General features: G+C 38.6%; 1 protein-coding gene across 1 annotated transcript; it reads left to right on the top strand.

Moving 5' to 3' along the window:
* Nucleotides 1–59698: 59698 nt before the first annotated feature.
* Nucleotides 59699–123829, top strand: TMEM26 (transmembrane protein 26). The gene is made up of 6 exons (XM_055589942.1): nt 59699–59924; nt 82515–82593; nt 88779–88892; nt 100249–100469; nt 118906–118982; nt 121936–123829. The coding sequence occupies exons 1-6, from the start codon at nt 59734–59736 to the stop codon at nt 122358–122360; spliced, it is 1107 nt and encodes a 368-aa protein (XP_055445917.1). The 5' UTR covers nt 59699–59733; the 3' UTR covers nt 122361–123829.
* Nucleotides 123830–144179: the final 20350 nt, after the last annotated feature.

The raw sequence follows: 144179 nt of genomic DNA, 5'->3' as shown, positions 1-144179 counted from the left end.
TACCAGGGGTGTCAAATGCATCGTCTCCTACCCAATGGAAAGAGTGCAAGTACGCCTGCACCCTAACTATGTTCAATTAAAAATAAAACACTATTGGGATTTCCCTGGCAGTCCAGTGGTTAAGAACTTCTCCTTCCCCACAGTAGAGAAGACTCCACTCACCAATGCAGGGGACCTGGGTTTGATCCTTGATCTGGGAAGACTCCACATGGGGCAGAGTAACTAACCCCATACACCACAACTACTGATCCCACTGACCCCGTGCCCAACAACTCCTGACCCCAAGGGCTGCCACTACTGAAGCCCATGTGCCTAGAGCCTGTGCTCTGCAACAAGAGAAGCAATTGCGATGAGAAGCTCACATACTGCAAAGAATAGTAGCCCCCACTCTCTGTAACTAGAGAAAGCCCATGCAAAAGCATGAAGACTCAGTGCAACCATAAATAAATAAAAAGACCACTGGACGTCCATGCTAAAAAAAAAAAAATGACTTCACCTTTCAATGCACGCTGTGCAGTTTCCATCCCTGGTTGTGGAGCTAATCCCACATGCTTCACAGCCATAAAACCAGAAACATAAAACAGAAGCGATATTTTAACAAAGTCATAGACTTTAGAATGGTTGGGAAGATTCTCTGGAGAAGGAAATGGCAACCCACCCTAGTATTCTTGCCTGGAGAATCCCATGAACAGAGCAGCCTGGCAGGCTACAGTCCACGGGATTGCAAGAGTCAGACATGACTTAGCGACTAAACCACCACCACCACATCGAAAAAAAATGTTTTTAATTAAAAAAAAAAATTATCAACCACTATGCAGGCCAGACAGATACATTTGTGGGCTTTATGAGGCCTTTGGGCTGGAAGTATTTTTAACCCCCTTTTAAGCCTGGAATAGACATTCCAGGACTGACTGTGCTGGAGAAACTGAAAAAATGTGCACTGCAGTCTAATAAAACTCTCTGAGCAGGAGACTCTCCCTGGGAGTGTCCCAGAACTTTCTCATCCATTGCCCTTTTCCCTCTTTTCTAGATGTACCTGAGGACACTTCTCTAGTAACAAAAGCCCTCTGTAAGTTTCACCCCTTTGAAGCTCCCCTTGTAATGTGGTACTGATTACCTTTATGGTCTCCTTCTAGCCAATGCAGAGACTATAACTCTTGACGCTCCAGTTTAGTTCTTTTATGGGAGTCCTGGGCAAAACCATACCAGTAGAAGCCACAATCTCTTAGGCTATTAATAAGGAGAATAGTATTTATCTTTCCTGCATGGTGGTGTGATCGTTGATTAATAAATGCTCAAATGGTGTTTTGAAGGTGACAAGTGTCAGCTATTATAGTGACTATTATTAGCTGATCCTACAATCGAGAATTAGAATGAATGCCAGCTTGCAGCTGATTTCTACATGTTTTGGATGTACATTCTATCCACTGGAGGAATTAAATTTAAGCCCAGTGTCATTAATTAATATGTATAAAGCATGTTGTCTCAACTGCTCTAAGTACCAAGCGCAGTTGTAACAAACACCAAAGCTTTAGTTTGAACCTTGTAGTAATATTGCATTCTGACTGGCTTCATTTACATCACAGATCAAGTACTCGGGGGCTCATTTCTATCTTCTGTGCAGTGCCCAGCAGCCTACTGGCATATCATAGCTATCCAATAAAAGCAGTAATAAAGTTGTAATCTTCTTCCCTTTTCTCTTGATTTGCCTTCACATATATTTTTTTTAAAGTAGATTAGACAGCAAGAAAGATATTCTCTTATTTGTGGCAAAAGATGACTCAAAATCTTTGCTAATGGGAATATGGAATCTTTTTTTCTCCTGTATATCAATCAGGAAAATGAAAATTATTTACTCTGGGATGTCTTGTTGTATCACTCTTAAATCATTTATAGTCCACTAAGTGCTTTGAATAATGGAGGACCTAGGAGGGCCCCTGATTTAATTTTGTTCCTGTGTTTCTTTAGATCTTTGTCCTTTCTTACATTTAGGGGAATAGCATGGAAGAGAGAGTTAAGAATGATTTTTTTTTTAAAGAAAGCTATTAAAAGCTTTTACAAGGGACTTGAGCTTTAATAAAACCTCTCTGTATGCAGAAAGGCCAAATCTCCAGGGATTTGGAAAAAGGCAACCTCAAAGTTAAACATTTGAAGAGCAAACTAAATTCATGACTTTAACATCACTTCCTTTCTTCTCTCACCCTTATCTTCCTTGTAAGATACAGCATTAGGTCAGCATATTCTTTAATCCAAAATTTCTAAGAGATTGAAGTATCAGTTTATAAGAGCACATACTTGTTTGACATTTTAGTTTATAAAATTCTATGTTACATACCTATTGCTGCTAAGTCGCTTCAGTCGTGTCTGACTCTATGCGACCCCATAGACGGCAGCCCACCAGGCTCCACCGTCCCTGGGACTCTCCAGGCAAGAACACTGGAGTGGGTTGCCATTTCCTTCTCCAATGTATGAAAGTGAAAAGTGAAAGCGAAGTCGCTCAGTTGTGTCCCACTCCTAGCGACCCCATGGGCTGCAGCCCACCAGGCCCCTCCGTCCATGGGATTTTCCAGGCAAGAGTACTGGAGTGGGTTGCCATTGCCTTCTCCATACATACCTATTAGAATCCTACAAATGACCATAAATTTAGCAGCTTAAAACAACTACTTATTATTTCACAGTTCTCTAGGTCAAAAATATAGGCACAGGTTGGAGACTTTCCTGGTGTTTCCAGGGAGCTAAGACTCTGTACTCCTAATGCAGGGATCCTGGGTTCAATCCCTGGTCAGAGATCCCAAAGCTGCATCAAAGAGTTGGCATGCTGTAACAAAATGATCTTGCATGCCACAATGAAGATCAAAGATCCCATGTGCTACGACTAAGATGATGCAGCCAAATCAATAAATGTTAAATAGTTATAGGCAAAGCTTGGATTAGCTGGTTCTCTGCATCAAGTTTCACAAGACTGAAATTAAGATATCTGTGGTCCTCTCTTGAGACTCTGGCGATGTATTCACTTCCAAGCTCATTCATGTTGCTGGCAGAATTCAGTTCCATGTGGTTGTAGGACTGTGGTACCTGCTTCCCTAAAGCTGTTGATTGGGGATTGTTCTCTAGTTTCACTGATACCCACATTCCTTCACTGATGGCTTCTTTTCTCCATCTGCAAAGCCAGAAATGGTAGATAAAGTCTTTTCAAGCTTTAAATGTTTCTGATTTCCCCTTCTGCCTCATCACTCATCTGCCTAACATCTGAGAAAACTCTCCTCTTTTAAGGGCTCATGTGATTAGACTGGGCATGGCTGGATAATCAGAATTTCACCATATCAAGGTCTTTAATCAAAATTATATCTCAAAAATCTTTTTGTACATGTTATGACCAACCTAGACAGCATATTAAAAAGCAGACATTACATTGCCAACAAAGGTCCGTCTAGTCAAGGCTATGGTTTTTCCAGTGGTCATGTATGGATGTGAGAGTTGGACTGTGAAGAAAGCTGAGCACCGAGGAATTGATGCTTTTGAATTGTGTTGGAGAAGACTCTTGAGAGTCCCCTGGACTGCAAGGAGATCCAACCAGTCCATCCTAACAGAGATCAGTTCTTGGTGTTCATTGGAAGGACTGATGTTGAAGCTGAAACTCCAGTACTTTGGCCACCTCATGTGAAGAGCTGACTCATTTGAAAAGACCCTGATACTGGGAAAGATTGAAGGCAGGAGAAGGGGATGACAGAGGATGAGATGGTTGGATGGCATCACCGACTCGATGGACGTGGGTTTGGGTAGAGTCCAGGAATTGGTAATGGACAGGGAGGCCTGGCGTGCTGTGGTTCATGGGGTCACAAAGAGTCAGACACGATTGAGCGACTGAACTGAACAGAACATATTCACAGGGCTTCCCCGATGGTCCAGTGACTAAGATTCTGTTCTCCCGGTGCAGGGGGCCCAGGTTCAATCCCTGGTCAGGGAACTAGATCCCACATGCTGCAACTGAGTTTGCATGCTGCAACTATGACTAGTGTAGCCAAATAAAGAAAGAAATATTTGAGAAAAACATAACATATTTGCAGACTCCAGGGATCAAGGCATGGGCATCTTTGGGTATAGGACATTTTTCTGCCTATTATTTCATAGAATTATCATACTAGGCAAGGAGAACACTATTATCCCAGCTTTCCATATGAAGAAATACAGGATCTCAGTTGTGTGAGTCAGAGATCCCAGATCAAGATCACAGAGCAAGAAAACAACAGCATCCAAGGGTAATGATTAAAAGACCTTCTGTTATTTCTAGTTATTCTTTGATTTTAATAAACATTTAAAGGGGGCTTATTAAGCATCAGGTTTTGTACTAAACCTGGAAATTAAAGGATAAAACTTGAAAATTCTGCATTCAAGAGGTTCACAATCTTGCAGGCTAAACTGACAAATATATGAGCAATTTTAATACAGTTTGTAAAGGCTTGATAAAGAACACAGAGAAAGCACAATCTCTGAGAAGGAAATGAGTGGGCATTAGGAAAGACTTCTTGAATAGTTGATCCTTGAAAAGGCCTTTCAAGAACAAGTAAGAGATCACCAAGTAGATATCCAGGGTTTAGCAGGAAAAGCAGGTCCAAAGTCTTTGTGGCAAGAAAAGCTAGGGTTCCTTCAAGAACCTGCAAATGGGATATAGGGCTTGAGTGGAGAAGAATGAACAGAGAAGCTGTAAGGGTGGATAGTACTGCATTGTGAGAAACTTTAAAAAGATACTTCTCACCATGGTAAGGAACAATTGAAGCACTTGATCCAGGTGTGATCTAATCTAATGTACATTTTAGAAAGGTATAAAATGAGGAGATTCAATTAAATGGAAACTAAGATAGTGAAACAACAGTGACCATCATGTTCAAGGTACTTGTTAATATTTTGAGGTTGCAAAAACATAAATTATACATTTTTTTTCTTACATTTTCCTCCTTTTATCAGAACTCTTTTGGTTGCAAAGAGCAGAAAACAATCTCAAACTCATTTTGGCCAAAGGAGAATCTATTGATAATGGGAATGTATGGTTTCAGACCAAGCTGGATGCAGGAGCTCAAATGATATCATTAAGGGTCTATCTCCCTCTCTTACTTCTGACCTTCTCTTTCTGAAATCATTTCATAGAGTTTTCCTTCATATTGCACCAAAGATGGCCAGCAGCAACTCTACAAGAAATGGGCTTTACTAGTATAATCCCAGAAAAAGGAGCATGTCTTGTCTCCCAGCATCCTTATGAGTCTGAAAACGGATCTGGCTTTCCCATGCCTATCCATGGACCACTCTGTTCACAAGGATAGGGTCCTCAACAGCTTACCTGAGTTATACATCCACCTCCGTGGTAGGAAAAGTGGGGCCATATTCATGTGTTGGAGTTGGGGTATTTTTTGAAATGGGAAAATGATAGATTTTCTGAAATAAAGAGTTATAGGTAAATATATCAGATCTCCATTGCATCAGTGCTTGCCAATCACCTAAGAATCTTGTTAAAATGTAGACTCTGATTCAGTAATGTGAGGGTAAGTTCTGAAATTCTGCAATTTGACCTGAGACATAGTGGTATGCTTTTTGTTACCCAAACATTTTGGACCAGAGATGGTTCAATATTCACTTACATAACAAATTGCTGGCTACAGGTGTTAATTTCTGCAAAATTCCCCTGGTCAATAACATATTAATAAACTCCTGGTGCTGCTGCTTCATGGACCACTTTAAGTAGCAAAGCACTACACTACCTGTTAAGGGAGTCAAGGTAAGCATGTGGAAAGATAACCATAATAATAAAAGTGCACGAGGTAATTAAGGTGATGACAAAAGACATGGGAAAAGGGAAAGTCACACAAATTTTAAAGGCCATAGGTACCATAGAATTTCAAAGAAGAGAGAATTTCCTTAAGGAAGTTTCAGTTCAGTTCAGTTCAGCCACTCAGTCATGTTCAATTCTTTGCCATGCCATGGACTGTAGCACACCAGGCTTCCCTGTCCATCACCAATTGCCAGGACCTACTCAAACTCATGTCCATCACGTTGGTGATGCCAGCCAACCATCTCATCCTTGGTCGTCCCCTTCTCCTCCTGCCTTCAATCTTTCCCAGCATCAGGTTCTTTTCCAATGAGTCGGTTCTTTGCATCAGGTGGCCAAAGTATTGGAGTTTCAGCTTCAGTATCAGTCCCTACAATGAAAATATTCAGGACTGATTTCCTTTAGGATGGACAGGTTGCATCTTTTTGCACTCCAAGGAGCTCTCAAGAGTCTTCTCCAACACCACAGCTCAAAAGCATCAATTCTTCAGCACTCAGCTTTCTTTATAGTTCAACTCTCACATCCATACATGAATACTGGAAAAACCATAGCCTTTACTAGATGGACTTTTGTTGGTAAAGTAATGTCTCTGCTTTTTAATATGCTGTCTAGGTTGGTCATAGCTTTTCTTCCAAGGAGCAAGCGTCTTTTAATTTCATGGCTGCAGTCACCATCTGCAGTGATTTTGGAGTTCCCCAAAATAGTCTCCTATTATTTCCATTGTTTCCCCATCTATTTCCCATGAAGTGATGGGACTGGTTGCCATGATCTTAGTTTTCTTTCTTTTTTATTTTTTTATTTTTTTTTAAACTTTACAAATTGTATGAGTTTTGCCAAATATCAAAATGAATCCACCACAGGTATACATGTGTTCCCCATCCTGAACCCTCCTCCCTCCCCATACCATCCCTCTGGGTCGTCCCAGTGCACTAGCCCCAAGCATCCAGTATCGTGCATCGAACCTGGACTGGCAACTCATTCCATACATGATATTATACATGTTTCAATGCCTTAGTTTTCTGAATGTTGAGCTTTAAGTCAACTTTTTCTCTCTCCTCTTTCACTTTCATCAAGAGGCTTTTGAGTTCCTCTTCACTTTCTGCCATAAGGGTGGTGTCATCTGCATATATGAGGTTATTGATATTTCTCCTAGCAATCTTGATTCCAGCTTGTGCTTCATCCAGCCTGGCTTTTCTCATGATGTACTCTGCATATAAGTTAAATAAGCAGGGTGACAATATACAGCTTTGATGTACTCCTTCCCCGATTTGGAACCAGTCTGTTGTTCCATGTCCAGTTCTAACTGTAGCTCCTTGACCTGCATACAGATTTCTCAGGAGGCAGGTCAGGTGATCTGGTATTCCCATCTCTTAAAGAATTTTCTACAGTTTGTTGTGATCCACACAAAGACTTTGGCATAGTCAATAAAGGAAAAGTAGATATTTTTCTAGAACTCCCTTGCTTTTTCTATGATCCAGCAGATGTTGGCAATTTGATCTCTGGTTCCTCTGCCTTTTCATATCCAGCTTGAACATCTGGGAGTTCACGGTTCATGTACTGTTGAAGCCTGGCTTGGGGAATTTTGAGCATTACGTTGCTAGCTTGTGAGATGAGTGCAATTGTGTGGAAGTTCAGCAGTTTTCAAACTATGGTCTGCAGTTTGACCTGGGACCTTTTTAAGAGGTCCATGAGGTCAAATTGTTTTAATGATAATCCTGAGACGTTACTTGACTTTTTCTTGTTACTACATGTAGTAATTGTACAAGAGTAATGATTAATCAAACAGATGGCACCTTGGCATGAATCAAGGAAGGGGCATCAAATTGTACAGTGGTCACAGTATTTATCATGACCGTGTCCTCATGAAAAAAAATAAAATGCCACTTTCACTTAAGAATGACTTTGGTGAATCAGTAAAAGCTATTAATTTTATGAAGGCCCTGGATTTTATTCAGTCTTTTTAATATTTTTGTGACAAAATGGAAATTACACATAAAATAAGTCTGCTGCATCCCAAATGCAATGGTGTCAGGAGGAAAAGCACTTGTATGATTGTTTGAGTTACAAGCTGAAGTAACCACATTTTTTTCATTGAAAACACTTCTATCTTGAAAGAGTGACTAGCAGACAAGCTACAGTTATTCCAGGTGGGTATTTGTACATCTTGAAAGTGAACGAGTGAGTCTACTGCTTCAAGAAAACAAATGATAGCTTTCATTTTTTTAATGATATAATTTGAGCTCTCAAGCAAAAATTAGAGCTTTTGGAAATGTTTCTCGGTCACTATGAGCTTCGTAGCATCTCAATTTTTAAAGGCTTTTCTGGTAAGATCGAAGGTATATTAATAAATGGAATTTTTGGCATCACTGTGTCATCATTTGGATGGTTTACATAATTCAGCAAGTCAAATTTTCAGATGGCCAGTGCATAATGTAACAAAACTATGAATGGGTAAAAAAACCAATGAAAGTACAAGACAGACTTATAGATTTAACCATAACATGTATAAATTTATCACTGATATGGTTTCAGATCCTATATTGCAATAAACCTGTAATAAACTACCACTTGTTAGGTTTGAGTGTAGTATCAAAGAAGAATATGCAGAAATGTTATAAAAAAGCTATTAAAATATTCTTCACATTTCAAAATATATAGTATTATCTGTGAAGGCCAGATTGTTTTCTTGTACTTTAACCAAACATATATTGTAGCAGATTGAATGTAGTAGGTGACATGAAAACTCAGCCATATTCTCTGAAGTCAGACATTAGAAGTATTTGTAAAAATGTGAAACAAAGTCACTCTTGCCACTAATGATTTTCTTTATGGCTTTGGAAAATATTTTTTTTCATAAAAGCATGTCACGTATTTTAGCATGCATTTGATTTAATGTTATTTTAATAGCATTAAAATAGAACTTACAAAAATTTTCCATTTCAAATGTTCCAATTCTGTACATATTTATTGATATAATCCACATAAACACAAGTTCTTAATAGTTTTTAGGAGTGTAAATTGGTTCTGAGATTGAAAGGTTTGAGAATTACTAGGCAAGGTTTATTAGAAAAACTTGAGATTGCTAGGTTTTTACTGCCATTTAATTATGAATATATTATAATAAAGAAAAAATGAGTCCTTATTTTAGAATAAGATTCTGTATCATCTAGTTGGACAGAAGCCTAGATATGGTGTTTGGAATAGAATCTGTTTCTAGAGTCTTTCAGACAAAAAATAAAACAACCTCCCCCAAACACCCTTACGTAGCAATACATATAGTTGGTCTTATTTGAAAGCCACTGAATAGAACGTTGCATTAATGTTTGTGCCTTTGTTTAATATGTGATTCTTTGAAATAAAATTTGGAGATCAAGTCTCTCACTTTTCTGAAATAAATGCTATTTGGCAGGGCTTCCGTTTGTCCTAGTTTTTTCTATTGCTTTTTGGGATGTCAAAATACCCTTAAATAGCTCTGGAGTTAGAAGTTTCTCTCTGGCACTTTGCCTTCTTTTCTAATGTTACTAAAGGTTGGATCACTAGAAGTTGACTGATATATATATTCTACCCATGGCTATTCACCTCAAGATGAGATTATGAAACTCCTTATATAAATAGGCATATTCCTCCTCTGAAAATAAAGCTTTAGAAAAATAAAACTTTAGGGCTCTGCACAACAAGGTTTTTCCACTTATTATATCCAAGTATTTCTCTTGATGTTTCACAAATGTTGACCCATTTAAATCTTCTAATAATTGTATGATGGGCCAATGAAATTGAAGAACATAGAGGTTAAGCTACTTGTTCAAGGTCACACAGCTCTTGCATGGTAGACAGTCCAGACAATCTGACTCCAGAGATGTGTCATTAACCAGGACAGTATGCTGAAATATTGCTAAGGAGGTGATTTTAAAAATAATATTTCAACTGAACAGTTACTTAATTTTGGTGGACAATCTTAGTTAGAATTGTGCTTTGAACAAATACTCTTATGCTTATAAAACTTCTGAGAAGAGATTCAGGAAAGACTAAGGTACAGGGGATAGAAACTGCAGTGATTTGGAGCTGGCAGAAATCTAGTTGTTCACTCAGTAGTTTCTGACTCTTAGTAACCCCATGGACTGCAGCATGCCAGGCTTCCCTGTCCTTCACTATCCCCCAGAGTTTGCTCAAACTCATGTCCACTGAGTCAGTGATGGCATCCAACCATCTCATCCTCTGTCGCCCCCTTCTCCTCCTTCCTTCAATCTTTCCCAGCATCAGGGTCTTTTCTAATGAGTCAGCTCTTCACATCTGGTGGCCAAAGTACTGCAGCTTCAGTTTCAGTCCTTCCAATACATATTCAGGGTTGATTTCCTTTAGGATTGTCTGGTTTGATCTCTTTGCAGTCCAGGGAATTTTCAAGAGTCTTCTCCAGCACCACAATTGGAAAACTTCTATTCTTCAGCACTCAGCCTTCTATATGGTCCAACTCTCACATCCATATATGACTACTGGAAAAATCATAGCTTTGATTATACAGACCTTTGTCAGCAAAGTGATGTCTCTGCTTTTTAATACTCTGTCTAGGTTTGTCAAAGCTTGTCTTCCAAGAAATCTGATAATGCCCCTCAAACTCTGCCAACAAAATACCCACCAATAGCAGGGGTATGAAAACCCTGGTTCCTGGTACTAGTGACAAATGTCTGAAATTCCATGCTTTATCATGTAAAGGTTCTTGAATTTTACAAACTATAAACTATATTTTAATACAGAACAGAAATTGTATTTCAAATTACTCCTCATTGAAAAAAAAAAAAAAATGATGCTCCAAGAAGACCCAGTCACTGAAGTTCTTAGTGTCTTGAAATGGTTCCTACCACACTGTCCCAATCCTAGAGAAGCCTGGCTCCAGAGAATACTTTTGGAAGACTCTGGAGGATTATCTCCTTTTTGTACCTCTTCTTCCTGCACTTTTGCCTCGGGACCCTATACAGGTACAATCTTGGTTACACAGCTCTAAAATAATATGACAGTAAGAGGGTTGGGGTGGGGGATAGATTTGGCCAAGCGATTGAACAGTGTCTCTTTCACTCATGCTTTTAAAGTAGGCAGCAAGAAAGAGTGAACTAGGCCAGGTAGGAAATTCTCGGAATGCAAGCCCATGTACTATTATTTAATATGGGTTGCACTCCACACCTCCAGTCCAGTAAGAATGGGTCCAGATTTGCCAGGTATTCTGATTTTTTTTTACATCAGAGACATAAGGATTTCTATTATTATCTATTTCTACTGTACAGCAAAGTGAATTAGCTGTATGTACACATATCCTTTCTTCTTTGGATTTCCTACCCCTTTAGGTCACCATAGAGCACTGAATAGAGATCCCTGTGCTACACAGGAGGTTCTCATTAGTTATCTGTTTCATACACAGGATCAATAGTGTATATATGTCAATCCCAATCCCCCAATTTAATTTTAGTAATTTTATTTATAAAATGTGTGGCCAAACCAAAAGCGTTTCAGACCTTTGGCCTATGCTGTATATTCTTCCTGGAAACCCCATGAACGTGCAACATCCACACTGCTTATGGATTCGTTTATGTCTTTGGTTGGTAGACGGATACTCCCTGGCTTTGTGTATCTCAGGCAAAGTTTGCCAAGAGAAATTTTTGTCCTCTGACCATCTTCAAGTTGTTGTTTTTGCCTACTTACAAGTCCCAAGGGGGGAGAATTAAGATGACTCTTCTTAAACAGGATAAAAAATGACCTCTTTATCACTTTTATGGTATTATCCTCTGAGGATCACACATTTCCTTTGCTCTTTTTTCAGCATACAAGGGGAACAGCTGTTTCCCATCGTCGGAAAAAACCCTTTTTTGTATTTTGAAATAGTTACTAAGGCTCACCTTCCTCACATCTTCGCTCTCTTCAGACCAAACAACCCCTCATCCTTCAGTATTTCTTCAAGGATTTCTTTTCTTCTTAAATTTTAATTATTTTCATTAGCGACCTCCTGGACCCTCTCCAAGTTTCCCACATCTTGCTTAGAATGTGGTCACAGTGGAATGACTTGTCCTCATGAAAACTCAGCCAAAACTAAATATAGCCAGAAGATTATTTGCAGTTATTGCATGTTGTTTCTGTGTGACTGTCAAATGGCACTGCGTTTCTGACTGATACGTTAACCGGCAATCTGCTCCAAGCCCCGTGTCATTTCCAATGTTTTTATGTATAGCCAGTTTTTTCCTTATTCTCATGACATATTTTGTGATTTTTACTGCCTTACAGTTAGTAGTAGTAGTAGTAGTATGGCATGCATGCTCAGTCACTAAGTTATGTCTGACTCTCTGCAACCCTATGGATTGTAGCTCACCGGGCTCCTCTGTCCATGGGATTTCCCAGGAAAGAACACTGGAGTGGGCTGCCATTTTCTTCTCCAGGGGATCTTCCCAACCCAGGGATCGAACCTGTGTCTCCTGCATTGTAGGTGGATTCTTTACCACTGAGCCAGCAGGGAAACTCCTTAGGGTTGACTTTATGTAATTTTCTTCCTGTTTCCTTATTCTCTGTACCCCGAGTGCTGGAACTTTAACCCAATACCTACGCAGTGTCCAGTACGAGACAGGTGGTGAAGATCTGTTTACTGAATGAAATAACTCAAATATGATTTAGGCAGTATGTCCCATCAAAAAAATTTTATTGAATCTAGTAGAAGCTTCTGGTACCTTTTTCCACACTTGACTAAAGATTTGGATTCTCTTTAGAGAAAGATCTGTGACTAAGTCTTGGCTCTTGTTTCTTAATAGCGATTTGATTTGCCTAAGTTATTTAAATTCTTTAAGCCTTTGTGTCTAACCTATAAAATATGCATAACAGTATCTATCTTTAAAGTTATTGTGACATTTATAAGAGACATCGAATGTAAAATATTTGGAAGTGTTCTTGGTATATCCCCTCTCAAAATGCTAGATTTAAAAAAATATATACTATCCAAACCAGGCATGCGTGTGTGCTCAGCTGTGTCTGACTTTCCCACCCTATGGACTGTAGCCTGTCAGGCTCCTCTGACCATAGAATTTCCCAGGCAAGAATACTTGAGTGGGGTTGTCATTTCCTTCTCCATGGGATCTTCCTGATCCAAGGATTGAACCCATGTCTCCTGCATTGGCAGGCAGATTTTTTCCCACAGGTGTCAACTATCCAAGACAAAGCTTTATATCCGAATTAAAGAGGAAGGTATCATTGCATCTCAAATTTTCCCTTCTGAAAGGCCTTATGCTGGAAGTTGTTTCCAGACTTTAAGAATTCTTGTTCATGGCATTCTCTCTTGATACTTCACTTTCTCATCTTTCTGCTCAAGTTAAACACATAGGGTAAATGTTTAGTCCTGGTAAAATACTCGGTATACAACATTAACATCTCAAAATCATCAGTAAGTCTTAGTTTCACCTTTTCCTGTATCTTTATGAGGTAAAAATCTAATTGGAAAGTATAGTCCATTGATGCAGAAAAGAAATGTATAACTTCTATTGAAATAGTTTAAAGAAAAATAAGATATTTGAGCATTCAAAGAAGAGGTCTGGACCCCAGTACAAGGAAAGAAGAAGGTCTTACCCAGACTGTGCTCCAAAGAAAGTGCTGGGTAAGTGTCTCTTGACTGAGGGTGGTGCTGGTGGTGGTGATGATGATGGAGTTGTGGACAAGTTCCCATGTCACAGAAAACAGGATGTAGCCACTAGAGAAAAAACGGAGTGTTAAGTACCCCAGTGAGTATTAGACTATTGGCAAATCTTTAGGAATGATGGGAAAAGTAAGAGGAAATGACAGTTCAGAAGTGATTCACAGCAAGAGGGACATAACAAACTGGCAGACTTCATGGATGCTAAAATTCACAATTCTAAAATGGTCATCAACCTAACTCCGGAAGTGTGTGTCTCAGCAGAAACTGTAAAGTGTAGATTTACAGTTTCTTTAGGAGGAGGTGACTTGCTTAGGAACAAAACTTCAGTAAGGTTTATTAGTTGTCACTAAATAATATTGTTTAGGGATGACATTTGTTAGCACAAAAGACTATAAGTTGATAACTCACATAAAGTTTATATTAAGCTTAGGATTCTTTAGATTAATTTCTGAAATCCAGATGACCTTGCAAGTAATTTTCATATTAGCCACTACAGTAAATCATTTCATTTCCTACTCAGAACTACTTCAGAATTATAATGTGTCCCAAGGACACATTGCACTTTATTTTTATACCTGCCTAGTTTTACTTTCTCTGTGAAAAAGGTCATTGACAATGAGATAAATAAAATCAGAAGATCCTGTGAGTCATTGCTGCTATTAGGCTCAATGATTAGGATAAATTGATTAAATAATGAAAAATTATTTGATTATATTTTCCATACTTAGAAATACAACATTTGAAATTACAATATGCCACTGGCCTAAATATTTGTGCCAACTGATCTGATCTGATTGTCTATATTGATTTGGGATGGTTGAGTATAAAATGCCTAGAAAACCAGTGAAACTAACAAAGGTCTAGGAGTCAAATGACAGAATTTTATATTAGTTCTATCATTTGTTAGCTGTATACCATTTGTTAGGCAAAAATATTGAGCCCCATTTTCCCCTTTAGTTAAATGGGAATGATTTTACACTGCTGTTTCATTGAACAAAGGTGATAATGAAGGTCATTTAGAACTCACAAGGGCTGTAACACACATATGTAAGGTTCAACTACTACTACTATTTCTACTACTATTACTGCTGCTATAATTGCTACCTCCACCACGAACAGCATTATTCTTCTCTTGGATTTGCTTCAGGCAGTTATTTCTCATCCTGGGTTTGCATATGATTAACACATAGATAAACTAGGTACATATATACCTCTTGTGCTTGTGTGCTCAGTTGTGTCCGACTCTTTGTGACCTCATGGACTGTAGCTTGCCAGGATCCTCTGTCCACAGAATTTTCCTGGCAAAAATACTGGAGCTGGTCGCCATTTCCTATTCCAGTGGATATTTCCAACCCAGAGATGAAACCCGAGTCTCTTGAGTCTTCTGCATTGGCAGGCAGATTCTTTGCCACTGAGCCACTGGGGTCCTCTTATATGCTACATAATAAAGATCATGGAGGATGTAGTAATATGCTTTTATGTATTTATTTTTAATAAAATTAATACATATCAATTACAAAAAATGTCAAACAATGACACAGAGTTTTAATGTAAAAAGTGAAGTATTTGAAGACGTGGAAGAGTGACTGTCTTGTATTATTCTCCCCCAATCCCATTTCACATTTCAGTCTGTTTTTTCAGTCTGCTGCTCTCAAGGCTAGGTGTTTTAGGGATAGACTATACCCAATTTGAATGTAAACTGTTCCATACTAGGTAAGTTTCTCCACAAGTAAGTTAGTAGGTAAGGGCCTTCAAATGCTCTGCTTTTGAAGACAAAACTAACTTAAATGTTGTCACTGACAGACAGATTTTGAGTGCCTGTTAGACACAGGACAGAGTATTACATATACTGACAAGTACAAATTTTCAGTTCTATTTTTTTGCTAAGCTTCTTGCAGACTGTTTTTCTCTTCTATCTTCATTGACCGTTATAGCATCTCTCTTTTTTTTTTTCATAGATTTTAAGATTATCTTACAGTTCCAACTTTATAGTTTATTTCCTCTGGAATGTGTTCCTTATTACATATATAAAGTCAATTTGACTACAGCATTCAAATGTACCTCAATTTTATTATAGGTTTCCTTAAAACAGTGATTTCCACCCATCCTAAATGTAGTGGCTGGAGATCTGAGAAACAAGATAAGTAGACAGTGATGTAAATGAGCCTGCCAAAGATTATTCAAGGTTGAAGTGGAAATGCTACATTGAGGTCAAATCTGATAGCTGATACGGGCGGGACTAAGGTTACAAGGCGAGGGTCATAGACGAGTAAGGTATCAAGCATACATAAAACATGCTTTATTTTAAAATTATAGCTTCAGCATTTCTCCATATAAATTCAAATGACCATATGATAATCATAGATATACCATTTACTACTGCTGTATGTTAGAGTGCTTCTATGCTGTATTATGAATACTGGCTATGGAATGCGTAAAATCTCTACATATTTGTGCTCATTTCATTAGAGTCCTTGAGGTAAAAGTTCAAGTCAAAGAATAAGAAAACTATAATAGCTACATACAATATCGCCTAACTGCCATAATATAACAATACATAACAATTTAACTTACAGCATGGATGCTTTGAAATGACCCATCTCGCTGATTTCTCCACCTCCCCGCTGACTCCTCACTCTTGATTTGGTTAATATCCAAAATACACACAGAACTGATACAAATAAACAGCAAAACAAAAAGCAAACAACCCTCCCCCCAAAAAACAATTTGAATAAAAACGGGCAGAGAGGGAACTGAATAGAAGACCTACAAATGGCAGATACATGAAAATGTGGTCAGTATCACTAACCATCAGGGTCCATGGTGCATGAAATGGTTCATGAAATAGGTACATGAAGATAATCAACATCACTAATTATCAGAGAAATTCAAATGAAAGCCACAGTGGAATATCTCTTCACAGCTGTAATAGAGTGGAAATAACAACCATGGCGTAAGATGTGGGAAAAAGAAAACCTTTTATATATTTGGTAGGAACATACATTGGTGCAGCTACTAGAAAAACAATATGGAAGTTCCTCAAAATCTTTAAAAAGAATTACCATATGATTCAGAAATCCAAATTCTGAGTATATATCCAAAGGAAATTAGAACAGTATATCAAAAATATTATCTATACTCCTGTGTTCATTGCACATGTGACTATTATTCACAACAGCCAAGATACAAAAATGACCTAAGTGTCTAGACAAATTGATAAAAAAGTTGTACATATATATATTATATCATTGTTGTTTAGTCGCTAAGTTGTGTCCAATTCTTTTGTGTTTCCATGGACTATAGTTCACCAGGCTCCTCTGTCCATGGAATTTCCCAGGCAAGACTACTGGAATGGGTTACCATTTCCTTCTCCAGGGGATCTTCCCATGTGGAATATATGCATATAAACACACACACACACACACACACACACACACACACACACACACACACATATATATATATATACACACACAGACAAAGGAATATTATTCAACCATGAGAAAGAACATGCTAACATTTGCCACAACATTAATAGACCATGAGGGCATCATGCTAAGTGGAAAAATTCAAAGAAAAAGACTGTATGATATCACATATATGTGGATTTTTAAAAAACCAAAGCTCATAGAAATAGAGCCTAAAAAGGTAGTTACCAGGGGCTAGAGGTTGGAGGGAAAGGGAAGATGTTGGTGAAAGGGTATAAATGTCCAATTATAAGATAAATGAGTTCTGAGGATCTAATGTACAGCATAATGACTATAGTTAATAATATTGTATAATGTACTTGCTAAGAGAATATATCTTAAATGTCCTTATCACACACACAAAAAAATGGTATTTATGTGACATGCTGCAGGTATTACCTAATTTTATGGTAATAATCATTTTCAATACATAAATGTATCAAATCAACACATTACATGTCAATTATATAACAATAAAACTAGGAAAAATATTTCTAATTTTTCTTTTGTGAATTGCTGGTCAGTATGGAAACCCTCATACAAACCTGAATAATTTATTTGATGTTTTATGTAAAAATTATCTCAACCCACTTTCATATTTATAACATTGCTTCCAGGGTATTTTTGCATTTTAATTTAGATTATGTTTTCTTTCATTTATAGAATAAAAATTATTTTATGAAGTCAAGTTAATGGCTATTTTCTTTATAGTTTCTTTTACTTCCATTAAACAATGTAATGAATCACAGGTAATAATGCAAGGTCATTTAAATAACTCTAAAATAATACTAGTACTATCATCACCAGTACCAGCAACACCACTACCATTTTATTTTGGAGTATACCAAATGAAAATCTGCAAAAACACACAGGACTAGGGCCAGATTAGAAGCTGAGCAGCCCCCACAGCAGGTCCAGAGATAAGTACAGTGTTGGAGAGTGTCCTAGGGAGGTAAGGTGGACTGTGATTCCCAGCACAGGAAACGACTCTGACAGAGTGACTCAAGAAAAATATTTACTATTCTTATTTTCTGACTTGTTTTACAGATTCTTTTGGATTTTTTTTTTTTCATTTTCCTTCCCTGCACCCCCTGTAGTAGTTGTCGATTTTATTGGCACTAAGAAATTCAATTAAGATTTTGAGCTTTTTCTTTTTTTTCCCTTTTTCCTTAGTCACATTTTTTATTGTTGTCATAAACCTCTGCCTTTACATTGGGCATTGGCAGCTCTATGGAGTTTTCCTGTTTTCTTTTTTTCTTTTTTTTTTTCTTTTCTCTTTTTTTAATTTTAATTTTTTAAACCTATTATTATTTCTTCTGCATTTATTCCTTTGTTTGCTTTTTCTACTCTTCTTTCCCCCTTGCAGTTAATCTTTAACATATATACATATTTTTTTATCTACCTCTATTTAACTTTGCGTATCTATTCTTTCATTCTTTTCTTTCTCTCCTTTCCTCTCAACATATTTATTAGTTTTATTTTCATTGCTTTATTCCCCAATTGGCACTTTGCTTTAGTTTTGTTTTCCAGTTGTGCTTTAATTAGTTTTGTTCTGGTAGATATAAATTTTGGTTTCCTTTGTTTGCCAGGTCAATCTACTGTAATTAATTTTGTTGGACTGTTTTGATTTTGCTTATGCGTATCTATCTATATGTGTATATTCAGTCACACTTTCTATTGTTTTTATAAACCTCTGCCTCTACATTGGGCTTTTGCAGTTCTGTGGAGTTTTCCTCCCCCTCCCCCTCCCTTTTTTGTTTCTTCTTCCATTTTTTCTCTTTTCTCTTTTTTATAATTTTAATTTCTTAAACCTACTTTTTTTTTACATTTATTCCTTCATTTGCCTTTTCTACTGTTCTATTCCCCTTGCAGCTAATCTTTAATCTTTATGTAAATCTTCTTCATCTACCTCTATTTAAGTTTGCATATCTATTCTTTCTTCCTTTTCTTTCTTTCCTTTCCTCTCAACATATTCGTTGATTCATTTGAAAAGACCCTGATACTGGGAAAGATTGAAGGTGGGAGGACAGGGGATGACAGAGGATAAGACGGTTTGATGGCATCACCAACTCGATGGACATGAGTTTGAGCAAGCTTTGGGAGTTGGTGATGGACATGGGGTCGCAAAGAGTTGGACACAACTGAGTGACTGAACTGAACTGATATTCCATTATTTTAATTATTATTTGCCTGAATTTGTAACTGCCATTTGTCTGGAGTTCATCTTTGGTTTCTCATGTTTGGATATGTGTTTTACTCTCCCTTAATGCCATAACAAACCACTTGTGGAATCTTCTTTCCTGACCAGAGATCAAACCCTGAGCCTTTGGAGTGGGAGCATTGATTCTAAGACCCTAGACGACCAGAAAACTAACAATAGGGAGTATCAAATAGTGAGAACTCACAAAAAAGAAACAACTTGAATACAAGACCCAGAATCACCCAACCACAAGTAGCACTCTGTGCAGGATGCTTCATCTAAACAACAAACAAACAAAAAAACAAACCCAATCATCAGAAGACAGGATTACCACCTAACTGAGCCTTGCCCATCAGAGGAAAAACAAACAAACAAACAAAAACTCAGCACAAATCTCACCGTATACAAAGGTCACACAAACCACTGGACCAACCTTAGGAGGGCAGAAACCAAAAGGAGGATAGAATCCAACCTTCTTCAAGGAAGGACTTCAAATTTCCTTGAAGCCTGGGAAAAGGAGACCTCAAACACAATAACTTGGTGCACTGGGACGACCCAGAGGGATGGTATGGGGAGGGAGGAGGGAGAAGGGTTTAGGATGGGGAACACATGTATACCTGTGGCGGATTCATTTCGATATTTGGCAAAACTAATACAATTTTGTAAAGTTTAAAAATAAAATAAAATTTTAAAAAAAATTAAAAAAAAAATGAAAGGAAAAAAATGAAAATACTGCGTGAAGAAAGGAACAAACTGGAAACACAGAAGTCAAAATAAATGAAGAGGAAATAGGCAAACAACCTGAAAAAGAATTCAGAATAATGATAGTAAAGATGATCAAAATCCTTGAAAACAAAAGGGAGAAAATGCAAGAATCAATTAACAAAGATGTAGAAGAATGAAAGAATAAGCATACAGAGACAAACAACACAATTATTGAAATTAAAAATACTCCAGAAGGAATCAACAGCAGACTATCTGAAGCAGAAGAATGAATCAGTGAGCTGGAAGATAAAATGGTGGAAATAAATTCTGAAGATCAGAATAAAGTAAAAAGAATGAAAACAGCTGAGGACAGTCTTAAAGACCTCTGGGACCACATCAAAAGCACCAACATTCAAATTATAGGTACCCCAGAAGAAGAAGAGAAAAAGAAAGGGTATGAGAAATTTTTTGAAGAGATTATAGTTGAAAATTTCCCCAAATGGAAAAGGAAATAGCAAATCAAGTCCAAGAGGCACAAAGAGTCCCATAACAGGATAAACCCAAGGAGAAACACGCCAAGACACAAACAAATCAAACTAACAAAGACTAAACACAAAGAAAGAATATTAAAAGCAGCAAGGGAGAAGCAACAAGTAGCATACAAGGGAAACTCCATACACTTAACAGCTGATCTTTCAGCAGAAACACTGCAGGCCAGGAGGGAATGGCAGGATATATTTAAAGTACTGAAAGGGAACAATCTACACCAAGATTACTTTACCCAGCAAGGATCTCATTCAAAATTGATGGAGAAATAAAAAGTTTTTCAGACAAGCAAAGTTAACAGAACTCAGTACCACCAAACGAGCTTTGCAACAAATGTTAAATGGACTTATATAATCAAGAAATACAAGAGAAGAAAAAAGATCTACAAAATCAACCCCAGACCATTAGAAAATGACAATAGGAACACATATATTAATAATTACTTTAAATGTAAATGGATTAAATGCTCTATCCAAAAGACACAGACTGGCTGAATGGATCCAAAAACAAGACCCATATATATACTGTCTATATAAGGTCTGAAGAAACCCACTTCAGACCTTAAGACACAGTATAGACTGAAAGTGAGAGGATGGAAAAATATATTCCATGCAAATGCAAAGCAAAGGAAAGCTAGAATAACAATCCTTATAATAGAAAAAATAGACCTTAAAATAAAAAATGTTACAAGAGGTAAGGAAGGACACTACATAATCATCAAGGGATCAATCCAAGAGGAAGATATAACAATTGTAAATATCTATGCACCCAACACGGAGAAGGCAGTGGCACCCCACTCCAGTATTCTTGCCTGGAAAATCCCATGGATGGAGGAGCCTGGTGGGCTGCAGTTCATGGGGTCGTGAAGAGTTGGACACAACTGAGCGACTTCACTTTCACTTTTCACTTTCATGCATTGGAGAAGGAAATGGCAACCCGCTCCAGTGTTCTTGCCTGGAGAACCCCAGGGACGGGGGAGCCTGGTGGGCTGCTATCTCTTGGGTTGCACAGAGTCGGACACAACTGAAGCGACTTAGCAGCAGCAGCAGCATGCACCCAACATAGGAGCACCTCAATAAATAAGACAAACACTAACAGACATAAAGGGAGAAATTGACAGTAATACAATAATAGTAGTAAACTTTAATACCCCACTCACACCAATGGACAGATCATTAAAACAGAAAATTAGTAAGGAAACACAAGTCTTAAATGATATATTAGATGAGATGGATCTCATTGACATCTTCAGGACATTCCATCCAAATGCAGAAGAATACACCTTCTTCTCAACTGCACATGGAACATTCTCCAGGATAGACCACATCTTGGGTTGCAAATCAAACCTCAGTAAATTTAAGAAAATTGAAACTGCATCTTCTCCGACCACAATGCTATGAGACTAGATATCAATTACAAGAAAAATACTATAAGAAGCACAAACACATGGAGATTAAACAACATGTTTCTAAATAACCAACAGGTAACTTAAGAAATCAAAAGATTTCGAGAAACAAATGACAATGAAAACACAACTCAAAATCTATGCGAAGCACCAAAAGCAGTTCTAAAAGGGAAGTTTATAGCAATACAATCCTATCACAAGAAACAAGGACAACATTGACTAGACAAACTAACTTTACAAGAAGGAAAAACCCCCAAAATTAGAAGGAAAGAAATCATAAAGATCCAAGTAGAAATAAGTGAAAACGAAATGAAAGAAACAATAGTAAAGATTAATAAAACTAAAACCTGGTTATTTGAATAGATAAGCAAAATTGACAAACCTTTAGCCAGATTCTTCAAGAAAAAAAGAGAGAAGGATCAAATCAACAAAATTAGAAATGAAAAAGGAGAGGTTACAATAGACAATGCAGAAATACAAAGGATTACGAGACTATTGTGAACAACTATATGGCAATATAATGGATAACATGGAAGAAATTGACAGATTCTTAGAAAAGTCCAATCTTCTGAGACTGAACCAGGAAGAAATAGAAATTATGAACAACCCAGTTACAAGCACTGAAATGGAAGCTGTGATTAAAAAAAAAAAAAAAATCTCCCCAAAATCAAAAGCCCAGGACCAGAGGGCTTCACAGGAGAATTCTATCAAACTTTTAGAGAATAGCTAATGCCTATCCTTCTAAAACTCTTTCAAAAAATTGCAGAGGAAGGAACACTTCCAAACACGTTCTACGAGGCCACCATCACCCTGATAACAAAACCGGACAAAGACAAGACAAAAAAAGAAAACTACAGGCCAATATCACTGATGAACGTAGATGCAAAAATCCTCAACAAAAGTTTAGCATACAGAATTCAGCAACACATCAAAAAGCTCATACACCATGATCAAGTTGGGTTTATTCCAGGGATGCAAGGATTCTTCACTATACAGAAATCAATGTGATACACCATATTAACGAATTGAAAGATAAAAACAATATGATCATCTCAATAGATGCAGAAAAAGCCTCCGACAAAATTCAGCACCTATTTATGATTAAAACTCTTAAAAAATTGGCATAGAAGTAACCTACCTCAACACAGTAAAGACCATATATGATAAGCCTATGGCAAACTTTATTCTCAATGGTGAAAAACTGAAAGTATTCCCCCTAAGATTAGGAATAAGACAAGGGTGTCCACTTTCACCACTATTATTCAATATAGTTGTGGAAGTCCTAGCTACAACAATCAGAGAAGAAAAAGAAATAAAAGGAATCCAGATCAGAAAAGAAGTAAAGCTCTCACTGTTTGTAAATGACATGATACTGTACATAGAAAACCCTAAAGATAGTATCAGAAAATTACTAGAGCTAATCGGTGAATTTAGCAAAGTTTCAGGATACAAAATCAATACACAGAAATCACTTGCATTTCTATATGCTAACAATGAAAAATCAAAAAGAGAAATTAAGGTATCAATACTATTGACCACTGCAACAAAAAGAATTAAGTATCTAGGAATAAACTTATCTAAGGAGACAAAAGAACTGTACACAGAAAATTATAAAACACTAATGAAAGATATCAAAGATGACATAAACAGATGGAGAGATACTCCATAGTCTTGGGTAGGAAGAATCAATATTGTGAAAATGACTATGCTACCAAATGCAATCTACAAATTTAATGCAATCCCTATCAAATTACCAATGGCATTTTTCACAGAATTAGAACAAAAACTTTCACGATTCATATGGAAACACAAAAGATCCTGAATAGCCAAACAGTCTTGAGAAAGAAGAATGGAGCTGGAAGGAATCAACCTTCTTGACTTCAGACTATACTACAAAGCTACAGTTATCAAGACAGTATGGTCCTGGCACAAAAACAGACATATAGACCAATGGTACAAGATAGAAAGCCCAGAAATAAACCCATGCACATATAGTTACCTTATATTTGGCAACAGATGCAAGAATATACAATGGGCAGAGACAGCCTCTTCAATAAATGGTGCTGGAAAAACTGGATAGCTACATGTAGAAGAATGAAATTAGAACATTTCCTAACACTAAACACAAAGATAAACTCAAAATGGATTAAAGACCTAAATGGAAGACCAGAAACTATAAAACTCTTAGAGGAAAATATAGGCAGAACACTTGGTGACATAAATCAAAGCAAGATCCTCTATGACCCACCTCCTAGAGTAATGGAAATAAAAACAAAAGTAAACAGGTGGGACCTGATTAAACTTAAAAGCTTTTGCACAGCAAAGGAAACTATAACCAATGTGAAAAGACAACCCTCAGAATGAGAGAAAATAAGAGCAACTGAAACAACTGACAAAGGATTAATTTCCAAAATATACAAGAAGTTCATATAACTCAATCCCAGAAAAATAAACAATCCAATCTAAAAGTGGGAAAAAAAAACATAAACAGACATTTCTCCAAAGACATACATACATAGATGGCTAACAAACAAATAAAAAGATGCTCAACATTGCTCATTATTAGAGAAATGCAGATCAAAACTACAATGAGATATCACCTCATACCAGTCAGAATGGCCCTCATCAAAAAGTCTACAAACAATAAATGCTGGAAAGGATGTGGATAAAAGGGAACACTTGCACTGTTGTTGGAATTGTAAATTGATACAGCCACTATGGAAGATGGTATGGAGATTCCTTAAAAAACTAGGAATAAAACCACCATATGACCCAGCAATCCCACTTCTAGGCATATACCCTGAGGAAACCAAAACTGAAAGAGACACATGTATGCCAGAGTTCATTGCAGCACAATTTACAATAGCTAGAACATGGAAGCAACCTAGATGTCCATCAACAGATGAATGGATAAAGAAGTTGTGGTATATATACACAATGGAATATTACTCAGCCATAAAAAGGAACACATTTGAGTCCATTCTAATGAGATGGATGGACCTAGAACCTATTACACAGAGTGAAGTGAGTCAGAAAGAGAAAGATAAATACCATATTCTAACATATATATATATATATATATATATATATATATATATGGAATCTAGAAAAATGGTACTGAAGAATTTATTTACATGGCAGCAATGGAGAAACAGATATAGAAAATAGACTTATGGATATGGGGAGGGGGAGGAGAGGATGAAATGTATGGAAAGAGTAACATGAAAACTTACATTACCATATGTAAAATATATAGCCAATGGGAATTTGTTGTATGGCTCAGGAAACTCAAACAGGGGCCATGTATCAACCTAGAGGAGTGGGATGTGAGGAAGATGGGAGGGAGTTTCAAAAGGGAGGGGATATATGTATCCCTATGGCTGATTCATGTTGAGGTTTGACAGAAAACACCAAAATTCTGTAAAGCAATTATCCTTCAATTTAAAAAAAAATTTTTTTTTGATATTTTTATTTTTATTTTAATTGGAGGCTAATTACTTTACAATATTGTATTGGTTTTGCCATACAGCAACATGAATCTGCCACGGGTGTACACGTGTTCCCAATCCTGAACCCCCCTCCAACTTCCCTCCCCATACCATCCCTATGGGTCATCCCAGTGCACCAGCCCCAAGCATCCTGTATCCTGCATCGAACCTGGGCTGGCGATTCATTTCTTATATGATATTATACATGTTTCAATGCCATTCTCCCAAATCATCCTCCCGCTCCCCCACAGAGTCCAAAAGACTCTTCTATACATCTGTGTCTCTTTTGCTGTCTCGCATACAGGGTTGTCGTTACCATCTTTCTAAATTATATATATATGCGTTAGTATACTGTATTGGTGCTTTTCTTTCTGGCTTACTTCACTCTGTATAATAGGCTCCAGTTTCATCCACCTCATTAGAACTAACTTAAATGTATTCTTTTTAATGGCTGAGTAATACTCTATTGTGTATATGTACCACAGCTTTCTTAGCCATTCATCTGCTGATGGACATCTAGGTTGCTTCCATGCCCTAGCTATTATAAACAGTGCGGCGATGAACATTGGGGTACACGTGTCTCTTTCAATTCTGGTTTTCTTGGTGTGTATGCCCAGCAGTGGGATTGCTGGGTCATAAGGCAGTTCTATTTCCAGTTTTTTAAAGAATCTCCACACTGTTCTCCATAGTGGCTGTACTAGTTTGCATTCCCACCAACAGTGTAAGAGGGTTCCCTTTTCTCCACACACTCTCCAGCATTTATTGCTTGTAGACTTTTCAATAGCAGCCTTTCTCCCTCCTCATTCAAGCCCAAAGCAGAGATAACTGCCAGCAGTCTGATATTTATCCTTCAAAGCCTTTCTTTTACATAAATTTACAATATCCTTTGCCCTCATCCTTCTCATTCCCTGCTGAGCTCAGTAGATGCAACTTTCCAAGTACATTTTAAATTCTCCATTTCTTTTTGTTTTGCTTTCTGGTCCAAGTCACCATCCTCTCTTGTAATAGCCTTATAAGTCATCTCCCAACTTCCACTCTATCTTGCCAACAATCCATTAAGGTCAGAGTGGCCCACAGTTATCATTTAAAAATGTACTTTCCTTTAAAGCCATCTATTGGTTTTCTATTACAATAAGGTTAAAATATACATCTTTAACCAGTTTAAAATGCCCTGCTGGGATTGGCTCCTGCCTGTTTCTCCAGTCTCCAGAAATGACTCTTTTCTGCTTAGCAACACTATTTTTATTTTTCAGGTCCCTGAAGCTCTTTTTCAACTCAAGCCACATACTGTTTTCCCTCCTTAGGATGCTCTTCCCTTCCTACTCTCTTTGCCTGGCTAACTCCTACTCATTATTCATGTTAAATATCACTTCTTCTGATTTGTCTTCCATTAATTTCTGCAGTCTAAATAGTATTTCTCTTTTCACACTTTTTTTCCCATAATATTGATACCAAGTATTAATACTCATTTGTGTATATTTTTACTTAATATTCACCTTTGCCAGCAAGCCATAAGCTCCATAAGAGGACATGTTCTGTCCTAGTCATTTATTGGAAGGGAAATAATTATTCAGGAAAGAATATCAGGTAAACTTCTGAAGTTCTGAAAACATCTCATATCGTGATTTGGGTGGTGGTTACATGATTGTATATATTTATTTTTACATGTGCAAAACATATAAATTTGTACAAACTTTAAGATCTCTGAAGTTTATCATATACACATATGCTGATCTTAATATTTTATACTATTCTTCAATGAAAAAGTTTAGTAAATTAAATCAAAGATACACAATTTAAAATTTTACAGTAAATATCAGATTGTCCTTCAAAAGCTATAACAATTTAAATTTCCACCAGTATTATGAACGTACTCTTTTATCCCCAGGCCCTCATCAATAAACTCCCTACCAATATGCCAAGCAAAAGATAGTATCTCATTGATGTTTAAATTTGCTTCCTTGATTATTAGTAAAGGCGAACATTTTTAATCCATCCTGGATTTAGTTTAATGGACGATAAAAGAATTCATTTATTTTTCTGATCCTCTTGTCCCAGCACAATTTACTGAGTAATTTTTCCCTTCCTCTTTGATTTGTTATGTCATTAATCTTGATCATAGCTTTGTGATGTCACTGGCCTTTATAATACAATAAATTCTTGTATGGAGTAGAATCTGTTTGAGATATCTATTCTCCTCTATTCATTTCCCTCTTTATTGTTATACCAGTACCATGCAGATTAAATTAATAACATAACTTAAAAACAGTCATCCTCATTAATCTTCTTTTTGAAATGTATAAAGGATCCTGATACTCCAAATGATGTCTAAAATGGTTCTGTCAAGTCAAAAAATACCAACTAAGATTTTGATTTGAAATTCATCTTAGGTAGAGTTCCTTGGGGATATAGACATTACGATGGAGATTTGTTTGTAGGTGGTTTTAGAATGCCAGTAAGAATAAACCTATGAGAGAGTGAAGGCTGCAGAGGAAAAGTCCAACTATAATGTAGTTGCAACAGAGGCATCAGTTGATCCCATCAGAGGCTACAGAGCTAGGATGATTCTTCTATTGACCAGAATTGAAAGAAAGGGGTTACTTCAACAAATCAACAGACACAGCTGAGGGAGGTCTAACAGGCAAGGCCAAGGCCATGCTTAGGGAAGGACTCAGCTATGAGTTGTGAGTAGTCAACACTCAACCTCTGGAAATAAGTGCTGATTCTGAATGCAGACACAGGTGGTGTGCCAGAGTGTCCACTACACGATTTTTACAATATTGCTTCATTTCTCAGGACAATGATTAGCTTTCTGTGTTATTCAATAATTTTATGCCTTAAATAACTTTTTGAGGCTAAATATACAATAGAAGACAATTGGAAAAACAGAGCAGTGTTTCTATGCAATGACTGCTAGTGAAAAAATAAACTCAGTAGTAGACTGGAATAATGTACCAGAATCAATAAGTGAACTTAATAGGAATAAACGACCATTTTTTACTCAAATTTAGCTTAAAGTACTTAAGGTGGTCATTAAAAAAAAAAACAAATGAATTATTTCCTTTGATTTGCTTAGTTTTTCCAAACTCTTTGCATCCTCTTTGGGCTACAAAGAGCCCCCTGTCTTGCTTTTTCCTGCTCAAAGTCTGCTTCTTTTGACATTAGCTGATGATAAATACCCAGAATTTGCCTGTGTAAGCATCTGCTGAACATCTCTTTCATCCCAATATATTCATTATCTTTCTCTCTCAAACCTGGTTCTCCCTTATAAAACATAGGGGCCATCTCTGACTATTCTCTCTCACGACCTACTTTCAGTTTATGGTGGGGACTTGCCACGTCTACCTGAGCAATATGTTTGAACCTGCCTCTTGTTCTTACTCTCAGTGATATGGACAAAGTTCACATTAATATCATTTGTTACTTGGACTAATGTTATAAATTTCTACTTAATTTCTATGTCTCTGGTTGGTTCAGTTCAGTTCAGTCGCTCAGTCGTGTTCAACTCTGTGACCCCATAGACTGCAGTACACCAGGCTTTCCTGTCCATCACTAACTCCCAGTTTACTCAAACTCATGTCCATTGAGTTGGTGATGCCATCCAACCATCTCATCCTCTGTCTTCTCGTTCTACTCCTGCCTTCCGTCTTTCCCAGCATCAGGGTCTTTTCAAGTGAGTCAGTTCTTCACATCAGGTGGCCAAAATGTTGGCGTTTCAGCTTCAGCATCAGTCCTTCCAATGAACACCCAGGACTGATTTCCTTTAGGATGGACTGGTTGGATCTCCTTGCAGTCCAAGGGACTCTCAAGAGTCTTCAACACCACAGTTCAAAAGCACCAATTCCTTGGCGCTCAGCTTTCTTTATAGTCCAACTCTCACATCCATACATGACTACTGGAAAAACCAGAGCTTTGACTAGATGGACCTTTGCTGGCAAAGTAATGTCTCTGCTTCTTAATATGCTGTCTAGGTTGGTCATAACTTTTCTTCCAAGGAGCAAGCATCTTTTAATTTCATGGCTGCAGTCACCATCTGCAGTGATTTTGGAGCCCCAAAAATAAAGTCTCTCACTGTTTCCACTATTTCCCCATCTATTTCCCATGAAGTGATGGTACCAGATGCCATGATCTTAGTTTTCTGAATGTTGAGCTTTAAACCAACTTTTTCACTCTGTCCTTTCACTTTCATCATGAGGCTCTTTAGTTCTTCTTTGCTTTCTGCCATAAGGGTGGTGTCATCTGCATATCTGAGGTTATTGATATTTCTCCCGGCAATCTTGATTCCAGCTGTGCTTCCTGCAGCCCAGCGTTTCTCAGGATGTACTCTGCATATAAGTTAAATAAGCAGGGTGACAATATACAGCCTTGACGTACTCCTTTTCTTATTTGGAACCAGTCTGTTGTTCCATGTCCAGTTCTAACTGTTGCTTCCTGACCAGCATATAGGTTTCTCAAGAGGCAGGTCTTGTGCCTCTCATCTCTTTCAGAATTTTCCACAGTTTATTGTGGTACATACAGTCAAAGGCTTTGGCATAGTCAAAGCAGAAATAGATATTTTTCTGGAACTCTTTTGCTTTTTCCATGATCCAGCAGATGCTGGAAATTTGATCTCTGGTTCCTCTGCCATTTCTAAATCCATCTTGAACATCTGGAAGTTCACAGTTCATGTATTGCTGAAGCCTGGCTTGGAGAATTTTGAGCATTTCTTTACTAGTGTGTGAGATGAGTGCAATTGTGCAGTAGTTTGAGCATTCTTTGGCATTGACTTTCTTTGGGATTGGAATGAAAACTGACCTTTTCCAGTCCTGTGGCCACTGCTGAGTTTTCTAAATTTGCTGAAATATTGAGTGCAGCACTTTCACAGCATCATCTTTGAGGATATGAAATAGCTCAACTGGGATTCCATCACTTCCACTAGCTTTGTTCATAGTGATGCTTCCTAAGGCCAACTTGACTTCACATTCCAGGATGTCTGGCTCTAGGTGAGTGATCACCACTGTCATCATTAACTGGGTCGTGAAGATCTTTTTTGTACAGTTCTTCAGTGTATTCTTGCACCTCTTAATATCTCTGCTTCTGTCAGGTCTATACCATTAAACAACTGAATTAACCAACCCTTGAACTTTTCTCTGTAATATACAGAACAGACAATTAAGGGAGTATTGTGATCAGATCAGTCGCTCAGTCGTGTCCGACTCTTTGTGACCCCATGAATCACAGCACGCCAGGCCTCCCTGTCCATCACCAACTCCCGGAGTTCACTCAGACTCACGTCCATCAAGTCAGTGATGCCATCCAGCCATCTCATCCTCTGTCGTCCCCTTCTCCTCCTGCCCCCAATCCCTCCAGCATCAGAGTCTTTTCCAATGAGTCAACTCTTCGCATGAGGTGGCCAAAGTACTGGAGTTTCAGCTTCAGCATCATTCCTTCCCAAGAAATCTCAGGGCTGATCTCCTTCAGAATGGACTGGTTGGATCTCCTTGCAGTCCAAGGGACTCCCAAGAGTCTTCTCCAACACCACAGTTCAAAAGCATCAATTTTTCGGTGCTCAGCCTTCTTCACAGTCCAACTATCACATCCATACATCCGGTCCCACCACTTCATGGGAAATAGATGGGGAAACAGTGGAAACAGTGTCAGACTTTATTTTTCTGAGCTCCAAAATCACTACAGATGGTGACTGTAGCCATGAAATTAAAAGACGCTTACTCCTTGGAAGGAAAGTTATGATCAACCTAGATAGCATATTCAAAAGCAGAAACATTACTTTGCCAACAAAGGTTCGTCTAGTCAAGGCTATGGTTGTTCCTGTGGTCATGTATTGTGATAGCTATCATTATTGAAGAAATACCACTGGATAGTAGATTAAATTTAATTCTGATGCACCAGTAGATATAGCTAGAATGAGTGTGTAATTTATATATATATAAAGGTATATATATATATATATATATATCTTTTCATATATTGAACAGTCATTTCCCTTTAACAATTAGAACTAGTTATAATAATATGATAAAACAGTAATATCCTCACCAATAAAAAATCAGTTGAAAGCTGAGTGATATTAATAATTTACAATCCAATAGTGCTTTATGTTTCAAAGCATAATTTTACTTGACTACTCTTAAAACCCTTTAAGGTGGCACTGTGTAGATACTATTACATCTGTTTTCCTTATGGAAAGAATGAGGCTCAGCAAGCATAATGACTGCTCACATCATGGAGTTTAGTAAATGGTATAGATGTAACTCTCTCTCAGATTTCCTGAGTCAAAAAGTGGTAATACACCACATTAACAAATTGAAAAATAAAAACCATATGATTATCTCAATAGATGCAGAGAAAGCCTTTGACAAAATTCAACATCCATTTATGATAAAAACTCTCCAGAAAGCAGGAATAGAAGGAACATACCTCAACATAATCAAAGCTATATATGACAAACCCACAGCAAACATTATCCTCAATGGTGAAAAATTGAAAGCATTTCCTCTAAAGTCAGGAACAAGACAAGGGTGCCCACTTTCACCATTACTATTCAACATAGTTTTGGAAGTTTTGGCCACAGCAATCAGAACAGAAAAAGAAATAAAAGGAATCCAAATTGGAAAAGAAGAAGTAAAGCTCTCACTGTTTGCAGATGACATGATCCTCTACATAGAAAACCCTAAAGACTCCACCAGAAAATTACTAGAACTAATCAATGACTATAGTAAAGTTGCAGGATATAAAATCAACACACAGAAATCCCTTGCATTCCTATACACTAATAATGAGAAAACAGAAAGAGAAATTAAGGAAACAATTCCATTCACCATTGCAACGGAAAGAATAAAATACTTAGGAATATATCTACCTAAAGAAACTAAAGACCTATATATAGAAAACTATAAAACACTGGTGAAAGAAATCAAAGAGGACACTAACAGATGGAGAAATATACCATGTTCATGGATTGGAAGAATCAATATAGTGAAAATGAGCATACTACCCAAAGCAATCTATAGATTCAATGCAATCCCTATCAAGCTACCAACAGCATTCTTCACAGAGCTAGAACAAATAATTTCACAATTTGTATGGAAAAACAAAAAACCTCGAATAGCCAAAGCGATCTTGAGAAAGAAGAATGGAACTGGAGGAATCAACCTACCTGACTTCAGGCTCTACTACAAAGCCACAGTTATCAAGACAGTATGGTACTGGCACAAAGACAGAAATATAGATCAATGGAACAAAATAGAAAGCCCAGAGATAAATCCACGCACATATGGACACCTTATCTTTGACAAAGGAGGCAAGAATATACAATGGATTAAAGACAATCTCTTTAACAAGTAGTGCTGGGAAAACTGGTCAACCACTTGTAAAAGAATGAAACTAGACCACTTTCTAACACCATACACAAAAATAAACTCAAAATGGATTAAAGATCTAAACGTAAGACCAGAAACTATAAAACTCCTAGAGGAGAACATAGGCAAAACACTCTCTGACATACATCACAGCAGGATCCTCTATGATCCACCTCCCAGAATATTGGAAATAAAAGCAAAAATAAACAAATGGGACCTAATTAACCCTAAAAGCTTCTGCACATCAAAGGAAACTATTAGCAAGGTGAAAAGACAGCCTTCAGAATGGGAGAAGAGAATAGCAAATGAAGCAACTGACAAACAACTAATCTCGAGAATATACAAGCAACTCCTACAGCTCAACTCCAGAAAAATAAATGACCCAATCAAAAAATGGGCCAAAGAACTAAATAGACATTTCTCCAAAGAAGACATCCAGATGGCTAACAAACACATGAAAAGATGCTCAACATCACTCATTATCAGAGAAATGCAAATCAAAACCACTATGAGGTGCCATTTCACATCAGTCAGAATGGCTGCGATCCAAAAGTCTACAAGTAATAAATGCTGGAGAGGGTGTGGAGAAAAGGGAACCCTCTTACACTGTTGGTGGGAATGCAAACTAGTACAGCCACTATGGAGAACAGTGTGGAGATTCCTTAAAAAACTGGAAATAGACCTGCCTTATGATCCAGCAATCCCACTGCTGGGCATACACACTGAGGAAACCAGAAGGGAAAGAGACACGTTTACCCCAATGTTCATCACAGCACTGTTTATAATAGCCAGGACATGGAAGCAACCTAGATGTCCATCAGCAGATGAATGGATAAGAAAGATATGGTACATATATACAATGGAGTATTACTCAGCCATTAAAAAGAATACATTTGCATCAGTTCTAATGAGGTGGATGAAACTGGAGCCTATTATACAGAGTGAAGTAAGCCAGAAAGAAAAACACCAATACAGTATACTAACGTATATATATGGAATTTAGAAAGATGGTAACAATAACCCTGTGTACGAGACAGCAAAAGAGACACTGATGTATAGAACAGTCTTATGGACTCTGTGGGAGAGGGAGAGGGTGGGAAGATTTGGGAGAATGGCATTGAAACATGTAAAATATCATGTATGAAACGAGTTGCCAGTCCAGGTTCGATGCACGATACTGGATGCTTGGGGCTGGTGCACTGGGACGACCCAGAGGGATGGAATGGGGAGGGAGGAGGGAGGAGGGTTCAGGATGGGGAACACATGTATACCTGTGGCGGATTCATTTTGATATTTCGCAAAACTAATACAGTTATGTAAAGTTTAAAAATAAAATAAAATTAAAAAAAAAAACTAAAAAAAAAAAGTGGCAATTTCTAAAACTTTATAACTGTGCCATGTGCTCAGTCATGTCCAACTCTTTGCAACCCATGGTCTGTATCCCGCCAGGCTCCTCTTTCCATGGGATTCTCCAGGGAAGAATTCTGGAGTGGGCTGCCACTTCCTCCTCCATGGGGATCTTCCCAACCCAGGGATTAAACTCATGTCTCCTGCATTGCATGCGGATTCTTTACCTACTGAGCCATTGGGGAAGCCCCAAAACTCTGTAAGTGTGAGGCTATTTTAAAAGTCTTATGTAATTAAATATAATTTTGTAGTAGACCTGGATTTGACTGTGGTTCTATTTCTTATTACCAGGAATCTTGTTCCTAGGGATGCCCATCATTAGCCACCCTGTTTCTCTCTTCCCTTGATAACTTAAAACTATATTTCTTATAGCCTCTGCTGCTATATTTTTATGTCTGACACATGCTGTCTGCCTCCCCCTACAGCTGAAGATGCTTTACTTGCTATTAGTCACTACCAAGATTATTACCCTTGCCCAGTATTCTATGGGGTCCACCTCTCACATAAACAAAAACACAGCTAGAGAAGGTTTCTCTTTCTTGATTAATGTGAATTTTCTTTCACATTGTTTCTCTCCTTGATCAATGTGAATTTTCTTTTTTTCACTGAATGATCTGGTTTACTTCATGACTGAGCTGACAACTGTCTGGGAGCCTCCATGGTTAGTTGGAACTCCTGGTTAGTTGGAACATAATGAACTCTCACCTTTCTTTCCTTTGTATCAGATATGAAGGATTAGAACTGCTGCTCCAGTTACCCTCTTGTTCTTAACTTCCTTCCTGGGTGGAGGTAAGTACTTCTGTACAGCTGGCACTCAGTGAGTTCTCTTCAATCAATTAGGCAAGGCTAATCTGAGTTGTGGGATCTTTTGATCTAGTTCTGGTTGGTGCTTTATGTTTTTTATTTTAGTGCAAACATACTATTTCTCTAGTTCTTAAATTGGAATTTTTAAGTCACCAGAGCTTCAAACTTTGCAGGATTTGAAGTAGCTCACTATCTTGGGTTAGGGGAAAAAAAAAAAGATTTCCCATCTCAAATATGCTTGATGCAGAGGTTCCTTCATCTTTTACAGAGGTTAATTTTGAGCTAAGAAATTATACTCTACTGGTGATTTTGATATGTATTATTTGGAGGTGACTCTAAATACATAAAATTTTTAACTCCAGAAATGAAGCAAGAAAAAAAAAAGATACAGATTAAGTAAATGACTTTACAATTACTGCATTGTAGCTTGTTTGTTTCTTAATGTTCACTCTGATCTGCTGTTTTCTATTTACTGGTGCTTTATTTTACAATAGCAATAACAAAAATAATAGTAAACCACTCTAATAGTTAATGAGAGTTTACTATAAATAAGGCATAATTATAAGCATTTCACATGTATTAACACCAAAACTTTGTCAACAGAGTACAACTGGTGTCCTCATTTTATATATTTGAAAACTGAGGCATAGAAAGATTAAGTGATTGTCCAAAGTCACAGAGCTATACGTGGTGAAGCCAAGATTGCCCCTCTGCCATTCTAGCTCCAGAAAACCACATGCTGAAGCATTATGCTTTCATACATTTTTATTATTACTATTAAAGGTATTCATGATGTTGGAATTTTAAGAGGTCTGGCTGGAAAGCACAAAAGAAACTTGTTTCTTAGAATATATTAATGCATTTTTCATTCCTTTCCAACAAACTCCTGTTGTTTCAGCTTGCATGCTTATGCATTAGCCTACTTCAAATATTTCATTTTTATTAATTTCTACACTTTGCTTCCTACCTAAAGGGGGTGTGTGTGTGTGTGTGTGTGTGTCTCAGCTGGTAAAGAATCCTCCTATAATGTGGGAGACCTGGGTTCGATCCCTAGGTTCAGAAGATCCCCTGGAGAAGGGAGAGGCTACCCACTCCAGTATTCTGGCCTGGAGAATTCCATGGAATGTATAGTCCATGAGGTCGTAAAGACTTGGAAACAACTGAGCGACTTTCACTTAAAGTAGATATTCTTGCATAAGTCCTCTGTTTAGACCTATAAAATCTTTGAATCTAGAGACTGTACCTTGTGAATTTTCAGAAAGGCTGCTCTGACCTGTCTTTGAAGGAAGCACAAACCAGAAAGTAAAAGCAAGGGAGAAGAACAAAACTAACCAGAGTAGAGATAGGCAGGGGTCTCAGTAGTTGTAAGGACATTGAAAGCACGTGAATACAAGAGATAAGAGGTTACACAAGGACTAAAGGAAAAAGATAGTTTATTTAATACAAATATTCTTATCTAGGGAGAAAATATGGAGAAGGAAATGGCAACCCACTCCAGTATTTTTGCCTGGAGAAGTCCATGGACAGAGGAGCCTGGCGGGCTACAGTTCATGGGGTCTCAAAGAGTTGGACGTGACTGAGTGACTAACACACAGGGAGAAAATAATGGGAATGTTAGGAAATAAAAACTAGCCTGGGATTAGAAATTTAGGACTCATTTTTATAAATTGGAGAAAAAAGAAAAGTTAAATTCTGATAAAGAGCTATAGGTATATTCAGCAAAGAAATTGGAATCATTAGTACAAAGCTTCAGAAAAAATGAAGGAAAAAAGGAAGAAAAAGTCAAGGAGATGGATGGGGGAAAATTCAGCAAAGCAATGAAAGAAAAATACTTAGGGTCCAGTATTTCCAAAGACATCCCTGTGGTTTTTAATGACTAAGAGTCACAGATACATAAAATGTCAGAGAAAGGCAGAGCTGACTCATTCCCACAGCTGGCTTCTGAAGGAAGGCTGTTATGTTTCTTTATTATGACAATTGACTGGCCAGATAAATTATGATTCAGTAAGTTACAGGTGTGGGAAATGGAGTGGAAAAATACAAGGACTGAGCAAACTGTAAAACTGCATTGGCCTTATCAGTGGACTCAAGATGAGTCCATCTACTTGATGAACATCCTTATCAGCCAGCAAATATAAATGACTTATGGGAATAATATTTCAAGGCATAATGACATGGCTATATCTAGTATTCTTCTAAGATCTGGGTTATTAAATATTAAATATCAAAGCTGTAAATTATAGTAGCAGCTTTATATAACTAAATTAAATTCAAACAAAACCTAATTTCCTTAATCATTGGCTCTAATCCTCTAGGAACATATGCTATTAACTCAACTACAAATGGCACAGAAATTGTATGACTTTAGTTAAGTTATTTGATATCAAATTCTAATCCAGGGCAGACTTCCTCTGTAAATCTCCTACAGGGATCTTAATACTTCTACAATCATATTGGCTTTTTTTTTACAGAGTAACTAATCCTTTCATAGTCTTATTTCTCACTCCTTTATCCAATTTCTTTTTACCTTTTATCTCAGAGCATATTATAGGTCAATTTTGCAAAGCTAACTTCTGTGGAATTAAAAAAAAAATTATCCCAAATTATCACCATAGTTAACATAACCTAAGATTCTCCACCAAGAACTAATTAAACTTAACTGGGAGTATTTATAGATCCAATTAACTGTCTATGGCCATGTATGTCAGTGCAAACCCAAAATAGCCAAAAAAAAAAAAAAAAAAAAAATCTGTATAATTTGGCTTATTGTCTTTATGGCCAAATGTTTATCTTGGAGTTTGCTCAGTGATGCGGTACATTGTATCCATGTGATTATGAACAGATAGCTTAAGTCAATTTTTTTTGTGCACTTCTTGGACAAATCTTAGGACATTTTTTTGAATAGTCCATTATGTCATAGACTAAATCATATGTGATTAAGAATCTAAAGTTGCTTAAAGGAAGAGATTTTTGAGAGGGACAGAAGAATTAGTTCCTATTACTGGGAGGTACAAAGCAGTAAAGAGATGAGAATTCTGGTAAAAGTAGATGCCTGGGAAGTTTAGGCTTCTGTTCGTAAGCAGTGATGGGAGGCATGGGGAGCCTGACACTTAGAAGAAGGAGAGTAATAAGCTCAGGTTTTAACCCTAGATGTCAGGCTTTCTCATTGTGAGGATGGGGCAGTCCGGGACTGCCTTGAATCCAACAAGATGGTAATTCAAGATTCTGGGCAGGTTAGCAAGAGGAGATGCTTGCTTTCCTGGAGAGCAAAAGGTCATAACTATTCCCTTCTGCATCTAAAGGCTGAAGACTAAATGTGATTTTCTCCAGCCCAGACTTTTCCAGCCTTAAGGTGTTTCCAGACTCACTTTTACTTGCCTATCTCTATCTTCCCTTGGATGCCTAATAGGAAGATCAACATGAACTCAGCTCCTGTCGCAATCCAGAGTTCATTATGGGTTATCTGGCATTCTCAAAGATTAACTTTTGTTTAAAGAGACATGTTACATGAGAAATAGTTTATAGAGGTGTGGGTAGAATTAGTGGAGCCAATAGGATGCTGAAACAGCCAGGGATCGGTAACACTGGGAAGCTGTCCTACATGTAGAGACAAGGGTAGAGAGATCAGAGAAAGCTTTGAGCCATGGAACAGGGTCCATCTGATTGAAGCAGTAATTCCAAGGCAGTAACTGGAATAAAAATGATTAGATAGGAAGGAGTCAGAATAAATACATTCTGTTTTCCTTTTCTCTTATCTCCTGCTGTTACTGCAAATATAATCTATGAAATATACACATCTGTCTATTTGGAGATACAGATCTTTTATCCATATAAATATATAGAGAAATTCCTCATTCATATGTATTTATGTAAGTATGGGTTTCCCTGGTGGCTCAGATGATAAAGAATCTGCCTGTTAATGCAGGAGACTCGGGTTCTATCCCTGGGTCAGGAAGATCTCCTGGAGAATGGAATGGCTACCCACCCCAGTGTTCTTGCCTGGAGAAGTTCATGGATAGAGGAACTTGGCAGGCTACAGTCCAAGGAGTCACAAAGAGTCAGACATGACTGAGTGGCTAACACTATACTATATGTATGTATAAGTCAACTTTGTCCCATATTTAAAGACTATAAGACTCAATGTCTGTATTAGGTACTATGGATATCTGGGCTGGTTGATCTTTACTTGGGGCAACTGACTTTGAACTCTTGCCTCTCCTAGGGTCCCTCCAATGCTTAACAGCAAAAATCCCCAAAGGCTGAGTCCTCAACCCTCAACTCCTTCTCCTTATGTTCTACTCTCAGAATTCAACTATTGCCTTTATGCTATTGTGGGTTCAGACCTCAAGGCAAGTTATAATTCATAGGAACAGTATTTGATTAGGAGTGCAAAATTTAAAATGAAGACTCCCTTTTGCTATGAAAAGGTGTAGAATTAAAAATTAAATAGACCTGGGCTTCCCTGGTGGCTCAGAATCTGCCTGCCAATGCAGGGGACACAGATTCAATCTCTGATCTGGGAAGATCCCATATGCTGTGGAGCAGCTAAGCCCATGTGCCACAACCACTGAGCCTGTGGCCTAGAGCCCAGGAGCTGCAATTACTGAAGCCTGTGTGAGCTGTGTAACAAGAGAAGCCACCTCAATGGGATGCCCATGCAACACAACTATAGAGTCTTCCCCACTTATGGAAGTAGAGAAAAAGCTGTGTAGCAGTGAAGATCCAGTGCAGCCTAAAATAAATAAATAAAAATTGAAAAAAAAAAAGCAGTAGAGGATGAGATGGTTGGATGGCATCACTCAATGGACACGAGTTTGGGTAGACTCTGGGAGTTGGTGATGGACAGGGAGGCCTGGCATGCTGCAGTCCATGGGGTCGCAAAGAGTTGGACACGACTGAGTGACTAAAATGAACTGAACTGAGAGTGAGCAAAGACATTAAAATAATTAAAAAACAATTAAATAGACTCACTTTTGCCCTTTCTTGATTGAAAATGAAGCAACCCAAACAAAATGAATACAGAAAAGATAAAGGGAGCAGGTGGTCCATCAAGCTAGCAGTGAACGTCTTAATTACATGCTTAACACTAGCTTTGGTTTGCTTTGTAATCATGAATTAGTCTCGACCAAATGTGGTTTAAGTCATATGTAACTCACATGTTCCCAGGTCTGTCCAGCTTACAACAAAGTCACCAAAAGAGTCTTTTCTCAAGTCTGTGAGGGCGGATGTTTGGCATGCATGACTAATACTACCTCCATCCTATTTGAAGATCAGTGCCTTTGAGACAGAGGATCATCTCCAGAGGTGCCAGGGCTGCACGTGGAGCTTTGGTGTTACTTGCCTTGGACTCTTTGGTTCTCTTCTATAAGATAGTAGGCAAACACCTTTCTTTTCTCCCCCCAGTGCTCACAGGGGACGTGCATGGTGGAGTGGCCTGGTTCCCTGGTGATAGTTGGTTGTAACTCTCACCCAAAGCATACAGGTGATTCAGAGCTGGAGGAGTTATAGAGCAGCCTCACTCAACACACAGGACCTTTCCTTCCTCCCCTACTGGGCTGCTCACCTCAGACTGACTCACAGAGCCAGAATCTTTCATCCAGCTTGTAAGTAATTTCTCTCAGGGCCCTCCTGTACTTTGTCTCCCATTTTATATTCACCACCCCTACCCTGCATCAGGCCAGTTTCCTGCTCCAGATGAAATTCAAGTTCTTGGAGACTTATGGGTCCTACAGACGCCTGGGGCATGGCTAGGTCTACAAGTCTGAAATGGTCACAGTTGGGGGTGATGGTGGAAAGGGAAGAATAAACAGCTTCTTTCTCTCTCAAGTTAGGAGAGCAAATTTCAGTAGTTCCATACAGAGTGGGGCTGGGGTGTGAGGAGGAGAGGCAGTGGGGTGAAGAGGCAGTTTGAGGTCATCTATCTTCCATGCTAGCAAGTCTAAGGCTCAATATTCCTCTGCCCTCAATATTCCTTGATAGGTTTCTGTGGTCAGCCACACCAGGGTTTCATTCCTTCCTTCTAATCAATTGTTAGCTTATTAGATTAAGAATATTTTCATCTGTGACTAAATTTTCAGCTCTTAATAATTTCAGAAAATGGTAAAAATTGTCTTGAATGCCCTTGACTCAAAATTGAATTGGACTGATTCATAAAGAAGCTATTTTTGAAGTTTCTTGAGTTTCTTGTAAGAAGTGCCACTGTCTATTAACCTACTCCCTACTGTTCCCTTTCATTATTCATCATGCAGCATACCATCACATCTTGGGGAATTTGTTGTTGTTGTTAGAAGCATACATTTGATAGAGGTTAGTGACTTAGCAGAAGCTGTGCTGAGAAGTGATTTTTCTTAAGGTTCTATGGGAAACAAAGAAAACATTGGTATAATCTTTGAATCATGGGCTTGTTAAAACATTCTATTTTTTTATTACATCAATGTGAATGTACTTAGTGCCACTGACCTGTTCAGTTAAATATGGTTAAAATAGTATGTTTTATATTATGGGACTTTTACCACAATAAAAAAAATTAAAAATTCCATTTTTTTCCTACATTGGGGACTTAAAAAAAATACAACAGTAAGAACTGCAGTCAATTTCATGCTCAAAACAAAACCTTATGAACTGAAAAGCTCTGGAGGCTTCAAAAAAATGTACATATGGCCCATTTTAAAGGCATAAAGCTTACCTATTCCATTAGGTAATTTGGAGAGTCCACATAGCTTCAGCCATTTCTGTGAAGTCCTTAAAACTTTCTGAAGACAGTTACTTTTCAAACCACAACTGCTGTCCAATAAAAAGAAAAGATGCTGTAGTCATGGTATTTGTGCAATATTTCTGCATTATCAACTTTTGACTCAGAGAGGTAGAAATAAATAAATAAAACCCTTTAGTTTCCCCCAAGGAAAGTCTGTACCAATCTATTAAGTGAATCTATCATTGTGCCTATTGGAGAATTTAGAAATTGTTTGAGAGAAAAATTGTACTGCTATTATTTACAGCTTCGTAGGTCATCTCCAAAATCTGTGAATGCAGTACAGTGAGAGACTGAAACAGTGTGTGCTGCTGGAGACCACGCTCTGCTTGGCTTTTCTTTAGAACTTACAGCATAAATGTGTTACATCAACACTGAAATTGTCTTTTCAAGAGCTCTCTTCAACTTTGTCAAAAAAATAGTTTTGCACAAAGAATGAAAACCAACTCCTTACAAACATAGGGATCTTCATAAAAAGGAATGCATTTGAGTCAGTTCTAATGAGGTGGATGAACCTAGAGCCCATTATACAGAGTAAAGTAAGTCAGAAAGAGAAAAACAAATATTGTACACTAACACATATATATGGAATCTAGAAAGATGGTACTGGTATGGACTTATTTGCAGAGCAGCAATGGAGACACAGACATAGAGAACAAACCTAGGGACACGGGGCAGGGAGAGGAAGGAGAGGTTAGGATGTATGGAGAGAGCAAAATGGAAACATACATCACCATATGTAAAATAGCCAGTGGAAATTTGCTGTATGACTCAGGAAACTCAAACCAGGGCTCTGTAACAATCTAGACAGGTGGGATGGGAGAGAGGTGGGAGGAAGTTTTAAGAGAGAGGGGACATAGGTATAGCTATGGCTACTTCATGTTGATGTTTGGCAGAAACCAACAGAATACTAAAAAGCAATTATCCTTTAATTAAAAATAAATAAACTTAATTTAAAAGATAGGGGCCTTGCAACAAATTAGGACCCTAAAAGTTATGTGATTAAACACACACACAGCGCACACTATGATTAGTTTTTCATCTTGGCATGTGCTGATTGCAAACTCCTTAGACCTAAATCAAGTCTTCTATAATCCATAGGCAGCACAATGTTAAGACATCAATATAACCAGGTCACAGCATCAGCAGCCTAGCCAACAGCCAAAGATGATAAGAGAACAAGTGTACACTCTCCCCAGTCATGGAAGAGTAACTTTCAGATAAGCCCTATATGAATAGTCGGGTTTCTGCTACAACCTCCAAATAAACTTTTTAAAATCAATTTTGGGGTCATTTTTTGGTCAAATTTTTTACAACCCTAAATATTCAGAGGGAAAAATACTCTGCCCCCACCCTAGAACCCAGGTCACTCTCCAGAATACTGCCTGCATCTTTTCCCCACTGTGTCACAAAGGCTCAGCATATGGTAAGCTTTCCATGAAACTGATTGACGACTCCTCTCTTCCCAGTCATCTTCCTACTCTTAGAAATTTTGCCATGCTGCCTTTGAAACAACATGGGAAGATTCAGAAGTTTATAATTTATAATCCAGCCCTTGAAATACCAGGAAGGGTATTTTAGGTCTATGCCCAGCCTAGTAGTTTAACAGAATGAATTAGCACATGCAGACAATTACTGGACTTATATACTTTATTTTTTCTTAAACTTTTTCTTTTACATTGGAGAGAAGGCAATGGCACCCCACTCCAGTACTCTTGCCTGGAAAATCCCATGGACGGAGGAGCCTGGTAGGCTGCAGTCCATGGGGTCACTAGGAGTCGGACACGACTGAGCGACTTCACTTTCACGCACTGGAGAAGGAAATGGCAACCCACTCCAGTGATCTTGCCTGGAGAATCCCAGGGACGGGGGAGCCTGGTGGGCTGCTGTCTATGAGGTTGCACAGAGTCGGACACGACTGAAGTGACTTAGCATAGCATAGCATAGCCAATTAACCATGTTGTGATAGTTTCAAGTGGACAGCAGAAGCTCGACCATATACATACCTGTATCCATTCTCCCCCAAACTCCCCTCCCATCCAAGCTGCCCAATAACATTGAGTAGAGTTCCATGTGCTATACAGCAGTTCCTTGTAGGTTATACATTTTAAATATAGAAGTGTGTACATGTTAATCCCAAACTCCCTAACTATCCCTCCATCTCACCCTTCCCCCTTGGTAACCATAAATTTGTTCTCTCAAGTCTGTGGATCTGTTTATGTTTTGTTAACAAGTTCATTTGTATCATTTGGGCTGATGCACTTTAAAGTCCCTCTTCTGTGATAGCAATAAATGTTCTCAGGTAAGGCTGTGGTCATTAGTCAGCTCAGAATAAGACATCACATACTGGGTGGCTTAAACAACAGCCACTGATTTTCCCATAGTTTTAAAGGCTGAAAGTCTAAGATCCAGGTGTCTGCAGGACTGGTTTCTAGTGACACCTCTCTTTCTGGTTTGTGGATGGACACCCTCTATCTATGTCTTCACATGGGCTTTCCTCTGTGCATGCACAGAGTGAGAGAGAGAGACCTCTGGTGTCTCTTCCTCTTCTTGTAAGGACACCTATTTTATACAGTTAGGGCCCTATCCCTTTGATCTTGTTTCACCCTAATTACCTCCTTAAAACCCTTATTTGCAAACATGGTTACATCTGACTTTAGGGCTTCAGTATATGAATTTTGAGGCAACACAGTTCAGTCTATTACATTCTACCCTCATAGTACTTAAGCTATGACATATGAACAAGAAGAGTAAATATTGCTCAAGGGTTTTTCATCCTCTTCTGGAAGAAAGCTTAGAGTATTTTGGTTGTACACAGGATGGTTGTATCATGTTAGGTATAAGGATAACCTGTCACTTTCTTTATCTGGAGACTAAATATGGCTTAAGAAGAAGTATATGGATGACAAGTTGACAAGGGGTGAACTTGTGATGATGCATTTTATGTGTCAGCTTGGCTGGGCCATGAGGTATTCAGATATTGGGTCAAACATTATTCTGGATTTTTCTGTGAGGGTGTTTGGGGATTGGGTTAACATTTAAATTGGCAGACTGAGTAGAACAGATTGCCCTCCATAATGTGGATGAGCCTCAAGTAATCAGTTGAAGGCCTGCATAGAACAAAACTCTGAGATTTCTACAAACAAGTGAGAATTCTCTCTCCTGCCTTCAAAAGTGGACATCTGTTCTTTCTGGTTCTATGAGAAGCTGCCATTCTTCAGACTCCAACTGGGACACGGGCTCTGTAGATTTTGGACTTGCCAACCTCCGTAAGCACATGACTCAGCCTTTATAATAAACAATCACATACATAAATACATTCTTTTTTCCTGGACAACTCAGACTAATAGTCATGCATTTCAAAGGCCAGCTGTTTCCCACTAGTTGTCACTTAATCATGTGTATACACATTTATTGTAAACATTTCATGTTTAGTTCTTGTTGCTGCAAAATTTAGGAAACAGAAAATCATAGTCAGAATTCTCAGTTCTATGACTCCTAATTTGAGTCAGAAATTTGAGTGATTCCAAAATAGTCAAATGATTACAAAGTATTTCCTAAATTCTCTACTTACTGGTAGCATGACCTAGGATGAGTTATCTGCTCTGAAATCTAGCTCCTCATTCAGAAAGGGGGATAGAAACACATCTGCATTCTGTATTATAAGATCACTTTAGAATCTCATGAGATGACTTAAAAAAGCTCTTCTATAGATACAGAGTGTCATCAGATGATCTAATGTATTACTATTACTGCATGACATGCATGTGCATTTGTGACTGTGGGTTTAATTTGAATTAAAAATGCCCAAACCTTAGGAAACAGATCTTATCATGACAAACACCATAGATTAAAGCAAAGATGGTTACTAAGTGGCTCATGGGCTGCTACCCTTCCTGCCCACTGCCCTGGCCAACATCCAAAGTCTACCAGGAATGGACTTTCCCACTGAGCTTGGGAAGAGCTTTAGCACTCTTCTAATGCTTTGTATTCCTGGCAGCTACTACCAGAGGACCTGAGTAGGCATACAAGTTGATACCTTGTTGTCATCTCTGAATCAGTTATTAATTAATCAATTTTGTGGGCCTGACTCATCTGCCAAAGGAATGTCTAGACTTCTTCTAATTTATATGATGCAAGGTAGATCTATGGACAAGTGAGGAACATACGTCCAACCTTCCTTGCTGCATTTAACAGCCAGCCATCAACTTTGCAGTTGTGTCCCTCAGCCTTTGTAACCTTTGTGGCTGGAAATACAGACATGTCTGCCCTCCTTTGTAAATTACGTGAGAAATTCTGCAGTTTGTGGGAGCAGTCTCTGTAGAAGGGAGTTGTTTGAAAGGGAACAAGAAATAAGAGAGACTGTGCCAAGAAAACAAGATGGGCTAATTTATCCACCTTCCTCAACAATCCTTTCTTGCCTTCCTCCCCCGCTATAGGCACAACTTGTCCTTCAGGGACTATTTTCTCATTTTTTCTTCAGGTTACACAGGGAAAAAAAAAAAAATCCAGAGTTCTTTGATTAAAGTCAGCATAAGGTTTTATGTTTCTTTTTTCACTGAGTCATACAAAAGAAACAAGACAACACACATTCAGCCCCATCGAAATCTAACCAATCATATAGCATTATTAAACATAGCATCGACAGAAAGAAAATACGAGGTGCTTGCCCAGGAAGGATGAATGCCAAGAACAGGGTAATTTTCTGGCTTTGTCTTTCGTATCTATAAATTTTATTTAATTTTTTGTGCAAGTCACTACGTTCCTGAATAGCTGTTGATATTAAACATTGGGGGAAACTTACAAATGGACAATGAAAGGCATTAGGGATTACCAGATGTTAGCGAGCCATTCTCCGTGAGAACCTTATTCACATCTGTTTTTGACCTCCCGAGTACATAAAACACTTTCTTTTCTCTTCTATTATTCGATCTCCTCATTTTTGTGGCCAAGTCTATATTGGATGCAAAACTTTTTCAGACTAAAACTTGGCATGTGAACTCTTGATTTGGCTGCAGTTGGGTTACCACCAATTTGCAAAATAAAGTATGAATAATAATCCAAGCTGTGAGAGTGCAAAGTAAAATAAATCTTTACTTTACCATCTTATCAGGGAATATAAATCATTCTGGCATATATGTCAACCTTAATTTCTATGTAAAAGTTCCAGATGTAGTTATGATTCTATTTTATAAACATAACCAACTTGTTAGAAATAATGAGTGCAAAAGACCCTCTGGATCTCATGAATGGCTCTTCCTCATGAACACACAGAACCTGAGCCCAGAGCCACGGAATTCAGAATTTGGTTGAGTGCACTCGACAGTGTTGCCTCCATAAAGATTTTCCTTTGTATCTTTGTTTGTGTCTCTTATTCAATTCAACACTCTTTCCCTCTACTTTCTGCCATGGGTATGCCTCCTCTTCATCTACAAGCAAATAAGCCTTCTGGGGTGCTGTCAGATCCAAAAAGAGAACTGATTTTAAAACACATAAAGGCACTGATTTAGGATATTAATCTCCACCATTTTTTTCTTTTTAATTTCAAAGTAGGCTTCAATATTAAACTCTTGCTATGGGTTTTCAACCTGGAGGAGGGCAAGGCAACCCATTCCGGTGTTCTTGCCTGGAGAATCCCATGGACAGAGGAGCCTGGTGGGCTATAGTCCAAAGGGTCACAAAGAGTCAGACATGACTGAGCAACTTAGCATGCACCCATGCATAAGTTTTCAAATCTAAGCTCTTGGTCATATTAGACCCCCAACTGCTGCTCTACCTGCCTGGTGCCTAGGCATCACCACCTCTCTGTATGCAGGTCTTACATAGACTAGCCAGACCACCCAGGATTCTCAGCCATAGCGCCAAAGTTGGCTCTTCTTTAATAGGTACCACTTACTGTGGTCCAGGTGCATTATTCTCTTCATTGCCACAATAGCCTGTTAGAGCAGAACTCGTACAATGAGGGAAGAGCAGCTTAGATGAATGCACTTGCCTGTCATTACATAGTTATGGTCACTTGGTACCTAAGCCCTTCACCATGAGCTGTTTCTTTCCCAGTTATATTAGGAGCATCTATTCTGATCATTCTTCCCATTTTCTCTAACCCTTGGTCCACTCCATCTCCTTTCTTTGCTGTGTTTTTATCCCTTGTGTGTTCTAAGTCACTTTAGTCGTGTCTGACTCTGTGTGACCCCATAGACTGTGGCCCACTAGGCTCCTCTGTCCACGGGATCTCCAGGCAAGAATGCTGGAATGGGTTGCCACACCCTCCTCCAGGGGATCTTCCAGACCCAGGGATCAAACCCACATCTCTTTCTTTTCCTGCATTGACACGTGGGTTCTTCACCGCTAGTGGCACCTTACTGTTCTTCAATTCTGTATCCCCAACAATCCCAACACCCCAGATGCATTCTCCCGACACCCCACAGAGCTTCACCCTCCTTATTGAAGGCAATGGCCCCTGGGTTTAACATCTTCTGCTTCTCTTAAACCCCCATACACTTCCTTTTATTTACTCAGAAGCTAGACACATGGATTAGTTTTCTTTTCTAACATATTTAGTTTTAAGAGACATGGATGGACCTAGAAGGTGTCAAACAGAGTGAAATAAGTCGAAAAGAGAAAAACAAATATGGTATATTAATGCATACATGTGAAATCTAGAAAAATGGTTAAGGTGATCTTATTTGCAAACAGAAATAGAGACAGATGTAGAGAATAAATATATGGATACCAAGCAGGGAAGGGGTGAGATGAATTGGGAGATCGGGATGAACATATATACACTATTGATACTATGTACAAAACAGGTAACTAATGAGAACCTACTCTATAGCACGGGCTTCCCTTATAGCTCAGTTGGTAAAGATCCGCCTGCAGTGCAGGAGTCCACCTGCAATGCAGGAGACCTGGGTTCGATTCTTGGGTTGGGAAGATCCCCTGGAGAAGGAAATGGCAACCCACTCCAGTGTTCTTGCCTGGGAAATCCCATGGACAGAGGAGTTTGGCAGGCTACAGCCCATGGGGTCCAAGAGTCAGACTGGACTTAGCGACTAAACCAGCACCACCATTATATAGCACAAGGAAATCTGTACTCTGCGGTGACCTAAATGAGAAGGAAATCCAAAAACGAAGGGATACACACACACACACACACACACACACACACACACACATACCAGGGGACTTCCCTGGTGTCTCAGACAGTAAACAATCTGCCTGCAATGCAGTGTGCATGTATCAGTAGCTCAGTCGTGTCTGACTCTGCAACTCTACGGACTGTAACCTGCCAGGCGCCTCTGTCCTAGGGATTCTCCAGGCAAGAGTACTGGAATGGGTTGCCATTTCCTTCTCCGGGAGATCCTCTCAACCCAGGGATCAAATCCACATTTCCTGCATTGCAGGTGGATTCTTTACCAGCTGACCCACCAGGGAACCCTTCTCAATTTTTAGATATTATAAAAATTCAGTGTTGTTGGGAAGGAAACTGAGGCACATTGACCCCCCACCCCAGGCCTCTATTTGCCAGTCCAAGGTCAAGTGCACACACTCCTGCTCTCCACCCCCAGCGGAATGAGCTGCACACAGGCTGCCTTTTGCCACGGGGAGGGTCTCAGGAGCCCATCTGGTGACCTGGTTAGGGGGAGGCTGGCCAGGGTCAAGGGCTGTGGATGGGAAAGCAGGAGGAGGGGTGTGGTTGGAGGAGCAGCTGCTGTGCATGTGCGTTGGGGGCAGTCAGCACTGAATAGGGGATCCCAGCTGGGGTTCCATAATGATATCAATGGGGGACAGGCAGAGCCCTCTGCTGTCCAGATGGGGAAACTGAAGCAGAGACTCCTCCAGTCTTTGAGAGCGGAGGGGCCTGCATCAGCTATGGAGGTTCATTCATCTTCCCCAGGAAGGCACCATGGCCCAGGAGCTGCAGTGCCTTGTCAGCAGTCACTCAATGAGACACAAGGAGGGATAGCAGCTGGGTCGCCTGGCTGAACAGACCCCCTCCACTCAAGACCAGAGTTTGATCCCTGGGCTGGGAAGATCCTCTGGAGAAGGGAATGGCTACCCCTTCCAGTATTCTTACCTGGACAATTCCAAGGTCAGAGCAGCCTGGCAGGCTACATCCATGGAACTGCAAAGAGTCGGACACAGCTGAGCGACTAGGTTTATAGCTAATTCACTTTGCTGTATAGTAGAAATTAACACAAAATTGTAAAGCAACTATATGCTGATAAAAAATAATTAAAAAAAAAAGAGAGAGAGACTTTGACTTCCCCTTATCCTTACAGGAACATCAGCTTTGATGCTGCCTTTGGTTTCTTCCAGTCAGTTGACCTCCCCACTTTCCCTTTCTGCCCCGCCATGACATTTACAACTGAGGTCTGAACAGCAAATATTCCCCATCCTCAGTTCTCTTAGGTTCCTACACTCTGTTCACCCTGTCTGGGAAAAGTGAGCCCAAGATGAATGCTACATCCCACTTGCTCTATGCCCTCTCTGTAGCTGGACTGTTGAAGGCTGCAGAGGAAACTTCATGTTCCTCTACACTGGTGCTAATACTCACTCAGAATTGTTCATGCACCCTTTGCTTGCCTCTGTTTAGTCTACTCTCTTTGCCCTCAGATATGGGCCCAAGGCTTTACCATGTTCATCCAGATCTCCAGCCAGCGCCCACCCGCCACTGTCAGCGCTTGGGCTCATACCCTACTTCACTGTGAAGGCTGAAGTCCTTGGGCCTGATTTCTGTCAACTTCCTGTCTCCTTTCAGTCTCTGCCTTATCTAAATCCACTTGCTTCCCTCCTTCTTTGCAACCTCAGAGGACACAAAGTCCCTTTTCCTGCCTGGAGTCCCTTCCTCCTTCCTCTCCATTTGGCCAACTCTTCACTCCTCTTTTAAAGCATTTCAACTGGTCATTCATTCTAGGAGGGCTCCATCAGGCTGGGCCCCTCGTTGGGTCAGGTGACTCCTCAGAGCTTTCTTGGCATAGCCATCTAACCCTTTGCTTCCGACAGGCTAGTATCAACTGCTTAGGTGTTTGTTGCCTGGACCAGGCTGGGAGGGCCTCAAGGTCAGATGCCTGATACTGTTCACTTGTAAATCCTCAGTCTAGTGCAGGCCTTTCACATAAGAGTGACACAGTTTCATTTATTGCTTTTTGTTATCAATTTACTTCCTAAACTCAGCTGGATGTGTTTCCTTAAGTCTAGACAAAATAAAACAAAACAATAACACTCAAAAAAAAAAAAAAAAGACTCACTATAGAGACCATCCTATGCTTTCACATCTCATTTCTATCAAAAAGAAATATTTTCTAGATAATGCAGTATATGACATATGTCTGCATGTATTTCTTTATATATTTATTCATAATTTTTTGTGCAATAAAAGTATCTTTTGCTTCCCATTATCAATACTATTATAAACTTTAAATAAGTCACCTGCCCATTCTGGGCCTCGTTTGCAAAATGAGGAGACAGGACTTAGTAAACTCAGTGGAGTCTTCAGTAATGAGATGATTTTTTTGATGACATTGATAACAAACCAGAGACTCTACGCATGAGTAATAGAGAAAAATAATTAACTCTGCTATCCTAAAAGTATTTTCAAATTATCACATAATAATTCCCTTGCCTGGAATATCTAAAGTGAGTTTTTGAATTTATAAGCTGCTTTCAAATAAAATGAAATAAATAAAATCTTATATTAGTATATCAATTTCCTTTTTTAAAATTACTTTTAAATTTTATAATTATAGCTTTACATAAAGTTTCCAAAAATAGTTCAGAGCTCCTGTATACCTCTCATCCAGCTTCCCTTTTGTTAATATCTTACATTACTATGAACCAAACTTTAGCCCTCATTAGGACTTCACTGCTGCTGCTGCTGCTGCTAAGTCACTTCAGTCGTGTCCGACTCTGTGCAACCCCATAGACGGCAGCCCACCAGGCTCTGCCGTCCCTGGGATTCTCCAGGCAAGAACACTGGAGTGGGTTGCCATTGCCTCCTCCACTGTGTGAAAGTGAAAAGTGAAAGTGAAGTCACTCAGTCGCGTCCGACTCATAGCGACCCCCTGGACTGCAGCCTACCAGGCTCCTGCATCCATGGGATTTTCCAGGCAAGAGTACTGGAGTGGCTTGCCATTGCCTTCTCTTTTTTCTGTTCTAGGATCCCATCCAGGATACCACATTGAGTCACCATGTCTCCTTAATTTCCTCTGGGCTGTGAGAGTTTCTTTGTCTTTGCTTGTTTTTCATGACTATGGTGGTTTTGAGAAGTACTGGGAGGGTATCCTGCAGAATGTCCCTCAATTTAAGTTTGTCTGATATTTTTCTCATGGATAGATGAGGGTTATAGGTTTGGGGGAGGAAAACCACAGAGAAGTGCTATTCTCATCACATCATATCAAGGGAATGTATACCAACTTGGCTGATAACTGTAAAGTTAACCTTGATCTCAGAGTCCTTTAATGGAGCAATTTCATATTCATTATGTCATGTGACTCTTTTAAGGATCACGGTGTATACAAGCCTGGCATTCTCAGCCCCATTTTACAAAGGAAGACCCTGAGGTGGGTGCTAGAACTAAGGCATTGTAACTGCACTCGATCAATCTCTCCCTAACCCTCAACCACTTCTTCTAAATCACAGTCAAAAGAAGCATTTATAAGAAGCAATGGTTTAGAATGCTTTCAAGTATATGTTCATTTCAGTGCTCTTGTGGTTAAGAATTCTCATGATTAAATGACACATGTTATCTTCATGGCTACAGCTATGATTCTAGACTTATCTGAACAAATCCAAAATGGATCAACAGGTCCAATCAACCAGTCAGGTAACCACAAACTACATGGTACTTCCCTGGTGGTCTAGTGGTAAAGAATCTGCCTGCCAGTGCAGGGGACATGGATTTGATCCCTGGTCCAGGAAGATTCTACCTGCCGCAGGGCAACTAAGCCCACGCGGCACAACTATTGAAGCCCGGGCACTCTAGAGCCCATGCTCCACAACAAGAGAAGCCACCACAATGACAAGTCCGTGTACCACAACCATAGAGAAGCCCCCCACTCGCTGCAACTAGAGAAAGGCCTGTGCGAAGCAACAAGACCCAGTGCAGGCAAAAATAAATACATTAAAAAAAACCTACATGAACCAATCATAATTTAAATTCATATTTGGAATGAACTTTCCCTTTTCAAACTGATTATTTTGTGTTTGATAGTCATATGTGATTTTCTTAAAGACTCAAGCCTTTTTATTAGACCTCAAAAATCCTTAAAAGGAAGTTGTTTCCTCATCTGTAAACAGGCTTGTGATTTACATTTGGATGTGTAACAATGTTGCTCATTTTTCAATCAGATAGGAAGGAGGCCTGATAACTGTCCCTCTGGGGACATTAATAACACAATAATAATCATCAATATTATAATGACAGTGATAATAATAATACCTAATATCCCCTGGTGACTTACAGGGTACAGAATCTGCCTGCAATGCAGGAGACCTGGGTTTGATCTCTGGGTCAGAAAGAGTCCCTGGAGAAAGGATTCCTCACTTCAGTATCCCTGCCTGGAGAATTTCATGGATAGAGGAGACTGGCGGGCTTCAGTCCATGGCGTTGCAAAGAGACAGACACAACTGAGTGACTAACATTTTATAAGATAAGGCAGGATCTCTGCTAAACAGTAATCTCACTTTATCCTCAAAATCTGTGGTTTAAGTGCTACTTAATATTCTCATTTTGCAAATGAGAAAACTGAGGCTTAGAGAGATAAAGAAACACCCAAATTTACCCAGATCATATTCTTGAAGCATTTAGTTTGCTAGGGCTGCCATAATAAAATACCACAGAATGAGTGGCTTCAAGAACAGATACTTTCTCACAGTCCTAGTTCACAGAGGCTCAAGATCAAGATGTTGGCAGGTCTGTTTCTGTCTGAGGTCTCTCTCCTTGGCTTGCAGACGGCCACCTCCTCACTGAATTCTCACATGGCCTTTCCTCTGTGCATATGCGTCCCAGTTGTCTCTGTGCCCCTAAACTTCCTCTTTTTATAAGGACACCAGTCAAACTGGATTAGAACCCGTCTGAATGGCTACATTTTAATTTAATCATCGCTTTAAAGACCTTGTCTTGAAATCCAGGTACATTCTGAGTTATACTACAAAGGGATTGTATGGATGTGAGAGTTGGAACATTAGGAAGGCTGAGCGCCGAAGAATTGATGCTTTTGAACTGTGGTGTTGGAGGACTCTTGAGAGTCCCTTAGACTGCAAAGAGATCCAACCAGTCCATCCTAAAGGAAATCAATCCTGAATATTCATTGGAAGGACGGATACTGAAGCTAAAACTCCAATACTTTGGCCATCTGATGCGAAGAACTGACTCATTAGAAAAGACCCTGATGCTGGGAAAGATTGAAGGCAGGTGAAGAAGGGGATGACAGAAAATGAGACGGCTGCATGGCATCACTGACTCAATGGACATGAGTTGGAGCAAACTCCAGGAGATGGTGAAGAACAGAGAAAACTGGCATGCTGTAGCCCATGGGGTTGCAAAGAGACAGACATGGCTGAGTGACTGAACAACAACTAGGGATTGGGACTTTAACATGGATATTGGGAGGACATAATTCAGCCCCTGACAAGAATGGTGACTCAAACCCAAGCTGCATGACTCCCAAGCCAAAATCTTAATTATTTAGCTATCCTAAGGGATGAGTCTCACACTATTCAGGGTAGTAAAACCACCAACATTTTTAGACTTACTTATCATCAATCATGTCATGTTTCCATGGATCTGATCTCCTTTCATGTGATAGAATGAAGCATTGAGCTCATACCAGTGACACTGACTACTTTGGTATTTACCCCAGCATTTACAACCAGCTGGCCTTAGGAGATGACTCAGCTATGATACCAGATGAGGAATAATATGTTTCTGTTTTGGGGTGTTGTTTATTCAGCCCTCATTCATATTTTAATTGATTTATTCAAGAAATATTTACCGAGTGCCTGATATATTTGGTGCATTTTTCTTAGCACTTTAGAAATACCAATCAATTTAACCCTCTTAATAGATGAAGGTATTATCATTATTCTTATCTTATAGATGAAAAAACAAGGCTCAAAGAGAATAGATAACTTGCCAACAATCACTTAAGAGATGGTGCCAAGGCTTGAAGACTGCAACTTGAAGGCAGCCTCATTCCAGACCCTTCTCCTACACTTCAGATTTTTCTTTCCTGCTAGCTTTTAAAGTGTCTGAAGATTGACAATTACCAGTGACTTTCACTTTTTTTAAGAAGAGTAATTATCATGGTTATTACTAACTTAGTAAAGCTCTGTGTTTCCCCTACTATTATACATAATGTGCAATAGCTGCAAAGTTCCTATTTAATCCATACATTTCAGAAGAGCAAATAAATCAGTGAGTTTCCTAGTTAAAGTTTGTGAAATAAGAGATAGGACTTCACCTCTGAAATAATAGAAAATATTTTTAAAGCCAGAAAGGATGCAATTAAAACACTGCTAGAAAGCATTATGGACTGGACATTTTGAGGAGTTTCAGGATAGAATACAGTTGGAGGGGGTCAATGGAGATACCAGAGCAAAAGAAAACAGTCTAAGAGAACAGAGGTGAGCACAGTTCTTTCTATGAGAACACCTAAGAAGTTTAAGTCACATCAGCAAGTGCAAAGAACAGTTATGCGTGAGATATTTATTCAGTAACTATATTCAGACTTTCTATATTGGGGACCATCTCTACTCCTTACCTAAGTCATCAATGATCTCCAGCTAAAATCTGAGAAATGTTCTTTAAAGAAAGACGGGGGTGGGCTGAGGGAGACTCCCAGTAAGGGTGTAAAGGAATCAGAGCATCCTTGAGAGTGGATGTGGATCTTTGCATTAACCAGGGCTGGGAGATGGGGTAAAGACAGCTCTACCAAGGCCTGAATGAGATACGTTAAGCACCAGCTCTCAGAGGCTCAGGGGAACCCTCCTTACTTTGACATCACTGCTACTGAGTGTGTGCATTAAAGTGCTGTCTGAATAGGATCAAAATGGGGCTAAGGGAGAAATGAATATTAAAAGGAGGTTGTGACTTGTGAGACCAGCCTGCAACTTTGGTGGCTCCTGGTGTAGACATGACTTTGGTATGCATCGCTGTTGACCGGCCATAAGTGGGTCCATAACTGCATGATATTTGGACAGCATCAGGCAGGGACAGCTCTACACTGCAGGTGTAGGGTTTGCATGGGTCGACCCCAGAGCTAGATGGTACTAGGTGTGCCAGTCAACATGCCTGCCATGCCGCCTTCATCTCCTGTTCAAACTGCCTTGCCCAGAACGAAGCAAGAAGGATGCCTTCTTAAAGGATAAAAAAATAAGAACTAAACTGGTTCCAAATTGGGAAAGGATTATGTCAAGGCTGTATATTGTCACCCTGCTTATTTAACTTATATGCAAAGTACATCATGTGAAATGCTGGGCTGGATGAAGTACAACCTGGAATCAAGATTGCTAGGAGAAAAAAAAAAAAGATTGCTGGGAAAAATATCAATAACCTCAGATATGCAGATGATACCACCCTTATGGCGAAGAGGAGCTAAAGAGCCTCTTGATGAAGGTGAAAGAGGAGAGTGAAAAAGTTGGCTTAAAGCTCAACATTCAAAAAACTAAGATCATAGCACCCAGTCCCATCATTTTATGGCAAATAGACGGGGAAACAATGGAAACAGTGAAAGACTTTATTTTTGGGGGCTCCAACATCACTGCAGATGGTGACTTGCAGCCATGAAATTAAAAGACACTTGCTCCTTGGAAGAAAAGTTATGACCAACCTAGATGGCATATTAAAAAGCAGAGACATTACTTTGCCAACAAAGGTCCCTCTAGTCGAAGCTATGGTTTTTCTGGTAGTCATGTATGCATGTGAGAGTTGTACTATAAAGAAAGCTGAGTGCCGAAGAAATGATGCTTTTGGACTGTCGTGTTGGAGAAGACTCTTGAGAGTCCCTTGGACTGCAAAGAGATTCGACCAGTCAATCCTAAAAGAAATCAGTCCTGAATATTCATTAGAAGGACTGATGCTAAAGCTGAAACTCTAATACTTTGGCCACCTGATGTGAAGAACTGACTCATTGGAAAAGACCCTGATACAGGGAAAGATTAAAAGCAGGAGAAGGGGACGACAGAAGATGAGATGGTTGGATGGCATCACCTAGGAGGCCTGAGAAAGAGAAAAGCAGCTTCCTAAAGGAGGCGACCAGTCTGGCCCTGTAGTCAGGCCTTGGTGTCCTCCTGGTGAACAAACATTTCACAGAATATCAAGCGAGGTCTCTGTGAGCGTGATGGAGGAGACAAAAAGTGGATCGCTCTGCAATCGTGTCTGAACACAGACAAAACATTAACATTGTTCAAACCACACACACACACAAAAACAAAAATTCCCCACTGATGTAAATTAGCTTTATTAAGACACCCAACCTTAGAATTATTAATTCAACTTCCTGATAGTATCCCATTTAGAGTAAAGCCGTACCTTTTTCAGCCCTCTTTAAAATAACCTAACACAAGACCAATCCTTTCTAGTAAGTCTTCCAACCTCTCTAACAACTTCTTAGTGAGATGCCCCACAGTTCTCCATGGAGTGTGTACTCCCTCCCTAAAATAGTAATAAAACCAGTTTGTTCAGCAACAGATGTGTTCCTGGTGCTGTTGGACTAGAGGATTTTGACAGGTCTTAGGAATGTCACATTTTTCTCTCCATGTTTATTATTATTGTCACAGATCTTCAAAGAGCAGTTCCTCTGGACTAACTATCCTGATCCAGGCAGTAAGTCCCAAGGTTGACCAGGCTCTTACGATGTGCCAGGTGCTTTACGTGAATTAATTCCGTGGTCCCCAAACTTTTTAGCACCGGGGACCGGTTTCATGGGAGACAATTTTTCCACAGACCAGGTGGGAGGGAGGGTGGTTTCAGGATGATTCAAGTGCACCACATTTGTCGTGCACTTTATTTCTATTATTATGACATCAGCTCAACTTCAGATCAACAGGCATTAGATCCTGGAGTCTGGGGACCCCTGTATTAACTCATTTTATACCCACAATGGCCCCATGAGTCAAGAGGCTTCATACCCCATTTACAGGTAAGGAAACTGAGGTACGAAGGTTACAGTGCAACTAAGTGGCTGAGCCAGGAGTCCAGCTGACTTTAGTTAGGGTTAGGGTTAGGGTTAGGGTTAGCTGCCAGCCAGCTGACTCAGGGCTAGGGCTCCAGTGTCCATACCCTGCCACCTCCCACTGTATGCTCTATGTGCTCTCATCATCACTCCTGTCCAGTCGCTGGTCACAGTGCCATCAGCCTACACTGAAGGGCACATAAGAAACAGCTCCGGGATATCACTACTGGGTTTCCTCTAAGATATGGGAGAGTGTAGACCCGCAGGAACAAACGAAATCTCCCTAATCACATCACCAGAAATAAGTGAACTTCTTTTAAGCAGTTGGATCTTTTTCTCACCTAATGAAGACAGTAATCACATACTTGAGAAATTTCAACCAAATTTTAAGAAAGGTATGGGGTGACTTTCAGTTGAATAAATTTAACCGAGAAATATTCTCTTTGAGTTATACTTTTTAATTTTACTAATGTGGGCAAGAGAGTATTCCTGCTTGGTAGTAACAGGACTCAGTTCAATTCAGTTGCTCAGTCGTGTCCGACTCTTTGCGACCCCGTGAACTGCAGCACGCCAGGCCTCCCTGTCCATCGCCACCTCCTGGAATTTACTCAAACTCATGTCCATTGAGTCAGTGATACCATCCAGCCATCTCATCCTCTGTTGTCCCCTTCTCCTCCTGCCTTCAATCTTTCCCAGCACTTAGCAGCAGCAGCAGCATGTCTGTATTTTCCCAGAAAGACGGAAGCTGAGGCACAGAGCCTTGGAAGGTAATAGTTAATCTCTACAAGATCTCAGTAAGTTAGCTTCATTTTATCTTATTTATTTTTGCAGTTACCTCCCATTTGTAGCCTACTACACTGATTTTCCATTTACAAGTGATAGAAAGTTTCCTTTAAACATTATTTCAGTAAAAATTTGAGTTCATTTAAGGAAAAAATGTTAAGTAAATAGTGGTACAGGTGGTAGGAGACCAAACAAGGAAACAAAAATCATGGAGGTGTTTTGGAACACCCTGACTCCAGTTTCCTCTTTGCCTTGGATGCTGGAAAGGCAGTGTACCTCATTAGTCATTGATGTCAAGGGTACAGTTCCCCACTCCATGAATTTCTCCCTCCAATCTAAGCCTGGCTTTATCTTTTATCTCCTCTGCACTGTCCCCCTGCCTTCCTGTTTTGCCACTCTATTTCCTTTAGGAAAAAAATAGTCAGGGTAGTGGGTGAGGGTTGGGGAGACATAATAAAGAATATCCCTTTGCTTTAATAATACCTGTCCCAAAAGTAGAGCTAACCCCAGCTACCTATCTTGCTAAGTGAGGTACTGAGAGCTCTGTGAAAAATCCTAGCCCGCCTCATTTCCTCTAGCCCAGGGAAGTTTTAATTCTTCAAATTGGGCTGGATCTGTATGTCTTTCTGGACAGCAGATTCTCTGGCTCTCCTGCATCCCATCTTAGAGTCATCAGGAGACCCAGTTCCTATACAACATGTGAGTGAATGAAAGTACTTCAGTGGAAAAGTAAGGGACACTCCCCGTGTGCGCCCCTTCCCCTTTCCTGGTGTGCAGCCTCACGCCCTTTTGTGCACCTCCCTCCTCTTTCCAATGGGGGAAGTTCTCGGTGACCCCACGGAAGCCTGAGGGGTGGAGGGTCAAGGCAGGGATGGAAAGAGGACCCTCAGGGATTGGGAGGGGAGATGGACAAAAGCAGAACGCCTGGGAGCCGGAGCAGGGCAGCCCCATACTCCCCAGAAAGCCTGGAAAGCTGGGGCTAGCATCTCCTCTCTTTGGAGAGTTCTCAGGAAGTTTGGGGGAGGGGCGCTCGGCTCTCTCCTGTTCTGGGAGGGTGAGAGGACTGCAGCCTCCGCAGGTCTCGGAGCTGTCACGTTCCGCCCCCGGCTCCGGCTCCGGGCCGGGTCTGCGGGGCGCGGGCAGCGCGCGCGCCGCCGGGCGGCATGGAGGGACTGGTCCTGCTCAACGCTCTGGCCACCCGGCTACTCTTCGTGCTGCACTCGCTGGTTGGAGTCTGGCGAGTGACCGTGGTGAAGAAGGAGCCGTGGTACTGGCTGCTGGCGCTGCTTAATCTCTTGCTCTTTCTGGAAACGGCGCTGACCCTCAAATTCAAGCGCGGCAGAGGCTACAAATGGTGAGCGCATCCCGGGAGAGGGAGGGCGCTCCGAGTCCCTGGGACGCTCCCCGGGGGCACTCTCGGCCGGCCCTGGGGTCCCTCTCCTTGCAGGCTGCCGATTCTTTACTGCAGATGCAGACCCCCTTTGTCCTCTTTGGGAACGTCGAGGCAGCGCGGGTTGCTTGAGCTTCTCTTGGGTACGCGGGAGTGCCCCCAGGGTCCCAGGGCAACACGGGGAAGGCTCCAGTCGCACCCACGTGCTACCCAGTCCCAGGGTTGGCAACTTGGAAGACGGGAAAAAGAAGGGAAGCGCTTGCTTGCTCTGCGGAAAGCGCATCAGGGGTGTCAGACCCTCTGCGTTCTGATTTTGGGGTGTGAGTGTGCACAGTTTAGCCTGGGTGCCTGCAGCTATGGGAATGCCCTTCTCTGGGCAGACTTGTGTGAGAGCTTGTGCGCATCGGGCAGCGTCCAGGGGCGAGAAGCCACTCGCAGCACGTCTGTGGTTTTAGCCGCTTCGCTTGTACCAGCCCAGGGCGCCCTGGCTTGGCATCAGCTTCAGGTATCCTCCGGGCTTGCTTCACAGCCTTGGTTAATGGTCAGTCCATCTTGTCAAAGAGGGGTTGTGATGCTGGGGAAGGGAATAGCAGGCAGTGGTTCAGCCTTAAACTCAACGTGCCATACTACGGGTTCTGTCTGATGCTTTATTTCCTCCCCAAAGACTTGGATGGCAATCAAAGAATTGAGAGAAAGATTTCCTGCCATTTACAAGACCGTCTATCTCTATCGCTCTACTCCGAGATTTTCATCCCAAACTTATCTGAGTTAGTCCTCTTCCTGTATTATTTTTTTTAAAAAACAATGTCTGTGTTTTCATGTATGTCCATATTAAAAAAAAATATATACCTACTGCTATGAGAAAGAGGAAAATACTATTACCCAATTCAAGATTTATATACATGGTGGCATATTAAGTAAAAAAAAAAAATCCTTTTGACGATTTTACATATTAAACTATAACAGGCTGTGTATTTCACGACCATCCAAGGGAGAGAATGTGTTGTCTCTTAAAATAATGAAACTCTTCCTTAAATTTTCCACTGGTGAAAAATTTCTAGAATTATCAGTGAAGAAGTTATTCAAGTAGAACCTTAATTTAATACAATAAGGACTAGAACCACGTCACTAACCCTCCCCTCATTAACAGCTTATTAAATAGGAGAGATCTGAGGTACTTTTCAGTGTGTCTTTTGGAAGTCTCAAAGATAAATGGTATTAGTTTCCCAGATAAGCCTTAGGGTTAAAGAAACAAAAGGGAGAAAAGTGTTCATCTAGCAAGCATTTCACATGAGACTGATTTAGTGTTTACTGAGTAGCTTTAACATGCTGGGGTAGAAAAGATCTTCAGTCACGGGAGGATGAAGACTGAGGCTGATATATGTTCCATGGAAAGTAGTCCTACCAGCAGCCATCATCAGAGCTCTGGGAAAAATGTCAGCCTCAGAAGGATGAGCTTAACTGGCCCTGAAACATCCTCTTTCTTCTCCAAGAGTGGACAAGAGGGCTCAGTTCATTAAGTCAAAATTGCATGCCAGTTGTGTAGAAATACTCTAGTCGATGGCACCTTCACCATTGACCACTGGCTGCTAAGATGGAAACGTAACTTAAAACTAAGAAAAAAAAAAAGGTTGGGACCAAAACAGGTGATGGTCAATGTGTCAAGTTAAATAGGAAACTAGGGGCATGTTTGTGTAAAGAGTATGGACTCAAAATCAGACAGATAATGGAGTAAAATCTGGGTTTTCCTACTTACTTGCTGTGAGGCATTGAACAAGTTACTTAACCTTTTCCAGTCTCAGTTTCCTTATCTATAAATACATATCTTATAGGTTATTATGAATTAGATGAAATGATACATGTTGATGATCAGTGAATACAAAAGAGATGGTCTTTTCGAGATCCTAGACTTTTTCTTATTAAAAATTATTCTATGTCAGGCGGACACATTTTCAAGTTAAAAAACTTTGAGAAGTTAGCCAATAAACCATTGGTTCAGAGCCAAAATGTAGAAAACAATTCTCACCTTTATTTCAGAATAGGCCCACGATGTATATTTTATATTATAGCAAAAGTGCATAACATGAAAGTGTTAGTCACTCAGTCATGTTCAACTCTTTGCAACCCCATGGACTAAAGCCCACCAGGCTCCTCTGGCCATGGGATTCTCCAGGCAAGAATACTGGAGTGGGTTGCCATTTCCTTCTCCAGGGGATCTTCCCAACCCAGGGATCGAACCCTGGTCTCCTGCATTACAGGAGGGTTCTTTACCATCTGAGCTAGGCCTTGTATATAGCACTAAAAAAAAAAAAAAAATGCTGACTCAATATCTAGACCATATTTGAGAATAAGCAAAAAAAACAAAAAACAAAAAATAAAACCTTGATAGACTTGGTTTATTATACAAATTCAGGGAGAAAGGAATCTTTGTAAAATGATCTAAATACAAATGTGATTAGTAAAACTTTGTTCTACTGATGCTATCAACTACAACTGAGTCTATAAATATGATCATTTGCATGATGGACAAAGCTCACACAATGTTCTTTCATGAATTTCAGGAAAAAAATCAGAAAATGGAATGTTAAAATGATATTTTAAAAGACAAAGTTATGGCAGTATCTATACCTCTATGAAAATGTTACTATAGAGATCTATATAAATATATATGTTATCTGTTAATCCATTTGTCTTACATTTTTTATTCTACCCTATAGAACCAAAAGTACCTGAATATAAAGACATACATTAAAAAATACTAAATTTCATCTTGATAGTGGAAAATAAAGCTAAAAGCGACCTGACCATTCATCTAGAGATTGGTTGAAAAATTGTACCTACCCATACTATAGAATATTTTGCTGGTATTGAAAATAATGTGGTAGGTTTTAGTATTGACTTTGAGGAATGTCCATGATACACTGTCAGGATAAAGTAACAGTGTTGTATATATTATTGCCTCAGTTTCTTTAAAAACAAACTTATCAAAGAATTATCCTTTGTATCAATTGAATACATTATCTATTTACTAGTCAAGAAGAGGGAGGTGGAGGGGAGGGAGGCTGGCAGGGAGGAGGAGGGAGAGAATGAGAGGAGAAAAAAAGGAGAAGAGAAAGGAGGAGGAGGAAGAGGGAAAACCCTCTCATATTAAAAATCAATCCATCAATTGAGGTCTGAACGGTGGACTAAACTCTGTGCATGCATGAAATGAAAGTGTCTTTTCTGGAACATTAGATCTATAAGCCTCCTTTAGACTGCTCTGGGCTGGTTTGAACTTTTTTCTTTTTATTAAAATTTGCACCTGGCCCCAAATAAATCAAATCTATAGAAATAATGGGGCAATAAACAGAGCTATAGAGGAAAATGTGAACAAAATTTCTTGTAACGTAGCAAACATATTACACTTATCCAAAGAATGTTTCTTTAGCTATTCTTTGGAAAGGAAGAATGGAACTAGAGCTGCTGAGCTCAGCTGTCCAGGGACAGGCAACATTACATCAGCACTAAGAACTTGCCAGTTGGAAAAGCTTAATTTGTTGGGATCATATAGGATAAAGAAGGGAAGCCAGTGACACATTCCTCATGAAGTCCAAGAAATGTGTGCTGGTGGAATTTGGTTCTTTTCCCCTAGTATTTATTAATTTCATCTGCTATTCACTTACATTCATTTAAGATAAAAATTAGTATCAATGCTTTATTTTTTAAAAACTTTTCATTTTATATTGTAGTATAACCAATTAACAATGTTGTGACAGCTTCAGGTGGACAGCAAAGGGACTCGGCCTTATATATAATGTATCAATTTTCCCCCAAACTCCCCTCCCATCCAGACTGCCACATAACTCTGAGCAGAGTTCCCTGTTTTGGTTATCCATTTTAAATATAGCAGTGTGTGCATGTCCATCCCAAACTCCTGAACTATTCCTTCCCCCTCATTCTTCCCCCATCTCCCCCACAACCATAAGTTCACTCTCTAAGTTTGATTATTGCTTCATTTTTTTCTTGATTTTATTTTCTATTGTCTGGACAACAATCAAAAGGATCTGTGAATTACCATTTGCATTCCTGTGTGCTAAGTCGCTTTAGTGGTGTCTGACTCTTTGCAACGCTATGGACAGTAGCCTGCCAGGCTCCTCTGTCCATGGGATTCTCCAGGCAAGAATACTAGAGTGACTTGCCATGCCCTCCACCAGGGGATCTTCCTGACCCAGGGATCAATCGAACTGCATCTCTCATATCGCCTGCATTGGCAGGCGGGTTCTTCACCATGAGTGCGACCTAGGAAGCCCCGTGAATTATCATTTAGGATAGATCCAATAGAAGACAAGATTTCCAGTTCCTTTCCAGCTAATACTGATAAAACATTGCTCATGAGAGAAAAAAAGTGACCAAGACTTTGATAAATTTGAAGCCTGTTCACTTTCAAGCAGACAGTATCTGAGAATATGTAAAAATCTAAGTTTAATTTATTGCTGAAAGTACAGAATTTTAAGCACCGATCTTTCTTCATCAAAATTTCAAGAATACAAGATACATATCTTTGAGTGAACAAAATATCTTACTGACTTGGTTACTTCATTATTTCTGTTTCCCTTTATTAAGTTGAATCAGACAACCACTTTTGTTCACTTGCTTAATAAGTGGGCATGACACGCTAGATACTATGTGAAGAAAGAGAAAGCAAACACATTTGAGGTTTTAAAATAAAAGGTAGCAGTTCAATGATGTGTTCAAATATGTGGGGATAAGAATTATTATGAATATTTAGCATTTAGTGATATTCAGGCTTTTTCAAGTGTTTTACAGAATTTCCCACGTGATCTTGACAGCGGCTATAGTTATTTTCTGTTTCTGTTTTCTCCCATTTTGAGATGAGGAAGCTGAGACACAAAGCTGTTAAATCATTTTATTTGAGATCACTGAGTTGGCGATTGGAAGAGCAAGGATATTAATACACTAACAATTTCGCAGAAATAGGATGTGAGGAGGCGTGATAGCAGGGGTGGGGGTTGGCGTGGGGGAAGGAGGCGGGGTGGGGGTTGTGATGTGTAGGGAGGGGGAGGGGACTTCACAGCATTTGAACTGGAGCAGGAAAAACGGGTGAGAGAGAAGTGGCAAGGCTGGGTAGGTAATGAACATCCTGAGGGAAGTGAGGATGGGGAAAGATCACTTTTCTCTGGAGGAAGCACAGAGCCTTCTTATTCTTCACTCAGCAAAAATGCCTGGTACATCTCAAACGTGTTAGATATTCTTTTTAGTGCCACGAAAGTGGAGGTGAATAAATCAGGTAAAATCCTGCCCTCAAAGAACTCATGTTTTAGTCAGAGGACTCAGAAAATAAAGAAATAAATAATAAACAGGTGTGCTGAGGGGGAATTGGATGAAGATGGTCAAAAGGTACAAACTTTCAGTTATGAGACAAATAAGTATGGGGGATGTGATGTACAACATGACTGAAACAGTTAATACTGCTCTATGTTATATATGAAAGTGCACGCACGTGTGCTACTGTGCATGAGTGATAATTGTTTCTCTTGTGTCCGACTCTGTGCGCCCCTATGAATTATAGCCTGCCAGGCTCCCCTGTCTATGGGATTCTCCAGGCAAGAATACTGGAGTGGGTTGCCACGGCCTCCCCTCTGCCAAGGGATCTTCCTGACTCAGGGACTGAACTTGAACTCGTGTCTCTTACGGCTCCTGCATTGGCCAGCATGTTCTTAGCCACTAGCACGACATAGGAAGCCCCAGGTGGACGTGGTTGAGAGTAAATCATAAAGAGTTCTCATCGTAAGGAAAAATATTCTTTTCCTATTGCTCTTATTTTGTATCTATATGAGATGATGGATGTTCACTAAACTTACTGTGGTCATTATTTCATGATGTATATAAGTCAAATAATTATGCTGTATACCTTAAACTCATACAGTGCCATGTGTCAACTATACCTAGAGAAATGGGAAGGAAAAAAAGCAGATGTGCTGGTAAATAGCAATAAGCAAGTAAACAAGTGAGTGAGCAGAACAGTGCAGGGCTAAATGGGCTGGGTTATAGATGGATGGAGGACTTGGGGAAGGTTCTACTGAGTGGAAAGTGAGATGTCTTGCTGGGAGGCGATCTGGGAGCTGAGTCTGTTAGAGAGAGGAGTCAGGCATGGGAAGAGCCAGGGAGGCAAAAAAAGGACTGAGAGAAGGAAGAGCTAAGCGTGTCCTGGGTCACTTCTGACACCCTCCCAGAAGACAGAGAAGTACTGACTTTCTCTTCAACTCTTCTTTGTCTCTTCTTACCATGTCCCATTCATCTGGGTGAAAAATTCCTTCTAAATTTTATATTTTACCATATCTCATTTTATTAAAAAATGGAAGCATAGTTGATTTATAATGTTTTAGGTGTACAACACATAATTCAGTTATATGTATGTATAACTGAATCACTACAGAAAGACTATATATATATATAGAAGGATCATATATATGTATATATATATGACTATATATAGTCTTTTCAGATTCTTTCCCAGTATAGGTTATTACAAGATATTGAATATAGTTCCCTGCGCTATATAATAGGTCCTTATAGTTTACCTATTTTATACACACTAGTGTGTAACTGTTACCATATCTCATTTGAAACATCATATGTTAGAAAATGTCTGGGTGGCCTCCAACTAAACACAGGAAAGATAAATTAGGAATCAAAAGAGATTCTGTCCTAATTTCATTGCAAATTCAATTCAATTCCGTAAAAAAAACTCAATGAAATGTTTTGATTACTCAACTGTACAATATTTAGAGGGTTCAAAGGGAGAAATGAAAAACCTAGATTTGACAGATATCATATGAAGTCTGATCATGAACAAGTTCTGAGTAGCAGAGAAGAGCTTTGTCAGATGTAATTCTGTAGTATTTGATAGTATGTATCTCCCTCTACTAAGAGTGCTTACAAAAATGCCACAGAGAAAGTTGAGGAATACAAGTACTCTTCCACCCATCTTACGGGGTATCAGAGAGGATGAAATGCAGGTGTAAAGAAGGAGACCCTATGATTTCCATGTGGCCAACATGGGCACTAGAAATTCTCCCAGGAGATAAACTATTTCTTTGCTTACATTTGCTGCCCAAATAGCGAATTCATACGGACTGCCTGATAGCTCTCCTTAACTTTTTTAGTTAATGATACTAACAGTTTCCACTGTGCACTGGATTTATCAGCATATAGAGTTTTACAATACTCATTATCTTCGTGTTTATGTGGTTTGTGTGTAGGCATTTTCTATCCTGAGCCTTGCTGTTATTGTTCAGTCACTCAGTCCTGTCTGACTCTTTGCAACCCCACGGACTGCAGAATGCCAGGCTTGCCTGTCCTTCACCATCTCCTGGAGTTTGCTCAAACTCACGTCCATTGAGTAGGTGATGCCAACCAATCAACTCATTATCTGTCACCCTCTTCTCCTCCTGCTCTCAACCTTTCCCAGCATCAGGGACTTTTCCAATGCAAAAGAGTGACTTAAAATTGCATCATTTTTGTAGGCATGTACTGAATGCTACCAGTAAATGACTTTGTTTTCAGGTTTCTGAGTCATGGTTTAGGAAGAAGACTCTTATGTTCTCTTGACTTAGCACTATGCTATATTTTCAAGAAAAAGTCATATTTTCTTATTTTGTTTCACAAGGGACTTGTTCAGTTCAGTTCAGTCACTCAGTCATGTCCGACTCTTTGTGACCCCATGGATTGCAGCACACCAGGCCTCCCTGTCTATCACCAACTCCCAGAGTTTACTTGAACTCATGTCTATTGAGTTGGTGATGCCATTCAACCATCTCATCCTCTGTCATCCCCTTATCCTCCCGCCATCAATCTTTCCCAGCATCAGGGTCTTCTCAAATGAGTCAGTTCTTCTCATGAGGTGGCCAAAGTACTGGAGTTTCAGCTTCAGCATCAGTCCTTCCAATGAATATTCAGGACTGGTTTCCTTTAGGATGGACTGGTTGGATCTCCTTGCAGGCCATGGGACTCTCAAGAGTTTTCTCCAGCACCACAGTTCAAAAGCATCAATTCTTTGGTGCTCAGCTTTCTTTATAGTCCAACTCTCACATCCATATATGACTACTGGAAAAACTAGAATTTTGACTAGATGGACCTTTGTTGGCAAAGTAATGTCTCTGCTTTTTAATATGCTGTCTTGGTTGGTCATAACTTTTCTTCCAAGGAGCAAGTGTCTTTTAATTTCATGGCTGCAGTCACCATCTGCAGTGATTTTGGAGCCCCCCAAAATAAAAAAGTCAGCCACTGTTTCCACTGTTTGCCCATCTATTTGCCATGAATGATGGGACAAGATGCCATGATCTTAGTTTTCTGAATGTTGAGCTTTAAGCCAACTTTTTCACTGTCTTCTTTCACTTTCATCAAGAGGCTCTTTAGTTCTTCTTCACTTTCTGCCATAAGGGTGGTGTCATCTGCATATCTGAGGTTATTGATATTTCTTCCAGCAATCTTGATTCCAGCTTGTGCTTCATCCAGCCCAGCGTTTCTCATGATGTACTCTGCATATAAGTTAAACAAGCAGGGTGACAATACACAGCCTTGATGTACTCCTTTCCCTATTTGGAACCAATCTGTTGTTCCATGTCCAGTTCTAACTGTTGCTTCCTGAGCTGCATTCAGGTTTCTCAAGAGGCAGGTCAGGTGATCTTGTATTCCCACCTATTTCAGAATTTTCCACAGTTCACACAGCAAAAGCTTTGGTATAGTCAATAAGCAGAAGTAGATGTTTTCTGGAACTCTCTTGGTTTTTTGATGATCCAACGGAAGTTGGCAATTTAATCTCTGGTTCCTATACCTTTTCTAAATCCAGCTTGAACATCTGGAAGTTCATGGTTCATGTACAGTTGAAGACTGGCTTGAAGAATTTTGAGCATTACTTTGCTAGCCTGTGAGATGAGTGCAATTGTGCGGTAGTTTGAGCATTCTTTGGCATTGCCTTTCTTTGGGATTGGAATGAAAACTGAAATTTTTCCATTCCTGTGGCCACTGCTGAGTATTCCAAATTTGCTGGCATATTGAGTGCAGCACTTTAACAGCATCATCTTTTAAGTTTTGAAATAGCTCAACTGAAATTCCATCACCTCCACTAGCTTTGTTCATAGTGATGCTTCCTAAGGCCCAATTGACTTTGTAATCCAGGGTGTCTGACACTAGGTGAGTGATCATACCATCATGATTATCTGGGTACTGAAGATCTTTTTGGTACAGTTCTTTGTGTATTCTTGCCACCTCTTCTTAAAATTTTCTGCTTCTGTTTGGTCCATACCATTTCTGTTTTTTATTGTGCCCATCTTTGCATGAAATGTTCCTTTGGTATCTCTAATTTTCTTGAAGAGATCTCTAGTCTTCCCCATTCTGTTCTTTTCCTCTATTTCTTTGCATTGATCGCTGAGGAAGGCTTTCTTATCTCTCCTTGCTATTCTTTGGAACTCTGCATTCAGATGCTTATATCTTTCCTTTTCTCCTTTGCTTTTTGCTTCTCTTCTTTTCACAGCTATTTGTAAGGCCTCCTCAGACAACCATTTTGCCTTTTTGCATTTCTTTTTCTTGGGGATGGTCTTGATCCCTGCCTCCTGTACAATGTCACGAACTTCCGTCCATAGTTCTTCAGGCACTCTGTTTATTAGATCTAATCCCTTGAATCTATTTGTTACTTCCACTGTATAATCATAAGAGTTATGTTTTAGGTCATACCTGAATGGTCTAATGGTTTTCCCTACTTTCTTCAATTTAAGTCTGAATTTGGCAATAAGGAGTTCATGATCTGAGCCACAGTCAGCTCCTAGTCTTGTTTTTGCTATAGAGCTTCTCCATCTTTGGCTGCAAAGAATATAATCAGTCTGATTTGGGTGTTGACCATCTGGTGATGTCCATGTGTATAGTCTTCTCTTGTGTTGTTGGAAGATGGTGTTTGCTATGACCAGTGTGTTCTCTTGGCAAAACTCTATTAGCCTTTGCCCTGCTTCTTTCCGTATTCCAAGGCCAAATTTGCCTGTTACTCCAGGTATTTCTTGACTTCCTACTTTTGCATTCCAGTTCCCTATAATGAAAAGGTCATATTTTTGGGGTGTTAATTCCAGGTCTTGTAGGTTTTCATAAAATCGTTCAACTTCAGCTTCTTCAGCATTACTGGTTGGGGCATAGTCTTGGCTTACTATGATATTGAATGGTTTGCCTTGGAAACAAACAGAGATCATTCTGTAATTTTTGAGATTTCATCCAAGTACTGCATTTCAGACTCTTTTGTTAACTATGATAGCTACTTCATTTCTTCATTTCTTCTAAGGGATTTCTGCCCACACTCGTAGATATAATTGTCATCTGAGTTAAATTCACCCATTCCATCCATTTTAGTTTGTTGATTCCTAAAAATGTCGATGATCACTCTTGCTATCTCCTGTTTGACCACTTCCAATTTGCCTTGATTCATGGACCTAACATTCCAGGTTCCTATGCTATATTGCTCTTTACAGCATCAGACTTTACTTCCATCACCAGTCATATCCACAACTGGGTATTGTTGTTTCTTTGGCTCCATCCCTTCATTCTTTCTGGAGTTATTTCTCCACTGATCTCCAGTAGCATATTGGGCACCTACCGACCTGGGGAGTTCATCTTTCAGTGTCCTATCTTTTTGCCTTTTCATACTGTTCATGGGCTGCTCAAGCAAGAATACTGAAGTGGTTTGCCATTCCGTTCTCCAGTGGACCATGTTTTGTCAGAATTCTCCACCATGACCCATCCATCTTGGGTGGCCCTACACAGCATGGCTCATAGTTTCATTGAGTTAGGCAAGGCTATGGTCCATGTGATCAGATTGGTTAGTTTTCCATGATTGTGGTTTTTAGTCTGTCTGCCCTCTGATGGAGAACGATAAGAGGCTTATGGAAACTTGCTGATAGGAGAGCCTGACTGAGGGGGAAACTGGGGACTTGGGACTTGGGATCAAAACAATAATTATGCCTACATTTAGAATGGGACTCCTAGGAGTCCACTGAATGATACCACTGTTGATACCCATGTTGTAGCTGAACCACTGAATGATACCCATGTTTTTCTCCACATACTATGTTCACCTGATATATTCAGAGCTGAAAGTTAAGGTTATAATAGTTTATAATTTCTTGTACTTGTTTGGGAGAAAATCAAAGTGCAAATTATTATGGGCAGCTCCCATGAATCAGTATATATATCTAATTTAGAATTAGATATGTATCTAAGGGCTTCCCTGGTGGCTCAAACAGTAAAGAATCGGCCTGCAATGCAGGAGACCCCGGTTCAATCCCTGGATGAAGAAGATCCCTGGAGAAGGAAATGGCAACCCACTCTAGTATTTTTACCGGGAAAATTTCATGAACAGAGGAGCTTGGCAGGGTATAGTCCACAGGCTTGCAAAGAGTCAGACCTGACTGAGCGACTAACACACACGTATATATCTAATATCTATCTAATTTTAAATTTCACGTATTTCTGCTTCTCATAGCAGTGGCATTATTATCCATACAGCATCAGGACACATCTGAATACCTTCACTTTTCCATCAAAGGAAGATTCACCTTTACTTCCAGGTTTATTTTCCCCATGTGCATGTCCCTCCCTATTTCAGAAATTCCTCTAAAATACTGATATCATTGTGTCAGATGTGGGGTATATAAATCATTTTGCTAAAGAAAATCAGTGTTTTTTTGAAAATAGGTTTTTGACATGCAGTTTTTGAAAAAATGAACCTTCTTTCAAAGTCACACTAATGGTTATTAACAATTCACTACTATTAATATAAAATGCCAAGGTGGAGTTGATTTTATTTTCTCTGAATATAAACTTACCATCCATAGTTGTTCAGGGAAGGGGGTTATATTTTACCTTTGGGCTGTCCAAGAGGTAGCTGGTGTAACACTGACTTAATGTTGTATGCTTATTAGAATAAAAATGAGTAACCTTGGGGAAAAAAGAAGTCCTCTCTATGATGCATGCCCTTGCCAGCCCTAGTTGGGTCCTGTAGCGGTCCTTTGCTTTCTTATCTCCCTGACTCAGTTTCCTGTTCCACACACCTATTTTATTATTAGGAAAAGCCTCTTAATAAATTGGCTGTGCCATTTTCTGACAGTCTGTTAATAATGGGGATGAGGATAACGATGAAAATGATGGTGATGCTGATCGTGGAGATGGTAACAGTTACTGAGATACGGAGAACTGATGCTGCTCCAAGCCTGCTTTCTATCCATTATCTCACGTAATCCTCACAATGACCTGATGAATTCATTTTCATCTTTATTACCATTTTAAGATGAGGATGCTGCTGCATAGCAAGGCTAGATCACTCATCAAAGGTCACAACTAGCAATGAGTGAGTGAAGTCGCTCAGTCGTGTCCGACTCTTTGCAACCCCATGGACTGTAGTCTATCAGGCTCCTCTGTCCACAGGATTTTCCAGGCAACACACTGGAGTGGGTTGCCATTTCCTTCTCCAGGGGATCTAGCAATAATGAATCATAAAAACAATCCTAGCATCTGTGAACCCTCACTTTTATTGAGCCAGACTTTTGCATTGAACGGATTCCCTCATTCACTCCTCACAAAAGCCCTGGTGCTAGTTCCTGCTTGCAAATGAGGAAGCCAAACTCAGAGAAGTATTCCCATGCCAGAATTGAACTCTGTCACCTAGTTGCTGTACTCTACATTCAGCAACCAAACTGGGTTTTGCTGTGGACAGTACAACTATAGACATTTTTGGGGTCAAGGATTCTCTTTGGTACAGAAAGGGTCAAAGTATTTTCTGTGTTCCAAAATTGGGCAGGTAAATCCCAGGTGATTTGCTAAATGAACACTAGAATGGTTTTGCTTAGAAGAGAATGTAGAAAATTTAAGGGACTTTCACTCTTTTGTGCTCCCAATGTAGGGGACCTGTGTTTAATCACTGGTCAGGGAACTAGATTCCTAAGAAGAGTTTGCATGCTCTAACTAAAGATCCCACATGCTGCAACTTAAAAAAAGAAAGAAAGAAAGAAAAAAAGATCCTGCGTGCTGCAAGTAAGACCCACGTAGCCAAATAATGTGGGTCTTACTTGCGGCATGCAGGATCTCTCTTTTTTTTCTTTCGTTCTTTAAGTATTTTTTTAAAAAGAATAAAATTTTAGACTAGACATGGCCACAGCTCAGAGACACTCTTGCATAAGCAGACATCTCTCTAAAATCAAAGCATATGCAAAAGAAGATAGAAATGGGGAAAAATTCTAGACTGTCTTTATGGGTCCTAAAGTGAACAACCAAACTCTTCCACAGAACAGAAATAAATACCACTGTCTTTTATAGAGTGAAATAAATTAAAGTTCACATAAATAACATCCATAATCCATTGAATCCCCTGAGAGACCATTAAAATTCCTTTGGTCATTAGCACTTAAGTTCACTTGTTCATTAAACATTCATTTATTATACTAGGCACTATGATGGTGTTCTTGAAGGAACATAAAACATATGCAGTTATATGAGGACAAGACAAAACAATACCCTGAGTACCAAATAATTTTTGACAAATTAAGTCCAAAAGAGCAGAAAGGCTGCAGAATAAAGATAGAGTCTGTGCAATAGGCTTGTTAGACAAGGAAAATTTCTCAGGTATGTGCTTTAGGTCCTGGCCTTTGAAGTGGCTGGTGGTTTTACAAGAGTGAAGAGAAGAAAAGAGAGCAGGGCTTTTCAGGTTGAGGGAATGATGGCGATAGTTAGGGTTTCAGCTGGAACCAGTTCATTTAGGAAGAGGCCATGATGTTCTCTGGATCAGAATTTTTATGAGAAAAAATAGTAATGTAGATCGTAAATGCATATACATATTTTGTCCCTATAGCTCATTTAGTCAGAGAAGGCAATGGCACCCCACTCCAGTACTCTAGCCTGGAAAATCCCATAGACGGGGAAGCCTGGTGGGCTGCCGTCTATGGGGTCACACACGACTGAAGTGACTTAGCAGCAGCAGCTCATTTAGTCATTGTGAGGCATTTTCCTGAGCTTTGAATGTGAGCAACTTCAATTTTAATAGAGTTTGTTCTTGCCTTAGATATCCACTTGGAAATTTTTAAGTGAAGTATATAATATTAATTTTGCTGGTGGTTGATATTATAGTTTGAGAATATTCCCTTATGAAAGAAAACATTCACGGTCTTCCCTGGTGGTCCAGTGGCTAAGCCTCCTCACTTCCAATGCAGGGAGGCTGAGTTTGATCCCTGGGTAAGGAACTAGATCCCCCGTGGCTCAACTAAGAGTTCCCATGGTGCAACTAAAGATCCCGTGTGCCACAACTAAAGATTTCACATGCCTCAATGAAGATGGAAGACCTCGCATGCCACAACTAAGACTCAGCACAGCCAAATGAACTTAAAAAAAAAAAAATAATAAAAAACAAAAGTCAGCAACAACAAATCACAAAAGCTCTATTTAAGAGTGCTAGTATTCACCTTCACAAGTATTCTCCTTTTTTTTTTTAATTTTATTTTATTTTTAAACTTTACATAATTGTATTAGTTTTGCCAAATATCAAAATGAATCCTTTTTATAAAACCTAAATGTGGGCATTTTTCAAATGCTTAAAAATTCCATTACAATAGGTATTCCTGACCGATTTGAAATCCTGTCTTTTTTGTTCTCATTATTAGTCTGTTGTTTTCTTGCTCAGTTGTGTCTCTTTGCAACCCTATGGACTATAGCCTACCAGGTTCTTCTGTCCATGAGATTCTCCAGGCAAGAAAACTGGAGCGGGTTGTCATTCCCTTCTCCAAGGGGATCTTCCTGACCTGGGGATTCAACCCGCGTCTCCTGCATTCCAAGCAGATTTTTGACCATTTGAGCCACCTCCCCGCTAAAGATCATGGACAAAACAAACCCATCATGTGGTCTTGGTACCTATTGAAACATACACATTTCGTATTCAGATCTCCATTTGTGAGGCATTCTCACCAGCTTATGGCCATTTGGTTGTGGCCCCTCCTCCTCCCCCCAACTCCTTCCTCTCATGGGCAGACACAGGCAAAGGGCTCTAGGTGGGAGGTGCAGATAAGAGGCTTCCTAGGCATCCGGGGGCTATGTGTTCTGCAGGAGCACTCGGTGCATTCTGAGGGGTGGCAGAGATACAGATGGTAGCTAGAGGCCATCCTCTCGGTTGCCCTCTCCCCCTGTGCTAACAGGGAGGCCTCCTGAACAGCCCAGATGCAAACGCTGGATGTTAAGGCCCACTTCAAGAAACCAGTCTACATGTAAGGAAGACAGTCCTTAAGTTGTTAGATAGGATTTAGGGGTGCATGAAAGGATATCTTGACCTAGTTTTTTAATTTCCTTGAAAATAAATGTATTATTAAAAAATGCTCCAGAAATTTTGAGGACCCTTGAGGCGGTTTAACATGAGATTTTGAAACTTGGGTCTAGTATATCTTGACAATTCCACTCTGCCTTTGTAGAGTAGGAAATACTGAGAAGTGAAATACAAAATAAATTGCAGTTCACCTCAGAGTAATTTGGAACATTATTTTTGCTTCATTTAAATATTATCTATCTTCAGATTTATGCATATAATTTGAAGATTAGAATCCTTATTGTATGCAGAGAGAAAAGCTATGCAGGGTATTAGGTGATATTATGGTTAATTTTCTTCCATTTACTTATTTCTATTGTTATACATTTCTAAAATGAACAAATGTTACTTTTTCAATAAGAAAACAATAATACATACCATTTTGGGGAAGAGGAAAATGGAATCTTACTTTTAGACTAATGGTGAATTGAAGTAAATATAATCCACTGCAGAGCTAAACTGCTAAATGTCATGACACAATCATTTCGTGAAAAACATTATGTCATGTTGAAATGACAACTTTGTAGGGTAAATAATATTTTATTTTTGGAAGAAGTGAACTGAAAATAAAACAATGAGTATAGTTCTTTAAGAGCTCAGAGTAGTATCTAGCATGTAGCAAGACCTGAAAACATATTAGTCAACAAGTAAGTATATAACAAATAAAGGAAAATAAGGATGGTGTTCCTGCTGTATATTTAGGGAGAACTGGCATACTGGCTAAGGGCTGTGAATAAACAAACAAATGAAAATTTCTGTGGAGAAAAATTATCTTTAGGAAGGTAAATTTAGAAAAAATAGCTGACCAAAAGGAAAGCAATTTGGCATTAAAGTATTAATGTTGGGCATATTCTGTATTGTGATAAGGTAATGGTAATTAGAATTGTAATAAATCTGAGTTTCCAAGGGCAGATAGCTCATTAGTAATAGGGTAATAGCAATTTTGTAGAAATATCCCACTTGGATGTATCTTAATCATTTACTCATATATTTATCAGTTTTTGTCAGTCTATGATTGGTGTAACTTATTTTTTATAAACAATCATCAAGAAACCTGATTTCATGTATTTCTGAGATGGCTAGACCCGTCTCTGATATTAGGGCTTATGGTTGGCATCTACTTACTTTCAATACAATTAAGACATGAAAACTAGAGTAAAATGATCTGAAGCCCCTAAGAAAGGGTATGCAGTTTGGTTCATTATACAGAAAAAGGTAGGATCAGGCTTAGTTTTTAATTTTTAGGATTCACATTCTCCTTGGTTCCAGAAATGAACTGCACTGATAAAGCACTATCAGGAATATGGTAAACCTTCAAAATAATATGTAATGGCTCAATGTCACCTTGAAATATTAAATCCTGCACAGTAGGAAAAATATCAAATTCATCCAGGCACAGAATAATGTTTCCTTCAGGAAAACTTTTGATAGGAATCAATTTATGATATTTCAAAAGGAGATTTCCAGTCAGACCAGCAACAGAGTGTCAAGAAAGTCAGAACTGTAAATCAACTAGACCTTATGAGATCACTATTAATACTTGGGATGGACCATCACGCGCCAGGTACTGTGGAAGGAGCTGAGGGCATGATGCACAGATAGACGCAGTCAGGTACAGTTCTTGTGCTTATGTCACTTAGAATTGCTGGGAGACAAGTGACCACAAAGACACACACCGACACACACCCGTATGCATGCATATAATTATAAATGTTGAAACTCTTTTAACACCCATGGAGTAAGAGTGAAGAGTGCTCTAGGATAAGCAGGAGACCCAATTGCACAAGGAGACCCAATTGAAGCTTGGAAGGACAAGGAAAGTTTTTCTGTGCAGTCCTATAGAGCTGATATGAACCTTGAAAAGGAGATGATAAGGTGAAAAGTGAGGGAGAGAGGTATTTCAAGGGGGAGAAATGCATATGTGAAGGTTTGAGTTAGAAACCCACTTAGCTTTCTTCTCTTTTTTCAGTACAATATCAAGCCTATAACATTGTCTTCTCTACTCCTCATAACCACCCTATGAGGTTGATATAACCTATTTCATAGACAAGGATCTTGAGTTTCAGAAAAAGTAATGAATTTCCAAAGATGAATGAATGGGAGAGGCAAGATTCAAATTTGGGTCTCTCAAGTTTCTGAAATTGCTATGGCAGTGTAACAATTCCTCAAAAGAAACAACTAAGAAACTGTACCTGCTACCAGGCCTGCTGAAATATGAATAAAAGGTCATTGTAGATGCCAGCAGCCATCACTTGTTTTGCTTTCTCAGTCTTCCCTTTATAAATTTAGTCATTCAAACATTTAAGCATTTGCTTAATAAGTATTAACTCTAAGCATTCATAAATAAGCATTAATTCTTAAAGAGATGGGAATATCTGTCTCCTGAGAAACCTGTATGCAAGTCAAGAAGCAACAGTTAGAACTTTACATGGAAAAAAATGACTGGTTCAAAATTGGGAAAGGAGTACAACAGGCTGTATATTGTCATTCTGCTTATTTAACTTATATGCAGAGTATATCATCCAAAATGCTGAGCTGCATGAGTTATAAGCTGGATTCAAGATTGCGGGGAGATTATTAACAACCTCAGATATGCAGATGACACCACTCTAATGGCAGAAAACAAAGAGGAACTAAAGAGCCCCTTGATGAAGGTGAAAGAGGAGAGTGAAAAAAGCTGGCTTAAAATTCAACATTGAAAAAGCTAAGGTCATGGCATCCGGTCCCATCACTTCATGGCAAATAGAAGGGGAAAAAGTTGAAGCAGTGACCTATTTTCTCTTCTGTGGGCTCGAAAATCACTGTGGAGGGTGACTGCAGCCATGAAATTATAAGACACTTGTTTCTTGGAAGAAAAGCTGTGACAAGCCTAGACAGCATATTAAAAAGCAAAGACATCACTTTGCTAACAAAGTGTGTGTATAGTTAAAGCTATTGTCTTCCCAGTAGTCATGTACGGATGTGACAGTTAGACCATAAAGAAGTCTGAGTGTGAACAATTGATGCTTTCGAACTGTGGTGCTGGAGAAGACTCTTGAGAGTCCCTTGGATAGCAAGGAGGTCAAACCAGTCAATCCTATAGAAAATCAACCCTGAATATTCACTAGAAGGACTGATGCTGAAGCTGAAGCTCCAATACTTTGGCTACCTGATGTTAAGAACCACGTCATTACAAAAGACCCTGATGCTGGGAAAGATTAAAGGCAAAAGGAGAAGAGGGCAGCAGAGGATGAGATGGTTGGAAAGCATCATCGATTCAATGGACATGAACTTGGGCAAACTCTGGGAGATAGTGAGGGATAGGGAAGTATGGCGTGCTGCAGTCCATGGGTTCGCAAAGAGTCAGACATGACTTAGCAACTGAACAACAGAGATTTAAAAAGACAGGTACCTGAGACTACTGAGGAGAAGAAAAGATGAAGGAGATGGAAGAGGGAAAGGACATAAATTAGAGACTCAGGATCTGCCGAATCGTATTATAAATACACACAACAAGAAAACAATGGAGAATGTGCTGGGTCACAAGAGAAGTACAAGTTAAAGTTAATTACTGCAGTGAATTCCTGTATTGCAAAATATAGGAAGGGTACTGATAGATAGAGATATAAGAGCAGGGCTTTCTGAAACAAGTAGACATAATTTGAAGGACATCTGCTCCAAAATCCACATCAGAACCTCTCTTCTCAGATGGACCAACCTGAAGGGACAATAGAGTCCTTTGCTCTTAACAGGGACCCATGGCCCAATAAAACATAGAGCTGAAATGTACCCTTCATGTAAAAAATGCAATGTATCTATACCTTTCAATACTTCTCTAGATAACAGACTTTTATTTTCTCTATAATTAAAAAAAAAAAAAAATCAGTTGAACAACTAGCATAGCCTGCTACTGGAGAGAGAGAAAGAGGGGCTAGGGGAGGAAGTTCCTAATTCTGAATTGCTATTCATCACTTTGTGGACTAGGCATTTCCTTAGTAATTCTACGTGGAAGCCTTTGGGAATTCCAGCAAATCCTCTTAGGTATAGGGTTAAGAGGGTCAGGAACAGGGGTGGGGGAGGAGGAAGACAATGGACTCACATGCTCTTGACTTGAATATGATTAATTCTCAGGTGCTTAATGGGATTCCCACCCCCTTTCACAGACGTCAAATAGGTCTGACGAAGAGGAATGGAACAAGGGAAAGTTTCCAAAACATTTTGTTTTGTTTCGTTTTAAATACACAGCAGGTTGAAACTCCTGAGTTGCTCAGCTTGATAGGATGTGGTAGAGGAAAGGGAAGTAGAGATAAGATGAGGAATGGAGGAGGCTTTGAATATGTATCTGATTAGGGAATTTAGAGTCTTTGTAATAGGCAACAGAGAAAATCCTGGATTTTGAATGTTTTTTAAAATATATAACTAGATTCCTAATTAGAGGAAACATATTGAAACAGGATAGTCTTTTTTCCAATTATAGAAATAAATTTTATGCACAGAAGATATTAAGGGTGATTGATTGTTTATTTTATTCTTGAACTTTTCCAAGAACTATGATATATTCAGTATATAGTTTCCCTAGATTATTATTTTAACAGTATTGCCAGGCGAGTTAATCCTAAAATTAATCCTGAGAGAGTCAACAAAATTGCAGTCCAGCCAACATTTGACATATAAAAAAAAAGATTTACATATTCCAACTGTCCTTCCAACCAGAATTCATATCCTTCCCCAATTTCACAAAGGAAATATTCTCTCCTGATGTTTCCGTTGATATGGGAGGTCAAAGAATTAAGTGTTCCTTTTCTTTCTAAAAACATGTTTGACATGGGGGCCTTGGATATCTTTCTGCAGCCCAACCATTGTCTAAGTGAGATTCTAATAATATCATGACCCATAACCCTTTATTTCAAATTAATTTCTGCAGGAAATTGATGGTAGGGTAATGTCTATTTAAATACTGATTTTCTTAAGAGTTGCTTTCACTTGCCCTTTCTCTTTCTCTTCCCAGAAGTTGAAAGGAGATATTAGTGAAAAGGTTAACAGCCTTTAAACAGTCCATTCTAAATGTTTTCCTCTATTTAGGTTTGTTCACTCCCTTTCTCCTCCCCCGGATTATAACCATACGATTTTAGTAGAATTTCATCTCAAATTCTGTTTTTGAGCAATTAACATTTCTATTTTTCAGGTCATCTTAAACCATCGCATGAATGTACTAAAAGTATTTTAATAAAATTACACTGACTTACAGTTTTAAGATGATTTATAAAGCAAGAGTCCAATCTAAAATAAAATGCAATTGGAAGAAATAAATTTGTAAAGTATGTAATTTTTATCTTAGTTCAAATTTTGAAGGATGTGTTTTCATTGCATGACATCCCATAATTATGTAACAGCTACTTGTTATAGAATGTACAACTCTGCCAGACACTGCTTTATAGAAAGTTCCAACATGGGTTGAAACTGTGCAAGTCCACTTATATGCATCTTATTTTCAATAAATACATACTACAGTACCACATGACCCATGGTTGGTTGAATCTGTGGATGTGGAACTGTGCATATAGAGGGTCGATCTCAGAGTTATGTGTGGATTTTCAACTACACAGAGAGTCCTAATCTCCATGTTGTTCTAGGGTCAACTAAATAATAAAAATTCCTGTGAGATAAATGTGACTGCTGTGGACTGAACTGTGTTGCCTCAAAATTCATATGTTGAAGCCCTAAGTCCCAGGGTAACTATACTTAGAGACAGCTTTTAGGAAGTCAGTAGAGTTAATTGAGGTCATAAGGATGGGGTCCTAATTCACTAAGACTGGTGGCTTCATAAGAAGAGAAGAGAGAAATCTCTTTCTCTTCTTGTGAAGTGTATGCACTCAGGAAAGGCCATGTGAGTTCACAGTGGGAGGTGCTGTCTAAAAACCAGGAAGAGAGCTCTTACTAAATCCCAACCATTCTGGAAGCCTGATTTTGAACTTCCAACCTCTAGAACTGTGAGAAAATAAATTTCTGTTGTTTAATCCACCCAGTTCTATGGTTTTTGTTATGGCAGCCTGAGCCGACAAATACGTGGCTGTTCCCATTTTGTCGATTAGGAAGCAAACTGAGAGGTCAGTGGCAAAACTAACATTTAAATTTGATGTGTCCAAGTACAAATGAGAGTCCTCTCTATGGACTGCCTTCTGAATTTGAGTCTGAAAATAATGACTATAGATAGCCCTCAAAGAAATACCAAACCCTTCATCTGTGGTTTGTTTGTATACGCATACCTTGGAGATGGACATTCATTTCCATACCACTGAAATACAGAGAGTCACGTGAATTTTCTGGTTTCCCTGTGCCTTTAAAAGTATACTTACAATAGGCCATAGTCTATTAAGTGCGCATTATGTCTTAAAAAACAATGAACAAAGCTTAATTAAACAATGCTTTATTGTTAAAAATAGCCAGCTATATCTGAGTCTTCAGTGAATCTTAGAAGTAACATCCAAGATTACTGATCACAGAACACAATAATAATAAGAAAATTTGAAATATGTGACACAAAGTGAGCAAATGCTGTTGGAGAAATGGTACTGGCAAACTTGCTTCACGCAAGGTTGCTACCAACCTTCAATTTGTAAAGAAAAACACAGTATCTGTGAAGCTCAGTAAAGCAAAGCACAATAAAATGAGGTGTGCCTGTATTTTTATTTTTCCTGGGTGTAGCAGAAACACCCCAAGCCAGTTGATTTTGTTTAGTCCTGTTCCTTATCAACTGATTTTTGTCTTCTAGCAGAATGTTATTTTTTGAGCTCTCAGAATTTCCGGTTAATGTTAAAAAATGTAGGCAACCTTCCCGAAATTACAGTGTTCAGAAATCAAGATTTACTGTTGCTGTATTTGCTTTCGTATTAAACACAAAATACCCCGTTTTGTGCCTGAGACTAATTGGCAGTGTCCCATTAAACCGTATTAAAATTAACATCTATTAATTGGATTAGAAATGCAGTGAGAATGACAGCTGCTAGTGCCTTTTACAGTTGCTCCGTTTCTCTATAATCCATATGGCAGGAATCACATAATGCATTTTCCCCTTTGAAATAAATACTGGAGATTAAAAGGTTTGACTCAGTGTGGTCAGGGTATGTGTACTTGTTTTCTTTCTTTTAAAAAAAATTATAAAAGCTGAACTATTTTTTTCCCCTCATTCACAGGTTTTCACCAGCCATATTTTTATATCTGATTAGCATTGTTCCATCATTATGGCTTCTTGAAATGCACCATGAAACCCAGGTATGTACTTTTGGAAAGTTGAATACTCAGCAATAAACTACATTCCTATTATAATCCAATTTCTGTCAGAAATGCACTTTTCTAAGGAACTGGAGGTATCAAGAATTGACTACATAAGAGCCCTCAGCAAAAAGGAAATTAATCCATGATCTGTCTAAACTAATATAAGTGTTGCCTTCATTTAAGATTTAAGAGTATTCATTAATAATCTGGGTTAGAGGTCTTGTTCCTAACCCTTCCCCGCCAATATGCTACAGTTTACATGGGGGTATACAATTCTGGTTTTATCCCTTGCAGCTTCAGTGACTGACTGTACCAAGAATGGGCAGGGCTCTGTATGACAGACTGTGGTTCTTAGTTGCTCAGTCGTGTTGGACTCTGTGACCCCATGGATCCTGGCCTGCAGGCTCCTCCGTCTATGGAATTTTTCAGGCAAGAATACTGCAGTGAGTTGCCATTTCCAACTCCAGGGAATCTTCTGGACCCAGGCATTGAACCCATGTCTCTTGCATCTCCTGCACTGACAGGTGGATTCTTTACCACTGAGCCACCTGGGAAGCCCCATGACAGTATCTTAGAGTGAAGTGAATCAGAAAGAGAGGAAAAATATCATATATTAATGCATATATGTGGAATTTGAAAAAAAAACATTAGTATAGATGATCTTATTTACAAAGCAGAAATAGAGACACAGACATAGAGAACAAACGTATGGATACCAAGGGAACGGAGGGTGGGTGGGATGAATTGGGAAATTGAGATTGTTGTATATACACTATTGATACTATGTACAAAATAGATAACTAATGGATCACTAATGAGAACTTACTGTATAACTCAGGGAACCCTACTCAGTGCTCTATGGTAACCTACATGGGAAAGGAATTCAAAAGAGCTGTATATATATGTATACATATAGCTGATTCACTTTGCTGTACAGTAGAAACTAATAAAATATTGTAAAGCAACTATACTCCAATGGTAACAATAACACTGTGTACGAGACAGCAAAAGAGACACTGATGTATAGAACAGTCTTATGGACTCTGTGAGAGAGGGAGAGGGTGGGGAGATTTGGGAGAATGGCATTGAAACATGTATAATATCATGTATGAAACGAGTCGCCAGTCCAGGTTCGATGCACGATACTGGATGCTTGGGGCTGGTGCTCTGGGATGACCCAGAGGGATGGTATGGGGAGGGAGGAGGGAGGAGGGTTCAGGATGGGGAACACATGTATACCTGTGGCAGATTCATTTTTATATTTGGCAAAACTAATACAATTTTGTAAAGTTTAAAAATAAAATAAAATTAAAAAAAATAAAAATTATGAAAAAAAAAAAAAAAAAAGAATGGGCAAGGCTCAATCATCTAGCATCCTATAAAATGACGTTTTCCCCTTTGGCCCAGGGGTAAAGAATAAGTCTGCAATGCAGGAGCTGCAGGAGATATAGGTTCGATCCCTGGGTTGGGAAGACCCCTGGAGGAAGGTATGACAATCCACCGCAGTATTCTTGCCTGGAGAATCCCATGGACAGAGGAGCCAGGTGGGCAATAGTTCATAGGGTCACAAAGAGTCAAACACGACTGAAGCAACTTAGCACACGTGCACAGGAACAACAAAAACAAAAACAAAACTCCATCATCTGTACTCTGCCGTACAAATACTGTCAATCTTGGAAGGGCTATTTGAAATAGTCTGTTTAAAATACAGGCTTTGCAGGTCACAGGAGATTCACTTCTGAGGTCCTAAGAGCTGTCTTAGTAAAATATGAATTTCATTCAAGTGCCCCAAAATATGAAGAAGGCGATGGCACCCCACTCCAGTATTCTTGCTTGGAAAATCCCATGGATGGCGGAGCCTGGTAGGCTGCAGTCCATGGGGTTGCTAAGAGTCGGACACAACTGAGCGACTTCACTTTCACTTTTCATTTTCACGCATTGGAGAAGGAAATGACAACCCACTCCAGTATTCTTGCTGGAGAATCCCAGGGACGGGGGAGCCTGGTGGGCTTCCGTCTGTGGGGTCGCACAGAGTCGGACACAACTGAAGCCACTTAGCAGCAGCAGCAGCCCCAAAATAAGTGTAAAGGAGAGGAACCAGGGAACCCACGATCAGGAAGGGTAGGCTATATATATTAAGACCACACTGACCTAGAAAAGAAACAGTGGCTTCCAATATGAGTCCCTAATCTATAAATAGATTCACTGATTTAATTTTTTAAATTTCTTTAATTGGAGGATAATTGCTTTACAGTGTTGTGCTAGTTTATTTTGTACAACAATATGAATAAACACTGACTCGATGGACGTGAGTCTCAGTGAACTCCAAGAGTTGATGATGAACAGGGAGGCCTGGCGTGCTGCGATTCATGGGGTCGCGAAGAGTTGGACATGACTGAGCGACTGATCTGATCTGATAAGTAGACTTATATCCGGAGAAGGCAATGGCACCCCACTCCAGTACTCTTGCCTGGAAAATCCCATGGAAGGAGGAGCCTGGAAGGCTGTAGTCCGTGGGGTCACTGAGGGTCGGACATGACTTCACTTTCACTTTTCACTTTCATGCACTGGAGAAGGAAATGGCAACCCACTCCAGTGTTCTTGCCTGGAGAATCCCAGGGACGGAGGAGCCTGGTGGGCTGCCATCTATGGGGTCGCACAGAGTCAGACACAACTGAAGTAACTTAGCAGCAGCAGACTTATATCCCCTCCCTCCTGAATCTCCCTCCCATGCCTCTCCCCATCCTGCTCTAGAGAGAGGTGCTGATTTTTCACTGAATTACTTCTTATATGGGCAACCCTAGGTAGCAGGATCTAGGCTGGATTCAGCCGCTGATTGTCATCAATGCTCCTATATGACACTGGGGGGGGGGGGCAGTTAGTCCAGTCCATTAAACTGCAGCCTGGACTTCACATCTTCAGGGGTCAGGTTACAGGATTATGTTTTATAGATGAACTGTAGTTATGATATAATAATATTGTAGTATCTTTACTGGTAAAATCTGTGAGACTGTCACAGATTTCTTTGCTACAGAAGGTCACTTTATAGCAAAGTTAAGCCTCTGATACATGTTTCAGATATTCAAACCTTATCTGAAAAATGCTTGCTTAACATTTTAGGCACACAGAGGGGAGTTTAGTTCTGTGGACTAGTTTTGCAGAATTCCACAAGCATGTACCAATAATGTAGGCATGAAGAAGACATCTGTCTGCCTAAATCTCCTGTCTAAAGAATATTAATGTCAAAGGCTATCTCTATGTTTGTAGCAAAAGAATTTTTGTCACAGTAGATTGGTTGGTTCAAGTTACCATAGCTTTTAGGATATCAAGGGACTGTTTTAATTTCCTTACTACTTACTACTTTCAGCAGTATGGGAATAAGCTCTGGTGACTTGAATCGCTTTTTTTTTTTTCACATCCAATTCTATGACATGGTTATCATCCACAATAACAATTCATTTACCCAAATGCTTTTATAGTATAAAGCTTTGCACAGTTAATTGATATACAGGTCAAATCCCATTACAACAAATAGCATGCAACCAAAAACTCTCTTTTTAATAAAATTAAAAAAAAAAAAAAAAAGATGTTTGGGCCCCGGGAAGTACCTCTCTAATTTTCACACTACAAAAGAAATTGGACCTTTAGCACTGATGGATCTGACTCATTTTGACACTGAAAATTAAAATGAATGCCCAGATTGTGAATTGGGCAGGGTGGGCAGAGTTGGAAGTAGAAAAAAGTGAGAGAGAGACAAAAAAGGATTGGAATTGCATTTAAAGAAATAAAAAATGGCAGAATAAAGGAAGGTACAGAAATTCTTAGTCTATTCATGTAGGAAATCTTGGTTATGATAATAATCATATCATACATTTTCATATAGTTCTTTATTTCAAACTATTTTCAGATACTTTTCTCATTTTCTCATTCATATACCCAGCAACTCCTTAAGTTAGACATGGTATGTAGATTTCTATGTTAGAGAATAGGAACCTGAAATTCAGCAAGGTTAAGTAATCTTCCCAAGGCCACACAGCTAATCAACAGCAGTTCTGGGGCTCAGAACCTGGGTCTTAACCCCTAGTTCATTAAATCACACTGCCTTTTTCAATAATGTGTTTTATGTTTTACAGGAATTTACATCAAAATCATCTGAATGTTTCATGATGGAAAAGGATAATTTAATTTGCTTTCACATTTTCCATTTACTCTACACCCTAAACATTCTAACCTATGACTTGGCATTCGAAAAACATCCTGATCTATTTCATGACAGCATTTCTCTTAGATGATCGATTTTGTACCTTCACTTCTGAATCTGACTGGGTCTACATGAATGGGAAGAAAATGTTTTTGCAACAATTATGACCTTAACTCTTAGTCAAGTCTATTTATGAATTGGCACAATTAAAGCAATGGAAATATTCTGGTCTTGAAGATGTCTGGTTTGAACCAAAGGAATGTTTCTAAAGCTTTTCAGACTAGGCCATGAAAAAGTGACTTTTGGCACCCAGATCATCCATGTAACTCACTTATATAATGCTGATTGTAAACAGTATTACCATAAAACCAATATAAGTCAGGTTAAATCTTAGGAGTTTGTTCTGTGCAATCCAATACAACTGCCACTTAAAATAAAGTTGCATCAATTTATAACAAACAGAATTCTAAGAATGAACAGGGACTCGGGTCTTTATACCATAATATGAGCTATAAAGCCATTTGCCGTGATGTTATCTTATGCTGCAGTACGGATGACTATTTTTAAAAAATAACAAGATGTCTATGGAATTTTAGTGATAAGAATGCGAAAAACATATCAAGGTCACCACTTTTAATATACAATCTGCTTTCATGCCTGCCAAGAAGTGTTCAAATATGTTTCCTATTGAACATTAGGTTCTTAGAGTCACAGAACTCCTGCAATGAGGATTTGTTGCTTGGTTCAAAGATTTAATTTGTTATCTTCATTATCTTTTCCTGGAGCCTTAGCTATATAGAAAAAAAGTGTGCAAACAACTACATTTTTGCTCTTAGAGATATGGCACATGGCCATTTTTCTTAATTATTCTTGTCATTTCACCCACAACACTAGTTTTTTTTTTTTTTCCTTCCCCCATCCATAACACTAGTTGTCTTGATGGAAGGGGAAAAAAATAGCTTCTTGACAGACTTTCCTTTCTACTTTTCCAAGTAGCTCATAGAATGATCAATGAAGTATCCAGAATTAATTAAGAAAAATATAGTTCTCAGTGATAGCATTAAAAAAAATTCTCTCTAAATCCAAATGTGTGATCATGGATGTGCAGTGGTGGTTGTGTTTGTGTGTGTGTGTGTGGGTGTGTTTGTGTGCACTTCAAATGTATGTTAGCTCTGCAGTTTTTTTTTTAATCAGTCTGTTTTTTTTCTTAATGAGTTTGTGAAATAATCATTGGCTACACTTACATTTTCAAGTACAACACCTTTCCTCTCTTATGTACTTTTCTCTTTTCTTTCTCTACCTCAGATTCTCAGCTTCTGGTTGGATTAAAAATCACACATAGTTCATATAAAGAAATTTACATGCAAAATGAAAGAATAAGGAAGGGGAAATGCCATTTATTTTAGGTCTACTGTTAACTTTTCTATAAATCTAAATTGGCTTCTAGAGTGATGTAAAATGTATATGTTGATGGGTAGATATGTTAATTTATTATTATCATTTTGGGGGGATTGTTACAATGTTTAACAGACATGATTGAAAGTAACTGAATTACCTACATTAGCAAAATGGTATTTTAGATAAAGAGGCTCTGAACAAGTAATAAAATCATAGAATGAATGCTTTGACCAAGATCATAGATGCTTTCATTGGTTGTTGGTTTGTTTTATAATTGTTTCATGATTTAAGAAAGGGACCCCAGAGATCAATTCATAAATTCTATAGCTCTCCACAATGAACTTAGAGCATCTACAGCCTCATAGACTTGTGGGAAAATGAGACATGTATAGTTGATTCTTTCCTCATATTAACTGAAAATGGTTTCTATCTCAAGGCTATATTCTGATTTTTGAAAATGTTTATGCTTTACTACAGAAACTTCACATCTTTGCTCATAATCTCTTAGATACACTGAAGCCATCTTAAATGTTGCCTACTGTGATATTTTCTGACACATTGCTTTTTTACAAATACTTCTTAGTATTGCAGTAGCCAATTTGGAGGATTGTCACAGAATACCAGCAGAAAAGAAGACTTCAATCAAACTCTGTTGTCAGCTGAACGTACCAACAGAGCAGATGATCTCATTGAGACGGTGAGTGCTTTCTCATTGTATGTTAAGGGATCTAACAAATCACCTTTTCACTTGGTGAGAATACCACTTTCTATACCTTTCAGCTCATTCTTCCCTAGGGAAATTCACCAATTGTTTGGCTCAGAAAGTCACAAGAAAATTGTATTTTGCACTATTATTGAACATATTTAACAAGCCTAATGGGCATATATATCTTATATGCATTAATAAATATATTTAACTTGCAGTATTAAGGAACCTTTAACACTTAGATCAGATGACCTATGTACCAAGAGAGATACAGACAATTCTGAAGGAATGATATAATGAAAAGATTGGGATCTGCCCTATATATATTTTTTAAATTAATTTAGTTTTTAATGAAGGATAATTGCTTTACAGAATTTTGTTGTTTTCTATCAAATCTCAACATGAATCAGCCAGAGGAATACATATATACCCTCCCTTCTGAAACTCCCTCCCATCTTCCTCCCCAATCCACCTCTTTAGATTGATACAGAGGCCCTGACTGAGTTTCCTGAGCCATTCAGCAAATTCTCCTTGGCCATCTATTTTAAATATGATAATGTAAGTTTCTGTGTTACTCTTTCCATACATCTCACCCTCACCTCCCCTCTCCCTATGTCCATAACTCTATTCTCTATATCTGTTTCTCCATTGCTATCCTGTAAATAAATTCTTCAGTACCATTTTTCTAGATTCCATATATATGTATTAGAATACTGTGGTGTTGGAGAAGACTCTTGAGAGTCCCTTGGACTGCAAGGAGATCCAACCAGTCCATTCTGAAGGAGATCAGCCCTGGGATTTCTTTGGAAGGAATGATGCTAAAGCTGAAACTCCAGTACTTTGGCCACCTCATGCGAAGAGTTGACTCATTGGAAAAGACTCTGATGCTGGGAGGGATTGGGGGCAGGAGGAGAAGGGGACAACAGAGGATGAGATGGCTGGATGGCATCACTGACTCGATGGACGTGAGTCTGAGTGAACTCTGGGAGTTGGTGATGGACAAGGAGTCCTGGTGTACTGCAATTCATGGGGTCGCAAAGAGTCGGACACGACTGAGCGACTGAACTGAACTGAGCGATATTTATCTTTCTCTTTCTGACTTACTTCACTCTGTATAATAGGTTCCAGGTTCATCTACCTCATAACTGACTCAAATGTGTTCCTTTTATGGCTGAGTAATATTCCACAGTGTATATGTACCACAACTTCTTTATCTGTCCATGGACATCTTGGTTGCTTCCATGTTCTAGCTACTGTAAACAGTGCTGCAATGAACATGTGTCTTTTTCAGTTTTGGCCTCCTCAGGGTATATGCCTAGGAGTGAGAGTGCTGGGTCATATGGTGGCTTTATTCCTAGTTTTTTAAGGAATCTCCATATCATCTTCCATAGTGGCTGTATCAATTTACATTCCCACCAACAGTGCAAGAGTGTTCCTTTTTCTCCACACCCTCTCCAGCATTTATTGTTTGTAGACTTTTTGATGATGGACATTCTGACCGGTGTGAGGTGATACCTCATTATAGTTTTGATTTGCATTTCTCTAATAATGAGGGATGTTGAGCATCTTTTCATGTGTTTGTTAGCTATCTGTATGTCTTCTTTGGAGAAATGTCTGTTTAGGTCTTTTTCCCACTTTTTGCTTGGGTTGTTTGTATTTCTGGGATTGAGTTGTATATTTTGGAAATTAATCCTTTGTCAGTTGTTTCATTTGCTATTATTTACTCCCATTCTGAGGGTTGTCTTTTCACCTTGCTTAGTTTCCTCTGCTGTGCAAAAGTTTTCAAGTTTAATCAGGTCCCACTTGTCTACTTTAGTTTTTATTTCCGTTACTCTAGGAGGTGGGTCATAGAGGATCTTGATTTGATTTATGTCATCGAGTGTTCTGCCTATGTTTTCCTCTAAGAGTTTTTATAGTTTTTATAGTTTCTGGTCTCACGTTTAGATCTTTAATCCCTTTTAGGTTTATCTTTGTGGATGGTGTTAGAAAGTGTTCAAATTTCATTCTTTTATATGCAGCTATCCAGTTTTCCCAGCACCATTTATTGTGCTAAAAAAAAAAAAAGACCTAAACAGCACCATTTATTGAAGAGGCTATCTTTGCCCCATTGTATATTCTTGCCTCCTTTGTCAAAAATAAGGTACCCATAGGTGCATGGGTTTATTTATGGGCTTTCTTTCTTATCCCATTGGTCTATATTTCTGTTTTTGTGCCAGGACCATGCTGTCTTGATGACTGTAGCTTTGTAGTATAACCTGAAATCAGGAAGGTTGATTCCTCCAGCTCCATTATTCTTTCTCAAGACTACTTTGGCTATTTGGGGTCTTTTATGTTTCCATATGAATTGTGAAATTTTTGTTCTACTTCTGTGAAAAACACCATTGGTAATTTAATAGGGATCACATTGAATCTGTAGATTGCATTTGGTAGTATAGTGATTTTCACAATATTGATTTTTCCTACCCAGGAACATGGAGTATCTCTCCATCTGTTTATGTCATCTTTGATATCTTTCATTAGTGTTTTATAATTTTCTGTGTACAGTTCTTTTGTGTCCTTAGATAAGTTTATTCCTAGATATTTAATTCTTTTTGTTGCAATGGTGAATGGGATTGATTCCTTCATTTTTCTTTCTGATTTTTCATTGTTAGCATATAGAAATGCAAGTAATTTCTGTGTATTGATTTTGTATCCTGAAACTTTGCTAAATGCACTGATTAGCTCTAGTAATTTTCTGATACTATCTTTAGGGTTTTCTATGTACAGTATCATGTCATTTACAAACAGTGAGAGCTTTACTTATTTTCCAATCTGGATTCCTTTTATTTTTTTTCCTTCTCTGGTTGCTATAAGCTAGGACTTCCCAGAACTATGTTGAATAATAGTGGCGAAAGTGTACACCCTTGTCTTGTTCCTGATCTTAGGAAGAATACTTTCAGTTTTTCACCATTGAGAATAATGTTTGCTATAGGCTTATCATATATGGCCTTTACTATGTTGAGGTAGGTTCCTTCTATGCCCATTTTTTGAAGAGTTTTAATCATAAATGGGTGCTGAATTTTGTCAAAGGCTTTTTCTGCATCTATTGAGATGATCATATGGTTTTTATCTTTCAATTTGTTAATATGGTGTATCACATTGATTGAATTCTGTATATTGAAGAATCCTTGCATCCCCAGAATAAACCCAATTTGATCATAGTGTATGAGCCTTCTGATGTGTTGCTGAATTCTGTTTGCTAAACTTTTGTTGAGGATTTTTGCATCTATGTTCATCAGTGATATTGGCCTGTAGTTTTCTTTTTGTGTGTTGTCTTTATCTGGTTTTAGTATCAGGGTGATGGTGGCCTCATAGAATGAGTTCGGAAGTGTTCTTTCCTCTGTAAATTTTTGAAAGAGTTTTAGAAGTATAGGCATTTGCTCTTCTCTAAATATTTGATAGAATTCTCCTGTGAAGCCCTCTGGTCCTGGGCTTTTGTTTTTTTGGCAGATTTTTTATCAAAGCTTCCATTGCAGTGCTTGCAATTGGGTTGTTCATAATTTCTATTTCTTCCTGGTTCAGTCTTGGAAGATTGAACTTTTCTAACACTCTGTCCATTTCTTCCAGGTTATCCATTATATTGCCATATAGTTGTTCATAAGTCTTTTATAGTCCTTTGGATTTCTGCATTATCTGTTGTAACCTCTCCTTTTTCATTTCTAATTTTGTTGATTTGATTCTTCTCTCTTCTCTTCTTGATGAGTCTGGCTAAAGATTTGTCAATTGTGTTTATCTTCTCAAAGAACCATCTTTAAGTTTTATTAACCTTTAATAGTGTTTCATTCTTTATTTTTCATTTATTTCTGCTCAGATCTTTATCATTTCTTTCCTTCTACTAATTTTGTGTTTTTGTTTTTCTTTTTTGTTGCTCTTCTTTTTCCAGTTGTTTTAGGTGTAAAGTTAGGTTGGCTACTCAATGTTTTTCTTGTTTCTTGAGGTAGGGTTATGTTGCTATAAACTTCCTCTTAGAACTGATTTTGCTGCATCCCATAGGTTTTGAGTTGTCATGTTTTATTGTAATTTGTTTTTAGAAATTTTTTGATTTCCCTTTTGATTTCTTCTGTAAACTGTTCATTATTTTTTAATGTGTTATTTAATCTCCATGTGTTTGTGTTTCTTACAGCTTTTTTCTTATAATTGATATCTAGCTTCATAGCACTGTGGTTGGAGAAGATGCTTGATATGATTTCAATTTTTTTAAATAACTGAGGTTTGATTTGTGACTCAACATGTGGTCTATCCTGGAGAATGTTCCATGTGCACTTGAGAAGGTATTCTGCATTTTGATGGAACGTCTTGAAGATATCAATGAGATCCATCTCATCTAATGTATCATTTAAGACTTGTGTTTCCTTATTAATTTTCTGTTTTGATGATCTGTCCATTGGTGTGAGGGGGATGTTAAAATCTCCTACTATTTTATTGTGTTACTGTCAATTTCTCCTTTTATGTCTGTTAGTGTTTGTCTTATGTATTAAGGTGCTCCTATGTTGAGTGTATAGATATTTACAAATGTTCTGTCTTCCTCTTGGATTGATCCTTTGATCACTATGTAGTGTCCTTCCTTGTAGCTTGTAATCTTTATTTTAAGATCTATTTTGTCTGATATGAGGATTGCTACTCCAGCTTTCCTTTGCCTCCTGTTTGCATGGAATATATTTTTCCATCCTCTCACTTTCAGTCTATATGTGTCTTTAGGTCTGATGTGGGTTTCTTGTAGACAGAATATATATGGGTCTTGTTTTTGTATCCATTTAGCCAGTCTGTGTCTTTTGCTTGGAGCATTTAATCCATTTATATTTAAAGTAGTTATTGATATATATGTTCCTATTGCCATTTTCTTAATTCTTTGGGGTTGATTTTGTGGATCTTTTTTCTTCTCTTGTATTTCTTGACTATATAATTCCATTTAACATTTGTTGTAAAGCTGGTTTCCTGGTACTGAATTCTCTTAACTTTTGCTTATCTGAAAAGCTTTTTATTTCTCCATCAATTTTGAATGAGATCCTTGCTGGATACAGTTATCTTGGTTGGAGATTTTTCCCTTTCAGTGCTTTAAATATATCCTGCCATTCCCTTCTGGCTTGCAGAGTCTGCTGAAAGATTAGCTGTTAAGCATATGGGGTTTCCCTTGTATGTTACTGGTTGCTTCTCCCTTGCTGTTTTTTTTTTTCCCCTTGCTGTTTTTAACATACTTTCTTTGTGTTTAGTCTTTGTTAGTTTGATTAGTATGTGTCTTGGTGTGTTTCTCCTTGGGTTTATCCTGTATGGGACTCTTTGTGCCTCTTGGCTATTTCCTTTTCCATGTTGGGGAAAATTTCAACTATAATCTCTTCAAAAAATTTCTCAAACCCTTTCTTTTTTCTTCTTCTGCTGCTGCTGCTGCTAAGTCACTTAAGTCATGTCTGACTCTGTGCAACCCCATAGACGGCAGCCCACCAGGCTCCCCCATCCCTGGGATTCTCCAGGCAAGAACGCTGGAGTGGGTTGCCATTTCCTTCTCCAATGCAGGAAAGTGAAAAGTGAAAGTGAAGTCGCTCAGTCTGTCTGACCCTCAGCGACCCCATGGACTGCAGTCTTCCAGGCTCCTCCGTCCATGGGATTTTCCAGGCAAGAGTTCTTCTTCTGGGAATCCTATAATTCGAATGTTGGTGTGTTTGGTATTGTCCCAGAGGTCTGAGACTATCCTCAGTTCTTTCCATTCCTTTTACTTTGTTCTGCTCTTCAGACGTTATTTCTACCATTTTATCTTCCAGCTTCTGTTTCAGATATTCTGCTAGTGATTCCTTCTAGAGTATTTTTAATTTCAGTTATTGTGTTGTTTGTCTCTTATGTTTTTTCTTTAATTCTTCTGGGTCTTTGTTAATTGGTACTTCCATTTTCTTCATTTTGTTTTAAGGGTTTTGATCATCTTTATTTTCATTATTCTTGATCATCTTTATTTTCATTATTCTGAATTCTTTTAAAGGTAGTTTTCCTGTTTCCTCTTCATTTATTTGGACTTTGTGTTTCTAGTTTTTTCCTTCATTTGTGTAGTATTTCTCTGCCTTCTCATTATTTATTATTTTAACTTTTTGTGTTTGAGGTCTCCTTTTCCCAGGCTTCCAGGAAAGTTGAATTCCTTCCTAGAAGAAAGTTGGATTCTATCTTCCTTTTGGTTTCTGCTCTCCTAACATTGGTCCAGTGGTTTGTGTAAGCTTCATATAGGGTGAGATTTGTGTTGAGTTTTTGTTTGTTTTCCCTCTGATGGGCAAGGCTGAGTGAGGTGGTACTCCTGTCTGCTGTTGATTGGGTTTGTATTGTTGGTTTTTTCATTGTTTAGATGAGGCATTCTGCACAGGGTGCTACTGGTGGTTGGGTGATGCTGGGTCTGGTATTCAAGTGGTTTCGTTTGTGTGAGTTCTCACTATCTGATACTCCCTAGGGTTAGTTCTCTGGTAGTCTAGGGTCTTGGAGTCAGTTCTCCCACTCCAAAGGCTCAGAGCTTGATCTCTGGTCAGGAATGAAGACTCCACAAGTGGTTTGTTATGGCATTAAGTAAGATTAAAACAAATATCCAAAAATGAGAAACCAGAGATGAACCCCAGACAAATGGTAGTTACAAAATCAGGCAAATAATAATTAAAATAATGGAATATACATATACACCCATGAGAAAAGTCTAAACAGTCCAACAAAAATAAACTACAGTAGATTGACCCAGCAAACAAAGAAAATCAAAAATTATATTTACTACTTAAGAAAAAAAACTAACTAAAGCACAAACTGGAAAGCAAAACTAAAGCAAGGTACCAAGTGGGAATAAAGCAATGAAAGCAAAACTAACAAATATGTTGAGAGGAAAGGAATGAAAGAAAAAAAAGAAAGAATAGATATGCAAATTTAAATAGATGTAGATGCAGAAGATTTATATACTTTAAAGATTAACTGCAAAGCGAAGAGAATAGTAGGAAAGGCAAACAAAGGAATATATAGAAAAAATATAGTTTTAAAAAATTAAAAATTGCAATTATAAAAAAGAGACAAGGAAAAAAAGAAAAGAGAGAAAATAGAGAAAATAAAAGGAAACTCATCAAAACTGCAAAAGCCCCATGTAGAGGGAGAGGTTTATAACAACAATAAAAAGTGTGACTGAATATACATATATACCCATAAGCAAAATCAAAACAGCCCAGCAAAAATAAAGTACAACAGATTGACCTGGCAAACTAAGAAACCAAAAATTATATCTACCAGAACAAAACTAACTAAAGCACAAACTGGAAAACAAAACTAAAGCAAGATGCAAACTGTGGAATAAAGCAATGAAAATAAAACTAACAAATATGTTGAGAGGAAAGGAGAGAAAGAAAAGAATGAAAGAATATATATGCAAAGTTAGACAGAAGTAGATAAGGAAGATTTATATTTGTTAAAGATTAACTGCAAGGGGAAAAGAACAGCAGGAAAAGCCAACAAAAGAATAAATGTAGAAATAATAATAAGTTTAAAAAACTAAAAATTAAAAATAAAAAAATAGAAACAAAAAATAAAAAAGGAAAACTCCACAAAACTGCAAAAGACCTACATAGAGGCAGAGGTTTATAACAACAATAAAAAATGTGACTGAGGGAAAAAAAAAAAGCTCAAAAGCCTAATTGGATTTCATAGTGCCAATAATATTGACAACTACAACAGAGTGGGGAAAGGGGGGAAAAATCTAAAAGAATCTATAGAACAAGTCAAAAAATAAGAATAATATATGTTTTTCTTGAGTCACTGCAGTCAGAGTTCTTTCCCTCGCTGGGAGACACAGTCCACCTTACCTCCCTAGGATGCCCTCCAACACTGTGCTTGCTGATCTCTGGACCTGCTGTGGGGGCAGCTCAGATTCTAATCTGGTCCTATTCCAGTGGGTTCTTGTCTCCAATGTCCACAGCTATCATAACTAGTGCGTTTTCTTTTGCGGGAGCTCTCAATGACCTTTTATATATTCCATAGACACACAGTCTACCTAGTTGATCATGTGGATTTAATCTGCAGCTTGTACAACTGGTGGGGAGGTTTTGGGTCTTCTTCCTTAGCCACACTGCCCCTGGGTTTCGATTGTGGTTTTATTTCCACCTCTGCATGTGGGCCATCCACTGGGGTTTGCTCCTGAGGCTGCCCTGGAGGACTCGGGTTTGCCCCTGTGAGGGTCAGGTGTGGAGGTGGCAGCTGCTTGAGTTAGAGGGGTTCTGGCAGCACCAGGTACTCAGGGGAGTTGGTGGCTATGGGAGCAGGAAATACAGTACTCTAGAAGGGTATGGCAACCAATATTGGCCAATACGCTCCAGTATTCTTGCCTGGACACCTCCCTCTCTGATAGAGAAGCCTGGCAGGCCACAGTCTACAGGGTTGCAAAGAGTCGGACACAACTAAAGTGAACCTGTGTGCATAGACGTAAGACTTTTTTTGCCTGTGGCAGCTCTGCCCCAGTGAGAGTTGAGCGTGAAGGTGGCATCACTGCTTGTCTTGTGGGGACCCTGGCGGTGCCAAGGGTGCGGGAACACGGACTGCCTCGGCCACAGGAGTTATGGCCCTATCAGAGTCTTTTTTCAAGCCTCTTGTAGCTGGCGATCAGAAGGCCTCTTTGGCCAGTCTTGCTCTGTAGCTCCACTCATTGAGGTACTTAGAAAGCTCCCTTGCCTGGGGTCCTATTCTGTAGTTCAGTGCATCAGGCACATAGAGGGGGTGCCCCCTGGCTGGAGTCCTACTCTGTAGACTGATGCATCAGTCACTTAAAGGAGCACCCTTGGTGGGGTCCTACTCTGTAGTTCAGTGCATTAGGCTCTAGAATGGGCCAGCATCTCTATTGTTCAGCTGCGGATGCTGGCTTGTGGGGAGAGAGAGGCTACGGTGATGCCTGCACCCACTGTGCATGACTCAGCAGCATCCCCTTGCTTACATGGCTGCCTGGCTTTCCTCTACCGGCATTTCCCATCACAATCTCCTACCTCACATCCCCTCAGTCCGTCCTTCTCAGTCAACAGCAGTCCTTGCCCTGGGATTGCTCCACAATCCCTAAACTCCAGCTCCCAGCTGCTGCACATTTGGAGGGACCAGCATTCCTGTCTGGGGTATGTAGGCTGCAACAAGGACTGTCTGATTCTCTTTCCATTTAGGCTGCCACAGATCAGCTGTTTCACTCTCAGCCTTAAATGTTTCTCCTCTGACTCAGACGATTGCCCCAATGTGGGGATTGGGTGACCCCTGCTCCAGTTCCCCCACCCGCTGAGGGCAGGTCCCATCCTATTAACACTCCTGTTTCTCCCCCTAGTTCCTTCATCCTACTGAGTTTTGCGTGGTTCTGTATATTCTTTTGCACTGGTCACATACTCCTGTCTGCTCTCAGCTGGTGTTCTGCATGCACTTCTGTGTCTGAAAGTGTATTCCTGATGCAGCTGTGGAGAAAGATGTACTGTCCACTTACTCCTCTGCCTTCTTGATGTCCTCTGCCCTTTATATTTTTAGGTGCTTATATTAACAATAGGGAAGGTTTTCAGCCAAAATAGATTCTGTTCTTTGTTCTTCCCATGTTTGATATTTGGCAAACTAACTATGGCCTATGAGACACTCAAGACTAAGGCCCCTTTCACTGAACCATGTTTTCAATAGTAAGATAGGCTATTGATTCTATTGAGCTTAACAGAACTAGTTTTGGGTTCTAATTCAACCTTCAGTCACAGCTTACTCATGTCACTTTGAACAAATCAACCTCACTGTCTCTCAGTTTATCATCTGGTAATTGAAAACATTCATATTTACCTTGCTAGCATACATTCCTATATCCTAGGTGGCTCAGTGGTAGAGAGGAGTGCCAAACAGGAGGCACAGGTTCAATCCCTGGGTCAGGAAGATCCCCTGGAGAAGGAAATGGCAACCCACTCCAGTATTCTTGCTTAGGAAATTCCATGGACAGAGGAACCTGGTGGTCTACATTCCATGGGGTTGTGAAAGAGTCAGACATGACTTAGCAACTCAACAGCAACTACTACAACACACATCCTGTAAGAATCAAATAAGATGTTTGGAAAGACTCATGAGTGTTTCCCTGGTGGCGCAGTGGTAGAGAGTCCTCCTGCCAATGCAGGAGCCATGGGTTTGATCTCTGGGTGGGGAAGATGCCCTGGAGGAGAAAATGGTAACCCACTCTGGTATTCTTGCCTGGAAAATCCCATGGATCAAGGAGGCTGGAGGACTAGAGCCCATGGAGTCGCAAGAGCGTCAGACATGACTTAGTGACTAACAACAGCAATGGGAGGAGTCATAGAAGACATATAATGCAATGTGCAAATGAAAGATTATTGATCTTCTTGCATGGTTTCAATCAGGTTAGCATACTGACATATCTTTCTCTCCCATCACCTTTATTTTTTTTTTAATTTTATTTTATTTTTAAACTTTACATAATTGTATTAGTCTTGCCAAATATCAAAATGAATCCACCACAGGCCTCAGCACATGATCAAGAGGGGTAAATAAATTTGTAGAAATATAGTTAAGTCACTTGTATAAATCAGTTGGAATCACTGTCCATCCACTGGAGATCTACACCCCTGTAGTCTTTAGAAGATCATAACCTATTAGGCCAATAAGATATTGAACACTAGACGTTAAGTGGGCAAGAGATAGTATTTGGAATACATTAATGGGATGGAAATTTTCTCCAGAGTCCAAGAATAAGGGCAGAAGAAATTTGGTTGCTTGCTTATAGATTTTTTAATAATAAATGTTCAGAATACAAATAACCTTATAATTATTCTGTTTCTTTTAGGTAATAAACATTATATATGTTTCTCCTTTGATAGTATTTTAAAGCAATAAAAATCAAAGGAGAAGATCTGTACCATGCTGAAAATATTACCAGATTAGTAAATTCAAATTTGAAATCTATAAAAATATAGGAATTTAAAATTTTTAATATGGAATTTAAAAAATGTTGCTATGTGTTATACTTATTACAGAGACTAATGAAATAATATGAGAAACTGTCTGTGAAAAGTTGCAAAATTAGCATTTAAAATATAAGTACAACCTCACTAGTAAGTAAAACATTTAAATTACTTTCAGTTATAAGGCTGCCCCATTTAAAGAGACATTAGCATTTTTTCTTTTTTATAAGATTGTTCAGCTAAAAAGAGTTTTACTTTCTTTAGTAAATGAAGAATCATTTTCTGGAAATGCTCTTCCACAAAAGCTGACTCTTCATTGAAAACCATGGTGAAAAAGGCCTTTCTAAGGTTCTAGTTCATAATTCCTCTGTCTGTATAACATTTCTGTTAAACAGGCCAAAGTTTTTGTAAATAACTTATCTACAGTATGTGAGAAAGTCTGGACTTTGGGACTCCATCAGACATTCCTTCTAATGCTAATAATTGGAAGATGGCTTCTCCCCATTGGAAGTGGGATCACTCGGGATCAACTCTCTCAACTTCTCCTTATGTTTGTGGGGACAGCTGCTGACATATTGGAATTCACAAGTGAGACCCTGGAAGAAGAAAATGTGAGGTAAGTAGGCCCTGCAATGAAAAGACCTACTTTTCAAGGTCAGGCCCACACACCTGCTTTTTTTTCTATTATTTATATTTGCATTAATAAAGCTTTTTCCATATATCATATGTCCAGTGGTAGAATAATAGAATTTGTTGCTGTTCAGGTATACATTAGGTACCAGTACCCCAACATGCGCACACACACACATATACATGTATGCACATATCTGGTTTCCTATATGGCTCTAGTGGTAAAGAAGACACCTACCAATGCAGGAGACATAACAGATGTCCGTTTGATCCTTTGGTGGGGAAGATCCCCTGGAGAAGGACACAGCAATCCACTCCAGTCTTCTTGCCTGGAGAATCCCATGGACAGAGGAGCATGGCAGGCTCTAGTCCATCGGGTTGTAAAGAGTTGTACATGACTGAAGGGATCCAGCATGCACACATGCATATACATACATACATATATATATGTATGTACCATATATATGTGCTATGCATATATATAGTAGTTGTATATGAATATGTAAAGAAAGTTGTGTGTGTGTGTTAGTCACTCAGTCGTGTCTGACTGAATCTGTAAAAGACGTTGCTGCTACAGAAAAAAGGCAGATAATATTTTCCATGGGTAAGAACAGAGAAGCTCTGCCTGTTTGCATGACCACAGGTTAGGTGAAGCCATGGTTACCTGAAAACTGTCCCTGGCTCCTCTTTCACATTCTCAAGTGTCCAGGAATGCAGGCAATCTTAAGTGTCTCTTGCAGAGCAGAGCTGCTATTTCAGGAAAGTACTTTGAGGAGGCATGGAGGACTCTCTCCCCTAGCTGACTGAGGAATTTATATTCCCTGGTGTGAATGGAGAATGGGGCAGATTAGGTTTTATTTTCCTAAATTTTATTTTTAATCAGTTTTGTTTGAAGTGCCCAAAGGCTATCTGGTGTAGATGCCTATAAATTAAAACTTATTGAGTTGGTACTTTTATTTTTGCCACAAGCAGATAAACCCAGAATCCATGATCACATCTGTTTATGGAACTACTTTCTTACCTTTAGGGATTTAAGTCTCAGTGCCTGAATGTACTTTCAGCTCAGGTTGTTATGCACTATGCTATAAAAATAAATTGCAATGAGTCTGGCTTTTAATGCTACCGTTTACTTTATGCTATGTTTCTCAAATAACGAAACATAAAGCTGAGCAAAATACACTAACCTACTGAGTAAACTTAATATCCCAATTATAGTACAAAGTGTATCATTATCATAGGTTACCTTTATACGATCATTTCCTGTTCCATTTATACTGCTTTCTCATATCTTAAGTAGATATAGAATTTTAAAAAGAATCTAGTCTAAGTTGATCCATTGTCCTCACAATGCCAATTTTATTTTTTAAAGAATATTTACTTACTTTGCTGTGCAGGGTGTTAGTTGCAGCATATGGGACGTAGTTCCCTGACTAGTGATTGAACCAGGCCCCCTGCATTGCGAGCAAGGTGTCTTACCCACTGGACCACCAGAGAAGTCCCCAGAATGTTGATTTTAGCTTTGTGGCTTTAATACCTTACACGTGGCCAGTGCTTTACATTGTGTAACATATTTTCAGACACATTAGAATACTTATAATACAGTGAGGTTACAAGAAAAACATTAAAAAATCATGACCAAGCATATAAAAACAAATAACTACAGGCACCACACAGCTGACTATACCTATGGGGCTTCCCAGGTGGCACAGTGGGAAAGAATCCACCTGCCAGTGCAGGAGATGCAAGAGACACAGGTTCGATCTCTGGGTTGGGAAGATCCCCTGCAGGAAGAAGGGGCAACCCACTCCAATATTCCTGCCTGGAAAATCCCATGGACAGAGGAACCTGGCGGGCTACAGTCCATGAGGTTGCAAAGAGTCAAACACGACTGAGCATGCGCGCGCGTGCGCGCGCGCGCGCACACACACACACACACACACACACACACACACACACACACACCTATACCTATATAGAAATAAACACATAAATGCCAAATATCTAGTGAGATCCAAGGGATATAAGGTAGAAGGCGGGGGTGGGGCTTCGGGGAGGAATATGTTCTGACGGTCTCATCTGATCTTTCTCACATCTTTATGGTTTTATGGCTATTTTAATGCTCAGTGTTTTAGGCCCATCCACAAGTGATGGCAAGAGGCATTTTATAGATCAGTTTGCCAACAGATGTCGAATATTAAGTAAGTTAATGACTAAAATGTCAATTGTCCAAGGCAATTTAAAAAACACTCTGAAAGTCATGAGAGATCATTCATTCACCAACTCTTGACTGATTATGTAGTGCGGGCCAAAAGAGTGCTACTGGAGATTGGGGAGCTAATAGGGAGCAAGTGATGAGCGAAAGGATACACAATCCTGTCCTCACCCAGGTAATTTCAATTCAGCATTTTCTTCTCCCACCTGCACATTCATCTGAGTGTTTTATAAATCTTTTTACTCATTCTAAACGTACACCAGTCCTGAGAATAGAACTGAATCAACTCTGTTCGGGTTATTATTTTTCAATTTCTTTTTGGGTTTCATGATCTCAAATGAAATCATTTTATTTTTAATGTAATTGCATTGTGTCAGAGACCGTCTGTGGTTTCCACTGCACTCCTGCATATCTCCATCACAACCCAAGGCCTCCAAAATCAAGGCCCAGAAAGAACTGAGAGCTTTTATTCCCACCTAAGGCCCACCTCCCAAGTTCTGACTTCATCTCAGGTTCCATACTGTAAGAATAAACACTGCAGATTGCCATGTTTTCAAAGGAAAGACTTAAATTCTCTCACTGGAGCATAGCTTTCCCTTTTGGCCTCAAAAAGACAATCATATAGCATAAATTTAATATACATGTAAAGGATGTTCCCATGTAATATAGAAAAGAGGGTTACTTCATTATAACCTACTTAGCATCACTTATTATTACAACATTTTCTTTTCTTTTTTATTTTATTCTGTAATTTGAGCTGACAGGTTTACGAGAAAACCTGAGATGATGTCTACATCACAATGATGTCTATCTCTCTTTCCTGCATCCTGGGTAATACTTCAAATCCAGTTTGTTTGTTTTTTTTAACCTAAATCAGTTCCCTTCCACATACCTACACAAAGTTCATCTTTCTGATTCTTATGAATTTGCATGGACTCATGAGATATTGCAAGTTTTTCATAACAACTCCACTTTATACAACACAAATGCATCTATTGTAATTCTATGGTTCAGTGATATTTTGAAATTTATAGATTCGTGTAACTATCACCAGAATCCATATTCCTTGTGTCTGTTTGCAGTCAATTCTCACTCCCACTGTCAACTCTAGGCAACCACTGATATGCTTTATATTGCTGTAGAAATTCCTTTTCTAGAAATTTCATGTAAATGGGATCATAAAGTGTATGGTCTTCGTGTCTGGCTTTTTCACATAGCATAATGTTTCAGTGGTTCATTTCCATTGTTCATTGTGTGGGTTGTCTAGCTCTGTTTTAATAGCTGACTAGTATCCTATGCATATACCACATTTTATGTATCCATTCTGTAGTCAGTTTTCTTGCTATTGAAAATTATATTGCTAGGAACATTCAGTTACAAGCCTTTGTATGCATCTGTTTTCATTTCTCTTGTATAGATACGTGGGAGTAGAATGACTCAATTTTATGTTAAGTACATGTTTAACTTTTTAAGAAACTGCCAAACTGTTTTGCAAAATGGCTATTTGTTATTGCTGTTGTTGCTGTTTAGTTGCTAAGTCGTGTCCAACTCTTTGCGATCCCATGGAACTAGCCCACCAGGCTCCTCTGTCCATGGGATTTCCCAGACAAGAAATCTGGAATGAGTTGCCATTTCCTTCTCCAGGGGATCTTCCCAATCCAGGGATCGGACTCACATCTCCTGCACTGGCAGATGGATTCTTTTCCACTGAGCCACCAGGGATGCCCCCCAAAGTGGCTATACCTATGTAAAAACACTCCCACCAGCAAGGTGTGAGAGTTCCATTTTCTCAACATCTTCACCAACACATTTTTTTCAGTGTTAATGATTATAACCATTCTAGTGGGCTCATAGTAGTATTGTATTGTGTTTTTAATTTGCATTTTCTTAATGATTAATGAAGTGGAGTATCTTTCATGTGCTGATTAGCTTTTTATATATCTTCCTTGGTGAAGCATCTGTTCAAATTTTTGCCCATGTTTCACTGGATTAAATTTTTACTGAGTTGTCTATATATTCTGGTTACAAGTCTGTTATTAGATACATAAATGTAAATATTTTTCCCAGTATATAATTTTTTATTTTTTAATGCTGTCATTTGAAGAACAGTTTTTTTTTTAATTTTGATAAAATCCTATTTATCATTTTTTTTTTCTATGTAGGGCTTTGGTGTAAAGTAAAAAAAAAATAATAATAATAAAAAAATTAAAAATAAATATTTTCCTCACCAAAAATTAGAAATATTTTTCTCTAATATTTTGACTTAATTTTTGTGTACCTTGAGTAAGAGTCTAAGTTCATATTTTGTCTTATTTCATTTTGTGTTTTGGCATTGTCCCAGCTCTAATTTTTGTCCCAGCTTGGGCCAACTGTCTCAGCACCATTTGTTGAAAACATTATCCCTTCCCTATTAAAATGACTTGGCACTCCTTGTCAAAAATCAATTGACCACATATGTAAGGAGTTTTCCAGGACTTTCTATTGTGTGTCTGTCTGCTCTGTGTGTCTGTCCTTATGCCAGTACCACGCTACTGTGATTACTGACATTTTATGATCAGTTTTGAAACTAGATACTCTTAAGCTCTCAAGCATTATTCTTTAAAAAAATTGTTCTGATTTTTCTAGATGCTTTGCAATTTCATATAAGTTTTATTATTAGCTTGTCAGATTCTAAAAAAAAAAAAAATCCTGCTGGAGTTTTAATAAGGATTGTATTAAATCTAAGCCTCAGGCTTCTCTGGTAGCTCCAACAGTAAAGAATCTGCCTGCAATACAAGAGACCCAGGTTCAATCCCTGGATTGGGAAGACCCCCTGGAGAACAGAATGGCTACCTACTCCAGTATTCTGGCCTGGAGAATTCCATGAACAGAGGAGCCTGATAAGCGACAGTCTGAGGCATCACAGTGTTGGACATGACAGAGCAACTAACACCATGACTACTATCAGTTTATGAAGAAGCAGCATCTGTATAATATTAAGTCTTCCGACCCATGAATGTTAACTATGTCATCATTTATTCAGATTTTCCTTGATTTCTCTTAGCAATGTTTCATAATTTTCAACATATAGGTCTTACACCACTTTTCCTAAATTTATTCCTAAATGTTTTTTCTTTTTGATAGAAATGTTTTCTTAATTTCTTAATATCATTTTCATGGTTTTATTACCACTACATAGAAATACAGTTGACTTCTGTGTAGTAATCTTGTACCCATCAATCATGCTTATTAGTCTTGTAGACTCCTTAGGGCTTTTTACATATAGGAGAATATCATTTGAAAGCAAAGATAGTTTTGATTCTTACTAATCTATATGCCTTTTATTTCTTTTTCTTGCCTTATTGCTCCAGCTAAAATTTCTCATACGGTGTTGAACAGAAGTATGAGTGGGGACTTCCCTGGTCGTCCAGTTCTTAAGACTCCATGCTTCCACTGCAGGGGATGCAGGTTTGATCCCTGGCTGGGGAACTAAGATTCCACATGCCATGAGGCATGGCCAAAATAAATAAATAAATAAATAAATAAATATGAGTGAACTTTTAAGTCTCAAAGGATGAGCATTCTGTCTTTCACTTAAGGATGTTGCTAGCTGTAGGTTTTGCACAGATATTTTTATTAGATGCCCTTGATCAGTTAGAGGAAATCCCTATCTAGGTTACTGAGAGTTCTTTATTTCTTCCGTTCTCTCTCTTTCTCTCTCCTTTCTATGGACATTTAATTTTGTCAAATATGTTCCTGTTTTTCTTATGATTGTTATGTGGTGGCTGTTCTTTATTCTATTAATATAGTATATTGCATTAACTAATTTTCAGATGGTAAATCAACCTTGGCTCCCTAGGATAAATATCACTTGGTTATGGTGTATAATCCTTTCTGTATGCTGTTGAATTTGGTTTGCTAACACTTTGTTAATCATTTTACATCTATATTCACAAAACACACTGTCTTTTAGTAATATTTTCTTTTCTTTTTAATTTTTCTATTCTTTTTTCTTTTTTTTTAATTTTTCTATTCTTTTTTCTTTTTTTAATTCTTTTTTTTAAATTTTATTTTATTTTTAAACTTTACATAACTGTATTAGTAATATTTTCAAATGGCATTTTTTCTGGCTTTGCTATCAGGGTAATACTCCCTCAGTGAATATCTCAAGAATCATTCCCTCTTTATTTTCTGAAAGACTCTGTATAAGACTGGTGTTATTTCTTCTTTAAATATTTTATAGAATTCACTTAAGAAGCTGTCTAAGCCTATGCTTTTCTTTGTGGGATGATATTTATTACCAACTCAATATCATTATTTCTTATAAGTCTACTCTGTTATTCTGTTTCCTCTTGGGTCAAGTTTTATTATATTTTATATTTTAGGATTTCTTCCATTTTATCTAAGTTTATTTTTCATATGAAGCTGAACATTCTGTTATTCATTTATACTTGTGTCTATTCCTGTAGAGTCACTTATTATGGTCCTGCCCTTTTCGTTCTGAGTTGGTCATTTGTTTCTTCTCTATTTTTCCTTAGACTTCTCAGTTTCCTCAGTCTTTTAAAATAACTAATTTTTGGTTTCACTGATTTTTTTCTATTATTATTCTGTTTTCTATTTCATTGGTTTGTGTTCTGATATTTAATTTTTCCTTCCTTCTGCTTGCTTTGGATTTAATTTGCACTTCTGTTTTCTAGTTTCTTAAGATGGAAGCTTATTGATTTGAACTCTTTCCCCTTTTCTAGTATGGTATTCAAAGTTATAAATTTCCCTCTAAGCACTGGTTTATCTGCATCTCATAAGCTTTGATATGTTATCTTTTTTTGTTTAATACAATTCAAATTATTTTCCAATTTCTCCTGTGAATTCTCCTTTGACTTCTGAATTGTTTAGAAGCAAAGCTATTTAATTTCCATATGGGGATTGCCCGAATTTCTTCCTGCATTTTTTTTTAATCTTAATTCTGCTGTAGTCTAAGAATATACAAAATTAACTCTTTTAAGATACTGAGACTTATCTTGTGGCCTAACATACAGCCTATCCTGGAGAATATTCCATATGTGCTTGAAAAGAACACATTACTTGATTGTTTTATAAATTTAAGTAATGTCAAATTGGCTGATTGATTTCTTCAGGTCTTCTATATCCTTACTGAATTTCTGCCTAGTTGTTCTATTAATTATTGAGTGGGGCACTGAAATCTTCAACTCTAATTGTTGAATTGTCTGTTTGTTTTTTCAGTATTGTCAGTTTTGCTTCATGTATTTTGAGGTCCTGTTTTAAGATGTGCAGTTTTTAAAAGTTCTTCCTGATGTAGTAGTTGTTTTTCATAATGACATGTCACTCTTTTTCTCTAGTAATATTTCTTGTCTGAAAGTCTATTTTGTCTCTCATGAATCTAGGCACTCTATTTTATGACTATTGACATGGATTTTTTTTTCAAACTCTGCATGTTTACATCTAAACTGTGTTCTTCATATACCACATATACTCGGAGAAGGCAATGGCACCCCACTCCAGTACTCTTGCCTGGAAAATCCCATGGACAGAGGAGCCTGGTGGGCTGCAGTCCATGGGGTCGCTAAGAGTCAGACACAACTGAGCGACTTCACTTTCACTTTTCATTTTCATGCATTGGAGAAGGAAAAGGCAACCCACTCCAGTGTTCTTGCCTGGAGAATCCCAGGGACTGGGGAGCCTGGCAGGCTGCCGTCTGTGGGGTCGCAGAGAGTCAGACACGACTGAAGCAACTTAGCAGCAGCAGCCGCAGCATACTCAAATCTTGTATTTTCCTCTCAGTTAGACAATCTTTGTCCTCTAATTGGAGTGTATATTAATTTCCCAAGGCTGCCATTAACAAAATAACACAAACTCAGTGGCTTAATCTAACAGAAACTTGTATTCTGGCCTCTGTCTTCACATGGCTTTCTTTCCAGTGTGTCTGTCTGTGTCTCCAATTTTTCCTCTTTTTTCTAGGGAAACCAGTCATTGGATTAGGACCCATGCTAATCTAATACGACCTCATCTTATTTTCATTACATCTGCAAAATCCCTACCCCCAAGTAAGATCACATTCTGAAGCCTAGGTAGACATGAATTTGGGTGGACACTTTCTAAGGTTTTAAAAGGTGTTCAGTCCATTAATATTTAATGTAATTACTGATGTGGTTGAATTTATATCTGCTATTTTGCAATTCATTTTTCTCTACGTCTCATTTCCTTTTTGTTCTTATGTTATTTACTACTTTAAAAATATATTCAATGAACAATTTCAGTTCCTCTATTGATTTTCTATTGATGTAAGTAGGGAAGACAATGTATATATTTAAATCTTCACATTCTAATAGTTCCATTTCCTCCCCTTCTTTTTTACTATTATTGTTATATATGAGTCACATCTTTATATGTTATAAACCAAAGAGTACAGTTTTATTATTACTGTTATATAGATTAATTTTTAAAGAAATTAAGATATAATTATATATTTATGTTCACTTATATTTACCCACATATTTGAAGATGTTCTCCATTCTGTCTTGTGGAGTTGAGTTACTTTCACTGTCATTGTTCTTTCAACCTGAAAGACTTCCTTTATTGTTTCATCTAAGGCAAATCTGTTAGCAACACATTCTTCTCATCTTTGGCAGAAATGTATGTATTTTTCCTTCATGTTGGAAAAATAGTTTCATTGTGTACAGTATTCTTGGTCAATAGTTTTTACTTTAGCATTTTACATGTATCATTCCACTTTCTGCTGACCTTCATTATTTCTGTTTTCTAATGAGATGTTAGCCATTGTTTTGTTGTTACCCTGCACAAATGATCTTTTATTTATTTATTTATTTTGCTGTTTTCAAGAGTTGCTTTTTCTCTTTGTCTTTTGAAAGTTTCACTGTGATGTGTCTAGGTTTGGATAGCTTTGTCTTTAATCTTACTATGACTCTGTTGATGTCAGTTCAGTTCAGTTCAGTCGCTCAGTCGTGTCCGACTCTTTGCAACCCCATGAACCGCAACACACCAGGCCTCCCTGTCCATCACCAACTCCCGGAGTTTACCCAAACTCAAGTCCATTGATTCAGTGATGCCATCCAACCATCTCATCCTCTGTCATCCCATTCTCCTCCTGCCCTCAATCTTTCCCAGCATCAGGGTCTTTTCCAATGAGTCAGCTCTTTGCATCAGGTGGCCAAAGTATTGGAGTTTCAGCTTCAACATCAGTCCTTCCAATGAACACCCAGGTCTGATCTCCTTTAGGATGGACTGGTTGGATCTCCTTGCTGTGAAAGGGACTGTCAAGAGTCTTCTCCAACACCACAGTTCAAAAGTATCAATTCTTCTGCGCTCAACTTTCTTTATAGTCCAACTCTCACATCCATACATGATTACTGGAAAAACCATAGCCTTGACTAGATGGACCTTAGGATTGTCTCTGCTTTTTAATATGCTGTCTAGGTTGGTCATAACTTTCCTCCCAAGGAGTGTCTTTTAATTTCATGGCTGCAATCACCATCTGCAGTGATTTTGGAGCCCCCCAAAATAAAGTCAGCCACTGTTTCCCCATCTATTTGCCATGAAGTGATGGGACCAGATGCCATGATCTTACTTTTCTGAATGTTGAGTTTTAAGCCAACTTTTTCACTCTCCTCTTTCACTTTCATCAAGAGGCTCTTTAGTTCCTCTTCACTTTCTGCCATAAGGGTGGTGTCATCTGCATATCTGAAGTTATTGATTTTTCTCCCAGCAACCTTGATTCCAGCTTGTGCTCCCTCAGCCCAGGGTTTCTCATGATGTACTCTGCATATAAGTTAAATAAGCAAGATGACAATATACAGCCTTGATGTATTCCTTTTCCTATCTGGAACCAGTCAGTTGTCCCATGTCCAGTTCTAACTGTTGCTTCCTGAGCTGCATACAGGTTTCTCAAGAGGCAGGTCAGGTGGTCTGGTATTCCCATCTCTTTCAGAATTTTCCAGTTTATTGTGATCTGTTGATCTAGTATATGTAAATTAATATTTTTCCTCAAACAGAGGAATTTTCAGCCGTAATTTCTTCATGTTTTCTCCTCCATTGTCTCTTCTTCTTTCTGGGACTTCTATCACAAATAGATATGCTTAATTGCATTCTGTGGGTCTCTGAGACTCTATTCTTTTTCTCCTATCTGTTTTACTCTCTAGTCTTTAGACTGGATAGTTTTCACGGATTTATCTTTCAGGTCACTGATTTGTCTACCATCTCCTATATATATATATATATATATAGTCAAATTGCAGAGTTCACCTAGTGAAATTTTCATTTCAGTTCCCATATCTTCAACTTCAGAATTTCTATTTAAGTCTCTTTTTAGCTTATATTTCATAGTTCAGTTATTTATTTGTTGAATAATTGTCATACTTCTTTAGTTTATGGAACATAGTTTTCTTTCATTGTTTGAGGATATTTATTATAGTTGCTCTGATGTCTTTATCTGCTAAACCCAACATCTGGACCCCATTGGAGTTAGTTTCTAGTGAGTGAGTGATTGATTGTTGTTGTTTTCTCCTGAGCTGAACCACACATTCCTGTTTCTTTGCATGTCTCATACTTTTTTGGCTAAAAACTAGACATTTTATATTGTGTTGCAATATATTATCCTCAGGCTTCCCCATATGCCTCAGGCATCTTCTTGTTTTTGTTGTCTCAATAAACTGCCTGAATTTATTCTGAGGATTCTATCTTCCCTTGGATTACAGTCACTGATGTCTCTGCTTGATCTTGTTTTGTTTCTTTTTATTTATTTTTGTCTTTAGCGTGGCTATTAGAGTCACACCTATAACTGCACAGCTTATGATCAGTCAATGATTTGAGCAGCAATTGTGATCAAATACGTCGAGCCTTTTTGATTTCCACCTTCCGTGAACAAATGGATCTTTGTATGAACTGGAAATCACATCAAAGTTTTCATATTTATCCAGTTTCAAATCTTTACTGACCCTTCTTGGATCATCTCTGCATATGTCTGGCATACATGGAGATGTTACCTAGCCCTTCTCTGGCTCTCTTGTTTTCAGAGTTTCTCCATTAAATTTCAAGTTAGTCAACCACTCACCCCCACTGGGATTGCAACCTCAAAGTAGCAAAGTTTTGGACTTCCCCATTCATTTCCAACCAAATTTGTTACCTTCACTGACCACACCTTTAACCATGGGATTTCACACTCTACTCCAAATCAAGTCAGTATACTCTGATTACAAGGAGCTTCTGGTTTTCATTGTCAAGCTCTCCCTGTAGTAAACACCACTACTCCGATTGACCAAGACAATCTTAACATTTCCCTCATCTTGACTAAACTTTAAAAAGGTTTATTCCTGCATATAGGCCTCTGATTTTCCTTTCCTTAAAGCATTTATTTTAAAAAAACTTGTGGCTCCAAATTCTTCCTAAGTCCCTTTGAGATGCAAGTCTTTTCTCAGCCTCTTTCCAGTTTTATAACATGATCCAGGAATATCTTTCTTAAGGATGTAAGAGCTATCCCTTTGAAATTTGATCATCAAGAAAGATAGCACTTCTGTCTCCTAGACTCTTTGGGATGATAGGAACCTAACTTAGATCAGTGCCAATAAGCAAATACAGATGGCCTAATCACATCGACCAACTTCCCTCTTTAGTGTTCTCTAGTACTTTTCCACTAGTTTGCTGCTACTGCTGCTAAATCACTTCAGTCGTGTCCGACTCTGTGCAACCCCATAGACGGCAGCCCACCAGGCTCCCCCGTCCCTGGGATTCTCCAGGCAAGAACACTGGAGTGGGTTGCCATTTCCTTCTCCAATGCATGAAAGTGAAAAGTGAAAGTGAAGTCGCTCAGTCGTGTCCAACCCTCAGCTACCCCATGGACTGCAGCCTTCCAGGCTCCTCTGTCCATGGGATTTTCCAGGCAAGAGTACTGGAGTGGGGTGCCATTGCCTTCTCCGTTCCACTAGTTTACCCCCCTGTTTAAAAACTCTTCTGCCTTTTGTTTCAGTGGAGGTGAATTCAGTCTCTCTCCCTTACTGCAATGGCCTTCAATGAAGTCTTCATTTCTTATTTAATTGTCTGATGCAATTTTTCCTTTACATACAATGCTGGAGGGATAAGGGAATATCCCATGGGCAAGAATGTCTTAGATACTCACTCTTCTTAACTAAAGTTCTACCAGCTTTTCATGAATAAATGACTCAATTTATTATTTGCCTTTGGTTTATTTCCAGAGATATGAAGTAGTTGTTTTTTGATAATTTTTCCATTGTTATGTATGTTTGCTGGGAATAGCGTTTGCTGATCATTTCATTCTGCTACAGCCACCCTCCAACATTTTAACAAGTCTAAATTTCCATATAGTTGCCAGAACTGGTTAAGTGGTTATTTACACCTTTGGAGATCACTCTGCAGTCTTTTTTTGAACATAGATCATTTGTTGAAAAGAAGAAACACATTTGGTAAAATGTTCCTGTAGCCTTATTGCAGCTTCACTGTGAATATTTGACCAAACCAAGGAGAGTTTTTCTATGTTCACACTGTGTGTTCTTTTAATTTAGCTCTTTTTGCTTGGTGAAACATTTCTTCCAAGTTAGATTAATACTTCATTTCCTTTCATTCCTTCTCTCTCTCTCCCCTTAATTTTCGCCCTCCTCTGAAGAGCTTATTGGATGCTTTTTAAAAAGCTAGAGCAAGTCTATCCACTGATTATCTGTTATTTATGGATGAATTTACACTTCCAAAAAGACATAGTTAAGCAAATTAGCAATGCATGAAAACACACCCTTACACGTGCATAAAAAATGAACTCAAAATGCCATAAAGACAACTATAAGACAAGACACAATAAAACTCCTAGAAGAGAACATAGGCAAAATGTTCTGCAACATAAATCATACCAATGTTTTCTCAGGTCAATCTCCCAAGGCAATAGAAATAAAGACAAAAATAAACAAATGGGAGCTAATCAAGCTTACAAGCTTTTTTATAGCAAAGGAAGCCATAAACAAAATGAAATGACAACCTATGGAATGAGAGAAAATATCTGCAAACAATGTGACCAATCGGGTTTAATTTCCAAAGTATACAAATGGCTCACACAACTCAACAACATAAAAAAAAAAAAAAAAAAAAAACAATAAAAAAATGAGCAGAAGAACCTAAATAAACATTTCTCCAAAGAAGACATACAGATGGCCAATAGGCACATGAAAAGATGCTCAGCATCACTAATTATTGGAGAATGCAAATCAAAACTACAATGAAGTATCTTCTCTCAGTGGTCAGAATAGCCATCATTAAAAAGTCTAAAATAACAAATGCTGGAGAGGATATGGAGAAAAGGGAACCTTCCTACACTGTGGTGGGAATGTAAATTGGTACAGCCACTATGGAAAACAGTATGGAGGAGCCTCAGAAAATTAAAAATAGGATTGCCCTATGAACTAGCAACCTGGAGGAAGGCATGGCAACCCACTCCAGTATTCCTGCCTGGAGAATCTCCATGGACAGAGGAGCCTTGTGGGCTATAGTCCATGGGATCACAAAGAATCAGACATGACTGAATGACTAAGCACAGCACAGCACAGGATGATCCAGCAATCTCACTCCTGGGCATATATCCAGACAAAATTATAATTCAAAAAGATACAATGCACTCCTACGTTCATAGCAGCATTATTTCCAATAGCCAAGACAGGGAAATGACCTCAATATCTATTGACAGTTGAATTAATAAAAAAGATGTGGTACATGCATACAATGGATATTACTCAGTCATTAAAGATGAATGAAATAATGCCATTTTCAGGAACATGGATGCAACTAGAGATTATCATACTAAATGAAGTAAGTCAGAAAAAGGCATATCATATGACACCACTTATATGTGGAATCTAAACTATGACACAAATGAACCTACCTACAAAGCAGAAACAGACTCACCAACATAGAGAACAAACATCGTTGCCAAGAAGAGGGGTGGAGAAGTGATGGAAGTTGGAGTTTGGGCTCAGTAGATGCAAACTATTACATATAGAATGGAGAGACAACTGGTCCTACTGTATAGCATGGGGAACTATATTCAATGTCCTGGGATAAACCATATGGAAAGGAATATAAAAAAGAACATATATATATATATGTATAACTGAGTCATTTTGCTGTCCAGCGAAATTAACACAACATTGTAAATCAATAAACTTAAAAAAACTAGCAGTGCATGACTTTATTTTTAGTTTTTCACTCAATAGTTTTGGTGCACTGATCTACCAAATGTCTTTTATCCTCCTAAGTTTTCCAGCTAGAGAAGTGATACTCACATCTATAATTATACTTCAAAAGATCTTTTGTCTGTCTATGAATAGAGTCCATTGTCTGCTTACATGCTTCTCAGCTGACATTTATGAAGATAGATTGCACATGAGAAAATGGGGCAAGACAAGTGGGGGAGACAATTACACAATAGAGACAATGTTGGATAAATTCATTCCAAAATTCCTTCATAAATTTGGAGTGTTTGCCATTTAAGCTTAGTGATTTAATTATATTCCAGCGTTTAACCTTCTTGAGTAAATTTTACTGCCTGAATTCATAATGCAAATTTGCTCCAAAGATTTTCTGATCATCTTTTCAAAATTCATGTTTGATAACTTTACTAATACATTTGTCAATACCCACATTCTCCCATATTGCATGTGCTCAGAGAATACTTGCAAAAAATATATATTCAGTATCATAAAGTTAGAACCTTATTTAGGATCAAGGTCAGCTTATTATTTATCCCTATTTTGTATAATAATGAAGTTAAAACACAAAGTATTTAAGAAGTATGTTCCCATAATAAAAATACTATTACTACTACTAATAGTAGTGATGGATAATATTTATCTCTTGCTGTGTTCCAAGCACTGCTTTAAGGGTTTTAGTTGTGATAAGTTATTTAGTCTTTACAATAATACCATTAAGTAGAGACTATCAATATCAGGATTTTATAAGTTTAACAGTGGTAGTCAAGAGAAGTTGTGACAGTCTCAAGGTTACCTAGTAATATATATATATATATATATATATATATATATATAACTTGTAGGACTCAACTATGCTTAGTCTGTATCATGTGCTGTTTTGAGAGCTGATTTTATATGTTTAACATATTTAAACAACATGTAATACAACTATGAAATAAAATCCAGTAGCTATTATTATTGTCATTCAAAGTGGGTGAACTAAAGCAGGAGAAGATCCCTTGGAGAAGAAAATGGCAACCCACTCCAGTATTCTGGCCTGGAGAATCTCAAGGACAGAGGAGGCTGGCAGGTTATAGTCCATGGGGTCACAAATAGTCAGACGTGACTTGACTTAGCAACTAAAACACCAAACTAAAGCACATAGGTATTAAATTATTTGTCCATATTCATATAGCTGGTAAATGATTAGCCTGGGATTGGAGGCCCATGCCCTGTCTTTCTGGTGAGGGTTAGAGCTGATGTTTGAATTCTGGCAACCCAGCCTTACCATTTCTTTCTGCTGCCTTGCAGACAAAATTGCACATGAGGTTTTTGGTAGAATTATTGAAGTCTGAGATGAGAAGAAACTTCAAATGTGACCATCTATGGAGAAATCTATTTTACATCTCTTGCAAAATCCTTTCCAAAATGTTCTCAATAAGTTTTTGTCCAGACTTTCTTTGAACATTTTCACTAATAGAGAATATACTAACCCCAGGGGCAACTCATTCTATTTTGAGTTAATATTATAAGAAAGTACTTTCCTCTATTGTGATGAAATTTGGATTCTTATAGGTGCAGCTAAAATCCTTTGAACCTGAATTGGTTCTCTGAAGTCACAAGAAATAAGTTTAATTCATTTTCCAGATGATAACCCTTTCAGTTTTTAAGAAATCATCTCTGGTTTTTAGTTTCATGAACTATGCCACCTCTAACATGGCTCTGAGGTCTTTCACCATCCTAGACTCTCTCCTTTGGACCAAAGACATTTTAAACGTTCCTCCTAAAACATGAAGGCAGCACATAATATTTCAGATATACTCTGAACACAGTAGAACAGAGCAGGGCTAAAACTTTCCATTTTCTTCATGGAAATACTATCATGTAAAGGTTAAAAGGGTGGATGCTGAAATCACTGGCCAAATAGGGATCATAAGTGTACCCATTTGTTGAGCCGGTATGAGGATTAAGTGTGACTGCAGAGCTAAATACTTAGAAAACTCCCTGGCACATAGTATGAGTTCAGAAACTGCAGGTAAGATTATTTAAAAATCCAGGCACTTATTGAAGGTGTGCTAAATATAGACATTGAAACTGCAAAGGGAAAATTATAGACCACATTCCCCCGGCATTTTCATTTAAAATTCTTGACTTATACTTCTTGGGAAGTGATCTATGATTGCATTTGATTTTGGAAAATCAAAAATTATGTCACACTGCGGACTCATAATTAGATAATAGGAAGGGAAAATCCTTGAGCCTTTTGAATGGCTGCCATGAAGTGCCACCTCTTCTATCCTATTAAAGGTCACCCAGTTACACTCTGTCAAGATCTCTGGGGATCCTGGTTGTGTCTTCTGAGGTATTGGTTTCCGATCCAACCTCCGGTGTCATATGTGCATAGGAGAAGCCTTCCATCAGCGTTAGCAACCAATTCAGGGATGAAATGTGAAGTGCAACAGAATCAAAAGCAGAGCCTGCAGCGACCCAGTAGAAAGCTTCCTTTGGGGAGTCATTTACGCAGTTAGGAATTCACCTAACTGTACTCACACCCAGAACATTTCTTCATCTTGCTAATAAGAACACCATGGGAGGCTTTTTCATGAGCCTTGTTTAAATCCAAATGTCTATTATTAATTTATATATCATTACCTGCTTAGTAATCCTAACTCTATTTTTAAAGAAAAGGAAAGAGAGAGAGAGAAAATAATCTTAGATGAGTGCTTTTGTTCTCAGGAAACCTGTGATGATTCCTAGTAATTACTGTTCTCTTCAATACAGGCTCTCAGAAATCTTTCAAATAACCAGTTTTATAATCTAACCAGGGATTAAGAGTAAATGCGCCTTTATAGTTCAAGATATACTTTTGCTTCGTTTTGAAAGTTAAGACCTCATTTTTTTGTCACCAACCTTGTCTGCACCATCAACTGCCAGGATAGATAATGATGGCTTAGAAATCTCATTTACAAATTCTCTCAGAGTTTTGAGATCTAATTTTTCAGGACTTCAATACTTGGAACATTTAAAAACATCCCTTACAATCACCTCATTGAATTTGGTTTCAATTACTCTTCCCTGATGTTTTTCTATCCCTCTCCATTCTGGAAATCCCTCTTGACAGAGAAGTTGGCAACAAAATCTGTTATTACACCACTAACCTCAAATTGATAACTTCCTTTGGGTTTTTGCTGTAAAAGAGTGACTTTGATTCTTCTTTCGTATCCTTCATATTTTTGTAACCTCTATTCTTTCTGACTTTAGTCTTCGAGACCATTCTCCTCGGTCTATGACATCTGTACATTTTCCAGGTATGGATCCTTTTGTACATGCAACAATTCCTTCCATAAATATTTCTGAGTGACTCTTATTTCCCAGGCACTGTTGTAGGCACTGAGAATCCAGCGGTGAATGAAACAATCATATTCCTTGATTCACAACTGAAACAGCTTCAATTGTGGATGAAATAATTTACCTCCTAGTGTCCACTGTAAATCTTTGATTATTGGATTTATCTTCCCACTTTTTCTCCAGCTGAGGATGGAGTTTCTTTTACATGCTAAGCTCTTAATTGTTGAGCCTTATCCAGCCCTTTTGAGAGGGATTTTTAAGTCAGAGTCTTGGGAACCTGGGACAATTTTCACTTTCTATCCTTGAAATTTCTTGAAATAACCCCTCCAAATTTTCAGGTTAATATCTAACTTTTGTCCTATAATGCTTCTGTGATTTTGTAAAATGAAATACAGCAATATGGGACCAAGAGGTTTTGCCATGATTCACATAGATGTTGCTACATGTGGAAGTTGGGTTTTAAGTTTCATATTTTTTAAAACTTCTTTTTCATTATTTCATTTTAATCATGCATGGATTTTTCACAAATATCTTGGTGATAACCAAGATATTTTGACAACTGTCGTTTATTAGGGTATAGTCAAAAAGGAGAAAAAGGAGGAAATATTTTTTCTGCATGTGATCATATTTTTCATCGCTAATTTAAAATCTTTTCTACATTCCAGGAATAGCCCTGCCCTGGTTTATTCCATCCTTGTTATATGGACCTGGAGCATGCTACAATTTCCACTTGACCTGGCTGGTAATTATCTGATGTTTGCTCAGAGAAACAGAAAATAACAATTCTTGATTATGAAACTGTAATGAAGCTAAGGAGTCATTTAAGAGGACTATCTTTTTTTTTTTTTTTTTTTATCACTTTGATATCTCAGTGTTTGTTCCAGGTCAGTTTAGAAGAAAAGTGGGTTGAAACTCGGGAGAGCCACAAGAAGGTCCCCTTCGGGTACCTGGTGAACCTGAGATAGTTGAGAGGATAAGAGCACAGCCTTATGTCCATTTCATACAGTTCCATCACTTCTGCAAATTAGTTAGGAGCCTCAGCTTTTCATCCATGAAATAGGGTTGATAATTGTTGTAGTGAGGGTTGAGTGTTCTTGTGGTGACAAAAATAAGATGTAGTTTGTAATGATTGTGCTTATTAGCATAGTTACTGGCATATACATGCTATCTCTTGATATTTTGGGGGCTTCCCTGGTAGCTCAGAGGTTAAAGCGTCCACCTGCAATGCAGGAGACCTGGGTTCGATCCCTGGGTCGGGAAGATTCCCTGCGATCCCTGGGTCGGGAAGATTCCCTGGAGAAAGAAATGGCAACCCACCCAGTATTCTTGCCTGGAAAATCCCATGGACAGAGGAGCCTGGTGGACTGTAGTCCATGAGGTTGCAAAGAGTCAGACACGACTAAGCGACTTCACTTTCACTTTCACTTTTTCATTCTTTTGTCAGACCTTTGTATTAGAACTTCGAAAGGAATAAGAGCAGTTTCAGGGCCACATGGAAAACTGGATTTTTTTCCTCAGTAGTGGGTCTTATACTCCCACTGGGCTTATTTTAATAAAAACATAAACCTCCTAAGACTTTGCCAGAAGTAAACTGTTTCTCAGGCATTTCATACTGATGATCTAGTGCTACGTTATCCAGTACAGTACCCACTAGCCACATGTGGCTATTTAAAGTTATTAAAATTAAATCAAATTAAAAGTTCAGTTCCTCAGTCACACCAGCCTGCTCAGTGGTCATACATGGCTGTGTTGTCAGCACAGATATAGAATGTATATATTTTTTTTATTAATACAGATGGTTTTATTGTACTGCATTGACCTGGAGTGAGCCTATAAATTCTAGGAGCCCTAGAATTTTGATGTGGCAATTCTCCTGGATACCATTTCACTCTGAATAAGTTCTTGGATTGAATAGTTATATTTTCCTCAAGTCTGATTCCTCTCTTATGGAACCCTACCTGATGACCTCAGGGGTAGAATGAATCTTTGTACAAAGATATTTAATTTTTCTGCATCCTTTTTCAGTCCACTCCGATAAGCACAGAAGTTTCAGAGGCCATTTTAGACTTTAGCATCCACTTTTGCAAAACAAAATTGTCAACAGAATAGATGGAAAGCATGGCTATGGCTTTTTGGAAATGCTCAGAACCTATTTACGAGTTAATAACTGCAAACAAATGTGTACAAATAAGTACACACACACACACACAAACGTGCTCTATACCCATCGATCAGCTGGTGTCCTCTGCCAGAATATTAGGCACTATCAGTTTAGATGTTGAATGATACCCTTAGGAGATCCTCTGGGAGACATTTCCTGACCCTAACATCTTAGGAAAGGCTATTATTGATCTTATCTTGTTTTTTCTTTTGTCATTCCCTCTGCTCATCCTCACCCTCCCATATCTTGTGGTTTATAGCCTCACTTAGAAAATTTTTATTTAAGAAAGAAATTTTGTAAACTTTCATGGGTGATAATGTTATGCAGCTGTTTGAAAAACAAAGACCAAATGCTACTTCTGACTAAATCACTATTGTATTTTCCAACAAACAGTACATTATGTGCACCCATATCAAAGCGGCTTCATAGTATTTGCAGGCTCCAATAGACGAAGGCATTCTTTGTTTGAAAACTCCACGTGGAAGGCTGTATTATTATAAAAGGACTATTTTCTGCCCTTGACCCTGAATTAAATTTACATTTTAAAAATTAAAGCAAATAAGGTTCCATTGTTGATTGGACCTCCTTTTGTTCAACTGGAAAATCAGTAATTATATCCAGTCTTTCCTGTAAACTGTGAAACAAAACCATAAGGAATTAGACAAAATATAATAACAATGGCAGTTATTTGGGCTTTTTTCCCCACTACCATTAGAGAAATATGTTTAGCATGACTTAAGTTTGAATTTGAAGAAGCACTTTGAATTTTCGAAACACAATTTACATAGAGGCCTGAGTGAGTCAGCCAGTAAATAGGTAGGTACCAAAGAAAGGATGCAGAAGGATCTTGGCCATGCATACTCTGGTTCATCTTCCAAATTTAGCAGCCAGGTAAGTCATACATTATCTTAAGGGAAAGATGGACAGGGAGAAAGGAGAGTTGCCAGGGTGTTAGTCTAATGGAAACAAAAAGAGTCAGGGAATAGGGGCCCCTCTCCTCAAAGGCATCATTGTTCTACAGTTTTCAAAGGAGGAAACTGAGGCCCAGGCAGCCTAAGTAACGGGGCCAGCATCTTGCTGTTAGAATGTAAGGAAGCCAGAAGCAGCAGCCAGACTCCCTGACTTGACTCCCAGAGTAACCTGCCGCCCTGCTGCCTCCCTGTGCTGCAGACTTCAAAGACAGACAGGGCAGTTTCTTCTGTTCTTTATCTAGCTAGTTAATGGTGCTTTCCCTGGTGTGAGGACTTGAAGGTGAGCTGAATTTTTTTTTACATGGATAGAAAGTAGAGGCTGGTTTTCTTTCATGTGTTTGATTGGAGTTAAAACAGATGATGCATTTTGAATATAAAGTGATGAAGGATGTCCAATGGCAGGGTGGTTGCAGCTGTTTCTATGCCCCTGCCCCGCAGAATGAAATTACAGGCTCACTCCCAATCGTGAACTAGCGTAGCCCCAGTGTTTGATGGCTTTTACCCCCTCCATTCTTTTGTGCATTTCAGAGACCTGCGTTAATTGGCCTGTCTTGTGTTTTCAGTACAGAATGTCGTGTGCCCAGTGTCCATGACAACGAGGGGGTTCTCCAGCCGGTTCTTCTGCCAATACAGTGCCGACCTATGGAACATTGGAATCAGTATCTTCATACAAGATGGTCCTTTCCTTGTTGTGCGGCTCATACTCATGACCTATTTCGAAGTGATCAACCAGATGCTAGTGTTCTTTGCTGCCAAGAATTTCCTGGTGGTGGTGTTACAGTTCTACCGCCTGGTGGTGTTGGCCTTGGATGTACGCGCTTCCTTGCAAAGTCAGCGGAAACGCCTGAAAGGAGGGGACAGATGCCCGGATGCACCTGCTGAGCGTGGGGTCTCACCTGAGGCCTGGCCAGGCAGTTCCATGGAGGCCTTGGCTATTCCTTTACAGGGCTCGCCGGTCACCTCCGACGACTCCCACCCCGCACCATAGTTAGTCGCTGACAGCAACGTGCAGCTAGACAGCTTGACTTTCTGGTTCGTCTTTCAGACAGAATCTTCTTTTTTAGCTTTGGCATATAATAATTTTCAAAAGAACAACATAAAAAGTGATCTTAAACCAAAGCTGAAAAATTTTCTTTTCTGAACGGAATGAAAAGAACTTTGATTAGTGGCTATCGCTACAACTTCTGTGTGATGGTATCAGATGTTAGAGTTGTTCAACGACTAAGTGATTTGTTTGTTTTGAACTGTTTGAAAAGCTGTGGATAGGGTTAGAGTGACATGCCCTCAAGAGATTTAATGCAGACAAACTGTCGCGGCTGTTACCTGAAAATAGAGCATCTTTGAACTTTGGCTCTATTGTCAGACTATCTCATCTGATCTTTTCTGCAGTGTCCCTCTGACATCAAAAAATGTACATTCAGTGAATGTAGAACAAATGAAGGGAAAAGTGCCTTTAAAATTACCTCACTGTGGGCTGGAAACAGTGAAAATCTCTGCCCAGCTGCCATAGCATCAAGAGCCCTATTCATCACTGCATGGACCTTCCCAGGAAAAGCATTTTTCTGGGCTGCTGTGGTCTTCTGTCATGGTGCATATGCTCTTCTGGAAATGTTATTGCTTTGGCTTGGGTGCTGCAAAATTCACAGCAAGCCATTTTGGTTACAGATCTACTGGTTGTGGGGCAGGAAATACTGGTAATGCTGACAGTCCCAGTTTCCACTCTGAACCTGATTTGCAGTCTTCGTCAGGATTTCCCTTAACTCCACTTTACCATTTTCTATATTGCCACGTCGAATTATGTGGGTTGATGCAAGAAAGCGCTGAAGCAGTGAATAAAGGTATTTCAGGCCCTTTAAGTGTTACCACAATCGCTGGTGTCCGCCTGCAGTCCCGGGAGCGCCTCTGAACTTTAAGTGTTACCACCATCGCTGGTGTCCGCCTGCAGTCCCGGGAGCGCCTCTGAACTGCCACTGCTGAAGCCAGCCTTTGGTCTCGGGAAGATGGTGGTGATGGAGGCTCGCATTAGCCCTCCTCACCACCAACAGCCCTTGATGAGTGACGGGGGTCAGAAAATGCCACAGCATTGTGGAGATCAGGAAATTTGCTTTTCTTCCCTGCATTAGGACTGCATTTCCCCAGTACTGAAAAAGCTTTCCTTTCATATGCCTCTGTACGTTCCAGTTGGAGGCGATTCAGAACCTTTTAAAATGATTTTTGCTTTTAAAGATACAGTGTGAAAACTTACCTGGCTTTATAGCAGTAATTATATAAGGCAAACAACTCCAAAACTGTTCCTTTAGGGTTCAAAGCATAATTCCACCTTGTTATTATGCTCAGGAATTGAAAGGGACATTAAAGATAAGGCAGGGTGTGAACTTAAATTGGATATGACCTAGGGACACCCAATTGGGACAAATTTTATCTATAAATCTGTGTGACATGATATCTGTTCAAACTATTTAATAGTTGCATAGACAAACTGTTTTTATACAGAAAAATTAATATTTTTCAGTTAATAGTTTCTTTGGTGCTTGATAATGTTTCTGTTTATTTTCTTCCTCATGTTTCTAATTTTAACAATATGATGATTGCAAAATTACACATGAAAATAATAGAGTACATTTATAATTTTCCATAATAATTTTATGAAAAGTTAACATCAGGAAATTATATTTATATAAAGAACTTGATAACTTTTAAGGGCATTAAAACGTTTAGCAATTGAACACAAAATAATAACTTCTATTTATAAAGATACTCAGCTGAATGTGTTTTTATGTTGACTGTCTTATGTTGAATGTTTTCCTCTACAACATGTATGTGCCGCTTATTATTTCAGATTTGCTCATGGGCATGCTTTTTGTGTTTTAATTTTTCTTTTCCAGCAAAACAAATATTGGGCCTCTAAAAATAGATGAAGTATGAAGAAGTATGGCTGTTGTGCAGATATTTTTAAAATGCTTTTGACTCTGAGACTTGGCTTGGCTCAGTGAATGAGTTTCTAGTACTTAAGTATTTTGTAATTAGCAGTCCTCCAAAGGCCTGGGAAAAAGAAAGTCCAGAGTCTAGCTTTACCCCACTGCCAGGAAGGCAGAGAACACCCAAGACAATCTTAGCAAGTACGTGCATGCTAAGTCACTTTAGTCATTTCCGACTTCATGCGACCCTATGGACTGCAGCCCGCCAGGCTCCTCTGTCTGTGGGATTCTCCAGGCAAGGATACTGGAGTGGGTTGCCATTTCCTTCTCCAGGGGATCTTCCTGACCCAGAGATTGAATCCATATCTCCTGTCTCCTGCATTGGCAGGCAGGTTCTTTACCACTAGCGCCGCCTGGGAAGCTGTCTCAACAAGTAGTGGTGGCAAAAGAGACACATGCTCTGCAAGAGTTTCCAGGAAAGACTATTAAGGGAAACATCTGTTAACCTGACTGCCAGAACAGCCACTCTCTTGGACCGTTTTCCATAGTCAAGAAAATCTATATTCATTTAGCTTATTGAAAAATAAAACCTGAGTTCAGGTTCTATGCTTAGGACCCTTGATGAAAACTTAAAACTTGACTTAGTTAATTGCATGTTTTTATTGTAGTTTGCTAAATATTGTAATGTTTGAAAACATCCCTTTATAGTATTATGGATGTTTTTTAAATTATTAAAACATTTATAGTATTTGCTGTAAAGTGCCCTGGACAGCAGTTACTTCCCAGAGGCTGACATTCTGGGACTGGCTTCTGCTTTATCTGTGCAACATAACTGACTTATACCATTCATATAATGCAAAACAGGCCATACCTCTCTACCAACCCCTCACAGACACAGAACATCCATATCTTCACCACTGAACAAAGTGGCTTATTTGTGGTTGTTGGTGCTGTTGTTATTATTACTGTTGCTGCTATTTAATTGCTGGATGAACTCAACTGAATGTCCTTCCTAAAAACCTGCCATTTCATTTGTGAGAAAACAGAGTGGCGCTGTGTAGAAACATGCCTCACAATCATCTTCTGGCTTTTCTTTACTTCCTAGAGGACATGACTTGCCACTGCAAGATTAGTGAACTGTCTTTCTCTTCTGACTACTCTGTTCATTTTTATTTAAGCTGGAACAGATAACATGAGGAAATGGCAATTTTTGTTGGCCAATAATATTCTTTCTAATCTTCCAAAGTGAAGATAGTTTCACAAATGCCTCTGTTAGCTCTGTTGTAGTTCCACTAACAAAGAGAAGGGTAGGAGCACTTCAGGCTTTTGAAGACTAAAAGGATGTAGCTGAGAACTATCAGGATTCAGGATCATAATAGTAATTGTTAACTTGTTATTTCACAGATCTTTCAAAGCCTTGGGAAGGCATGCATTTTAGTACACATATTTTGGTATTTCCACCAAGGATTCAGAGTTCACACTGACTCTTGTTATCTTCGGCAGTTGATCTCAATGACTCGTAATTAACTCTTCTGTTAAAAGAGAAAAAGGATTGCACAGAACCACTGTTCCACCTTCACTCTACATATATGTATGACATACACACTGACATACATCTAGAGCCTTAGATATGTCAATGAAAGCCAAACCATCTAGAAATATTAAAACAGAAGAGACCATTACTTCCCCCCACCCCTAATTTTAGGCTTTGTTTTTTTACTTAATGTACATTCTGATCCTCTCTCAGTAACATCTGATTTGGAGTTAAACTAGGCAGCTTGAGGATGTTTATAGTTTTGAGGCTTTAAATAACAATCCACATGATGGGAGTAACTGTAAACAATGTTTAAATAACTCCTGCACACTTATATTTCATGGGTGTCCATCCTCTGAATCTTTCTTACTAGAATATTTTATAAGAATATTTGCTCTGAATTATTTATATTTTTACTATTTTGTTATGAATGACATTTGTATTGTATTATATACATTAAATAGTTTGTGTAGAACTCTATCGATATCTGTTTTTTTGCCTCCATTTCCTATCTTTGTTCTCTACTGTAATTCATTTCATTTAGTTTTTAAGCTCTGGCTTAAAAAGAAAACTGACTTATTTAGAATGTGATGAAAGTGGCATTTCAAACTAATGAGGAAAGATTGACCAATTTTATAAATGATGTTGGGAAATTCTGCAAACCATCTGGAAAAAATAAAGTTAATTTTTTATCTCATGCAATATATAGAAATAAATTCCAGATGGACTGAAGATCTAAGTGTAAAAGTGAAAACTCTAAAATATTAGAAGAAAATATAGAATGTATCTTTAGCATTTGGGGAGTGGGAAATACCTTCCAAGGCAAGTTAGAAACCCCCGAAGCTATGAAAGAAAAGAATGACAGATTTTCCTATGCAAAGATTTAAAATTTCTAAATGGCAAAAGGTATCATCAATACATCACTAATACCTTCTTTTATGGAGAAGGGTATCAGTGTACTCAGAGGAGAGAAATGACAGGTGGAGAAATCAGAATGGAAGAGCCAAATTGATCATATACTTATAGATGATTGTGTCCTGAATAGCCAGGAAAAGCACAAAAAAAACTAAAGAAACTATTACAAATAATCTGAAATTATACAATAATCAATAGCTTTTTTATATACAAACATCACATAGAACATAAATTTGAAGAAGAGATTTCCATTAATAATACGATCTAGAACCATGAACTACATAGGAATAAACTGAATAAGAAATGTACCAGATTCATGTGAAGAAAATTTTAAAATGACTTTGAGGAACTTCAACAAATAATTTAACAAATAGAAAGATATATTCTACTGGGGAATGGTAAGAAGTCTTGATATTTTAGAAAGTATCAATTTCTCCTAAATTGATCTATAAATTTAATATAATCTCCAGAATAAATCAAGATTTTAATTCTAATGACTACACAAATTGATTCTAAAATATTATGATTAAATAAACATGAAATAATAGCTGGGAAATACTAAAAGGGAGAAAAAATTAGAGAGTGTGCTTTCATTAGACTTATTAAAGAGCTACAGTAAGCAAGATAATCTGATTCTGTCAAGAAGAAAAATGAAACAGAACAAGTTCAAGAAATTAACTGAAATACACAAGGACTTTAATAAAAGATAAATAGTGAATGACTCTTATAGAGGTTTAAGGTTTGAAAAATATTAAATTGGATTCCTACCTCAATCCTTATATCTAAAACATTTCCAGATGGATCAAAGAATTAAACATTAAAAATCAAAAACAGAGAACTATGTTTTTACAATTGTAATGGTGAGGATGTTTTCAAAGCAAGATATGAAATTAAGTAACCATAGATGATACATATATTTCAACTTGTAAACCTAAACATTTTATATCATAAATATACCATAAGTGAGTTTAAAGGTTAAACAAAAAACTGGGTAAATATTTTTGCAACAAATGTAACAAAGCATTAGTTTTCTTAATGAGCAAACAGCTCTCACAAATAAGCAAAAGAAAAAGAACCCCATTGCAAAAATGAACAAAAGATGTTAAGCACATGGTTCACTGCAAAAGATATTATTAAGAAAATGCAAATCAGGCTTCCCTGGTGGCTCTGTGGTCAAGAATCTGCCTGCCAATGCAGAAGATGCAAGTTGGATCCCTGATCCAAGAAGATCCCACAGGCCATGGAGCAACAAAGCCCACGCGCCACAACTTTTGAGTCTGCGCTCTAGAACCTGCGAGCTGCAACTGCTGAGCCCACGTGCCACACAAGTGAAGTTCGCACACTAAAGCCTGTGCTTTGCAACAGGAGAAGTCACTGCAACCAGAAGCCCGCACACGGCGACTGGAGAGTAGGCCCTGCTCCGGACAACTAGAGAAAAGTCTGAGTAGCAATGGAGAGTCAGCACAGCCAAAAAATACATACATATAATTAAAAAAAAAAAAGAAAATGCAAATCAAACCACAGTGAAATACCCGTTTTCAAATGCAGACTAAACTACAAGATACCATTTTTCAGTGAGCAGTTTGGTGAAGATCCAAAAAAAAATTTATCGAATGCTCTATTGGAAGGGATTAAGGGAAGAGGCATCTTTTTCATTGCCGGTGAGGACGCAAATTGGTACAACTCCTTTGGAAGACAATTTGGCAGTATCGGTCAGATTAAATACATTTATCATTTGACCAGCAAAGTCAACTTCTAAGAATGTATCCTGCAGATAAATGTGTGCAAAAATATATACACAAGCCTGTTCAGAGTAGGATTTTCTATAACAGCAGCAGAGTGCCCATTAATAGGGTTATTATTAAATTGGGGAACATATATACTACATAGCAGGCTTCCCAATTGGCACTAGTGGTATAGAATCTGTCTGCCAATGCAGGAGACATGAGTTCGATCTCTGGGTAGGGAAGATCGCCTGGGGAAGGGAATGGCAACCCACTGCAGTATTCACGCCTGGAAAATTCTATGGGCTGAGGAATCTGGTGGGCTGCAATCCATGGGGTCGCAAAGAGTCGAACACAACTGAGCACACACATATATACACAATGATACCTATATAGAAATAAACACCTAAATGCCAAATACCTAGCGACTGCAGAGTTCAAAGAGTTGGACACGACTGAGGGAGTGACAGTTTTACTTTCACACTACATACTACTATGTAGGTTTTAAAGAGAATGGAGTAGATCCATAAATGCTAATAAGGAACAATCACTTAGATATTTTATTACATAAACGTAAGGGAGAAAACCATGAGCAAACTCTTTATAAAACGGTATCCATGCCTTTACTGGTAGCTAGTACATGGATGAAATGATGCTCAAGCTTCCAATGCTCATGAGCAGCCCCTCATTTTTTTTTTTGAACCTTAATGCTTTCTATAGTTTGAACACCTTAATTATGCACTACTTTCGCAATTTTAAAGGCTATTATTCACAAAAAAAAAAAAAATCTCACCAACTGCGCCTGCTGCCAATATTATTTTGCAGTTAAAAGGAAAGCACACTGATCGTCTTCACCCAACAAAGGATTATTTTAGATGCATTAGATAAATCGAAGGTTTAAGACACGTCAAATTCTGCTTGCTTCATGAACTGTTAAACCTTGGGAATTGAAAGAATGAATATATCTAAAAGAAGTCAGAAAAGTCAAACTGACCAAGATAACTCATTGGGTCTTGATGAACTTGATGAACACTTTGCAAGGGCCAGTCTGACACTTTTGCACTCCCTGACATTCATACAGGCAAGACAAACCATAGTGGAATTTCACATTGAATTAGAAAGTCAAGCTGATTTCCCCAGGAGAGAGAGAATCAACTAAAGGAACCCTAAAAGAGAAAACTTCAGAAGGAATCTATGCATCTGTTTCCAAGTTCATATTCATAGCCCATCTAATTTGTTTATATAAACTTCTTTAAATTTTGGTTAAATATTAACTAAATTTACAATGGAAGGTGGTGAAGTGATTGTATGCAAGTCTGATCAAATCACTGTGGAAAACAAAAATCCCTAAACCAACCATATGTCAGGTATCATACAGTCTTTGTATCTAAACTAAGATATTTCAGGCAAGGAAAACTGGATTTATGAGACAAAATATGTTTTCTCCGTGGAGGCAGTTGTTCAGTTTCTGCCAAGTATATGGCTGGAGAATTTGGATGGTTGTGGTTCTGGGATCTTGGGGGTTGTTTCTACCTTCTGGCAAAGAGTGTTCTTTCTAGTATTCAAGGGTTCCCATATGACCCGAGTGACAGCTAACAGCTGAGTTAAAAGCTGTAATTATTACATCAGCTCTCTTGGTTTCAACTAACTCCTATCAATACCTAGTTATCCGTCTCTAACTTCAACCTCTTTCCTGGACTCTGTGCCTAGATTTGCATCTCCTCCCCCGACCCCAGATATTCTGCAAGCATCACACACTCAGTATACATAGAATACATATTGTACCACACTCAAATTGCATTATACCCCCTCCCTGTGTTCCACTTAATGGCCTGTAGCCACTAGCCCCTCAGGTACCCATGCTAAAACTGGAGATACCCTTGACCCTTGGATCTTCTTTCTTATCCTTCCTACATAAGTGATCTCCAAATTCTTTCAGTTTTATTGCTTATCATTCCTTTCAATGTATAACCTGCCTCTCTAGTCCAATTGCTACCATCCTAATTTAGTGTCTCATCACTTCTTACCTCGCTGACCACAGTCATTTCTCAAATGGTCATTCAACTTCCTGCTTTAATCCCCCATAAAAATATTCCAAACTGCATTCAGAACCATCCTAAAAGGCACAATTTATCACATGTCTCTTCTATCTAACACTTTGATGATTTCTCGCTTTCAACAAGATCAAGCATAAAGTCTGAAGGAAATCATTTAAGACCTATCACAAGTTGGCCCCAAACTGACTTTTCAATCTTGTTTCCCATCACTTTTTTTTTTCTCTCTCTCTCTCACACACACAAAAACACACACACTTATGCATGCAGCTGCCACTATAACACGCTACTCATGATCTCCTAAATTTGCTGTTATGCTTTACTTTGCTGGGGCTTCTCAGGTAGTGCAGAGGTGGTGAATTCACCTGCCAAAGCAGGAGCTGCAGTTTCGATCCCTGGGTCGGGAAGATCCCCTGGAAGAAGAAATGGCAACCCACTCCAGTATTTTTGCCTGGAGAACTCCATGGACAGAGGAGCCTGGAGGGCTACAGTCCATGGGGTCACAAAGAGTCTGACACAACTGAGCGAGCTTTTTTACATTGCTGTGTGTTTGTGTACTTTGCTATTTCTTTTCTTCAATGTAACAATGCTATTGCAACCACTCCATTATTAATTCCTTGTCTACTCACCCCTCAGCTCTTGTGGGTGCCCTATTTTCCCACTCAGAGTTGATTTTTAGGGGAGGAAGAACAACCCCATCAGCAAAGATTATTCTGCATCCTAAGGGCACCCAAGAGAGTGAGCACAGGCATCTTCTAGAAGCAGAGACATCATCCAGTCTGGGGTCCCTGGTTTCTAGAGTTTCCTTTGAAGCAGCAGTGCTGATGAAAACTTCAGGTAAGACAACGTGGATGTAGAGCTGTGGGCTTTGTCACTTATCATGGTCATGGAAAATAATCTACAGGAGAAGAGACAGGTCAATGGTCCCCAGAAGTCTTCCCCTCTTCTCAGATCTGGCTGAATGAGGCAGTTTCTCCTTTATTACAGGTAGCTGTAATCTTACAGCTTCTCTTTAAACTGTGTTAGTGATGTTTTTCCCTGCTAATTATGAAGCGTCCCCCTTCTAGCATTACATCTCACCCAGCAATGATCTCCAGCTCTGGTAGAAACCCCCACAAAAGCTTCAGAAGGCTTAGCATGAAGACCACATCTGCCTGCTTCCTGGACCAAGCCACTCGCCTTTACTGTGTACTGGCAGCACTTTGCACTTGTCTCTTTCCCAGCGGTTATCATGATATATGTAATGACTTGTTTATGTCTCTGTGAGCTGTCCGAGGCCATGGGCCATGTCTTAGACTCTATTATAACCACTTCGCTGCTCCAGACACACTGAAAGTTTGCCTGTTTACAGAATTCGCCAAGCTTCTTTCTATTTGGGAGTCTTTGTTCTATTGGTGCTTTTACCTGGGACAGCTCCCACCCCTTCTCCCATTCCCCCAGAGCTGGATCCTTCTTTTCATTTGGATTCCAGCTTAAGTGCAGGGTCCTCAGAGAGAACATCACGTTTTCCCTTTCTGAATAATCTCCATCAACTCTATCTTTATTTTACTCCTAGATTTTATCACTAGGGGAAATTATCTCTGCTTTATAAATTTATTTGTTTATTGTCTATCCTACCTATAATGAAAACCTAAAGGTCAAGAGTACCCATCTTGTTCATCTCTGGATCCCCAGTGGGTGGCACATAATAGCTGCTAAAAAACTACTTGTGAGTACATTACTTCTCTGTGCTTATTTACATCTATAGTTTTTTATAAAATTGAAATATGTTTTTATATAAAACATATTTATATATATACTCTGCTTTGTTCATTTATCATTTTTGAGCTTTTCCTAATGTTAATTATTCTTTGATAATATAACGCCAAGAAATTCTTCTGCATGAATGTAGAAAAAGACCTAATCACCATTTTTTTTTAAGATTCCACATATAAGCAATATCATATGATATTCGTGTTTCACACAGGGAATTCTACTCAATATTCTCTAATGACATATAGGGATAGAATCTAAAAAACTGGATATATGTATAACTGATTCACTCAACTGTACACCTGAAACTAACACATTGTAAATCAACTATACTCCAATAAAATTAATTAAAAAGGAGACCTCCTCACCAAACACCACAGGCTTTTCCAGCCATCCTCCTCCTCAGCACTGGGCCTTGGGTTCCTGGAATGCCTTTTCTTTGTGGCCACTCCCCTGGTGATGTGAGAATCCTCACCTCCCATTGCTCATCTGTTTTCATTACTGGTTCCTTCTTTCCATGGGTCTGTCTACTCCTTCACTTTCTAAATGTGGAAGTTCCAACTCGTCCATCTGGCTAATCTCTCCCTTTGCAATCCCACTCCCATCAGCGACACCTTAGGTCTACAGCACTAGTTGCTTCCCAAGCATCTTTATCATGTTTCCATGGCAATGATCTCCTGCTGCTCCCAGCCCACCATGTCCACAGCTGGATGCAAAATGAGTCCTCTCCCAATGTATGTATGTATGTATGCATGCATGCTCAGTTGATTCTGACTCTTTGTAACCCCTTGGACTGCAGTCTGCCAGTCTCCTCTGTCCATTTTCAGGTAAGAATACTAGAGTGGGTTGCCATTTCCTCCTCCAGGATAGCTTTCCAATCCAGGGGTAGAACCCATGTCTCCTGCATTGCAGGCAGATTCTTAACCCACTGAACCATCAGGGAAATCAGCCCTTTTCTTGAACCCACAATGCTTGTTAACAAAACCACCAACCTTCCAGTTATTTTGGCTCAGTCTTAGTTGTCATCTTTGACTCGCCTCATTCACGTATTTGCTGAATCCTATTTCTTTTTTTGCATAATGAATATAATTTTGCTGCTTTTCTCTGATTATACAAGCCATACGTGTTCAATGCAATGATTTCAAACATATGGAAATGTAAGAGGGTAAAAATCACATGGGATCCCCCTTTACTGCAATGTTCATCATTAATCATTAAAAATAATAATCATTCTTTCATGAATATTTTATTTCTGATGAAAAATGATAGATGGATAGATAGATGGATAGACATAGATGACAACTAGCTAGCTAGATGAGTTCATATAAATGGGATAATATACTAATTAAATCTTTAAAGATAAAAAAAAAACAAAGAGTTGTAAAAACTGTGGGTTAATTTATATTTTTATGATGAACAACTTCAGCTCTCAATCTTGTCAGTATTACCTCTATGAAGGAACACAAAACCTCATGTGGAGAAATGAAGAGTACCTGTTTTAAGGTTTTTGGGAATTTGAAGCCTGGAACCTAACCCTGCAGAAACGGTATCTGTAGAATAATATTTTGCCCTATGACTGATCAATGGCCTCAACAAATCTCTTTTAAAGTCTATCATATATAAGCCATTGCCAGCTATGCGAGGGACATACAAATGAATAAGTCATCACCCTTGCTTTTGAGGAAATTTATATCTATGGCTTTTACACACACACACACACACACACACACAAATGGTACTATACCTTGCCAAAAATTCATGTCCTACCACCTGTCTTCATGCCTGTGAAGGGTTCATTTTAGTTCTCTCTGGGTTTTGTGTAGGACCTACGTTTTCAGCCAAGCTCCCAACATATACTTGGAAATATAAGAGGGGATGCAAAAAAAGAAAGGAGATCTGAGAGGGCCGATTTAAAAGAAATGAAAGTTGTTTATTTTTTGAAAACATGTTTTGTAGTGATGGCTCTTAATCACTGTGAGACAGTCATTGTAGGACCCCTCAAACATTGCAAGAGCTCATCATGGACCTGGAATGATTTTGGAGATTATCTTTTCTCTTCTTTTCAAAGGATGCAGCTGTTCTGGAGAGGTTTTGTCTGAACTCAGCCATATTTCCAGGCTCAAAGTGGTGGGACACTGCTCATGCAAAAGCACCATGGAAGACTCGAAAGCACTATTCGGACCTTCAGAATCATCTAAAGTGTTTCTTAGTACATGTCTAGGACAAAAGATGCTCATTTGTCACATGTGAGGGAGCAGTGACATTTATTTTTACAGATTCAGTGGGCTGAAAGGAAGACTTAGTGGGCACATCACATTCTAGCAATCTCCATCACAGCAAAAACAATCTCAGAAAAGGAAGAGACACAGGGTCTATACTTGCAGATTACAACCTCTTTCATTAACTCTGCAAAAAGTTTAAGATTAAACTTCAGCAATCTAGGACACAAAAACTTTAGAGAAAACGCTAGCTGGGGAAAATGTCAGTCATATTTAAGAGCAGATGTCCACCACTTCTCTCAGGGGAAGCAGTCCATTAAGCTGCATGCTGTTGAATCAGATGTGACAAAAAAGTTCATTCAGCCCGGTTTATTTTGGCTTGAGAGTTAGCAGCCTGAGCTGCTGTGGCTGGTATTTCTGGATCTGCTGTTGCTTCTACTCTCAAGGCTGTTGAGTCAGACCTGACTGAGCTCTCAGACATCCCTGGATCTGCGGCACGCACACCCCTCTTCATAGCCTGAGTGCCAGTGATCTACAGCATGCTAGTAATTCATATTTGAAAACTGCACACCTACCAGCCCAGATGTAAACTCAGCACCAAGCAAAATCAGCTTCCCCTCGAATCTGTGTGTTCTGTGTTCTTCCATAGAAGATTGAACATCCCAGTGCTGAGCCATTTGTTATCCTGTGCATGACACCTCTGGGGGTGACAGCCACATTCATCAAAGCTCCAGTCCCTTAAAGGGAGAATGTTCAGGAACTATCTGAGCAGCTATCAGGGAATTCAACCTTGCCTCATGACTTTTCTAAAACTTAATAAAAATCTTCTTTTCAATCAAAATCTTCCAAAGGATACAGACCTCATTTCTCTAACTTCATGGAGAAGCCAAAGCAAATATCAACCAGTTTCTATGTTTTAGTTTCAGTTGCCTTAACGATGCTTTTTACTCATGTCATGCTGTTGATTTCCTTTCCGATGGGCTCACACAAGGATTTTACTCAAGACAGATTCTGGTCTGTGTTTGTACTTTGAGTCACATACCTTTGGAGCCTTTGAGCTTGAAGGGATGTTAGATCTCCTTACCTCTTTGAAGGCGAAGAAATGAAAGCTGGGAGAAGGGAAGGGGCATCCTAGCTTTACTCTCATGAATGGCACATTCAAGATCAAATGAGCTGTGCACAAAAGCAAAATGCATACAACAGAACAAAAAATTAAACAGGTTTAGTTTTCGGCTAATAACATAGCATCTATAACACCCTGAAGACAATCTTCTTTGCTCAACATTTCAGAGTTTACCTAAAGCTTTCACACAAATTATTTTAATCCTCACAACCATTCTGGATGCAAGGTTTGTTTTTTTGTTTTCTTAAACAACTGAGGAAATGAGCACTCAGGGTGGCCAAAAGGCTAGCAAAGGTCATATCTTTGGGTCTGAATGACAGCTGAGTCTAAAGGTTCAGCTCCACAGGCAGGAACACATTACAAAATGATTCTATCCATCAATGAGCAGCAGTGAGCACAAACCTACTTCACAATCTAAATAGATTCTCTTTTCCCATTGACCTGAAATTTTCCAAACTGAGTTTTGACCAGCAAAATTGTCCTGCTGTCCCTGGAAGTGGGTCCAAGCCTCTTCCATAAGATGACAAGAACACCTGTCAGCGTCATCAGAACGGGACAAAATTACCACTTTAGTTCTTTGGGCCCTAAACTGATTTGCTCCCAAGAACTCTGATCCTCAGGAATATTAAAGTATTGGGTTGGCCAAAAAGTTTATTCAGCCAGGATGCTGTAGAAAAACCCAGATTAGCTTTTTAGACAGCCCAATAATTTGCCTGCTTCTTCCCAAAGAGAGTTTCGTGTTGTCCACATTTGTTCAAAGGAAATTGCTGCTGTTGTTTCTGTGGTCCTGGGATTAATTATGCCATATCGTGTTTTCTTTTTATTGTCTCCTTTTCGGTATTTAATGGAGTTAGAAAAAATAAAACTCATTTTTCTTCCTTACCATACTGAAACCCCTACCATATTTCCTTAGACGAATTAATAAAAGACACTCTGACAGGGAAGATGTGGGATTGTTTTCCAGAGGGCCTTTTGAGTTTCCCTGACACAGAATTTTTCCCTCCTTCTCCCTTCCAAGCTCTTCCTCTTTTGTAGAAGCTCTTTAGGTCACAGGGCCATGAGTCTGCAGCAGGTGAAAGTGAAAGAAAATCACTAAGTCTTCCTTTTTATTCTTTCTCTGACTTCTTCATTTACATAAATTAAAACCTATTCAGTTATGTAAAGTTTAAAAATAAAAAAAAAAAAAAAAAACCTATTCTAAACTGGCTTCTTCCTTGGCATGAAAATAAGCTCTTCAAGTGCTCAGGAAATGCCCAGTCACCTCATCCTGGGACTTTGGCTTCCTCAACTTTTTGTTCCTCAACTTCTCATGCATGTCTCTTGAAGACTGGTAATAATTTTTTTTCTGTAAAATATGAATTGGTAACCTTGGAAAGTCTGAATTGCATCCAAAAGGAATTCATTACTGAGTGGGGGTGACTTTGACTTTCATGAAAATGAGTGCTCCGAAATCATCAGCTTTAGAAAATAATTCATTACACTTTTTTTTTTTTTTTGGTGGTGGTGGTGGGGTGGATAAAGTGCCTTTCATAAAAGCACCTCTTGTATGAGTATCCCGTGTGACCTACCTCATATGAAAGAAAATGTTAGGATAGTCAGCTATTTGGAAACATTGTACGTGCAAGCTTTTATGCTGACTTTCACTGAGAACGAGATGAATCATGAATACTTAAAAAATTTTCCCCATGGTTCTGCTGAAATCCTAGTTAATTGTTTCAGAGTATCCACCTGGGGGAAGCCATATGCAATATGGGTTTGGGGGTTGGCGCTTCCAAGGACTGACCAGCTCTGTAGCCAGTGAGGCTGCTGCTCCCTCCAATTTTTATCCCAGTCCTCACTTGTCTCATTATCTGGGTAGATTCAGTCATGTCTGTCTTTCTCTTGAGACAAAAGAATACATACCACCACCCCAAGTAATTTGCAGGTTAACAAAAGTTATGAGATTTTTCCTTAACTTAGAAAACTTACATAATAGAACAGAGTATACATTTCATATATTAAAGATGTAGATTTTTAAAATTTAATATTCTATCATATCTGCTTCAGAAATCTTTCATATTAAACACATAAATAAAATAGGAAAGAAGGGAAAATCCGCTTTGTATGCCTACTCAATGGGATTCTCTCTCCCTCCCTAGAGGCACACACTCTCATAAATCTGGGATATATTCTCCCAGCCCATGTTTTTATATCTTCACTACCCATTTTTAAACATTTTGTAATATTCGAGGCAGATGATTCTGTTTGTCCACCTAATCATTGTCATTCCCCTCTTCCCTTCTATCAGGACCTTGGTCTTGCAGGGTCCAAGAAGGCCATTCATCATCCCCTCCTGGCTCTTGTGAAGCTAAAGAGGGGAGGGGAGGGAAGCAGAGGAGAGGATGTGACCTAGTTTTGGTCAAGGAGGTGGAAGCAGAATTTCAGAAGATGAAGCTTCTGGAAAAAAACCATCATTTTCTTGGTAAGAGTGCGTATATTCAGATTCAGATTCAGAGTCACCTTCGACCCTCCCTCTCTGTGGACCTGATGCATGAATGCACTGTGTGGCATGGGAGCTCTCACCATTTTGAAGATAAAAGAAAGATAGAATGAGCTTTAGGGAAGGAACTCTGGTTGCAGGTTTGAGGACCCCAGAAAACTACTGTCAAGCTCTCCATCAGAAATGGACTAATTAAACATATTTACAAGTGATCATCATATACACTGTCCCCTTTCTGGACCACCAGACCTGATTAACTGTATAAGCATCCCATCCCTGCACTTTGTGGGACCTGACTGATGGCTTCTTGGAGCTACCTTCATCTGAATCTCCTTCAGTTGAACTCTTACAAGATAAAATCGTAAACCTTGATTTGGTTAAGCCACTGCCACTAAATTTCTGCAAACATAGCTAAACACAGTCCTAGCTGCTGATATTTATTTTTTTGTTTTGTTTTTTCTTTTAAGACTATTGGACTTCCCTGGTGGTCTAGTGGCTAAAACTCTGCACTTCTGATGCAGGAGGCACAGATTCTATCCCTGGTCAGGAAAGTTCCATGGCCTTCCTCACTCCCCACCAAAAAAGATTCTGATAGAAATGGTGGTACACTAACAAGCTGTTTTATAACTTACTTTTTTCACTCAGATCATGTTTGACCTCTATCCATTTTGAAACATATCTAGTTCACTTATTTTTAAATTTATTTTCTCTATTCATTTCCTTTTAATGGGCCCTTAGAAACTTTTCATCATTACCAAAATATTGTTCTGCATAGCCCCATGGACTCACATGCATGCGAGTTCCTCTAGGATGTGTGCTAGAGGTAGACTCTGACAGCTCTTTCTGAGATTCTTCATTTGGGTCTAAGTGACTTTTTGAAGATAGAACTGTTTGTATATTTAGAGGCAAGTGGGTAATGACAGTTGTCAGAATTTTTTAAACTATACCATGCTACATTTCCTAATTTTCTTACTGTATTTGTTAAGCTTGTGATTAAACTAGTTAGTTAGTTAAGTCGCTCAGTCGTGTCCAATTCTTTGCGACCCCATGGACTGTAGCCCACCAGGCTCCTCCGTCCATGGGATTCTCCAGGCAAGAATACTGGAGTGGGTTGCCATTTCCTTCTCCAGGGGATCTTCCTGACCCAGGGATCGAACCCAGGTCTCCCGCATTAGAGGCAGACGCTTTAATCTCTGAGCCAACTAAACTGAAAACTAAAATCTGGGTGGAAATGCAGAAACAGCAGTGACTGAACAAGAAAGATTTTAATTTCCGCCAGTTTTCTAACAGTTCCTTCTGTTACTCACCTTTTGGCCAAGAAAAAAAAATCTACATCGGGATTTTTCAACCATGGCACGGTCGACAGTCAGGGCTAGATCACTTTTTGGTGTCAGGCCAATCCTGTGTATTCTGGGATGTTCAGCTGCCTCTCTGGTCTCTACTCACTAGATGCCATGAGCATATCCTCTCCAGCTATGACAATGAAAAATGACTCCAGTCATTGTCAAATGTACCCTGAACATGGTACAAATTAAAGTTGATATTTATGATCAAAGTTATTTGGCATTAGGGAGTGGGTGGGGAGGGGTCAAAATCACCCAGCTGAGAACTACAGTTCCACCGTAGCTGAGCTTGTGTTATTTAGGATCAATGCAAAAAGAGAAGTCCAAGGAGGCACTGGTAGACTAAGTGACTTTTAAAACCTGGACATTTTAAGACCATTTAAGAAGCCTACTATGGATTATTTCAGTAAACCTCTATTTCCAACCTTTAAGTTGGAGCAATTAATTTGGGGTATTTATAAATTTTTTATAAATTAAAAATATGAGAAATAATAAGAATAGCAGTTATACTGTATTGGAAATTTTCCTACGTTTGTTACTATGCCTTCTTATTTAATCTTCGCAAACCTACTTGTGACATAGGTACTATTTTATACCCATTTCACAGATTAGAACATTTAGGGACAAGAAGGTTAAGATTTGTTCTTCATAGAGATTATCTTTAATTTTCACAAGCCTTCAAGGTACATGCAATTACTGCCATTTTATAAAGGAATAAATTGGAACAGAGGCAAGAAACCTATTAAGAAACTATCCCACAGTATTAAGCCCCACAGTAATATTCAATGTGGATTAATACGGTTATATCCATGAACATGATACAAGCTAAAACTGATATTTACTATCAAAGGTATTTAGCATTAAGGATATGAATCCCTTAAGGGGAATTTAGTTACCTCTTTTGTAAATACAGGAAAAATAGATTTTACAATTTGTAATAGAAAATTATATTTATGTCGAAGTCTAAAATTTTCAAATTTCTCCCCTTTTCTCTTCCTCCCGAACTCCCACATTCATTCCAGAAATGATTTAAGTAAGGCAGTTAACCAGATGTATAAAGCTAACTAAACATAATAAAAACATGTTAGAGGAACATAAAGTGAATTCAGAAATGACAATGACAATCCATTACTATATGGATCTATACACTGCTTTGGGAAGGATGTAAATGAGAATTTTTCTCTCTTATTACCAGTTTGAAAAGGGAAATGTGGTCAATTAGATAGCTCCCAGAGACCATTAAATACTAAATGAACCCATTACTCAGAAGTACTACTGTTGCTGGTACTGAGATTAGACAGAAATTCCTCCCATTGCACCTGACAAAGTTATACTATATACACAGTGTTCTGGACAGCAAAACTACAATGAGGCATTACAATGGGGTCGGGGAAGGTGGCGGGCCAAGGTGGAGGGGATATATGTATACGTATAGCTGATTCATGCTGTTGTACAGCAGAAATGAACACAATATTGTTAAGCAGTTATATTCCAATAAAAACAACCAAACAAATAAATGCGGTGATGAGTTTCATAAGTCTATCACCTCACACCAGTCAGAATGACCATCATAAAAAAGAAAAAATCTACAAATAATAAATGGTGGAGAGGGTGTGCAGAAAAGCAAACCCTCTTGCACTGTTGGTAGGAATGTAAATTGATATTGCCTACAGAGAACACTATGGACGTTCCTTAAAAACTACACATAGAACTACCATATGACCCAGCAACCCCACTCCTGGGAAAACTGTAATTCAAAAGGAGACATGTACCCCAATGTTCATTGCAGCACTACTTACCGTAGCCAGGACATGGAAACAATCTAAATATCTATCAACAGATGAATGGATAAAGAAGATGTGGTACATCAAGATAATGGAATATTATTCAGCCATAAAAAGGGAAAAAAATTCGGTCATTTGTAGATATGCAGATGGACCTAGAGTCTGTCATACAGAGTGAAGTAAGTCAGAAAGAGAAAAATAAATATTGTCTATTAATGCATACATGTAGAATCTAGAAAAAATGGTACAAATGAACCTATTTCCAAGGCTGGAATAGAGACACAGACATAGAGAATGAACATGTGACACACAGTGGAGGAAGCAGAGGGTGGGATGAACGGGGAGGTCAGGATTGACATTTATACACTACCACGTGTGAAATAGCTAGCTAGTGGGAAGCTGCTGTGAAGCACAGAAAGCTCAACTTGGAGCTCTGTTACGACCTAGCGTGGTGGGGTCGGGGAAGGTGGCGGGCCAAGGTGGAGGGGATATATGTATACGTATAGCTGATTCATGCTTTTGTACAGCAGAAATGAACACAATATTGTTAAGCAGTTATATTCCAATAAAAACAACCAAACAAATAAATGCGGTGATGAGTTTCATAAGTCTGGGTGGGCTGCAAGCCCAATTCAAGGAAAGCATGATTATCACTTGTGATTTGTCCTTGTTATCCTGATTACAATTTGATCACTCATAACACTTCTGAAGTCCTCAAAATATCAAATCATATAAGAATTTTAAACATTATTCTGATCTTATTGGTTTTTGTTGATTCTTTGGGTTCTCCATTAATCCCCATTTTAAACTGTTTTTATAAATTATGATACAAATCTACATATTTTAAAATATACTTCTTTTTTAGATTTTTGAAACTTTATGGTTGTGCCTATTCTCCAAAACTACTGTATTGAGCCATCGTAGGGCCACTATGGTTTATGCTACTAACTTAATAGTGATTTATATAACTTTATTCCCTCAGCCTGCTCAGTTGCTTATATTCCGTAAGGCTCAGGGCACTTTATAAATTAATAATTTTTAAAAAGGCTACACTAAAAGTTGCAAAACCAGCAAAACCCACAGTGGGCAGATTTCACTTTCTGTTCCAAATTGCTAGCACAGGTCTATTAGCAACCAGAACAATGGTGAGGATTATAATGGTGTTTCTTGCATTACATCTTTAAAAAGAAGATACAGCAGAGTAGGTCAAGATGAAAATAGCTGAAACTTCTAGTTCCTATTGTAATTCAGAAAGTACTTATATTTATTATTATTATTGTTAATATTATTATCATCATTATCATTACAAATAGTGAAGGTAGGGATGCATAAATAAAGTCTGCCCTAGGGGCAGCCTGAAGCTATATTCCAGCAAGTTACTGTGCTTCAGTATTATGAGAATTTTTATCCATCATCAATAAAAAATGAGCAGAGCAGTTATTATGGCAGTTTCCACAGTCAAGACTGTTTCTGCTATTACATCTCTTAGTAAAAGGGTGATACACTCTCCATTCTAAGATGTCAACTCATCCACCTTTCTGACATTAAAGTATAATGTACAGTCTTTATGTGGATTCTTCCCTAGTGAAGTCACATTCCCATGAACTTGGGGCAAGGACACAATGGGGCTAAATTAACTCTGGGCAGAAAGGAAAGTAAATTACATTTTTTATAAAGCAATAGTAGCACTGAGCTGCCTCCATTGCTTTCTCAGAAAGGAATGAAGTTGAAATAAATTTGATAAAATAAATATTTTACAGAGCAGGATTATGCTCACCAGTACTGGAATTATGCCAGACCAATGCCCTTGATGCTCCACTGGGCACACAAAAGAAGCAAGTACTTCCTACCCCCACACTCTCCAGCACCCTGGATATGAAGAGCAGCCTGAGCAAACGGTCTGACTGTTGCAGTCATTTTTCCAGCAGCACGGTCATTGGGGTTGGGGTCTCAGAATATCAAAGTTCCCCTTCCTATATGCGATTTTTTTTCTCCTCCTTAAATTTTAATTTGAATTTAAATGTTAAATTAGGCCCTTTTTATTTTGTCTTTTTAACTAGCCAATCTTGCTAATGGTCATCAAAGGCATATAGAAGTTTCACAGGTAGCTCACTAAAGAGTACATATGGAGAAGTCTGAAAAGCATGAGATTAGGAAGAGAAGACCCCACTTCACGTCCAGCATCTACCCTCCTTCAATGTGTTACTTTGGGGATATGCTTTTTCCACTTCTAAACAGATATTTTTAGGGGCATATGACCAATTTGAAATGATTCCCATTTTTCTGAGAAGCAATGTCCGTCTCGTCTGCATACTCCTTACCCACAGCAAATTAGACCTTATTCATCAGATTTTCTCCCCCAACAGGGTTGATAAAAGGTAAGCTATGGAAAGTATCATACTGTCATATGGACAAAGTAACAGAAAAAGCTAATTTGCAGGGAGAAAATAATGTAGAAAGAAGAGAGGAGGCAATACCGGAAAAGGAGACTGAGTGTTGTGTATTCTTATGCCTTCCTAAGAAAGAAGCCAGAATCACCTTGACAGTGTTCCCACCTCCAGCCTCTACTGAGACCCTATTGACATGTTGCTGCATTCCGGTTTTGTGAGACACTCTATGTCATAGTCTTGGGAGTGCTCTCTATTGTTTTTCTAGATTTTTGTGGGTCTTTGTCAAGAATTCTAAAGACAATCTTGAAGTCTTTTTTTTTTTAATTTTTAATTTTTCCACCACAGAAGTAAGAATTCCTGACCCATTATTATCACGGGCTCCTTGTGAGGGGCAAATGAGTCAATGGACAAGGACATTCTTTGTTAATCATTTTCAAGCAAATTCATTTTGTCAATGAATGTTTACTTGGTGTTTGCTATGTCCAATGCTCGGAATGTGAGGACAAAGCACAGAGGAAAAGAAATTATCACCAAGTGGAATTTATGCTCTAATGAAGAGAAACAGAAGGTAA

This window comes from Bubalus kerabau, chromosome 1, assembly GCF_029407905.1.
Source record: "Bubalus kerabau isolate K-KA32 ecotype Philippines breed swamp buffalo chromosome 1, PCC_UOA_SB_1v2, whole genome shotgun sequence".
Classification (NCBI taxonomy): Eukaryota; Metazoa; Chordata; class Mammalia; order Artiodactyla; family Bovidae; genus Bubalus; species Bubalus kerabau.
The sequence above is the reverse complement of the archived record's forward strand: the minus strand, read 5'-3'. Positions and strand labels throughout refer to the sequence as shown.

What these genes read in the sequence shown, in the direction of transcription:
- TMEM26 (XM_055589942.1), top strand. Translation starts at nt 59,734, where the DNA reads ATGGAGGGACTGGTCCTGCTCAACGCTCTGGCCACCCGGCTACTCTTC. An exon ending in CGCGGCAGAGGCTACAAATG is followed by an intron (nt 59,925 to 82,514) that starts GTGAGCGCATCC and finishes CCTCATTCACAG; the next exon opens with GTTTTCACCAGCCATATTTT. An exon ending in AAATGCACCATGAAACCCAG is followed by an intron (nt 82,594 to 88,778) that starts GTATGTACTTTT and finishes AATACTTCTTAG; the next exon opens with TATTGCAGTAGCCAATTTGG.